Source organism: Tachypleus tridentatus, chromosome 11 (genome assembly GCF_004210375.1).
Source record: "Tachypleus tridentatus isolate NWPU-2018 chromosome 11, ASM421037v1, whole genome shotgun sequence".
Taxonomy (NCBI): Eukaryota; Metazoa; Arthropoda; class Merostomata; order Xiphosura; family Limulidae; genus Tachypleus; species Tachypleus tridentatus.
In genome coordinates this window covers 76,342,085-76,470,860 of record NC_134835.1, presented here as the reverse complement: position 1 = coordinate 76,470,860, position 128,776 = coordinate 76,342,085, and the positions used below count along the sequence as shown (strand labels likewise).

Genomic DNA, 128,776 nt, shown 5'->3' with positions numbered 1-128,776 from the left:
ACCTCAAGTAATTAGTACTTAAATTATTATAACCTTTCACGTTATTTGCCAGAAGAAGGTAGTAAAGTTGGTAATATATTGAACTACATTGATCTAATTTACTACTGTTGATTCTTAACGATGTCCCATCTAAAACAGTGCTTCTAATCTTCGTAGAATTTACTATTAAGGACATGAGACAGGATTTTTCAATGGGTAACTAGAATTTTGCCTTTTATAGCACTCGAGAGGCAGCAAATTTAAAAGGCTGTTGGTATTCAGAAGACGAACACCCGACATTTCGAGACATCTTATATTACAGTTATTATGAATACCAGAGAACGACAGGTTTTAAAATTTTATGTGTTACTAAAGTATTTTTGATGCACTCGCTTGCTATGAGTAAAAACAAGAAGTCAACCAAACACCTAACTCATTTCCAAGGTGACATACTTTTATTAACGTAAGTCTGCTGTAATTAATTACAAGTAAGAATAATTCTTCCTACTTGAATGAGATGATAATATGTTATGTTGACTTCATCATTGAGTATCATTGGCTACTGACTTCAGGTGATAAACTTTTAAAATGAATGTTATTAGAGAAGCAAACTATGTAATTCCTTGAATAACAAAAGGGAATTATCAATAGCCGTGGCATAGCGACTTCTTGAACGGCTCTGCTATTTTTTGTTGTTTTTTGTAAGCACAAACTTTTAACTCATAGTACCGATCAATGTGAGATCTAATTACAAGTTTGGACTCAGGAGGCCAAACCCTTTCAACTAATCGATTTTGTATTTGACCATGCGTTAGGTCTCATAGGTTTATGCACTCCAGTCCTACCTTAACGAATTTCAGTTTGAGGGTAGACTGTTAGAGGTCATGGTGTGTAATAAAATCGAATCATAACGAAACAAGTCAAGTATACTGTAAGTAATTGAAATTCACAAAGCATTACAAGTAACTGTTTAGAACTTCAGTAACAACCATAGTTAATGTTTTGCGTAAATGGGCTGTTTAAAGAAATTGAATACCAGTTACTAATTATGTAGGAACCCCCTATTCTATGGAATAATAATTACCGTCGTTAAAAACATTCAGCATAAAATGGATATTCAATAAAATAATACTGTAAAAGATGGTCAAGGTCCTTTCAAAATTAAAATTCAACAATTTTCAAATTTAATCCATTTCTAAAGATATGATCGTTTCAAACGAATAATTTAATTACAATCCACCATTAGCAAATTTTTAAAACGCGCACGGTTCGGAATCGCCAGCTGGTTAGGGCGCTCGACTCGCAATCTGAAGGTACCCCTTCCATTTCTCGTCCCAACAAATATGCTCGCTGTTTCAGCCGAGGGGGCTTTATGCTGTGACGGAAAATTCCACTTTTCGTTGGTAGAAAAGTAGCCCAAGAGATGGTGGTGGACGGTGACGACTAGCTGTCTTTCCTCTAGTCTTTCATTGCTTCATTAAGAACGGCTGATGCAGATGGTCCTCATGTTCCTTTGCTCGAAATTCAAAACAAACAAATAAAAACAAACAGAATGTACAACTGAAGGTTATTAACATAATATATGTGGTAAAAAATTACCTCTTCTAATCTGTCGTTTCACTTACATTTTTTATTACTCTTATCATTCTGTCACTATCTCTAGAGATAAAATGTTGGGATTTTGACACTTTTTATGAAACTTTTCATCTTCAATTGAGTAACGAGAAGTTAAAAGACAAAAGGAGCGTTAAGCGTTTTATTTCTGTTAACGCTTTAGATATATTGTTCTAATAGCACTTGACGTTAAAATAACTTGTTGGGGCAGAGGTGTATACTTCACATGCTTAGGGTCTGGCATGATAAGGTAATTAGGGCGATCGATTTGCGATCTGAGGGTCGCGGGTTCGAATCCCCGTCACACCAAACATCCTCGCCCTTTCAGCCTATAATGTTACGGTCAGTCCCACTATTCGTTGGTAAAAGAGTAACCCAAGAGTTGGCGGTGGGTGGTGATGACTAGCTGCCTTCTCTCTAGTCTTACTCTCCTAAATTAGGGACGGCTAGCGCAGATAGCTCTCGTGCAGCTTTGCGCGAAATTTAAAACAAACAAACTAAATCTTATACTTGGGTGTAGGAAGTATACTGGTATATTTTATGCTTTTATTTGTTCCAAAACTGGGGCGCTTACTGTAAATATTATATCAGTTTAAACAATAAGGGTGTTATAATTTTTACACTATAGATTAGCACAAATATACAAAACAGACTATCAACTCTCTGGAAATTCAATCCCAAATTTTAGCGTTTTAGGTCAGTGAAATTGTCATTGGTGGACTGCAGTCTTTAAAAAATAAAAGTTGATTTTGATACACTTCTCTCCTCGAAGGGCTTTACCATACCACGGAAAATAAAATCATACGCCAGTAGTACATAACGGAGATCCTTTGGTGAATCCAAAACCTACTTTTACTCACCAAACACAAACAAAACAAATCAACAAACTCAAATGTAGTCTGTGATAATTATATAACTGTTCTACAAACGTTTAAAACACACGCGCATGTCGACTCAAAAGGTAACCTATTTCTGAAACTTGTAACTCGAACAGTGAAATATAATTACAGCCCCAGTATTCAAGTTCCCATTTCCAACCTTATCATTCAACAACTGAATCATTTCTTCAACATACAATTTATCTGAGTTTCTCTCATCCTGAGCACCTGAATCAAAGTACTCAAGTTTATAAACTCTCTAGAGAAAATAAGTGGATGTTTCTCCATAAAAACAGAATTGAAGTTTTTACCGCTCTTAAATAAACCAACTGAAAGCTGGAATTTATCTTTTGTCCAACAAGTCGTGATCTGAAGCCGAGAAAAAAATGCAAAATACTTAAATGAAATGAAGTGAAAAAACAACAAATTACTTTCACATACATTTGGACAAAGCTATACAAAGACTTTCTGCAATAGTTGTTTATAATTTTGAATAATATAGACTAGAGATAAGGTACCTAAGTCATCAGCGCTATCTGTTAACTGTTAGACTACTTTGATTGGATAACAGGATTTGATTGTCACTCACAGCTCTCAAGTGTTGAGCGCAATTTTTTGATAACAATACGAGAACCATGAACTTTTAGATTCACAGTCCGGCAGGTTAAACACTTGCCCAGCCCAAAATAAAGGACAAAAGGATGTTTCTAATAAAATTATATCATAACAAATTTAAGTAAAGGCTTTGTCTCGACACTTGAGATGTCCAGAAGTGTAGCAGAAAAAGGCATTCAATTTTTGCCAATACACTAGTGAACGTGTGCAGTCAATATTATTGCAGCGCAAGCTACTGTAGGCGTGTACAGCTAATATATACATACTCGATAAACATGTGTAACTAACGTCGTTACCACTAGTTTGTTTTGTTTTGTTTTTTTGGAATTTCGCACAAAGCTACTCGAGGGCTATCTGTGCTAGCCGTCCCTAATTTAGCAGTGTATGACTAGAGGGAAGGCAGCTAGTCATCACTACCCACCACCAACTCTTGGGCTACTCTTTTACCAACGAAAAGTGGGATTGGCCGTCACATTATACGCCCCCACGGCTGGGAGGGCGAGCATGTTTAGCGCGACGCGTGCGCGAACCCGCGACCCTCGGATTACGAGTCGCACGCCTTACGCACTTGGCCATGCTGGGCCTTGTTACCACTAGAGATGCCTGTTCAGAAAACAAAAATTGTATAATGCACAATGTTTTCCTTTTTTTTCTTTTGTCATTAAATCCCTAATAATTTCATTGGCTACTAATTGCATATTCTGCTGTGTGGACAGTAATAACTGACTCGTTTAATTGATTAAGCACTTATACCTTTAATTTCAAAACTAAAAGTTTGTTTAAAAAAAAAGTGGAAAGGCACCTAATTTCAGGGTTCTCGGACAAAAATCCTAAAACAAAATAATACATTCTTGGATACTTTCCAGTTGCCATACAAAAGATTACACACACATGTACACACTCAGGCAATAAATTTTGGTACTGAGATACTGTAAGTACATTTATCCAGAGCCACTGTAATCATAGTGGATATTGCATGAAGGCTACAAATACAATTTAGACATTATTTTTAACATTATAACTAACATGTTAATTACGTACTGTTAAGGCCCGGCATGGCCAGGTAGGTTAAGGCGTTTGCATCCTCGTCGCACCAAACATGTTCGCCTTTTCAGCCGTGGGGGCGTTATAGTGGCGGTCAATCCCACTATTCTTTAGTAAAGGAGAAGCCCAAGAGTTGGCGGTGGATGGTGGTGGCCAGCTGCCTTCCCTCTAATCTGCTAAATTAGGGACGGCTAGCGCATATAGCCCTCAAGTAGCTTTGCTCGAAATTCAAAAACGAAAAAACAAACTTACTGTTAAATAATATTTTAACTATGTACTTCATCTTCATGACAACTTGTGGTAAATACCGATGTTTTATTGTTTTTCACATGAATAGTTTACAAAACGTTCTTGAAATGACACTTAGAGGAAAAACAATAATAAACAGGTTCATTGAAAATAAATTGAAGTTATTAAAGTAAATGGTACAAAACCTAACAACCCTAGCAAACCATAATGAATTGATTGTATAGATCTAAAAAATAATGAAATCACATCAATAACTGGCTTTAGTTTAATACTCCCCTCATTAAAATGGATTTATAGTTTAACCATATGTGACTTGACCTTTGACCTTAAAATAAAACTCATTTATATTGCTTTCTGCCACGAAATTATTAAATGTTCCCTTAAAAATTGGGATGTAATCTGTTATTTTTGTACATACTTTAGAGCTCGTTTGATTTTACTTAATTTATTGAATAAAGAACTTTTTTATTTACATAACCTTTGAACTCAGTGAGGAAAGGAGAACAAGAAAGTTGTGAATATTTTATTAATTTTCATAAAGAGAATTGCACTCTCTTCCTACTTATAGGTAGTTTTCTCTCAACTTCATCTTACGAGTGAAGTTTCACTACTTACTTATGAAATATAAACAGGAAATTAGAATATTATAAGCAAGTGATTGTATTTTAAATTACAACAACCTGGACAATGATGTTCGTACCGGGACTCTGCAGTAAGAAATGTTTATTGATACATATCTAGATTTCTATCAACTCTGCCGCATTTCTGTTGAAATTTCTATGAAATCTTTCAAACAAGCAGAACGGCTGAAGTCTGTACCCACCGAACTAGGTCACTGCCAAGTTACTGAATGTTTGTAGTTGATACCACAATAATGTTATGTGGCAGTTTTGTCAGAGTTGATTCACGGTCTGTCATATTAAAACAGTTTTACTGATCCGGTTTTCTTGTTAGAACTTCATTTAAATGGCAAACTTTTAAACTTTTTAACAGTTGAAGAAACACTGAAATGTTTGTAACGCAATGACAAACTGCATTAAAAAGATTAAAATCGCCTTTACCAGGATGGGCGACAACATAGAGAAATGTCACTTGTTGAATAATTCTTTTGTTGTAGCTTCAAATAAAGTGCTCGCTACTTATTTTTACTCTCTTGTTCCAATGTTTATTTTAACTGATATTTCATTATAAGTATGTCTGGGTATTTTTTTAAAGTTTTAATATTTTGCACCTGTACAGCACATTAAAAGACAATTGGGTTAAGAGATCAGGTCAGGCCAAATATAGCCATCCATAACTTAGAAAAACTTGTGAAAGAGAGAAGAATCAGTTAGAAATCTATGCGATTATCTTTAAACAAAAATGAGGTTGACTGTTATGGGTAAAGTGCCACTTTAAGTAAAGTGCGAGAGTGAGGTTGACTGTTATAGGTAAAATGCCACTTTAAGTAAAGTGTGAGGTTGACTGTTATAGGTAAAGTGCCACTTTCAGTAAAGTGTGAGGTTGACTGTTATGGGTAAAGTGCCATTTTAAATAAAGTGCGATGGTGAGATTTACTGTTATGGGTAAAGTGCCACTATAAGTAACGTGCGAGAGTGAGGTTGACTGTTATCGGTTAAGTGCCACTTTGAGTAACGTGCGAGAGTGAGGTTGACTGTTATAGGTAAAATGACACTTTAAGTAAAGTGTACACAAAGGTACAAGAAGGTCAATACGCTCTATCCGGCCCCTGATTTAGCAGTAAAAGACTAGATTGTACACTAGAAACCTTCTAACTGTCTCGTATATCTGATTTGCATGTCCTTCCGTTTCACAGCATTTGAAACTTTTATTCCCAAGACCTGTTTGTAAGGCTCCGTCTTTTGTGTTTTAATGACCAAGATTTAAACTTAATTTTGACGAACTCACATAATTATTCGAAAAATTAAATTATATTAATAATGTTTTTGAAAATACCAGGAGTAATATTTTGAGCATTCCACACGCAGATTCTCTAAAGACCAAAGTCTTCCTCTGTGTGTTTTCTTATTGCAAAGCCACATCGAGCTATCTGCTGAGCCCACCTAGGGAAATCAAACCCCTGATTTTAGCGTTGTAAATCCGTAGACATACCGCTGTACTAGCGGGTGGCGTCTTCCTTTAAGCCTAAAAGGGAGAGAATACCTCGGTTTAATTCTGCTGTCCTTTAAACAGAATTATGACAGGCTTCTACAAAATTAATTCATTCTTCTAAGGAGCGGCTTATCTTTTTCCAATATTGTGACACCTTCTTCTCTTATATCTTTAAAATAAATGATAGGAATTTAGTAGACCAAATGGCACAATCAAATTTACATACTAATGACATAGGACTATCACCTTGTACAAAACCGTGCCAACCAGCATATATATCTTACGTAGAAGCATACTTATAACAACACAGCTTTTTTTTTAATATAAAGACTACATTTGCCATGTTAAGGTAAATTTACTAATACATCTGTTGTATCTCATACACTAAATGTAGGTCTTTATACATTGGACAGATATAAAACAATTATGAGGTAGATTTCACGGACATCCATCTCTTGTTTATGTTGTTGACAGAGGGTCTGTTTCAAGACCATTCATCTCTTCTACTTTAGACAGTACTAAAGACATGACAGGCTTAGTTTCAAGTCATGTCTGATGGGACAGGTTACAACGCTAAGTCCCAGGAAACCGTTTTAGTTTTAATTCAAATACCAAATACTCTCATTTTTGGACGAAAACCATTCTTTCAAATGACTAATTACACTCTTATAACTTTAATCCATCACAGTTGTATGTGCACGTTATATTATGGTGTTTTTAGCGGTTTGACTACTAATAAATTATATGTTTATATATTGTATATATACGTGTGGGTATATACATACGTATGATTGTTCTTACATATATCTATTGTATTGTCTTCCTTTAGTGTATTGTTAATTTTGTATAATAATATTTAGCTTAATGTTTCTCTGTATAATATGCACATAAAGCCATTATCGTGAGTCTCGTACGTTTACGAAAAAATTAATTCATTTTGAATCACTTTTCACTTTTGTATCATTCTGATGAAGAACAACTCCTCGAAACGTCTTTGTTAAAATACAACAGTTTTTCTCTTCTAGACGTGTGTCCAAAAACGTTTAGTGAGACCGAAAACTGTCTTTGGCGTCATTCAAAATGGTGAGGATAATGATGGTATCAAATGAAACACGATGTAGTCAGTCAGTAGTTCAAGTCCACGCTAGTACAGTGGTAAGTCTACGGATTTACAACGTTAAAATCAGGTGGGCTCAGCAGATAGTCCAATGTGGCTTTGCAATAAGAAAACACACACAATAGTTCAAACAGAAGCAAGGACCCTGGAATATTATTCTTGTAAAGTTTAAAAACCTTCAGTAATGTTTAAGAAGTGAAGATCTGAAATGAATCGATGAATTCGTATGACTAAGACCTTGACCGAAAATCTTACAAGTAAAATATATATGGATAGAACAAACACGTACGTTTAACCGTCTTAACATTTTATGAGGTGCATAATGTAAAAGAAAGAGTTCTTTTAAAATTAAAGCATAGTTTGTGGATTAGCTACTGAGTTTTTTAAATCTACACCACTGTACAGAGTATTTACAAAAGATGGGTGTCTCTCTTTCATATGTTAATCAGTCGTTAAAACTTGAAAAATGTTTAAACCTCCTTTTCTCTAAAAGACAAGAACATTTTATTATTTTATGGGATACTTCACCAGTTAGACATATAATATTTTGTGTTATTTCACATGATAAAGAAGTTCTGTTGGATTGAAGTTTTATACATTTAAAGTATTCTAGCTTTGACTTTTAAATAATGTGATGTAATAAGAACGTTGGAAGACACCAGCATTGCATGTCTTAAAAAATCATAAATTAAATTCCACGAAAACTTGCCGTTAATTTCCATAGAACTATGTAGTTTCACCAATAAATATTCAACTACTTAGTAAAATGAAGGATTAAGACCTCATTTAATGATTTCGTTTATTGAAATACAAATTATTCGAATCATCGTTTAGGACTCCTAATATCATATTTATATCCGTAATGACCTACGTAAGTAAGAAAATAAGTCAATTACTCTTTCATTCTTTCTCTTTTTTCTTTTAATTTTTTCAAGTTATTGATCAAGACTTTTTCTGTCTTCTACTCATATTGTCATCAGTTTTTTTTTAAATCTAATTAATTATGGAATTTTGATAGCTACGGTGTGGAGTATTCTCTGGAGGATTTATTCTGACTGTGATAAGCAACCAGATGCGTCTAAATTAATATTTAAGATTTGTTAACTTTTACCTTGACCGGGCATGGACAGGTGGGTTAAGGCGTGCGACTCCTAATCGCACCAAACATGCTCTCCCTTTCAGCCGTGAGGGCGTTATAATGTGACGGTCAGTTCCATTATTTGTTGGTAAAAGAGTAGCTCAAGAGTTGGCGGTGAGTGGTGTTGACTAGTTGCTTTTCCTCTAGTCTTACTCTGCTAAATTAGGGACAGCTAACGAAGATAGCTCTCGTGTAGCTTTGCGCCAAATTCAAACTAAACCCAAGCATATAAATGTTATACCGATCTTACGCTGGTGTGGCGTATACTCAACGTAATCAGAACGTTATTACATCACTTAGTATATTATGGATATAATTTTTTAACCTGGTTTGCGGAAATTATTAAAAGTATGCGTGATCATGCGAAGATTGAAGAAACCACTTCAATTAGATATGTCGTTTAAACTATCCAAACATTATCTTATAATCAGTTTTCTTGCATCAATCAACAATTTTTACCTTCAGATATTGAATAGACACAAATAGTATTTTCATAAAGAGGTACTTGAAATATTATTCTATTGTACAGAGGGTTAATCTTGCTTTATAAAGCGACATGAAAGTACTAATAACAGTTCACTTGTCACAACAATGCCACTTCAAATTCTTACATTTACTTTCGTTCCTTTAATTGCACAGTTCTTGCTTAAGTCCAATATTTCGTGTAATTTTATGGTCGATTGAAATTGCTATCATCCCAACCTGTTTTATTTGTGTCATAGCTAATCTCAGATTTTATGAATTTCACTTTAGAAAAGATTTTATCTGCACTAGCAACATTGGATGACTCGAAACGTCAACTGAATTTATATTGTGACAAGGGTATTGAGTTTGATTTGTTTTGAATTTCTCCTAAAGCTACTCTAGGACTGTCTAAGCTACTCATCCTTAATTTAACAGCGATAGACTAGAGGTAAGACAGCTACTCAGCACCATCCACTACCTGCTCTATGGCTACTCTTTTACCAACGAATAATAGGATGGACTACACATTACAACCACTCACAGATGAAAATATCTGCAGTGACAGGGATTCGATTCTGCAACCTGCGGATCTCTGGTTGAGCGCTCTGACCACCAAGCCATACCAGCGTGTTGTAAAATGAAAATTTTAATTTAACTTTATACGTGTATTCCAGTAGGGTCTGCTAAGTCTATGTATTTTCCAAGGATTTGAATTTCGTTTTTGTCTACGTTGACTTTAATACTTGCTACAGCTATAGTTTCTAACACAACTGTATTGCTTAATGGTTGTGGGTTAAAGAGTGTTTGTTGGTGAGTCCATAGGGTTTGTTTCTGTTACAAAATGCATCAGATCTGCTTTCTAATGCTCTTTTCGAGACAATCTTAGTTATTTTCTATGAGATGACGTGAAATTCGTCATACAGTTCTCTTGCACTGATAAATTCTTTACAACGCTACCTGTCAGAAATCCAAAACTCTAGGCCGAACTACTTAGGTGGTCAATAATAGTGACTGCTATAACAGCAAGTTTACGAGTAAAATATATAAACATTTTACTAACAAAAAGATAAAGGTTTAATGTAATAGACTTAAATAGGTTTAAAATTATCTGAATGGGGACCCAGATGGAATACGACTGAGGGCAGTCAGCAAACGAAGCAGTTCGCATCAGATGAACAGCCACCAACGTTAACCACATAGAGAATTCACTTGGTATCAGGTGGACAGGCACTAAGGTTATTCACATAGAGTTTACTTGGCATTGAGTGGATAGTCACCAAGGCTAATCAGATAGAATTTGCTTGACACCAAGGCTAATGACATCTCTTGTCATTCAGTGTCTAGATTCAAGGACGTGTTTGTTGATGTTGGTGACACCATTTTCAAAAATAAATGCCACTTTTGTGTGGATTGAGCAAACCAAATGATAATTCTCACCTGTTATATGTGGCTTAAGTCTGGGGTATAGTTGGGAGCAGTTAACATGAGAATCTAGATCTTACTGAAAATACATTTACTCATCTTATTCGTATGGTTCTTTAGTTGGCAATACTTACGGATTTCTTCCATTGTAGTTCTTCTAATGTATTCTTTTATGACAATATTAAACATGGCAAAATATTTAACTAGTTTTATGAACTTCCCATTTTTGGGTCCGAAGAGCAACATCTTGAGTTTCATGATCAAGATCAGGGGTCACCAAACTTTTTTCACAGGGGGCCAGATTACTTGGGGGAATGAGAAGCACGGGCCACATGATCATTATGTTCAATACTCATAAGCTTGAACAAAAGCTCTCTGTAAAAGACTTAACACTAAGTTTAGGATGCCACATTAGCCATGTGGGAGTAGCACACAATACACACATATAATAAAAAACAAACAGAAATACAACCAAAATTTTTATTTACTAAAAGGTTATCAAAAGGTGACATTAGCAAAACCAATTGTCACATCGCACATAGTGAGTACATATCTGAATTTTACTAAGCCGCAAAAAAGTTAGTGAAATTTATGAAATTGGCGTTTGGGTTTCAAAATATCTTCAATGTTCGGTTTTGAATTACTGCATCCAATCATTAGAATTGCTTTCAAGTGTTCACCAGTCAACCTTGATCGATGTACCGACTTCATATACTTCATTTTTGAAAATGCTTGTTCACAGACATAAGTTGTTCCGAACACTGATGCCATAGCAGATACAAACTGCTTCAGCTTTGGAAAATCATCTTCAGCTGTAAAATTCAATAAGTTGTCCCTCTCTGTGTTTTGCTTTCAACAATTCATTTCCTTGCAAATCGATGATCTCCAGCTGAATTCCACTGGCACGTCATCAATGACATAATCAAAAGGATTCTGAAAAAGAGAATGCGACTTTCGATTCTGTCGAGATCCGAAAATCTGTCTAAAAATGCTTATTTAAATCACCAATAATCTTTTTTTGAAACTCCAGGTTGACATCTTCTGTGATTCCAGCATGAAACTCATTGAAACACTGAAAATGAGAGAGGTTTCCTCCTTCCAAATGTGCTTCAAACAATGACAGCTTTCTCCAAAATCCTTTAATGATTCTATAGAGAACACAGACAATGTTATTCTTCACCTGAAGTTTCAAGTTCAATTCATTCATGTGGGATGTGATGTCAAACAAAAATGACAAGTTTGACAACCAGGTTAGATCCGACAGAAGTGGATCGGCTCTATATTTCTCGATAAGAGATATTTCTATTTCTCTTCTCAGTTTATAAAAACAAGACAAGACTTTACCGCAGCTGAGCCACCTCACCGCCGTGTGATAAGGCAAGTCACAGAAATACGAATCAATTTCTTCAAGAAACGCCTTGAACTGGCGATGATTAAGTGCATGACCCCGAATGAAATTCACTGCAGATGAAATGTCACTTTCTATTTCCAAGCGGCTACCTGCTGGCGGGCCGGACAAAATAACCTCGATGGCAATATCCGGCCCGCGGGCCGTAGTTTGGTGACCCCTGATCTAGGTAATAAATCTTTCAATATTTTGTCAACGCTCAAGTTCTTTTTTAACCAGATTTTCTGTCATTTGTTTGGCTTAGTTTCAATTGAGATTCTGTTTCTATTTGCTCCTGAAATATTTCTATGCTATATAATGACTTTTCATGCTGATTTAAAAGTGATAAATTTTGGCGACAGTTAAAAATTAGTTTTGCTGGAAACTTTGAAGCAAAAACAAAGCACAGATTTCCACATGACTGAATACTGAATTATTTGTTTTGATATTGTTTCTTCTTTAACAGGTTGTTGTATATAATAATTTCTGAATTTACTGCATTATTTCCTTTTGGAAGAATCGAATGTCTGCATTTTGTCCAACAACTGTTACACCTTTTAATCATCTTTTGCTATTTAGTTGCTTTGCCCAAATCAAATACAAGTTTATTTTCCTTTATGTCTGCTCTTCCTTTTAATGACTTATTTAATGAAGCAAAAAGTTGTAGAATTAAGATTATTGATAGCTTTTAGCTGCAGTAGTTCCTTGACTCGTTATAATGGAAGAATCTTCAGTGTACTTTAATGTGTTATATTACAAAGAACTGAGAAGAAATATTTTTTTCGATGTTGAGCATGAGACAGACAATGTCTTGTATCAGCTATAGTGTTCTTAATTGATTGTTTAATCTCTTTTAAATTACTACCTACACTTGCACTTTGTACACTTTTACAATATTTAGGAAACATAAAATTAATTCTAGAAGAATATTTTCTATCCTCTACACTTTCTAGAAATTAAGAGTTTTAAAATAAATAATTCACTCTGATTCTTCCATTTGCTACCCACAGCAAAATTATCCACATAGGGAAAACAAAACCAAAAAGACGATATTATAAACGTAAGGTGACCAAGGTAGGATAAATGGGTTATATTATTTTTATTTCGTAATCCTCAGTGCTGTGGTATTTCATCGCTATATAATGTCTATTTGGTGTCTTTCAGAAAGAAAATTAAAAATATCCCCACTTTAATTTCTATTAATCTCCAAGGAACATCGCATGTAAACAATACATGTAATATTTTTTAGAATTGTCTTTAATAGTAAAAAAAACTACATGTATCAGATGTAAATTGATCTCGAGAAGAATACTGTTGATACAAATCACGATACAATGCCTAAGAAGGTAATTGTGACGTCATTTCAAGTGATTAACACTTAGGTCGCCGTCAAACCTTGGTCAGTTTATGGTGTGTTTTTATCATTTACAGCCAGAAACTTCAACTGGCAAAATAAAATGTCAAACATGTATTAATGGATGGCAAACAAGTTGAAAATGACTGGATATGTAAAAATCAAATGAAATCTGTGGCCAATGTACCACAATCTGGACACCCACCTACACCTGTAGATATTGTTGTAGGTATTCAACAATCATCATCAGACAAGATAATCTACAAAAAACATTGAACATCTATAAAGTTATTACGAGTTTTGGTGACTCATGTGAGTAATGTGATGCACAAAATGCTAAATCTGTTTCCATACAAGACCGTAAGAACTGCATATTGCCAACCCAGAGATGTATTTGAGCTTTTAATTAATTGCAGGTTTTAACGTAAATCTTAATTGGCTTGACAGCATTTGTATAAATTGATAAAGTCCAATTCGACTTCAAAGTGAACACCCACAGATGAATTACCAGGTGTTACACAAATTCGCATGCATTCGTTGAATGTCCTCTTGAACTAAGATGACTGTCTGGATTTAGTTTGCAAGCAGTGCCATTATTAGGACTTACTGTTTTACGAGTCCACAAAAGATGATTAATGAATTGCTATGATTACAAGTGCATATTGTCAGCAGATTATAGCTAACTGGTGTTATCTCTTTTGCAAGTAAGAGGCATTCATCAGGACATTACATTCACGAGCACAACTACTTGTTACAAAGAATGCTAGAATTAGATATGCTATGAATTTGGTGAGTCAATCACAATTAGGTTATCCCTGTACATTCAGACTCATGTCACCAAATCTCATACACGCAATATTTTGGTTATAGTGTAATCTGAAACTGTTGGTTGTCCACAGACTATTTTAAGAACAACATTCAGTGCCATATTTCTGCTTTTCACAGCAGCCAGTTGCACTGACCTGTGTATCACTGTGTTAACTATTATGGAAAATTAGCAGCTGGAGTATTTAATATCATTATCCAATTTGCGAAACTAGCCTCACAACTGGTCGACCTCCAGTGACTCAGCGATGTATCTGCGAACTTACAACACTAGAAACTTGGTTTCGATACCCGTGGTGCGCAGAGCATAGATAGCCCTTTGTGTAGCTTTGTGCTTAGTTACAAACAAACAAACACAACTGCTCGTTATGCTCCTTTGTATGTACCAAGTCGAATTTTCTTTGATTTTTTCCCACTAGCCTATTGGGTTTGAGAATTGAATCTCAAATATTAAATTGCTACAAGAATTTTCTGTAAAAACTATATATATTATCGTCAGTGGTCAAAGGTCGAATTGCTTTAAGTTTTTTCTTCTCTTAACGAAAAGGAGTTCTGAATTCACTAGATTAGTTTGGTTTTTTTTTAATGATTCTCTTCGATTCGGACTCAATGTATAGTGTTTAGAAGGTTTTAACATTAAATCATAACACTCGCATAAGCGACAAAGTAGACTCATATGAACATTTTAGAAGACGTAATTTACACTATTAATATGAATTTAAATCTACTGAAATTACAGTGAGAAAACGTCCTGCTCCTCAGTGGTCAGCGGTAAGACTTTGGACTTCTCATGCTAAAAAACAGATTTCGATATCCGTGTTTGGAACAGAACAGATATTTGTTGTGTAGCTTTATGGTTAGATGCAAACAACTAAATATTTCTAAGATATCTTATTTTGAAATCAACCATCGATGAAGACAGAAATAACTGGAGACGTTATGCTCCAACATTTGAAAATCTTTTATTGATTTTAAAGCATTCTATAGCTTTATTTGTGCCTAATATTTTCTTCATGAAATAAATTCCTTATCTAAATATATAAGACTTTTGTCGCTACAGTTAATTTTGTTTTCATGAGTTTATTTTATGTGCAAAATTTTGAAAATACCTGACCTGTGCGTATTTTTGTACAGCAAAGCCACATCGAGCTATCTGCTGACCCCATCGTTGGGAATCTAACCTGTGATTTTAGTGTTGTAAATCTGTAAACTTACCACTGGACCAGCGGGGCACCATACCTGAATTTCATATGTAAAACAAATATCCACAAACAGAGCACATTACACACGAATGTTACATGATGTTTTCCTGATAAACGTTCCTGTGAAACGTTAAAATGTTTGAAATTATAATAACTATATGTATATGCATGAATAAGCTTTGAACAATGTTTTCTAATTTCGCTACATCAATAATCTTAAAATTGAAAAAGCATTTGGGACCTTCTGTTTATTTTAAAGCTGTAACAAAAAATTAATACCTGCATTCTCCCTTTCCATTTTAAAACAACAATATTCCCTTACCAACTTTTGTCTCAGGATATCAACTTCCTATCTATTTACCGCATAATAGCAAACTCAGTAGGTCGGAAATGAGCACTGATGTCTATCACAGGTTGTTAGTGAAGAGACACTATGCCCGAGTAACTTCACCCGATCTCTCTCAACCTTAACTTCCTGGTGTCGAGATTTCACGCATCGATTCCTCGCTACGTAATAAATGTACAATATTTTTTTTTATAAATATAATTCCTAGTTATGTTTGGAATATGAAACTAATAACATAAAATCGTCAAATTTACAGTCGAATTTTCATTACTTTTAGATCAGGCTTGATAAAACCAATTACGTTCAAATGTATACATTCCAAAGGCTCGAAATGCCTTAGAATTTTGAAACAAGTTTCTATGAAAAAAAAAAAGGTTTCATCATAAATTTTTGTTTATGGTTAAGGGTTATTGTGAGGAAAAAAAACACACACAGCTGAATGGGAAGTGGATATTTGTAAAAACATTCAGTTTCAGACAAAAAGTAACTATTTTGGAATATTTTCAATTAAACAAAATCATAAAAGTTATTTTACTAACTTAATTTATTGAAAACGAATTAAAATTAATAAAATAATCTCTTATGTTTTCTCACGCTTACTGAGTCAGTCTTTGTGTTTCTTGTTTGTCATAAAGCCCTAAGCTACACAATGGGCTATCTGCACTCTGCCTCCCACGGGTATTGAAGCCCGGATACCAGCTTTGTAATTCTACTGGCAGTGAGGGGCTCGATTGTTATGAGGAAATTAGCAAAGAGAACGTATATTTCGAAGAAGGAAAAGATTAGAGATTACTGTGTGTAATCCATGTTATGTAGCGTAATGTGAGAAAAAAGACAAAACAAAACTATTTAGTATCATTAAGGAATAAAGAGAAAATTATTATTACATTCATGGACGTCATTACATTACTCAGTCTATTTGTTTGTTTGTATTTAGGCACAAAGCGACACAATGGCCATCTGTTTGCTCTGCCCATTACGGGCACGAAACCTGGATTCTAGGCGGAAGACATGCCGCTGTGCCACTGGAGATATAATACTGATTCTGATCTATAATTAATACCAAATCAATATTTATCGATTGTGAATTATGACACCTCCAACGTTAGTTTTATTTATAAATAGGGTGTTATAAGAAAGAGGTTTCAAAAGCCAATACCCCATTAGAAGAGTATTTCAAAGATTATTGCAGAGGGTTTTTAACACAATCCTAATGGTTACCAATAAGCTAATAAGAAATATTACCATTTCTTTGTGTAGCAAAACATAGCAAGGACAGACTAAAATAGTATAGGATATAATTTTTTGCCATTCTTTTAAATACCACCTTTCATTTTTCAGATGTGTTATTTCATAGGTATAATCATTCAAGAAAATTGATATGGAAAACTTTCAGAATTTACAAGTCAAAGGTCCGGCCAGGTGGTTAAAGCACTCGACTCGTAACCTGAAGGTCGTGGGTTCAAATCCCCGTCACACCAAACGTGCTCGCCCTTTCAGCCGTGGGGGCGTTATAATGTAACGGCCAATCCCACTATACGTTGGCAAAAGACTAGTCCAAGAGTTGGCGGTGAGTGGTGATGACTAGCTGCCTTCCCTCTAGTCTTACATTGCAAAATTAGGGACGACTAGCGCAGATAGCACTCGATTAGCTTTGCGCGAAATTAAAAAAAAACAAGTAAAACAAATTATATGGGTAATGAAACTTTTATTATTTCGCTGTAAATTGTTTGAAAATCTTAAATTTGAAGATTTTAAAGCTAAATATTAAAGTTCTAGAGTTACGTAAAGATAATAACATCACTATGAACCTAAACATTGATATCTTCAAGTTTTAGGAAATTTATAGCAATAAAAAAAGCTGGTCAGTTAATTTAATTTTATATACAAACACCTAATCTTTGATACTTGATTAAAAATTGATTAAAGAAAGCCCTAGTGTGCAATACTAACCACAAATTCACACAAAACTTACAGCTTAATCTATCTGTTTGTACATCAGGGCCTCGCAACAGTTATTTGAATGCTTCTAACGCCAAATTTTAAAGGTAAAAAGAATATATTATTATTGTATGCTTACCAGAATTATTTCAGTTTCTGTATTGACGCTTCTACTATGAGGATTGTCAACTCGCTGAAAAAAACCTACAAAAATATCTGAAATTATTATCAAAAGTCAACTAGCAGTATAGGTAGGACCTAAAATAACTCAAAAAGTAATTTATGAATTATTGGAAACAGTTCTTTAGAGCAAGTTGTCAATAAATAGTTAGAGTGTTAAAGCTATACCTTACAAAGCTCTAAAACTTATAACGATTAGACTGCAATGAATCGCCATCCGGGTAACTTTTCTATAAACAATATTTTCGGTCATACCTCTGATAATTCCTTACCATATTTGATCAGCTTAGAAAAGTTATGATATGCTCAATTTTCTTGTACTATAATTTTTGTGATGTGAGAAAAACTACAAAGAACTTGGACCATCTTCGTTATTAGACATATAGACTACTGTGTAATTCGTGATGACCAGAAACCCACTTGAAGTAAAAATGTGACCAAAGAAGGTTGAAACGTTGGTCTCTGCTTTATTAGTAAAAGTGTTAATACCCATACCAGCCGTCCTGAGATAGAGAATGTTATGTAGGTGGTAGCCTTTTACGCCTTGACTTCAATTAAATAACTTCAGTTTATGATATTTGTTTCGAAACTCTCACAAGCCATTTAACCTTGTCCGTTCGTCATGCATGACTGCTAAGTACGAATGATATATATATATATGCCTAATACAATATAACCAAAAGACCTGTGAAATGAATTCCAGTGCAGTATAACTGCTCTTGTTATTTAAAAGGAACTATTCAAACATTTTTAACAATAAAATTTGTTTCAAAACGTATAAAGTAAATAACACAGTTAAAGTTAAACACACTTACCAGTAAGATGTAGTAAATTTGCCTTTGCAGCGGAATCGACCAAGAATAGAATGCTATGTTGCTACGCAACCATGATCCAGCTTTGACAAGATTATTCAGGTGCGCAACTTGACACGGACTACGAAACGTCTCAGTAGTTACGGAGATAACGATTCATCGATTATCAATTTTAGCATGAAAAACCTTCTGCAGTATTACACTTGTATAACAAATAATGAGCATTTTGTGCTACTTTATAAATATCTAATAACTGACGCATAAGAGGATCTAACAATTAAGTTGTCAATTTGATTCTATTCTATTAGTGTTTTGATCGATAATTTGCATAAGTCACAAAACATGTTCCAGGCTGTAATCAGCTTTAGATGTTCCAACCAGCGAATCTCCATTGGATGTTTTTTTTTATTTTCAGGTTTAAGAAGTGATTATTACAACCAATGGATGATACTGTTTCAAACAGAGATCATCAGAATGTGTAACTTGGTATGAAAATGTCAAAGAAGTAACCTGTCTAAATACTTATAGTCGACTCCTGTTCTGAGCTGTTGCTTTATATAATAAATAAACACGTAACCATCCGGCCACTGGACTGTTTATATTAATAAACAAACATGAAACCATCTGTCCACTGGACTTTTTACAATAATAAATAAACACGTAACCATCTGGCCCCTGACTGTTTGTAGTAATAAATAAAGTGGCTGAAGCGTCTAAACGTAACCGTTTTAAACAAATAATCAAAATAAAAGAATGCTTTGTTTGTTAAACTCAAAGCTACACAATGAGCTATTTATGCTGTGCCCACCACAGTTATTAAAACCACATTATTAACGTTATGATCCTTTAGACTTACCTATGAGCTACTGGAGGGCATAAAATTTTGGAAATAGTCATCAGAGCATATATTTCTTTTTTTATTCCATAACATTTTCTTATAAACATGAAAAATCCTCCACAGTTTCGACGCTTATTAAATGTGAAACGTTTTTTGTCATTCGTGTTGGGTATTAAAACAAACGTATGGGAATCATGTATTATGTGATTATATGAGAGTGTTCTTATACATGGATATGTATATATATATATGGAGATATTATTTACCAAACTTAAATTATATGCAAAAACGGCTCGTTTGGGCTGAGAAAACACTTTACATAGAAGAGCGAACAACGTTTCGACCTTCTTCGGTCATCGTCAGGTTCACAAAGAAAGAGGTAACTGACCGGAAGCTGACCACATGTTTGAAAGGGGTTGTGTAACTGTGTGTCGAAATGTAGAGGGCGGTATTAGATGTTTGAATATATAATATTATTTATTATATTAATATAGGTATAAAGGCGTTCCTTTATATTGGTTTATTTTGGGTTTAAGTTGTTGTATAAGTAAGGGTTCTTTAATTTTACGTTTGTTTATGTTTGTTTCTTTATTTAGTATTTGAGTGTTTTCTATGGTTATGTTGTGTTTATTTGACTTGCAGTGTTCGAAAACGTGTGAAGGTGACTTTTTATGTTCTTTGAATCTGGTTTCCATTTTTCTACTTGTTTCTCCAATATAGAAGTCGTGGCAGTTATCACATTGTATTTTATAAATAATGTTGGTGTGGTGTTTGTCAGTGTAGTTTTTACATAGTATAGACCTCAGTTTTGTGCCGGGTTTTGAATAAATTTGGTATTAATTGAATGTCATATTTTGTTACTAATTTTGCCAAATGTTGGTTATTTGTTTGCTGATGTCGGGAATATATGGTATACAGCAGTATATGGTTTCGTGGTTTTTTGATTCTTGAGCTGTATTTACTTTAGTTGGTTAATTTTGCTTTCTGTCTAGGTGTGTGCGTATAATGTTTTCTACGGTTTGTGGAGGAAACTTATTGATGTTGGTGAAGTATTGTTTTATTTTGTCTAATTCATCGTTAATTTTATCTGGTGAGCATAGAACAACTAACCCCTAATTTTGTAAAGGTAAAACTTTCAGAAAATTTTAATACATACACAAACATTATCCAAAATTTACAGAAAAAACTACTGAAAGCCATGTTGAACACAAAATACAAAGAACTACATGACTTACAAAAAACAAAAAATGAATCTAGACCATCAACTGGCATGCTGCATTAAACCAGAGATTTACGGACTTATACAACGAAACATAAACCAAATCAATACTAAAACGACAGAGACAAAAAAGATCTGCCACAAAAAAAACTAGAAAAACTAAGATGCAAACAACAGAAAAGACACCAAAACGACAAACCGTTGACTAACCTCATAATTAACAGATCCGACCGTCAATTAAACACAGACGAGATACATCTACTTAACAAAGGACTCAACTTCGCTATAGCACCTAGGCACATTCCAACCATAGAAATCAAAACATGTTTAGAAGATCTAGCCAGGAGACTTGTGATACTTTCTACAGAGAACAAAAAACAAGGAAACAAACCAAAAACAACCAACAGAAAGAAGACAACTTAGATAATTTTATTGACATCCAACAGCCAACCTTCCCAGGTAAAATTACAAATTTATATTTTCCAGAAACACCTAAAAACAACATCTTAAACGATTTTTCAAAGAATTTTCTCACAAAACCATCAACATAATTTCACAAAACAGAAAACTGAAAACAACCTTACAAAAATAGACATTAATTGCATAAAAACCTAAAACAAGACAAAAACATAAAAATTCTAAAAGCAGATAAAGGTAACGCTATAGTCATAATGAACACGAATGAATACATCCAAAAAATGAATAACATCCTATCAGACACGAACAAATTTAAACCAATACACATGAATCCAACAAAGACACACGAGACGCAACTGAACAAATTACTACTACAAATGAAAAAAGCCAACACAATTTCACAAACACTTTATTCCTACCTACGTAAAACCGACTCACGCACACCACAAATATACGGCATCCCCAAACCTCATAAACCAGATTGTCCATTACGACCAATAATGTCCACATATGAATCGTTTAATTACAACCTTGGTAAATACATAGCATGGGCATTCTCCAAATATGTAACATCAGCCAGCTCATTTATCAAAGACTCTTTTAATTTCAAGTCTAATCTAAATCAACTTAATCATAAAGCCTTAATGGCCAGTTTCGATGTTATATCCTCTTTACAGAAGTTCCAACCACTGAAGCCTGCAAGATAGCCTTAGAACTCTATATCCGAGACCCTAACCCAACTATAGAAATTCCCAGTAACCAGTTAGCAACCCTCATAGAATTCACCACGATAAAGACAAACTTCATGTTCAACAACCAAAACTATATACAAACAAACGGCCTAAGCATGGGCAACCCAGTATCACCAGTTCTAGCCAATATTTTATGACACAAGTTGAAACACAAGCAATTAACACAGCATTACATCCACCACTATACTGGTATAGATATGTAGATGACACGGTTGCGGGATTCAAATCTACAGAACACATACTTAATTTTTTCAATCACATTAACTCTATACATCCCAACATCAACTTCACATGTGAACAGGAAGAAAACAATCAAATATCATTTCTTAACCTCAGAATTACAAGAACTGATACACAATTCCAAACAGAAATCCACCGAAAAATCACCCATACTGGTCTATACATTCCTTGGGACTCAGCACATGAAATAAAACAAAAACTCAACATACTAAGAAACCAAATAAACACAGCCATAAAACTATGCTCACCAGATAAAATTAACGATGAATTAGACAAAATAAAACAATACTTCACCAACATCAATAAGTTTCCTCCACAAACCGTAGAAAACATTATACGCACACACCTAGACAGAAAGCAAAATCAACCAACTAAAGTAAATACAGCTCAAGAATCAAAAAACCACGAAACCATATACTGCTGTATACCATATATTCCCGACATCAGCAAACAAATAACCAACATTTGGCAAAAATTAGTAACAAAATATGACATTCCAATTAATACCAAATTTATTCAAAAACCCGGCACAAAACTGAGGTCTATACTATGTAAAACTACACTGACAAACACCACACCAACATTATTTATAAAATACAATGTGATAACTGCCACGACTTCTATATTGAGAAACAAGTAGAAAATGGAAACCAGATTCAAAGAACATAAAAGTCACCTTCACACGTTTTCGAACACTGCAAGTCAAATAAACACAACATAACCATAGAAAACACTCAAATACTAAATAAAGAAACAAACATAAACAAACGTAAAATTAAAGAACCCTTACTTATACAACAACTTAAACCCAAAATAAACCAATATAAAGGAACGCCTTTATACCTATATTAATATAATAAATAATATTATATATTCAAACATCTAATACCGCCCTCTACATTTCGACACACAGTTACACAACCCCTTTCAAACATGTGGTCAGCTTCCGGTCAGTTACCTCTTTCTTTGTGAACCTGACGATGACCGAAGAAGGTCGAAACGTTGTTCGCTCTTCTATGTAAAGTGTTTTCTCAGCCCAAACGAGCCGTTTTTGCATATAAATTTCTCAACAAGTGGGTTTCTCGTCATCACTGAAACTTAAATTATGTTTATTGTTCGTTGCTAGGACTTTATATTAAATTCTTCAGTTCATAGGTCACTCCCTATCTGGCTTCCTGAAAGTACAAAACCCTAAAAGTAGTATTGTAACCAGTCAGAATATATATTGAAAATAAAATGTATCCAGTTTTTATACGTATTTGAGAATAACAATGTTCAAACTATATTCATATTCGGCCCGTCATGGACAGGTAGTTAAGGCACTCGACTCGTAATCTGAGGGTCGCGGGTTCAAATCCCCGTCACACCAAACATGCTCGCCCATTCAGCCGTGGAAGTGTTGTAATATGACGGTCGATCCCACTATTCGTTGGTAAAAGAGTAGCCCAAGAGTTGGCGGTGGGTGGTGATGAGTAGCTGCCTTCCCTCTAGTCTTACACTGCTAAATTAGGGACGGCTAGCGCAGATAGCCCTCGAGTAACTTTGCACGAAATTCAAAACAAACTAAACAAGCAGTCATTCATATTCGTTATAAAGAACTAGCTAAACCTATCCGTTAAGAAAACAAAACATTAGATAATGTTCCCCTTCCTTCTTTCTTTTGTCAATAAATCTCTAATAACCGCATTAACTAATAATTTTATACTTTGCTTTGTTAACGGTAACTGATTACGTCTTTAAATTCAAGCCACATATTCATAAGAAATTGGACAATTACGATATTGCAAGGTATTTTTGTCACCCTTCTGTGACACAATTCATAAAATCCCAATAGTCTATGTACAACGTCGGACAGTTTCCAGCTATCATACTAAAAATTACTCTGATCGACATAGTTAACTCTCGATATTAAAACACACACCTAATGGGTCATATTTTTGGGACTATTATGTATCTAATTAGAAAATAAAGTTAAAATAAATACGCCCCCCCACCCACTCTCGAATTGACAATCTCACAAATACAAACTTTAGTCGTTTTTTTTCTGACGTATTAAATATACTTAGTTGTAAAAGTTATTAGAGGAGTCACTACTCGAGCGAATTTGTAACATTTACTAATCATGTTTGTGAAAGATTAATTTTTTCTTGAGCAATAAAACACAATGCACTGTTTTCTTTGTAATTCAGGTTTTGCTGTCTATTACTTACGTGTTTTCTTGTTTCTTGGATAATTCGGTGCAACTTTCTATTCGGGTCCCGGCATGGCCAGGTTGGCTAAGGCGTTCGATTCGTAATCAGAGGGTCGCGAAATCGAATCCCCGTCACACCAAACGTGCTCGCCCTTTTAGCCGTGAGGGCGTTATAATATGATGGTCAACCCCACTATTCGTTGGTAAAAGAGTAGCTCAAGAGTTGGCGGTGGTTGGTGATGACTAGTTGCCTTCCCTCTAGTTTTACACTGCTAAATTAGGGACGGCTAGCACAGATAGTCCTTGTTTAGCTTTGCGAGAAATTCAAAACAAACAAACAATTAACCCTTTGTTCGTTTATTTAACTTAGACTCTTATTTTATTTTAATATTTCAACATCGTGCTTTTCTAAATAATAACATCCAATCAGAGTAAGTATATATTCAGAGCGAAACGCCAAATCAACCCAGTCATGAGTATAGCTAATTAAATATACTTTTCTTACATTTCTATTTATAAATATCAGAATCCATTGGTTTACCAATTGGGTACTCACTCTATGATGACATTTTCGGCCTTAATCCCAGTATGTCTCCTAAGTTTGGTTAGCGTAATAACAAACAATAAGTCAGAATAAAATGTAATTGGTATTCTCTATAATGATTTCTATCACTAATACTGTTTATAAAAATAAGTATAAATTAATGACACAAAATTTGCGGTGGGTAATTGTTTGTTTTGTTCTGAATTTTGCGCAAAGCTACTCGAGAGCTATATGCGCTAGCTGTCCCTAATTTAGCAATGTAAAACTAGAGGAAAGGCAACTAGTTACCACAACCCACCGCCTACTCTTGGGCAACCCTTTTACCAACGAATAGTAGGATTGACCGTCACATTATAACGCCCTCACGGCTGAAAGGGCGAACAGGTCTGGTGTGACAGGGATTCGAACCCGCGAATTACGAGTGGAATGCCTTACCCCCCCTTGGGCATGCCGGGCGGTGGGTAATTGACTAGCCTTTATCCCTCATGCCTACCAGTTGAAAGTTAAGGATAATTGGAGCAGCTAGATCGAGAAAAGATGAAACAAACAAATAATTTGTTAAAAGTTTTAATGCTTTTTATTTCAAGCACATAAAGCTATTTCGTGATTTCTTATCTTAACGATTATTTTATACAGAAAGTTATTTTTAAATCAACAATATCGAAATAATCGTCTTTATGGCATCTTTCGTGGAAAACAACTTATTTTTTAATGACGTCTTTTTGACGTCATTTGTGGGACGGTTTTGAACTGAAATGTACCAAAACTAATTACTTCAAAAATCAATGACCAATGCGGTACAAACAAGATCGAAAAAAATAAAAAATAGATGAAATCGCTTGCAATAACTTGGAACTTATTCAGCAGATAGTTAAAATGCTATTTGAGACAAGAAATAATATTTAGATCGAAATAATACTTTTTAAAAATAGTTTAGAAGCATAAATACGATTTATGTCAAATAGAATTCAGGAAATGTTTTTTTAACACAAAACAACATTTCACATTTTTATTTGATATGTTTACGACATGAATTCAGTTATCAAATTCAGTTAGCAGAAATAAAACAAAAATAGTTCACGTTCATTGTCAGAAATATATATACTGTTAAAGATTCATGTTTTTTATCAAATATAATACGCCATAAAAATAACTTATGAATGTACTGGAACAAAGAAATGAAACCGTGACTATAAATTTAGTTCAACCTAGTTGTCATCCAAAATATGTAACTGTCTCAGAATCAGGATCTCAGATACGTTCGGTTTGTTTTTGTTTGTTTTTTGGAATTTCGCACAAAGCTACTCGAGGGCTATCTGTGCTAGCCGTCCCTAATTTAGCAGTGTAAGACTAGAGGGAAGGCAGCTAGTCATCACCACCCACCGCCAACTCTTGGGCTACTCTTTTACCAACGAAAAGTGGGATTGACCGTCATATTATAACGCCCTCACGGCTGGGAGGGCGAGCATGTTTGGCGCGACGCGGGCGCGAACCCGCGACCCTCAGATTACGAAGCGCACGCCTTAACGCGCTTGGCCATGCCGGGCCTTGACACGTTCGGACAAATAAGGATAAGTTGTGGCGAAGAGCATCTAATAATCATGTGATAATTTAGGAGAGGCATGACATATCGAATCTGTTGTTCTTCCACCGAAAAAAATCAAAGGCCCGGCATGGCCAGATTATTAGGGCGATCGATTTGTAATATGAGGGTCGAAGATTCGAATCCCCGTCGCACCAAACATGCTCGCCCTTTCAGTCGTGTGGGCGTTATAATGTGGGGGCGGTCAATCCCACTATTCGTTGGTAAAAGAGTAGCCCAAGAGTTGGCGATGGGTGATGATGACTAGCTGCCTTCCGTCTAGTCTTACTTACACTGCTACATTAGGGACGGCTAGCGCAGATGGATCTCGTGTAGCTTTGCCCGAACTTAACAAACAAACTGAAAAGCAAACAAAGGTTTAACGACTTATCTCGACGAAAGATAAAGAATCCCACGTTTTTATAAATGTATTAAAAATAATGTTATTACTTAGTAATTCCAGTAGAGTATTATAAGATTTATTTTATCTCAACATGGGCACGTACGTGCGCGTCTGATTGTTCTTATAACTGGAGACAATAATTGAGATGAAAACAACTATTTATCTTACCTAAAATATTTAGTTTCAACTGACATTAGATAAGAACTCCATACCCACTTAGTGTTCAATAAAACATCTTACATTTAACTGAAAGTTGTATATTCTAAGTGAGCGCCCCCAGTGGCACAGTTTTTTTTTTTAATTTCGTGCAAAGTTACACGAGGGCTATCTGTGCTAGCCGTCCCTAATTTAGTAGTGTAAGACTAGATGGGAAGCAGCTAGTTATCACCACCCACCGCCATTTCTTGGGATTGACCGCAACATTATAACGCCCACACAGCTGGGAAGGCATGTTTAGTGTGACGGGGATTCAAACCCGCGACCGGCTGATTACAATTCGAGTGCATTAACCATTTGACCATGCCGGACCAGGCAGAGTGGTACGTCTGCACACTTACGACATTAGAATCCAGGTTTCGATACCAGTGATGGGAAGAGAACAGTTAGCTCATTTTGTAGCTTTGAGCTTAATTACAAGTCTAATTGAAAATACATGCACTCTTTTCACTTACAAAACAGTTATAATTTGTTTGTAGATTAAATGAGAAAACATTGTGATAGCTGTATTAAATAAATGGTTTGAAGAAATAAGAAAATGAAATCCTCTTCTTTACTTGTTAGACAGGTTATTCTAATGGTATATTAGTTGATTTTGACTAGAAAGAACTTCTTAAGAAAATATCTTTACAGAGTTAGTGAAAAATACGTCCGCTTCTGAACTACTATCTAGATGATCAGAAGATTTACCCTTTTATCAACACAGCCGGCATGGCCAGGTAGTTAAGGCACTCGACTCGTATTCTGAGGGTCGCGGGTTCGAATCCAAGTCATACCAAACATTCTCGTCATTTCAGCTGTGGGGGGTGTTATTACGTGACGGTCAATCCCACTATTCGTTGGTAAAAAGAGGTGGTGGCTGGCTGCCTTCCCTCTAATCTTACACTCCTAAATTAGGGATGGCTAGCGCAAGAATGGCTCGTGTAGCTTTGCGCGAAATTTAAAACAAACCAGAATCTATCAACACTTTTTCTCATAACTTCACACTCACTGTATTCACATCATCATTATATCTCACCCATTGTACCCGCGTTGTCTATGCTTGTACTGAGTTGTTATCAAGGTTATTTGATCCGGAAAGGCAATATCACAATTTCATATGACAGACAGTCATATCCATTTCCGTTCTTTCTTTGTGGATCCACACTATAAACTGGTATTGTTAATTTTAGTCATCTAAGAGTTCAGATTAACTTCCTCACACACTCAGGATCGGAGGAGTTGCTTATTTGATTTTTAAGTCCGGAGAAAACGAAACACTGAGATCTGAGCAAACTCAACGAATATATAGTAATGTTATTAACCAGTGATGTCCCCTTATCTCCCTGATAAACAGCAATTACAATAAACTTAGAATCAGTTTAATTCCATGTAGACTCGTTTGGATAATTAAACATATTTTGATGCTCTGATTATTAACCATCTTAATTCTTTTGTTTTCCTCCAATCCATCTTCACTAAAATACCAACATATACCTCCTAGGATCTTCGAGCTTCATGAGGTATTTTTGGACGAAAATTTCAAGATTTATGAGGTTACCCAACTGACGAATTAAAGCATTCTGGTAATTGTAAGATATTATTTTATAACATTTCTTTGATCAGAAGCAACTGATAATTCCATTCGTAGACTTTTCTCTATATCTTCACCCCGTACAAATAAATAAGGAAAGATACTATAGGAAACAACAGGTCAAAGCGACTCATTGGTAGTGAGAGATGTTAATATTGATAGAAAAAATTTTGAGTCATCAGACCCAAGGAAGAAAACCTGATTGCAAATAAGTCAAACATTTTAAAATATATTTCTATTATCTCTCTTTGTCTTGGAGAAGAATATCTTTTGGTCAGTTTTCTACTACATCTAAAAAAGGTACTTGCTCTCTTTATCAGTTGGAGCTGGTGTGGCCAATTAATAAGAGTTCCAAGAACTGTGAATCCAAAGATACAGGTTCGCTTTCCATTTCCACAAAAACACGCTCCACACTCTATGGCCATAGAAGAGCTTTAAGATTGACAGTCACATTCTACTAATCGATCATACAAGAGTAACATAAGAGTTAATGATTGTTGCTGTGGAATGCTGTGTCATCTCTCCTAAAACAAATTGTTCAATATGTTGTATTATTCATAAAAAAGTATTTTTTGTGTGTAATTATCAATAGTTATGTCTATGAAAAATACATTTATGACAATATAAGGATGATTCGCTTGCCAGAAAAAAATTGTTTTTAAAGTCACAAAACGTTTTAATTGGATCGTAACGAATTCTTTATTCAATGACCTCTGATATATATATATATAATTTGTTTTGTTTTTTATTTTTACGCAAAGCTATACGAGAGCTCTCTACGTTAGGGGCCCCTAATTTAGCTGCCTTATCTCTAGTCACCCACTGAGTCAATAACATTATGGTACCATTAATCTCAGACGAGAAAAGAACCGTGAAAATTCCCTTATAGAGGTATTTATTCTTGATAAGACTTTATTATTATTCCTTTTCATAACAAAGATATCTGTCAGATATTAAAGATTGTTTATCTGTGATGACGAGAAAATCAACTTGAAGAGAAATATATGTATGCAAAAACGGCTGGTATGGATAGAGAAAACTCTATGTAGAGGAGCGAACAACTTTTCGACTTTCTTGGGTCATCGTCAGGTTCACAAAGAAAGAAAGAGGTAACTGACCGATAGCTAGCCACATGTTTGAAAGGGGTTGTGTAATTGAGTGTAGGAATGCAGAGGGCGTGCTTAGATGTTTGATTATATGTTAAAATATATATGTGTTTCTTTGTTTGGTTTATTTTGGGCTTGAGTTGTTGTATAAGCAAGACTTCTTTAATTTTGCGTTTGTTTATGTTTGTTTCTGTATTTAGTATTTGAGTGTTTTCTATGGTTTGTTGTGTTTATTTGATTTACAGTGTTCGAAAACGTGTGAAGGTGACTTTTTATGTTCTTTGAATCTGGTTTCCATTTTTTCTACTTGTTTCTCCAATATAGAAGTCGTGGCAGTAATCACATTGTATTTTATAAATAATGTTGGTGTGGTGTTTGTCAGTGTAGTTTTTACATAGTATAGACCTCAGTTTTGTGCCTGGTTTTTGAATAAATTTGGTATTAAATGGAATGTCATATTTTGTTACTAGTTTTGCCAAATGTTGGTTATTTCTCTGCTGATGTCAGGAATATATGGTATGTAGCAGTATATGGTTTGGTGATTTTTTGAATCGTAAGATATATTTACTTCTGTTGGTTGATTTTGCTTTCTGTCTAGGTGTGTGCGTATAATGTTTTCTACGGTTTGTGGAGGAAACTTATTGATGTTGATGAAGTATTGTTTTATTTTGTCTAATTCATCGTTAATTTTATCTGGTGAGCATAGTTTTATGGTTGTGTTTATTTGGTTTCTTAGTATGTTGAGTTTTTGTTTTGTTTCATGTGCTGAGTCCCAAGGAATGTATAGTCCAGTATGGGTGATTTTTCGGTGGATTTCTGTTTTGAATTGTGTGTCGGTTCTTGTAATTTTGAGGTTAAGAAATGATACTTGATTGCTTTCTTCCTGTTCACATGTGAAGCTAATGTTGGCATGTATAGAGTTAATGTGATTGAAAAAATTAAGTGTGTGTTCTGTAGACGTGAATCCCACAATCGTGTCGTCTACATATCCGTACCAGTATTGTGGTGGATGTTATGCTGTGTTAATTGCTTGTGTTTCAACTTGTGTCATAAAAATACTGGCTAGAACTAGTCATACTGGGTTGCCCATGCTTAAGCCATTTGTTTGTATATAGTTGTGGTTGTTGAACTTGAAGTTTGTCTTTACTCAACTACACAACCGCCTTCAAACATGTGGTCAGCTATTGGTTAGTTACATCTTTCTTTGTGAACCTGACGATGACCGAAGAAGGTCGAAATGTTATTCGCTTCTCTATATAGAGTTTTCTCTATCCATACCAGCCGTTTTTACATATAAAATATTGTTTAGTGTAGGTATTATTAATTAATTTATTTTGTGAGTTAATATTTTATTATTGTTTATTGTGTTTTTTTTCATGATAACAGATTTAAAAACAAATTATTATCAGAAGTGTTTGCAAGCTATTGATGTCGAGGCTGCGAAGATTTATAGAACGCCACAGTGAAGGCTATTAAAAATGGCCACCAGACGAGAGACCAGAGAGCGTGAAAAGAGCCAAAAGTGAAGCCGAGTGGAAGAGAATTTTGGTCATAGAAAGTAATAAAATGTAAAGTTAACTGTCATCGGAGTGAATAGTCTAACGGTTGATATGTTAATGTGAAATTAACAGTTTTCTGACATATTAGAATAATACTTTATTTCATTAAAGGGTGTTCTAAAGTAATTGAACCAATGTGAGTGGACTTTGACAAAAGGCAGACAATTTTTAGAAACACGAAAAATGAATAGACGATATTTGATGTAGAGGATGCAACCATTGTAACTCAACTACAGCATAAGTGAACTATACATGAATTTTATGACAATAGAAATAATAGTGTGGCATTTCAACTAGATTTAAAAGCAAGTGAACAGGCTTGAGTAAGCTGTGAACAGCAAGAAGAGAACTATATAGTATTTAAGATATAACTATGACCTCCATAATGTAATGCATTTTGTACATACGTTTAACTTATTTGTAATGTATATATTATTTTAAAACAAATGGAGTTAGTGCTGTCCGTTTATTATTTTAATTTATCGCTAACAAATCACAGACACCTACTGTAGAAGAATTCTTAGCTCGACACACCCATACACTTACTTTAATATATTCTATTAAAAAGTTTCTGTCAATAACAATAATTTTTATTGAGTTCTAAAAATAATTTATATATATATATATAAATACAAAAATATTGTTTGAACAATTAAGTAGATATTTCCATCAAAAGAAATGATTGCGGTTAAAAACGACAATGCCAGAAACCGGGTTTCGATGGGCGAGCACAGATAAGCCATTGTATAGCTTTGTGCTTAACTACAAACAACAACAAAAGAAAAATTGCATAAATTAAAAAAGATAACCAGAGCATAGGTCTATAATGTGATTTGACTGTCATTTTTATAACGCATTTCCAGCTCTGAAGTGCGAAGAAAGATTTTCTTTTGATGGTGAAGAACCGTGACCACTGGGACATGCTCGGCCCCATCGTTATGGAAACTGTGTAGAAAGTACATTGAAAGATTTACAATTTGATAAATTTACATGTAATAGTAGCAGTAAGCCTACTTAGCAATACTGATAATGTGCGTGATTTACCTATTAATGCTTATATATGTAGTTAATCACATATTTCTACAGTGATATTTGTAGACTAACCAATACAACGAATGGTAAAATTTATAATACAAAAAAATCAGGTATGTTTTAGAATATCATGTTTTATTATTTTTTAATTTTTAACTAAAAGTATTATAATATTATATTAATGATCACATGAACTACGTACGTTTTGTTGAATCAGCAAAAACTTCTCTTTCCAAATTATTACTGATCATCAGCAAGAGAGCAGGATGCTGGGAACTTAATATTTCAGTACAGAAGTTGAGTATGTTATGTTGCAAAGATAATGGAACACCGCGGCTTCAGTTACAGCTATTGCGCCGTGACCGGTCATGCTCTATCCGTTGGCAATAGTCTCTCAGCGTATATTCCATAGTAGAAGGCTTTGCCACAAGTCTGTTATATCTACAGCATACCACTCCTCTCTGCTGGCTTTCCATAATTCCAACAGTCGATCGTACAGAAATTCATAAACAATGAATAATGTGAGTTAACCAGTATCTCCATACGTTATAAAATGAATACTAGGTTTATTCCCAAGCTGTTTGAAGTATGAGGCAGTTGAACGAACAAGTTGTAGAAGTAAGGCGTGTGCACTGTTGCTTGTCTAGACGGAAATTTATCGTTATTGTGTTGAGTATTGTTTTTGCTTTGATCATGTGGACGACCTTTGTTACTGACTTTTACAATGTAGATTTCCACCTGTTATAACAGACTATATTTTATTCAGCCCGACTTATTGTAAGTCTTTTTATAGATGGGCCTGAGACTTCAAGCACATCCATATTCTTTTTGTTTTATAGAGTCATTAAGTACAAGAGATATCCTCATCTTGAAAATTCTAGATCCCTAATCTAAATAAATATTTATGAGGTTAGTGTCTGCGTCCGGCATGGCCACATGGCTAAGACACTCCACTCATAATCTGAGGATCGCGGGTTCGAATCCCCCGTTACACCAAACATTCTCGCCCTTTCAGCCGTGGGGGCGTTATAATGTGACAGTCAATTCTACTATTTGTCGGTAAAAGAGTAGCCCAAGAGTTGGCGTTGGATTGTGATGACTATTTGCCTTCCCTCTAGTTTTACACTGCTAAATTAGGGACCGCTAGTGCAGATAGCCCTCGTGTAACTTTGAGCGAAATTCAAATCAAACCTTAATGTTTGAATATTTTTTTTATCGGAAATGGCTGATGGGCATATTCAAAAACGTTTTAATATGACGTACTCAGTCTCTCTTTGTGTGTTTAAATTTGTATTGAGTAAATATATTGGCACTTGTGCAAATACGTCACTTAAAATATTTTGTATTTCTATGTTGTAATATTATACATCAGGGGGTGTGCAACATTTTTCGTCGGTGGGCCATATAACCAACTTCATCAATCAAGCGGGGCCACTTAAAAACAAGCTTATTCGTGTACATGCACAATAAATTAAAAAAAATTCTCAAAATGCAAGCAATAATATTTTATATTTTTGCATGAGTGATCATTTTAGTGCGACACTTGAAATTTAGAGTCCTTGCAGAGCTTGTCAATATCAGCTTTGACAGAAGTGGTTGCCACTCTTAACTGACTGGTCAAATGTTCATCAGTCAGCTGACTTCTACATTTGGTTTTGATGAGCTTCATTTTGGAGAAAAATTGCTCACAGCAGTAGGTGCTACCAAAAAAGGAAGGCAATTCTTTGTGCATGACGGGACAAATTGGGAAACTTTTCACGTACACAGAGTTTGTAAAAGTCTAGCAAACTGTTTTCAGAGAATTTCCTTTTAGTGTCCATGTCAGCCTGCAGTTCAATGAGTTCCATTTGGCAATCATCAGGACTGTCTTCCACTGCCAAATCAAAAGGTTGAGCGAACAATTTCAATCTAATTTCAATTTGTCTGAAATCTGGAAATCTGTTTGCAAACTCATCACGCAGCTTTTGTACACTGGTTCCATATTTGGTGCAATCCAGATTAGGAAATTCCAGTTTCCTGGTTGCAAGACATGTAAAATGGGTCAATATGGCTCTTCTCAACTGAACCTGGAAAAGTTCCAATTTCTTCTCAAAAGCACAAATATGCTCAAACAACTTATTCACAAGTTGACTTTTCCCTTGTAGTTTTAAGTTTAAATCAGACAGATGCTGTGTAATGTCTGTGAGGAATGCTAAGTCATTCAGCCAGTTCTCATTGCTCAAGAAGTCCACATTCTGACGTTTGCTCTCCATGAAGAACTTAATCTCCTCTCGCAGATTCCAGAATCTCTTCAAAGTAGCAGCTCTACTAAGCCAACGTACAGCAAAGAAGTACAAAACATCTGAATACTCACTGTCCAGCTCATCTAAAAAGTTTTAAATTGTCGATGATTTAATCCTCGTGTTCGAATATAATTTACGCATTGGACGACATTTTCATGACTTCTGCAAAATCCAGAACTTTGGTGCACAAGCTCTCTTGGTGAATAATGCAATGGCTTACAACTACGTCTTGTGCTCCAATTGCAGTTAGAAATTTCTTGGTGAATCCATTTGTCCTACCTGTCATGGAAGGAGCACCATCTGTTGTAACACCACATAATTTATAAGGATTCAGTTAAAACTTTTCTACAACCTTAAGCACTTGTTCACAAATATCCTGTCCTGTGGTTGTGGAGGAAAGGCTTGCCATATCTAAAACTCTTCGAAAACATCAAAGCCTGCAGTAACAGCTCTGATGAAAATGACAAGTTGGGATGTGTCATTGATATCAGTGCTTTCATCCAAAGCCAGACTGAAAGCTTCACACGAATTCAATCTCTCTTTCAAAGTTTCTTTGATGTCCTCTGAAAGATCTTTTGTCCTGCGTGAGACAGTAAAGCGGGAAAGGCTAGTTTGCTCCACCAAATATTTTTTCTCTGGACATGCATATTCTGTGAATATTGTTAAACAATTTTAATAAATTCTCCATCACTGAAAGGCTTTCCTTTTCTGCCATACATTCACAAAGCTTAAAACTCAGTTTTGTCACCAGTTCTGAATTTTTCTTGAAAGTGGTAAAACACCTTGTTGCTTTTCAATGGATGTTTTAAATGTTCAATTTTGTCCTTTCGTGCCTGACCAACAATTTCATCAAACTGGGAGGAGTGCTTAGTTGCGTAATGTCGCTTAATATTGTACTCTTTCATGACTGCAATTGTAGTTTGACAGACGAGGCAGACAACACCTTGATTATGTGGGACAACAAGATATTTTGTGCACCATTCACTGTTGAATAACCTTCCCTCATCATCAATTTTTCGTTTCTTAACTGCTGACCTTTTACTAGCCCTGAAATCAAAACAAAAATTATTCTCACGAAAATAGCAAAGTAGAAAAAACATAGAATTTATTTACACATGGAACCTCTTATGGACAGAAACACATGTTTCTAAATTGGCATCCCGATCATAGCCTTCCGGTACTTAAGTTAATTGAGAATAGCAAAATACAGTGTGACCTCGCCTATTCGCGGTTCGCCATTCGCGGCCCCGCATATTCGCGGGTTATGCGCGAACTGCGTTTTGTAGGTCACAGAGACTGAAAGGGCTTTTCGAGGAGATTTCTGTTGTATTTACTCAATCAAGCCGTTTTATCAATTGTCGTCTTCACCAAACAAGATTGGACTGCTATTGGCTGACTGCCTCAGCTTCCCCAACAACGCAAACGGCAAAGCACAGCCCGGTAACGCACGGTACAATTTAGTGAAATACATAACAGTATGCAATATTGCTACATTATTACTGCATCAATGAGTATAAGTATCATTAGTGTTTGGGAAGCATTTCATATAGTATATAATCGCATACATATACGTTTTAAAACTGCATCCAATATTCGCGGTTTTCGCTATTCGCGGGAGGGTAAAGAACGTAACCCCGCGAATAACGAGGTCACACTGTACATAGAATCAGATGCATCTGAAAGCAAAATTTTAATAAATTCAGTAAAGTCACAACAATATGCTAAATAATAATCAATTTACCTTCAATCTCTTGTAGTAACTGTAAAAGGTAATAAAATTTTCACCAATAATGAATGACGGACAGCAGAGGTTAGGGAAAATTGTCGCCAGCAGGCGAAGGCGAGGTTCAGGACATGACGTTGAGTCGTAGACAATAGTGCTAGTGCACGTCACCTATTCATGCCCTAAGGAGGCCGACCAATCGAATTCGGCCTGCTCCTCTCTAGCAAAGATAATTTTAGAAGTTTGTCGAGTCGAAGCCTGGGAATCCCGTAGGATCGATGCTTTTAAAAATATTCCATTTGCGTTGGATTACAGATCAGGCCACATGGTTATATTACAACAACTAGGGCCACACTAAATGGCTTGGCGGGCCGGGTTGTGGCCCGCGGGCCGCCTGTTGCACACCCCTGTTATACATGGTTTGTTAAAATTCAGAAAAGAGAAAGTGCTGAGTAAAGTGATGAATAATAAATTGAGTTTCTCCTGATTCAGGTTTGGACAAATATGAAACTAGTGTAGCTGTATATTGTGCCTTGTTAAACGTAATAATAAAACTTTTACGCTGTTTGTGACTTTAGGCACATATTACAATATTGGCATCGTTTATATATTAATAAATATAATCGTCGCGTAAACAAATATAATTGCCGTTTCTGTTCCTTATACAAATACCCTTATATAGATTACATGTATTTAGAGTTATAAGTATATGTTACACATTTACGAAAATCAATTTGCTGTATCATTTTTGCCAAAATTTACACGAAAAAAAACACTTTTGTAGAAATCATTTTTATTATTTACGCATTATACAGAAAAAAATCAACTGAAACGGTTGAATAATGGAAAGAACACATCAAACAAACATCTTAGCCACTGCTCTGATCTTATAAATAAATTTTACTCAATACAGTTTACAATAGAGAACAAGCATAGACACACAACTTTCGATGTTGACTGGAAACTGCTGGCGGCTTGTGAAATCTACACATACTTTTGAAACTTTACCTCGACATGAATATTGTTATTATCTTTTTGGTTTTAATCTGAATTAGAAAACCAAACACAAGCCGGTCAGCTCAAAACGAAATTGTCGCCATTGAAATTTTTTTATATAATTTCACGCAAAGCTACACGAGGGCCATCTGCACGAGCTATCTCAAATTTAGAAGTGTAAGACTAGAGGGAAGGAAACTAGTCATCAACCCCACTGCCAACTCTTGGGCTACTCTCTCACCAATGAACAGTGAGATTGAACATCATATTATGATGCTTCCACGGCTGAAAGAGTGAACATGTTTAGTGCGACGGGGATTCGAACCCGCGACTCTCAGATTAGGAGTCGAGTGCCTTAACCCCCCTGGTCATGCCGGCCTCATTGAAAAAACAAATTATTTTAGAACAAGAACATTTAATTTAATCCGAGTACATTTAGTCAAACTTTGTAACTGATACCTTTACTTGATCTATTTATCCTTTTATTTTGTGTATTTAAAACACATAAGTATAATGCATATATATATATAGTTTATATTTAAAACCTGAACTTTTCGTTATCACCGGTAGGAGTTCCTTTGTTTAATTAATATATTTCTCTACTTCGACTGCCTATATTTAATAAAACTAATGATACCTTACCAACAAGGAAACTGAGGTTTAGCAGCAACATTTTCAGTTCAGAATCATTGCAAGCGCCGGGTCATAACTTTGTATCAAAGAAAAAAAACTTTAAATTGTACCATAACCTTCCCCAACGAGAGTTTATATTCAACTAAAAGCATCAAGTTAGTTTGCCATATATTAATAAATAATATGTGTTCGGCAAAATTGTGTTTGGGATACCAACAGCAGAAACACGTGAAACCTAGTTCACTGTCTAACAGATATTAATAATCCAAAGTATAAAAAATATATATTAATTTTGTTTCTTAAATATATAAGGATGCCCCCCTCCTAATGGCACAGTGGTATGTTTTCGGACTCACACTGCTAGAAACCGAGTTGCTATACTCGTGGTGAGCGGAACACAGCTCGGCTCTTATGTAGCTTTGTGCTTTAGTTACAAACAAACAAAATCTAGTTATGTATTATCTCTATCTACTCACTTCCGTGACATTTCCTATAGTCAACAAAACATAAACCTCCCAATCTTAGGATGTATATATGATAAATTGAATATTATTAATCTGATAGTAATTTCGTCGTACATTTCTGTAAACAGTACATTGCTTTAAATAATTCTTCTACGAGACTCTCTGTAGCTTACATATGATATTCAGAGAAAGAGGCTCTTATTGGAGTACTGTGTTGTCATCGGTGTTTTCTTCTAAAACTTGCCTCTGGCTTGCTGGCGATAAACTTTCCGACTTCCCTGGTGTGCCTGTAAATGGTTCGTTTTGTCTTCCCTAATCTCATCTTGAAACTTACCTGAAAGTCTTTTCTTGTGGTTCCTCAGCTGGGATTTCTTTGTTTTTACGATTCTCTTCAAATTCTGCAACTTTCTACAAAACAACAACAAAACAGTTGGTTTGTTCATAATCCTCTAAAAACAAACAAACACAATATAATACTAGAGTAGCACTCTGTGGCACTTAAAATAATCCACTTTCTGTTTCTTTTCCAAAAACCCGTAACATTTAGAACGATGATATTGACTAACCAACCAATGTTGGGAACATAGTTATTAAACCCTTCCATAATATATCTTTATTCAGACACATTGAAATAAATTTCTATATTTTTGTTTAGGTGTTCAGAATTTAGTTAGTTAGCGCCCTTATAGCCAGTATATATGAAGAATCCAAACTTGTGCTATTCTTCTAACTAAAGCAAAAATTACATACCATGACACTATTGTTTTATAGAGACTGATATTTGTTTGACCCTGTTTCTGTAGCAAGTCTTCCTGCAGTGAAGATGTATTCGTTTCAGGTAATGATACAGGATATTGTATTTGTTAGTATGAGTTCGGAATTTATCACCTTGGAAATTATTTCTAATTTACGTAATATAAACTTGTGGGGTATCGCACTGTGAAACTATCATTCGGAACCAATAACACGGCATATTTTTATTATTCTTTTAACTTTATTTATCTAATATAAATGTGTTCCTTGGGCTTCAGCAGATAGAGTTTCTAAACGTAGGTTTGAGTGCGTTATATTAAAACGATTTTAAATACAGAAATCAAGAAGTTACGTGAAGTTTAACCGATATAAAGTCGTGGTGGAGCGGCATCTTTCTGAACTACAGTTTGACTTTTTGACATTTTCTTGGTAGTGTGATATCACACATATTTGCTAGTTTTGAGGAAGAATATGTAACAGTTTTTGTTACAAAATATGCATACACGATGCGTTGAGATTGGAAATTTCAAACTTCCAAAATGGAAATATCTCTCGCGCTTGACAGCATTGGAAAGAAAAGGAATATGGGTTAACTGGAAGCACTATCCAGTAAGAGACCTGTAATATCTGTACCTCATTCGTGGTAAGCAAAGTACGACTTTTTTTTACTGATAATAATCCACGAATAAAAGTTCAGTGGAAAAAGCTGCCTTCTTACTCTAGACAACAATACACAATGAAATCAAGAATAATATCCATTTGGAAAATCGACATAAGTCACATGTACACAGTTTGCTTCCACAGCATGCTCATTCAAACTTAACAGATTTGAAAAAGCTAAATAATGAAATGGGTATTCCACAGAAAAATAATCAAGTCACCAGATGCAGCACCAGTGAATTACTCTCCCTTTGTTGTCCTCTTATACTAGATGGATACCACTTCAGAAGTATGGTACAAATACAATAGTCTTACTAAAGAGTCTTTTGCAATGTAAAATACTCTGCAGGACTAGTGTTGATATCCACGGTACTTATAAAAAGCATGACTGGACTTGGTCTAATTGACGCGACCACTAACAATTTGAAGTTGATTTTGATCATACATTTGAGTCATATATCATCTAATATTTAAAATAATATGTTAATTGAAAAAACAACAACGCAGAGAATAACCCTTTCCTTCTTATGAACAATATTACTAACTTTGTTTTTGAGCTTCAAAATAATAATTATATTCAAGGTTGTGTTAAGGATAAGGAAAATGGGTGCAATTATCTCCAGTCCTCCATGATTAAAACGACATCCGACGAAGAGAAAAACTAGGATAATCAATTTTTTGTCTCATTGAAAAACATATGCTTGTTTTTTAAATTTCGTACAAAGCTACACGAGGGTTATCTGCGCTTGCCGTCCTTAATTTAGCAGTGTAAAACAGAGGGAAGGCAGCTAGTCATCACCACCCACCGCCAACTCTTGGGTTATCCTTTTACCAACGAATAGTGGGATTGACCGTCACATTATAACGCCCCACGGCTGAAAGAGCAAGCATATTTTGGGCGACGAGAATTAGAGCCCGCGACCCTCGGATTACGAGTCGAGTGCTTTAACCACCTGGCCGTGCCGGGCCCCCATATGTTTGCAGCTCTGTCAGTATGAAAGAGAGGTTTTAGTTGTTTCATATTAACTATTATTTTGTAATTTTGTATTAACATGTTTCTACAGTCTGTTATTTTATGAATATACGCTCTGTATTTAACCGAACAAATTCACTGTCTTACTTTACGTTTATTAGAAATATTATAATTAATGTTTTCTATGTTATCTACTTATAGATGATATTACATCGTATTTGACTTATTTGTGAGACTAAAATCTACTTCTGAAATTTCCACTTAGGTGCCGAGGCTCAAAATCTGACCCTGTATGTTTATTCGTAACGTAGGAATTATAAAAATAAAACTCTGATACCCAAAATAAATCCAGAAGCTGGGATTCAATATCAACCAGGTCCCTTTTAGTGCTTGTATCTTCCGCTAGGATTCTCTCCAAAACTTCCTTAGCTGTTTGAAACTTTTCATCTAGAGACCTTACACTTGCCTGCGTTTCTTCAAAATTCCAACAAAAATAATCGTATTTGTTTAAATATCAACAATTTATACGTTTATGGTGTTAAATGTTTAATTTATTATTACATTACTTGACTATATACTTGCTATAAAGTACTCAAAATATACGATTGGTGAGATGGTAATAGATTACTCAATGACAAGTGTAAAATAAAGTTTTGTTCCTTTGCTACATTTTCTAGACCTAAGAAGAACATTCCACGAATGTATATAATTTCAAAGTTAAAATACTCTGAGCTTTTTCATTTTGAATTTTATTTTATATTAACGTTCCCTTCAATCATATATTCTAACAAAATGACTGGATTATACTGTTACATTTTCCATAACATTTCAAAACTTAATTTCACCTAGCTTTTCTTGCTTCAAGTGATTTGAATGTAAAGTTTATCTGTATATAAAAAATAAATTCAGTTTTATCGAATACGATTTAAAATGAAATGTTTTGTAACTAATTATTTTCAGCAAAAATCTGATTCAATTAATCTGAAACTTCTAAAACAAAAATAGAACATTTTTCGCAGTGAGGATATTTATATATATCATAATGTATTTGCAATTAAGCGCAGAGCTACCTAGGATTATATGTGCTTTGCCCACCATGGATATTGAAACCTGATTTCTAGCGTTGTAATCCGAGGGTCGCGGGTTCGAATCCCCGTCGCACCAAACATGCTTGTCCTTTCAGCCGTGGGGGCGTTATAACGTTACGGTCAATCCCACTATTCGTTGATAAAAGAGTAGCTCAAAAGTTGGCGATGGGTAGTGATGACTAGTTGCCTTCTCTATAGTCTTACACTGCTAAATTAGGGACGGCTAGCACAGATAGTTTTGCGCGAAATTAAAAAACAACAACATAAAACCAACTGTTTGTTTCGATGTGTATTATAAATGTGTGGGCGTTTTGATTATTTGTTTGATATTCGTACAAAGCTAATTTAACTAAACCGCTAATCTTTAGTTACCTTGATTATGATGACTTTTTGGGACTGGAAAGCCCACTTTCTTCACCACAGTCCTCGCTTTACGACAGAAAGCATTGCTCCCAATGGGTTCATGGGTTCATCTCCGTGATGCGAGTTGTTTCGTTCATTGTGAACAATATAGATTCCTATATTTGAAACTACATCTTCTGGTTTTACATCGTTTAACATCTGGATGCACAAACAATTCTGCAGGTTACTATAGACTATTGTTTGTAAGATAGTTATAGTTCTACAACAACCCTGACATCCGTAGTAAAATGTTATAGCTAAGCTACACGTATATTCATAATATGAAAATGACTTTCTGTGTGATCTCTATACTTATTTAACTACCCTACATAGAAAATGTACAACTGATGAAATATGATTTAAATTAATAATGATTACACGATATTTTGTGATATAATTAGTTGCACTGTATATTCGAGAGATATCCAGTTATTCAAACTGACAAAATACATTCATATAAAACATTTCTTTTGGGTACAACATGAGATTATTTATTACAGATTTTAAATAACAGGTGTGTGCAAAAAATAAAAAAAGAACCTTATTTTCCAAGCAAAAAACAACACAATGGGCTATCTGCACTCTGTCAACTGCGGAGAATAGAACCATGTATTATATCATTATATGTCCGTAAACTTTCCACTGACCTTCTCGGGAAAGTAAAACAAATAAGTCCGGATGCTCAGGAAGATTTTCTGAAACGTTATTTCTTTTATTTAGAGCTGTTTAAAATCCATAATGGAGAAAAGTTACAGCAGTATGAAAGTAAAACACAGCTTAGTTTTATCACATCTACTTTAAATAGTTCAATTTTTTGCACTTTCATCGATTAACCAGGTAACTAGAAAAACGTTTCCATTTAAAAGATTTGCACTGAAACGTATTTATGATGTTCCTATCTATCTAACTGTCGTTTTTATACTGATTTTCGGAACATTCGATTCACAATCTAGAGCTAACTTCTTATCACCGAACATGTTCAATTTTTTGGACATGGCGGCATCAAATGGTAAGTGTCAATTAAACTATTTGTTGCTAAATATAGTCCAAGATTTTACAGTTGGAGGTATTGACTGTCGTTTCTCTATATGATAACTTTAAAATAAGGGACGGCTAGCGCAGACAGTCCTCGAGTACCTTTGCGCGAAATTAAGCAACAAAATATCTTTACACTAATCTATTCTTAAGCATTATATTTCAGAAAATATTTTACCAGAGCGAAGTCGTAATAATTATGATTCTTAAGCCGTAGATGTTACGTTTTTTCTTTTTTTTAGTGAGAAACTATGCAATGGGGTATCTGAGTTCTATCCATTGCTAGCCTGTTAAATCAGCCACTACCAAACCATCAATACGACAGGTTACCACTAATTCACACTGAAAAGTACGGCACATGCCAGAGTTTGTTAAGCAAGAAAATAATGGATTGTTTTCTAAGTAATGAATGTTTTATATAGACCACACTTCAAGATTGAAGAGAAAAACCATAATTGTTATACACACATCACTGTTAGGAGACCTAACTGTATTTCTTGGTTTACTAACCTAAGCTATGCTGATGAGCCTTGAATAACTGCAGTCTGCAACAGAGGGTACGGCTAATTAAAGAAAGCATTAAACACTATATAAAATAGGGCGTTCTTCGTGTTTGAATGAGTATACGGTATCACACTACAAATAATTAAAATAAACTACAGAACAACGTTTCAGCCTTCTTAGGTCATCTTCAGGTTAACAAACGAAGATGACCAAATTTTTCAAACAAGCGATCACAAAGGCTGGCTATTATACTAACTTTGAGAGGGCCGGGGTGGGGACAAATATTTGAAAAAAAACTTAATCGTAATTTTTAACGTATGTTTATATGGCACTTAAATATATATATACTGTTACGGAATAAATTACCAATCATGAAACCAACAAACAAAACAGAGACAATATACAATAATAATTATTTATATGTTTATTAAATCACAATAAGAATTATTTTACATTGATAATATTTACATAGTTATCAAATAATATTGACATAAGTACACAAATACTAGGGCCCGGCATGGCCAGGTGGGTTTAGGCGTTCGACTCATAATCTGAGGGTCGCGGGTTCGAATCCCCGTCGCACCAAATATACTTGCCTTTTCAGTCATTGGAGCATTATAATGTGACGGTCAATCCCAATATTCGTTGGTAAAATAGTAGCCCAAGAGTTGTCCATGGGTGGTGATGACTAGCTGCCTTCCCTCTAGTCTTACACTGCTAAACTAGGGACGACTAGTGTAGATAACCCTTTTGTAGTTTGCGCGAAATTAAAAAAACAAACAAACAGAAACACTAAAAATTAACTGACCTTATCAGAATGAAGAATATCTAAACAAAATTTGATTTACTAACTCCACGTCACCGCCAAATACAATTCCAGCCAACATGACCATAATCTTCTTGTAACAGAACAACACCAATGCCAACATCGCTAGCATCTACAGCAAATCTGAATTGCTTTAAAATATCTGGTGCTGTGAGAACTGATGAATTTACTAGAATCTCTTAGATACTTTCAATAGCATGCTTGTATTGATTACACCACATAAATTTGTGTTTTTTTCTAAAAAAAAGTTGGTTAAAGGATGTGCCAATATTGAAACATTTAAATAGAATTTCCTGTAATAACCAGCTATACCAAAATACCTCATAAGTTCTGTTTTTCGTATTCTCTTCCTGTTTGAAAATTTACAATAGCTTCCACGTTTTTCATTAAATGTTTTATTATCCCTTGACCTTTAACATGTCTTAGATATTCTAAAGTGTCATAACAAAAAACACACACTTTTTTACAAGATTTTCAGTGACCACAACCTTTGAAAATCTTTTAAAAACTTCATGAAGTTGTTGTACGAGTACAGGCTTTTCTCACTCACCACTTGATGTATTGACATCATCAGAGTAATCGTCACACCTCTCTAGCCCAGCAATTACACTGTTGATCAAACGTTGGAATATTGCTTGGTTATTTTTAATACCGAACAGCAACACTTAGTACTTAAAAAGCCTATTCGGGGTTACAAAAGCTGATTTTTTAGCTCTGTCTGTGAGTGGAAATTACCAGTATCTTTGCAGTAAGACAAACTTAGTAATATGCATAGCATGATTTATCCTGTCAGTACAGTCATCAATCCTAGGAATCAAATAAGTCACTTTTGGTTACATCATAACCTTTCTGAAATTGGTGCAAAACTTGTAAGACTTGCCTCACTTGAGTACTGAGACACAAAGCGAGCTACATTCACTATTACGTGACTCGATGTTATTCTCCAAAATATACTTGACTGCACTTCTCACGTGTTCCAGCTTCTCAAGATTAACACAAGAAAGATTTATTTAGAAGAAGTGGCTTCACCAACATCTAAATCATGACAAACGATGTCACTTCTGTTTGACTCTTCAGGAAACAAATTTACAAACTTCTGAATTAAAGATTTCAATTCTTCTTGTTGAGTATTACTCAGATGACATAGTTTTAAATCTAAATCTGAAAGTACATCTGAATTTTTCAGTTTACTATCGTATTGTATATTCTGATTCACTCATAACTCGTCATTTTCATAATTGTCAAGTTTTCAATCTGGTCACTTTTGTGGGCAGCGGCTAAGATACCAAGTGACTTAACAGTTTGAGAGTCATCCCTCTTAATTAACTCTTTCACTATCTTTACTAAACCAATTCTCTTTGAGTAATTTCAGTGGTCTTGGTACTGAATGACCAAATACAAGCTCAAAATGGCTAAAACTAAGCAACTCCTGGACAGCTTCTCGAGTGACAAACAAAAGTAACTAAACTCCTTCACCTCAGTCTTTCTGAAATTTTAAATAATATGCCCAATAAATATTTTTAAGTGTTCTTTGGGAGCATTCCAGAGTCCCCTTGAGATTCTGGGTGATATGCACCAGACGTATATTGCTGAAATAATCTTGACCTGAAATTTGACCATCGATTCGACTGAACTTACTGTGTAAGACAACAAAGGTGAAAAATTTTGTCAGAGTCTTAATAATAGTGGTGACTTTAATATCCTCAAGGGTACTGCTTCAGGAAATTGATTCTTGCTGAATGATTTTTCAAATTCTAGTATGGGTTGGGACGAGGTGTTGGATGCTTTTACGTTTGGTTTGCTCACTAAATGACATACATGACATGACCTGAAATATTCTAGCACATTTGTCTGGAAAGTTGGCCAATATAAATGATTAAAAATTCTGTAACAGGTTTTTGTTGCTACCAGGTGTCCAGCCATGGGCATATCGTAGGCTAAACTCATAACTTCTTTCTGATACAACTTTAGAACAATTAGCTGTTGAGTAATGTTCAATTCATCCCCACTTGGCATATTGGGCGGTCTCTATTTTTACATTAACACTCCCTTATGAAAGTAATAATATATGACAACTTTTGTGATAACGAGAAATCCACTAGGAATAAAAATGTATCTTAAGACGGCTGGTATGAGTATTAAAACTTTTATTAAGGTCATCTTCAGGTTAACAAAGAGAGATTGCAACTGATCGTTGCCGGGCACGTCCTAGGGAGAAGAGTGTAAACGGATACGGGATTTTATGGGGCGTTGCAGAATATGTTAGGTTATTAATTGGCATAGGTATAAAGGTGTTCCTTTATACTGGTTTAATTTTGGTTTTAGTTTCTGTATAAGTAGGGCTTCTTTGATTTTGCGTTTATTTACATTTGTTTCCCTACTTAGTATCTGGGTGTTTTCTGTGGTTATGTTTATTTGATTTGCAATGTTAAAAAACGTGTGAAGTTGTTTTTATTAGTTCTTTGAATCTGGTTTCCATTTTTCTGCTTGTTTCTCCAATATAGAAGTCGTGTCAGCTGTTACATTGTATTTTATAAATAATGTTGATGTTGTGTTTGTCAGTATAGTTTTTACATTGTATGGACTTTAATTTTGTACCTGATGTTTACTGGAATGTTGTGTTTTGTTACAAGTTTTTTCCAAATTTTTTTTGCTGATATTGAGAATATATAGTATGCAGCAGTGTAAAGTCTTGTAGTTTGTTGTTTCTTGGGATTTATTATTGTTTGTTTGTTGTTAGCCGTGTTATTAATCGGTGTTTGGAGGAAATTTGTTGATGTTGATGAAGTGTCTTATTTTGTTGATTTCATCGTTAATTTTATTTGGTGGACATAGTTTTGTGGCTTTGTTTAGTTGGTTTATTAATATGTTGAGTTTTTGTTTTATTTCATGTGCTGAGTCTCAGGGAATCTATAGTCCAGTATGGGTTATTTTTCTGTGGATTTCAAATTTGAATTTTGTATCGGTTTTTGTGATTTTGAGGTTGATAAATGCTATTTGGTTAGTTTTTCGTTTTCACGGGTGAATTTAATGTTGGAGTGTATGGGCTTTGGTATTTCTCAAAATGTAAATGGGTTGTAATTTGGCATCATCACCTGTAAGTGACACAAGTGCTTCTGAGATAGAGGAATTATACTCCTTCATAAATTCAGGCTCTGATCTTCTTATTTTCACCAGACTTTTAACATTCAAGGGCGTAACAAAATCTTTCATTTCGATAAAACTCACTTTCCTTCCTTTGTTTCTCTGAAAAACCCAATACTCAGATATAATGTGTCTTATTTTTTCTTAAAGGTACATCTCTTGTTGGAGGCAATTTGTTCGACAGAGAAGAATCAGAACTGGAATGCTTATTGGCATTCTGGCTTTGGTTTTAATTTCGGATTGGGTCCTCTGATGGAAAATCTGAATGTTTGGTCCAATCATAATTGTGAGCATATTATAATTTGAGTACCTTTTTCTGCACTGAGTTTGTGTATGAGAACATAGTCATCCGCCATTGTTGTTGCTTGGCTTAAGTTTTCAAATTTGTGTTCATCCAAGTGTGTTTTTATTTCCGGGTGGATACACCGCCGAAATTCTTCTATCAAAATAAACTGCCTCATCTTGTCAAAATGTTTTATCTATTTTCTCAGATAATAGCCATCTGTCAGATAGTTGTTCCTTCTCTTTAGCAAATTCCACATGCATTTGGTCTTCTTATTTTCTGAATTTTCTAAATTTGTACCTATAAGCTTCTGGCACAAACTCATAAGGTTTCAAAATTACCTGTTTAAAAGCGTCATAGTTATTACTTCGTTCTAGTGAAAGTGCCGAAAATATTCCCCTGGTTTTATCAATCAGTGTAATAGCAGAGTCTAAACATCTTCTGGCCACTAAAGACTAGCGGCGACTTTTTCAAAATGTAAGAGATACTTATCGACTTCTTTTTCCTGGAATTTTGCAGTAGTCTTACATTTTTTGTTGCATCAAAATTGTGACTACTAAATAACACCGATGTGGTATAGTTTGAAATACTAGCTAATTTCAATTCCTTTAATTTAATCTGCATTTTAATTCTTTCCTTTCGTTTCTAATTCCCTAGTTCGTTTTTTCTTTATAATTCTAGCTCTTTTAAGCTCAGTTGATATTTCAGTTCTAATTTCTTTAATTCAATTGGATCTGTCTTGCTCTCATATTCTTAGTCTAGTACATTTTCACTAAACGCCTTTCATAAACCAAATATTTAACAACTAAACTCCTAGTTTCCTGCTTTATCATTGAAATCGTAACAGGTAATTAACTGTGCTTAGCTAATAACATTAAGCCAGATTTTTGTTATTGTCAAACTCCTTCAAGGTGGGATGTTTTTTCCAAAATTATCTACTTCAAACACTATAGTGGCTGCTTGATGATTTCACTTCATAACCTAAATTTAAACCCAATTCATTTTAATTTACAATTTATCAATTAACAATTTATTAATTGATATATTTATTAATTTCATATTCTCGCGAGCACTAATTTATATTGAAGTAGAAATTACTGGCCGTGAAACCAACGAACGAAACAGAGTCAATTTGCAAAATTTATTAGGTTATAATAATAATAATTTTAGTGCCAATATTTACAAAATTATTATTCTAATGATATTTACACAATTACGAAACAGTATTGACACAATAAAAAAATACTAAAAATTAACTGACCTGGTCAAAATCAAGTATTTCTTAATACAATTTGCTTTAATAAGTCCAATTTCACCGTAAAATATAATTCCTGTTTTTATTTTAACCGTTATACACAGTTCCAAGTTTTCTGAAAAACATTCAACAGTCGGTTGGGTGTCTGCAAAAGGTAACATTATATCTCTATCAGTAACGTTTGTGTAGAACTCTAGTAACATCTAGACTGTAAAAACTTCAGTACGTGGATGTTATCATATCCGCTCTTAGATTGTGATAAGTTCGCTGATTCCAAATTACGTTTCAGAATGTTTTAGCACTTTATATATTTGTAGGCCAAAATCACAAGCGTTCCAGAATATTTAACAACTCTTCTGTCGTTCAGGAATGTTCGATGAGAATCAATCGTATTATTTAGGCTAAGGATTCTAACATGGTGGTTTATTTGGCTTTCAACTTTTGACCAGTATTAAGTTCAATATTAAAAACAGTAAGACATACGTCTAAACATTACAATACTATTTATTACTAACACTACTACGTAACAATACATATATACGTATTGTGTCTTTAAGCCACTTCGTCATGGTTATATTTTCAACTTTACCTGAGGTTAACTGAAAAGAAGTTTCTTAATAAAATCATTAAATAGGTACTTGAAAAAAGTCATTAAAAATCTTTTTCTTACTATATTTTTATTATGTAGATTTTGTATTGTTAATTAAGCACATTGATTTACGATAAACCTAGGCTAGCTGAACTTTATGAGAAATTATTGGGTATACGATAGAAAATGTCAACAGCTAGGGTATTCGACTGATAAAACGATGAATTCTAGATATGAAAAGTATCAACATAAGAAAATTATATTTAATTAGCCACATTCATTGCTACGTTTATTTTTAGTTTCGTTTTAAGTAGATACCTTACTGACCAATGAAATGAGAGAAACGATAAGTGATTGACTACCTTGACATACTGAACGAGCTATTTCCACAGCGGAGAAACGAACTTCGGACGTTAGTGTTTCAATTAGGTATGTCAACTTACAAAATATTATTTCAATAGAATAAATGATAATTTGGAAATAGTTCCCTACTAATTTGGATAACGGAGAATTTACGATCTTACAATTTTAAAATCTGGGGTACAATGCTTTGCGGTGGACAAAGCGGATGATACAAATATTTGGCTTTGTTGTAAGAAACAAAAAAACTACAAATTTAGCATTTGCGATACCTGCAGCATTTACTTTTCACTAGTTTGACTATTTTGCGCAAAGCTACTCGAGGGTTACTTGCGTAAGCCGTTTTTTTGTTTTGATGTGATAGACTGAAGGTAAAGTACCGAATGAAAAACATACGTCACCAACCATTATTTTTTGTCCATCAGTATTAGAATACATCCACAACCCCGTAGCGCGAAGTGCAATTTTCGTTTATTTGTTGAAAGTAGCAGTTCGCAAATCACTGAATCTCAAACGTACAGCCTGACACTTCAACTACCAGGTTACGCTTGAGCCATATGCTGATGGTTGTTGAACTAGCAGTTTGATACCTATCATGAACATTTATAAGCCGTTTTATTGGTTAATTACCATTATTATTAAGCCCAAAACTATATAATGGACCATCTGTGCTCTGCTTACCACGATTATCGAAACCCAATTTTCACCGTCGTTAGCCTATAAAATATCGATGTGGCAGTTGGAGCATGAACATTTCATTCGCACTTATTTCACGGCTAATAAAGTTAAGTTTTAACATGTTGTACATCTAAATATACTAACAGACTTTTCGTAATTAATGGTATAATAAACACATAATAAGATTATTTATTATTGTCATTAGGCATTAGTATTAGACCTATATATATATATATATATATATATATATATATATAAAGTATAATTGGGATTTTCAAGAATTAGAATAGTGAATAACAAAGAAAACTGGGTTCGCCATGTTCATTCCGAAAACGCATTTTGTTCAATCCATAGGTCATTAGGCGCGTTGAGACGAAAAACGCAATAGTGGATGAAACACTATTTATGTAAGTCACTTGCTACAACAACAGTTATGATATTGTGAATACCTTTTTACAAGCTGGCGAAGCATGATTATAATTAATTATATTTGCCATCAGATATTAATAATAGATCAATTATATTTTTTAATATGCACTCTTAATCTAGTCTCAATTGGCCGGCCCGGCATGGCCTAGCGCGTAAGGCGTGCGACTCGTAATCCGAGGGTCGCGGGTTCGCGCCCGCGTCGCGCTAAACATGCTCGACCTCCCAGCCGTGGGGGTGTATAATGTGACGGTCAATCCCACTATTCGTTGGTAAAGAGTAGCCCAAGAGTTGGCGGTGGGTGGTGATGACTAGCTGCCTTCCCTCTAGTCTTACACTGCTAAATTAGGGACGGCTAGCACAGATAGCCCTCGAGTAGCTTTGTGCGAAATTTCCAAACAAACAAACAAACTCAATTGGCCTGTTAAGCTACACATCGGGCTATCTGTGCTCTGTCAACCACATGTATTGAAACTTGGTTTCTGGGGTTCTAAGTCCGCAGACATACCGCTGTGCCACTAAGGGTATGAAATGAGAGAAACATGATATCGACAGTAGATATCGTGAGAATAGTGTGTTTGGAATACTATTATTATATACTTTTCTAATTCTTGAAAATTTTCAAGAAAGAGAGTAAACCATGGCCTGAGACACTACTCCCTAAAGGACATCGTTTGCAAGTTGATATTTTTTTAAACAACTGAAAATACATATACTTTTCTATAACATCTTGCACGTTGTAACCCAGAGCAGGCTCTGTTGATAGTGTCCTTGGTACTGATAAAACGTACTGAATAAACGATTTTTGTTTGTTTGTTTACAATTCACAAGTTTCACTATGAAAGAAACATTTTAGAAAGTAAACGCTACATTCTATACAGTAGTTAAAGAATGGTAAAATAATTCAGTTTTAGATATTGTTTGAAGTTCTTACATGTAAGTTTTACTGAGGTTAGTGTGAGGCAGCATTAAAGTATCAATACCTTTTTGTTAGCTGTTTTTCGTGGCACATAGGAAATGACTTAATATGAAAAATACTTAGGCTTAGACAGTAAAATTGCATACTTAAATTTTAATTGTACAAGGAATCGTTATAATACAGGTGCTAGACTTGGCTTTTAATGGAAAGATTATTCCGACTGTAAATATTATGGTCTTTGGTTCAAGATCCATTGCTGCAAAAATGTACTTTTCACTGATTATAATTATCTGGTGGTTGTGCTATGCGAGTAAAAATAAAACCTCACCATTCTACAGCAAGATGAACGTGTGGAACGCAGACACCTAGAATTCAGGAACAGCATATGTCAGAGAGTGCAGATGAGTTGTTACCATTTCCTCAGTTCAAATTAGGATAACTAGTCGCAGAGATCTGTTTATTTTTGTGCGGTCCATAGGTACAAAGATGTACACAAACAAAATTTGTATCTACACCAGAATATATTTATAGTTCCTGTGAGTGACACTTTGTATATTGGTTAATAGAAACTGTTGCAGCTTGGAACTGCAATATTTAGCTGGTCATGGTTGTTAAATTATTATCCAGTAATTCTTAAAAATGTTTCTTATTTACATTTTAATAAAACTTAAGGCTACTTCTAATTTGTTACGTGATCGCAATGGGTTAATACATTTAATTCATGCATATTTGTGGCTACGTATTATAACATGCAGACCAGCACGTTATGGTCATATAGAATAAATATAATACTTGGTTTTCTCTGAAGTCACGGCCTGGCATGGCCAAGCGCGTAAGGTGTGCGACTCGTAATCCGAGGGTTGCGGGTCCGCGTCGCACCAAACATGCTCGACCTCCCAGCCGTGGGGACGTTATAATGGGACGGTCAATCCCACTACTCGTTGGTAAAAGAGTAGCCCAAGAGTTGGCGGTGGGTGGTGATGACTAGCTGTCTTCCCTCTAGTCTTACACTGCTAAATTAGGAACGGCTAGCACAGATAGCCCTCGAGTAGTTTTGTGCGAAATTCAAAAAAAAAAACAAACAAAAATTCTCTGAAGTCGTAATTTAAAACATGCTAAGTTCTAATTAGATTATGTGTCAAATTGAGCGACACTGCATGGAACACAAGAGGTGAACACGCAGACTTCAATAACCCTGGAAATAACAAATGTCCTTAGTTTCGAAAATTAAATATTGGATAGTCAAACAGTGAGTAAGAGTCATCTGATACTGTTATAAAGTACCCTCAGTTGAGAGTGCTAATTATTGTCGCAGCTTCAACACTGAACTTTCCACTATGCCACTATAATCTTGAAACATTCACTGTACTTCTCTACAGTATGAATAAAAAGTTGTTTTTTTTTCTGCTGATTTACGAGGTAGTTGTATTCTACCCAAAGCCACACCATATTTGAATTAAATTTCGTACTTGGTGAATTGTTTAAAAGAGTGTGGATTTGTATTGCAGTTTTGTGTATTCAGACATATAATACGTACCGGTATTAATTATGGCGTCTTCTTGTTGACTCGTGATTCAGTTGGTGACGATGTTTGTTCTGTCTTCCATCATTAAACACCCACTTTGTGCTTCAAGTTGAACAAAAATACGGCCTAGCTAACTAATGAACGAAAATCTTCTGTAAATTGTTATCAATGCTATAAGTGTAGCTACCAGTTTAGAGTTTTATTCCTTCAAGTCGTACATTTAATCCTTGTTTTGGCCGCACCTTTTTCACACTTAAGATGTTTTTGATTAGATAACAAAAGTATCGTGTGTTATTCCAAAAACATTGTCTAGAGAAAAAAAAGTTTTGTCCAGGATCGAATCGGGGACTTCACGGGTGTGAGGTATTACACCACAAAATCTCACACATCTTTTGTATTGTTAGATTCTACATGAACTGTTATCAATTGATAAAACGGAAGCTTATGAATGTAGCTTCTACAATGTTTGTGAAAATATTTCTTGTTTCTTTTTAGCATTCTAGAGATCACTGGTAAACCACTATTTATTTGTCAACCTCTTTACGTATCATCAGATTCGCCAACAAAATATAACTTCCTAGAGAAATTAAGTGTTTTTAATAATAGGTTTAAGTTGTTCTTCCTCCTTTGATTTAAAAGAACACTTCAAATAATAAAAATAGAAATCGAATAGTCTTAGGCATATATTTCTTACGATTCCATTCCATTATTCACATTTAAGTCAGTTCCTCTACACTGAACCATCTTGTGTATGATGCTCAAATACAACTATAACTTATGGAAAGTTTTATTTGTCAGAATATGTGAAAGGAGAATACAATATCTCATACAGCGAGATACAATGAAATGTTTTAAAATAATATGCAATAATCTCGAGACAGTGTTTTCACAAGATTCTGCCTTACTGTTGAAACCAAGGGTTCAAACCAAAATGTATTTGTCGTTTATACTGTTTGTTTTTTAATTTCGTTCAAAGTTACTCAAGGGCTATCTGCCCTAACTGTCCTTAATTTAGCAGTGTAAGACTAGAGGGAAGGCAGCTAGTCATCACCACCCACTGCCAACTCTTTTACCAATGAATAGGGGTTGACCGTCACATTATAACGCCCCCACGGGTGAAGGGGCGAGAATGTTTGGTGCGACAGGGATTCGAACCCGCGACCCTCAGATTACGCATCGAACGCCTTAACCCACCTGGTCATGCTGGGCTTCCATTCATACTGTACTGACAAAAGTAATAAAACAAAGTGGTTTCGAAAGCTATACCTTTTCTGCATCAGTGTAAACTAAGAAATGTTTACAAAATTAGACTGTTGGCAGAAACATTTACTACATTCTTTTTTGAAGTATATTGATAACAAAAAGCTGTTGCTGTCGATAGGACTTCAATCGTTTGAAGTGCACGTGATAATCATTACACTATGAAATGTAAAACGTATTAAGATTGAAACTTAACGTTAAAAAGTTGATAAAAAATGTATGTTCCTCAATGTATCTTTAGCGAAGTTTATGAGACCACTGGTACTACTACCATACTGTAGGGCCCTGGAATACTATTGTTGTATATATCAATTTCTTTGCATGACATCAGTATAGTAGTTGAGTTCACACATTCAATCATTCTGTCTTTCACCGATACCACATTTCTATATTTCTCTTCTGTTCTTGAGATAATAGACTGATCTTTGTACAGTGTCATATAAACAGAATTTCATTCATCCTCATCTTCTTCTTTGTTTCCATTAGACATTATTCATCCATTATAAATGTTCTGCTGACTGTAGATTAATAACACAGGCCTGCTTGGTTTTATTGTGGTGAAATTTTTGCATGTTTTACAGTCATTCCTTTACTATAATCTGAAAATACCCATTTTTCTCCATTGCTCGCAACATTTTGTTATGCTTAAAATGCTGACAACTATCTATAGGTTTCTCTGGACCAATCACAACGTGAGTCTTATTGATCATCCTAGAACCCTTATGGGACCCGAGTTGAACATGAAGTATACACTTGTACAAAAATGTTCAGCCCAGTATAGCAACTACTATTGTGACTTTACCCATTCGTCCTTGGCCATTCTGAGCAGTGGCTACAGAAAGATATATTAGAGTGCCTCTTGCAAAATAAGCAGAAGTCTGACATTTAAGAAAGGGTTCCTCTTACACCCAATCATTTTCCCTGACAATCCCTAACCTCCAGTAGCTGCATCTTTCTCTTGACCATAAGTAATTTGCCTAGAAAGTACAATTTCTTAACAAACTTCTGTTAATTCCAATATTTTGTTATTACGTGACATTTTAACTTTATTTTAAATTATCAAATACTTTCCTCATTTGTTGGTTCAGTCTATTTTGTGTTTTGCACAAAATTCAAAGGTTATGTGCACTAGCCATCCTTAATTTAGCAGTATGAGACTAGACAGAATGCAATTAGTCATCACCACCTACCTCCAACTCGTGGGCTACTCTTACTAATGAACAGTGGGATTGACCATCATGTTATAATGCCCCCATGGCTGAAAGAATGAGCATGTTTGGTGTGACAGGGATTTGAACCCACAACCTTTGAATTATGAGTCGAGTGTCTTGCTGGGCCATGCTGGGCCTTCCTCATTTCTATTTAAGTTTTTCTTTATATGATTTCTGTATGTAATTTGTGATTTATACAATGTATAATCTATTATTATTTTGTGATACTTTTTAATATTTCAAGACAAAAATATATAACAAATGCAAAAAGTATATAAAAATTTTTTATTTATTTACAACCTGGTCTAAGTTAAGCACAGTCAATAAAAATCTTATATACATAATATATCCTTTCTAATGGTTAATAATATAACAGTCATTATTCTGTACTCTTCAGTAAATTTTATTTTTGTATAAAAGGAATTCAGTTACTTGATTTTTTAAAAAGCAGCATATTGAGTCTTAAAGATACAAAATACTTCAGTACATCTGTAGACTTACATTGGGTATGTATCGGTTTATTCAGTATACATAAATTTTTAAAAATCTTTATCATAACTATTTTACACATAAAAGCTGAAATCAGTTCCACTTTCATATTATTAAGATCTATGTTTTTAAGTGTTCAGTCTTGACACAACTAGTAAATCACCAATTGTTAAAATAGTTTTGAAAAGCATAAAACATGTAAACAAGGAAATAACTTAAAATGTGTAAGTTTGAGTTTAATTATTTTAAATTCTTATCTAAATAAACATCAAATGTGGCAGAGTCAAACTGTTTTCCCTGATGTTAGTCTCAACTTGTTATTTTCTAAATAAAATATTCTTGTTTAAGCTGATCATACATAACGTAAAAAGCCTGAACACGTGTACAGGATGGCTAATAGATACATGTCGAAAAACTGATCTACCACTTTAACAAAAGGAATAAAACGTTTTCTTTTAGTGAGGTTTGTTTCATTGCCTTCTAAAATCGTACACTCACACACATTTTTTTTTTAAAACAAAAAATCACAGCTTACTTTTGAAACTGCAAGTATTATAATGAATGTGAAATACAAATTAATACAATTCAATCTTAAAATGTGTAAACATACTCCACTAAATAATCTCACTCACTTCATGCAATAAATATGTAGAAATCATAAATGTATAAACTGGAATTACTTATGTTATCTTCTGCAATTATCTTAAATACCACTAGTTAAAAGACAATCCTCATCAAATACCTTATATTGAAACAGGTGTTCAGCAACAGTTTCAACTTTATTTATGCAACAAAACTACAGCATTTTTGTTCACCTTTGTTTCAGTACTGACTATATAATAACACCTTTGTATTTGTAAACAACCAGTTTTACATCTAGAATATTAAAAAGAGTTTCATGTTCAATGAAAAACAAAATTAATTTAAATAAATCATTCAAACACAATTAGCATTTTCTTATTTTTTTTTGCAAACAAAATGTCACATATGAGGTACTTTGAGTTAAGAAAGGCCAACTGAAACAGCTTTTATACCCTACACACAGAGCTGGAGCTCTGAAAGCATACTATCAGCTTTGAACAGAATACAACTTATTAACAGTCAAATCCTGGATTTAATAATATATATAACAGGATTCAAAATTATGTAGAAGTAGAATAAAACAAAATACTTTAACTTAAACATTATAAAATGAAGTGAATGGTTTTCTTGAGTAACTAGTTCATAGTCTTTAAATTTTACATCATGAAAGAATGTTTCACTGAGCACTGCTACACACACATAATATGGCATTAAGTTTACTAATAAAAACTTTGGTAAAACAAAATTAATAGGTACAAAGCTCCTGTAATAATAGCTACCATACAGTACAAATACAAAAGGCATAGTTTTCCATATAAACATTAAATAGATTGCCCCTGAAGAAGAAAGGCCCATCTTTTGAAAGCGTTCGGGTTATAAGGGTTGCTATTTCAGTTTCAACATTAAATAGAATATTTGGGACCTGATGTGTTAGAATAAACAGCATTGTCTGGAAGAATTTACTTTCATATTTATATTAATATTAGGTCTCAGAATTAAGACAATGGAAATTATCTTTATAACTACTCAAAACATACAAAAGTTACAGTCTTAAAACAATGAACAGCTAAATGCCCATACGTGGATGAATAATAAGTAGACATAAAACAACAGTTGCAAGGCACTCTTCCCTCTCAAAGTACGATAACAATAGATTCTGTAAAAAACAAATTTGAATGTTCATGTGCATATGCACTACTAAATAAAACCTACAAATATGTTAAATAGTGAGTAAAAGACACAATACATCATAAAAATTATAATAATTCTATAACATATGTTAAAGGCAACAAAAAATTACCAAAGTAGGTTAGATTGTATACATTATGTACACATTTGGATGCTAATGTAATTATATTACATTGATAGAGATATCTCTGTACTATTAAATCATTATAAATAAATTTATATATGAAGGCCAAGAGAGAAAGCAAGAACACAATAACTGTTTATACATGTGTCAAGATGGTATTAGCATGAAATATAACAACTAAGTTTATACATGTATGTCAAGATGACATTAGCATGAAATATAACAACTAAGTTTTACATGTATGTCAAGATGACATAAGCATGAAATATAACAACTATGTTCTTACATGTATGTCAAGATGACATAAGCATGAAATTTCACAACTATGTTCTTACATGTATGTCAAGATGACATTGGCATGAAACATAACAACTATGTTCTTACATGTATGTCAAGATGACATTGGCATGAAACATAACAACTATGTTCTTACATGTATGTCAAGATGACATTGGCATGAAACATAACAACTATGTTTATACATGTGTCAAGATGACATTAGCATGAAATATAACAACTAAGTTTATACATGTATGTCAAGATGACATAAGCATGAAATTTAACAACTATGTTCTTACATGTATGTCAAGATGACATAAGCATGAAATTTCACAACTATGTTCTTACATGTATGTCAAGATGACATAAGCATGAAATTTCACAACTATGTTCTTACATGTATGTCAAGATGACATTGGCATGAAACATAACAACTATGTTTATACATGTATGTCAAGATGACATAAGCATGAAATTTCACAACTATGTTCTTACATGTATGTCAAGATGACATTAGCATGAAACATAACAACTATGTTCTTACATGTATGTCAAGATGACATAAGCATGAAATTTCACAACTATGTTCTTACATGTATGTCAAGATGACATTAGCATGAAACATAACAACTATGTTCTTACATGTATGTCAAGATGACATTGGCATGAAAATAATAACTATGTTTGTATACATATGCCAAGAAGGTAAGAATGGACATAATAACTAAGTTTTTATATGTATGTAAAAAAATTATTAGCACAAACATAAGAACTAAGTTTACGTGTATGTCAAAAACATATTTATACCAATGTAAAAACTAAGTTTACGTGTATGTCAAAAACATATTTATACCAACGTAAAAACTAAGTTTACGTGTATGTCAAAAACATATTTATACCAATGTAAAAACTAAGTTTATGTGTATGTCAAAAACATCAACATGAAAACTAAGTTTACGTGTATGTCAAAAAACACCAACATGAAAACTAAGTTTACGTGTATGTCAAAAAACACCAACATGAAAACTAAGTTTACGTGTATGTAAAAAACACATTAACACCAACATAATAACCAAGTTTTTATGTGTATGCTAAGAGAGTTATCATGAACATAAGATTTAAGTTTGTACATGTATGACAAGAAGGGTTAAAATATTGAACATACAACAGCTATATGAAAGTAGTAAAAGTGGTTTACTGATTAAAGAACTTACATTGTAATAAGATGATTTGACTTATTTAAAGAGAAATTTGTTTTTGCCAAATTAAATCTAAGTAGATTTTCTTCTCAATTAGCTTTCTTCTTAACAGATTACACACTCAACTTTGATTAATCATAAAAGAACAACAAATGAAGGAAAAAAGCTAAAAACATTACTATAAGATAACTAAACATCGTTACAACATTACAGTAATCATGACACTTGTAATTCATCATAAGAAAAAAGTAGTTGCTTATCAACAAGATGCTAAAGTACTGCTAATTACAAAAAAAACAACTAACGAACCTCCTTCCACGAATCCATCTCCTAAATTTGTAACAGTGAGTTTTCACATGCCGAGCTAAATGAACAAAAGAAATCTGTCATAAATACAGAGAACATAAAGATTAAAAGGGTGTTCCTGGAATGACAATGTGGTTAGTAACTACTGTAAGTGTATGTGTTTGAAAATTCAAACTAAATATTCTTCTTCATGGTTAGACTTACAATTTTATTTGTGCAAGTTATCATAAAAAAAAAAATGGCATGTGATGGAGGAAACCAAAATTTGTTAAGAAATAGTATTAATAATTACAAGTCACTGATATATTATAAATATTAAGCATCTCTTATAAAGACCAATCTTTAAAAATTGCTTATAATAATATTAAATATCATTTGTATAATATGAATGCTAAATGTCATGTGTAAAATATAAACTTAAAATATCACTTGTATAATTCTAATGTTTAATGTCACTTGTATAATTTCAACAATAAATGTCAATTGTATAGTAATTGTCTTTCACATTAATAACACAATCATAAAAATTACAAAAGAGAAAGAGACAATAAATGTACTATGGAAACTTCTAAAAATGTTAGTGATATACGTACATGAAAATTATGGAACTAACAAAAATGCTGCTCTATGAGTGGTTTTTGTGCTTGTAATTACTAATCATATTATTCATCCCTAATTAAAAAATTTAGAAGTGAATATTTTGTAAAAAATGGTTTTTTCTGTATGAAGTGCTGCATGGGAAAAGTGTTAGATTGTGGTCTTTAGTGATACACAACTCACTGCATCAAAATGATTCAATGTACAGAGCTTAAAGTGTTCATAAATGTTTCAGACAAACTGTAATAATTTTTATATATATTCAAAGTATTATTGCTTGTTGAAAGAAATAATAGTTTAATGACAACAGCATCTCAGAACTGCATTTAAAAATTACATCAATAAAGATATAATCAATCTCATGTACAGTTCTGGAGGAAGTTGTATTATTGTTGTGATAAAGAAATGGTTGTCACACATACCACAGTTATTTTTCTAACTGGTTGACACCTGAATACTCAAAGTGTGAAATTGATTATGGAGTTTTGTTTATGGTGCCATTCAGTAGATGTCACAGGAGAATTATCCCTCTGCAGGAAGTGCCCAAAGAGAGTCTAGGAGGTGTGGAACAGTGTTTTTCTTATTTTGTAAATCGATGTACAGAATCAGTTTTTTGCATATGCAAATATCAAGGCCATATGTGGATACCCACTACCAGTTTTTATTGTTTTGGGTATATTTAGATTATTAACTTAATTGGAGTATTAGGCCACTTTGCAGTGCCACCAGTTAGTTATTTGGGTTTTAGTCCTATCAACTTCTAGGGTCATTATGACCATCAGTGTGTTGAGACTCCTCACTACTACTGAGGATGTGTGCAGCTTGAATAATGAAGTATGTGACACTTGATTGGTTGTTGTAGAACTATGCAGCTCAAAGGAAACACTGGTGTGAAGCCAAAAAGAGAAAATATCACATCTCAGTGGGAAACTGCACTACATCAAATTGAGGTATACTCTTTCTCTTTATTACAGTATCTTGGATACAAAAGGTAGAAAAATATCAAGGAATCCTAGAAGATGAGAGACTAATGAATGGGATTCCAGGGAGTTGAGTGGCTACGGCATGACATACTGTGGTGGTGGTTCAACCTCATCCGACACCAGATGGTATCTGATTCATGGTAGGAAGAGGATCACTTATCTCTTCACCTTGAATCTGGAATTGGTAAGGAAGACAACTTTCTGTACCAAAAGCTTGAGCTTGAACATATTTCCAACACAAATAACACCAGATCTGCAGGGAACCAACAACATCCAGCAGACAGTAGGGAAGGTGGAAAGCCTCAGCAGAATGACATCTTCAGTCCAAAGCTTGATGACAAGGGGTATAATAATTACAGCTGATGGTTGAAGGAGGATGTTCATCTGTGCCCAAGCAGGAAGAAATGTTCTGCACCCAGCTACAACCAACACCATTTACTAATATCCAGTAGATGGTAGAAAGAAAGACTGCAAATCTGGGGTGCTTCTTCAGTCCAAAACCTGGTAGTAGTGGGAACTTTCCACCTATTCTGTGGCAGAATGAAGGATACCATCCAGCACATGTTAGGACCCACCAGGATGGTAGAGAAGAGGAACATTTCAAACTGGAGGACAAACTGTAATTACATATACATATTCATGAGATGGCAGAGTACTACGACAAAAACATGACAACATCTGGAATTGCACATCAAGTCCATGGTAGAAAGTGCTACATGTCAGCAACACCTGGAGGATGCCACTGACTGCTCTCAACTGAGTGGTATGATTCATCTATTAGGAGGACAAGCCTTCATGGTCCACCACCCCAATGGTTAAGAACTCTTTTAAGTTGTTAGGATTTCCATAGTTTCCTAGAAGAAAGGGGGAAGCATGCATTGGAGCGAGCAGGACTATACCACTGGAGATAGGAGAAATAGTGACTATGAAGAGCTACCACATTTGATGGAGTCAGTCAACCAAAATGAGCCAGCACCTGGAACTGTGGTAGGAAGCGACTCAATGCCACAGAGCAGCTGAGATGGGGAGCAACCCCTGTCTACTTTACTCATTAGTCCATGAGTGCATGGTTCAAAATGAACATATTTATGATGAAAAAAAAACTAGAAAGAACTACTATCAGTCCTATGGAATAATCAATCTCTACAATGTGCATAACCCAAACCTGCAAAATAATTGTTTTGTCATAGATAATAATAAAATAGATACACAACGAATACCTGGTGGTATGTGGAATTGAACAACATGTCCATAGTAGGAAGATTTACAATGCAATTAACATTGAGCATAGTTACAGAATGGACAGTTTGGATTAAAAAAAAAAGTATACCCAGTCAGCCATTACTTATCAGAGTGGGACAGACAAAAAAGATCCTGAAAAAGAAAAACTTGAAAAAAAGCAACCTTTCACAATACCAAAATGCAAAAATTTAAATAAAAATTAAAAACAAAACAAAGTCAAAAGTAAATGAAAAATGCTGACAAATCCCTGATGAAAAACTAGCATGTCTGTACAGTATTACTGGCAACTGAGAAGTGATTAACAAGTGCAGATGTGAAGAAGGGGCTGGTTATAACAAGAGTAGTTTCATGCTCCTATTGGTGGAAAGCTGCTGTGTGATTACTTACATGTGGACATGCAGAAGTGGAAGGTGGAAAGCTAGTGGTGTACACTGAAAATCTGTACTAATAAAAGGCAGTGCTAGTTGATAAAATCTATTTTGTGAGAAAAGGTAAGATACTGTATTTGAATTAGTAGCCAGTATGCACAACTAAGTCTGATTATTAACTCAACAATGATCTTACTAGATGTTGTTAAATAGTGTACATCTTACATTCACTTTTCATGAGGAAGGGCTGGTGGAATATCCACTCTTTTAGAGTCTTCCATTAGAACTTCAACTGGGTTACTCTGACTTCTTTGCTAAGTTTATAGTGTGTTATCAGTTAGGTGAATGTAGAAAGATTATTTTACCAAATAAAATAGTATGTGTGTGTGTGTGGCTTATATCACATTAATTACTTATTTCTACATTTTACTATAAGGGTTTCTTCATTCACATTACTGGCTGTACAAGATGGATTGATATCACAGTGTATGTTATTATCCTCAATTTTGAATTCCATTAGTGATTTTGTTTCTCCAATGTACTTGAATCCATATGATTAAGGGAGTTTATAAATGTGATGTTTAAAATATAATGCAATAATAATGGTATATGAACCACACACAAGAAAATGAAAGATGAAGAAAGTCTTCTACAAAATGTAACCAATATTACACTTAGTCAACTTAGCATAGGAGTCAGCAGTACTTGTTTATCCCTTTTTGAAAGCAATCAAATTCTAATAGGGAGGGGAGGGGGGTTTAAGACTGTAGATGAGTGAATAGTGCACCAGTCTTTTTCTATCAAGAACACCTAAGATCTAAATCTAGCCAATAACACTAACAATGCACAGTCTTTCTCATAGAACTTCCTGGAAGACAATATCTAAAATATAGGACACAAGTAATTTCATAATTATCACCTGATAATAAAACTAAATCGTAATTACAAATTTTTTGATTATACAGGCTACTAACCTTACAATATATCATAATTTCATTGGTTATCCTATTTACTTATTTTGATGAATTAATTACTTCGACAGTTGTTTTTTGCTTTACAGAAAATCCCACTGGTAATTTGAAACTAATGGATTATTACAATGGCCTAGGTTGTGGAATGAACCTAAGATAAGTGGGTTGTTTTTAAAATCACCCTAATTTACAAAAGGGTGACAAAGGTAAATTATATAAACAGTATAGAGTAAGATAAAAAATTGCATAGGTTTATTGAAATAGAGAAAAAAATGAAGAAAACATCTGTTCAAAGTTATACAAACTGTCATAAATGATGAAGCTAATTTTCTCTTTATGAAATAATTACTTACTATGAGAAATTACTAATATTATATTAAAACAAAAGAAAAACTTATGACTCTTGAATTATACAATTAATGAAGTCATTATAAGAAGGAAATATGAAACCTGGGTTACCGAGTGCACAGTATAATGAACTGCTATATAGATATACTGTGTAGCATTTATTATTATGAATTGTATATTTATCAAAGAAATCTAACTCAGGACCAAAGATATGCAATGGTTATTAGACTTTATGTACAAAGTTTCTGTATTTACAGTCATAAATATTCTGAAACTAGCACTGTAATATTAAACAAGATTACATTAGGGCACAAAACTGGACTTGGTATACTTACATATGGAATAATTGGTTTCTAGTACCATTTGGGGTCTGTCATCTTCCAACAGTAGACGATACTGAAAGTATTAACACATACAAAAAATAATTACATTTACTCAAAGATTAGAAATTAGAACGAGATTTATGATCTTTATTAGAATACAGCAGTTTTAAAATTTTCTCAACACACATCTAAGAACTGATTAAAAAGTTTTAATTTGAAGAACAGTCCAATTTAGTAAACAACATCAAGCAAGCTTATTAACATTGATGCACTAAGAAACAAATTAAAAACTTATGAACTGATAAACCAACACCATCTTAATTACACACAGTAATACAAAAAAGGCATATTTTTAGCACCCAGAGTTTGGTATTTTAGGATCAGGTATGAACAAGAACCATACAGTAGAAAGTGGTGTATGGTTTGTTGGTTGTTCTGAGTTGAAAATTTCAAGTTTCTCACAAAGAAAATAAGATTCCTGTACATTTGTACACCAGATGCAAGCAAATGGGATTGATTTACTACTTCAGATTAAGCTAGCAATGAAACGTGTTATGAAAATTAAAACTTAATACAATTACTATGACATTTTGTCATAGTAAAGAATTTCACAGTAAAATTGGATTCTCTAATCATAAAGGGTTTCTTTGTCAAAAAGTAAACTTTTAATTATTTGTTCACAAAACAATGTATCAAATTTAATTATGTAATACTGCTTATGTGATTTGGGCTTCAAGTTTATCCATATGATGTCAATTCTAGGAGAAAAATCCTCATGGTTCCATTGAACCCCACTGAGATAGTAATATGAATGTTATCTTTGGTATCCTGTTGAACCTGTTAGATTGGTTGGTACTACTTATCAGTTAATTTCTAGCTTTTGAAATGGTTCAACTAGATATTTAAACTACAATGATATTGTACACCTCAAATTATATCCTCAGACAGGTCAGTTATTTTTGGTAGATGTATAACAGTTCAAACACCATACAGAAATTATGGCAGACTGCATCATTACATTCACGTAGGAAAATGTTACTCTTATACGAGTCTATACAATAACAATTAGCTAGAATTGTCAGTAATATATAGTGTAGTACCAATCAATGAATGACTATTAGCTTTACTATCATACAAAATCATAGGCCATTTATCCATTATCACTGGTTTAGGCACTTGAAAAGCAAGAAGCACAGATCAATGCGATTCCTATTATCACCGAACATGCTCACTCTATCAGCTGTGGGTGTCATATTTTTGTTTTTGAGTTATGGCAAAGCTTCTTAATACTGTCATTAATTTTGAGTTGTTGACCACAGGAAAGACAATGAGTGAGTTGTATCTACTGCACAATCTTAGGCTACTCTTTTTCCCAGGAATAGTACGATTCACTGTTGTATTGCCATATTGCCACAAGTTTTTTGCCTTTAGTTATATAACAGTTAAACTTACACAAAATACAACAGGTATTAGTAATCAAGCTACATTTACCTATTGATTTAATTATGATTAGTTGTAAACTGAAAGCGTTTTACAGGAAAACTGAAATCTGGCTGTCATCAAATGCCATTTAAACACAGTCTAAAGACTTATCTATTTCTTAGCACATGTTCCTACAGTTTCTTTTAATATGTACTGTCAATTTTAAAGCAATTTTAATTATCTTCATGCACTCTTTCTAAACTTCAATCTGAAACAAAATTTCTTGCTTAAAAATTTATGATGCTTTTTAAAAGTTAATTATTTTAAACTTTTTTGTGCTAATGATGAAATAAGAAAATATCATTGTTGTAATATAATACTTGAATCTCTTCCTTGCAAATTATTTTAATCTCTGCAAAGATTTATCCAGTATTATCATGTGTACTTTTGCCAAATAATAAGTGTTGTACTCTGTTTTTTAACATCTGCCACATATGTAAACCCAGCATCTTTTAGTACTGAGTCTAGGATGGCTAATGAGGTGATCATTCTGAAACTGTTGATTTAGGGTTATTTCAGTAAGTCTCAATGAAAATAGCTTTGCACTTTTTCTAAAATGAAAAAAAACAAACAACAACAACTATATATTAATGAAAATATGACATGATAAAATCTACGTCGATTATACTATGGTGGTACCATGTTAGGCATTATGCCATTCTTACATTTACTTTTCATTGCATAAATGTTCTTTTTAATTTCAAATTTACTAGATAAATAATCTTGTAATGCATCATGCATGTGCTTCAACTTCAGTAATGTAGCTTTCTTGGTTTTGCTGTATTGTTAATTTCACAAAATATTGAAACTAATGATTTCCTATATATGTTCCCAATGACCCTTTTTTGAAGATACAGATATTACTGTGCCAATTGTTTATGTTTTGCTATTGATACAGTAGTTGTTAACAAGTCTATGATTCAGCTGGTATGGCCAATTTGACTGGGATTCTTTTAAGTTGTTCCTTAATCTCACCTGGACCACAGCTTAATCACTGCTCTTAAACTGTCACATTCACAACCACATCTAAAACATTTTAAGCATGTTTCACTGCTACATCATCTAACTTTACAAGTTAACATCTCTGTGTTGACTCTCTTATGACGTAGATCTCAAAAACAGTTGTTTTATCAAAACAACTCAAACCTTTCCAGAAAGATCCCCACTCTTTTTTCACAAGTTGGCTTGTATGGCAAGTGTTAAATATCACACCATAATAGCAACTTTTACTAATTTTCTAATAAGAAATCTAAGGATAATTATTTAATTAAATAATTAGTTTGTGAAAATATGCAGTGAGATATAAAATGAAATTAGCTGTGCTTGTCACAGGTTTCATACTGCAAGGAACGTATATTTTCATACACAACAGTTTAGGATTAAACTATTGCATCTGAAGATGTCAATCACTTGAAACAAAGAGTATAGTTTAATAAAACCAAAAGAAGTTGAAAATGTGAAAATTAGTCTCACATGAGAATAACAGATTAGATGAACGTAATCAATTATGAACCCTAAAATTAATTGAATCAGAAAATTTCATTAAATGTCCAGCTCTATATTTAAGGCATACTGCAGTCTCTGTATCTTTTACTGTACATTTCTTCATCACACTTGCCTATAATTGTTGCTGGACCTATAAAAAACGTGCCCAACCTCAAGTATTTGCCGTCTAAGCTAGTCAACTTATTAATCTTAGCAAACATTTAATACAGGTTTTTCCTTCACATTGTACGATAGGGTGTTGTCTAGCACACAGCTAGATCTAGCAAAACTCTAGCTGCTTCTTTCAGATGTTTACTCTCATACATCAGCCCCCCTGAGTTGCTGATGATGGCTCGTTTCTCAAATTATGCAGCTTTTCCTCAATTATATTTTCTTACTTTCCTACTCCATTTTGGTTTTGATTGATTGATTTAGTGTTTTATGGCACAAAGCAGCGAGGCTATCTGCGCCAGACATTCGGTAAAAATGTAAAATAAAAATAAATAAATAAATGTAGTAATAGACATAAATGGAAATGAAGGTAAAACAAAAAAGTATAAAACCAATGTTGACACCTAGTCTACAATGTTAAGATAGAAGGCAGAGTATAAGAAGTTGTAAGGTATTTACTCTAGCAAAAATGTAATGATCATAACCCGCCAGGAAGATTAACAGGTAAGTTCAAGAACCACCGTCAATCACCTGAAGTTGGCCTTTCCAGTCCTGGTTCTGGGTTATGTGTCATAGCAGCTATTATCAAAATGTAAAAGAATAAAAGTTTTAAAAGACACTCCGCAAAATCGTAATAATGAGTAGCTAAATGTCCAGTAAAAAGATAAAGTCAAGTAAATGGAGTAAAATTTGTAAAAGTAAATGAAGGTAAAAACAAAACAGCAATTAAAACAGAAAATGGTGTAAAAACCAATGGTGACATCCAGTCTTCAAAGTTGTAAAATATTTACTCTAGCAAAATGTTAATGATCATAACCCGCCAGGAAGACTAACAGGTAAGTTCAAGAACCACCGTCAATCACCTGAAGTTGGCCTTTCCAGTCCTGGTTCCGGGTTATGTGTCATAGCAGCTATTATCAAAATGTAAAAGAATAAAAGTTTCAAAAGACACCCCAAAATCGTAATAATGAGTAGCCAAATGTCCAGTAAAAGATAAAAGTCAAGTAAATGGAGTAAAATTTGTAAAAGTAATTGAAGATAAAAGCAAAACAGCAATTAAAACAGAAAATGGCGTAAAAACCAATGTTGACATCCAGTCAACAAAGTTGTAAAGAACTACCTGTAGCAGAATGGTAATGATCGTAACCTGCCAGGAAGACTAACAGGTATGTATAAAAACCACCGTCAGTCACCTGAAGTTGGTCTTTCCAGTCCTGGTTCCGGGTTATGAATCAATATGGCCAGTACTAAAAAGTTAAGTAGTAAAATGGTGAAATGATATGCAGCAAAAGTATAATAATAACTCGCCAGGATGACTAACGAGTAGTTCAAACGGATAGTTCAAACAGGAGCGTTAGTCACCTGAAGTTGGCCTTTCCAATCCTGGTGTCGAATTATTTAATGTTCTGGCCATTGTCCAATGTCAAATTGAAGGAGAGAGATTAAAACTGTAAAAAAGGAACCACAATTAAAAAGGTGTAATGAATAAATATGCAACACTTAAATGAGATTAAAAAGGTTAATGGCCATTAAAAAATTAAAAACATTATCAAGGTGGACAGAGTCACCATCACCAATAACTCTGTCCAATGTTACAGATTGACCCTGGGAAAAAATATGTTTAAAATATTGCCGTCGTTGAGAATTGTAACGATGGCAAGAAAGTAAAACGTGGCTGATAGTGATTTGAGTGTTACACAAACTACACATTGATGCATCAGTTCCAGATAAAAGAAAATGATGAGTTAAAAAACTGTGACCAATGCGTAGCCTAGTGAGAACAACTTCCTCCTTCCGAACTTTACGGAAGCTAGATGGCCAAAGTCCAATTTTGGGTTTGATTTGAAAAAGTTTGTTGTCACGTTGCTCATTCCAAGTGGACTGCCAGCTGGCACGGAGCCGAGCCTTGAAGACAACACCATAGTCCATGTACCGAATAGGCATAGGAGTGATGGTGCTGAAGCAGACATATTTAGCTGCCATGTCTGCAAGCTTGTTCCCGCGAATACCAACATGGCCTGGTATCCAGAAAAACTGGATTGAAGTAGCTGCTAATGAGAAATGGGCCAGTCGGTTTGGAATATCAGCGAGAATAGGATGTGAGCTAACGTGTAGCGATTCCAAGGCAAGTATAGAACTAAGCGAATCAGTATAAATAGTGCAGTTGGAGTACTGCTCAGCTGCAATATGATCCAGGGCAAGAGATATGGCATACAGTTCAGCAGTGAACACAGAAGCTGTAGAAGGGATTCTGCGCACAACTACTGACCCATAGCAAACCATAGCAGAGCCCACTGAATTACCTGATTTGGAACCATCTGTATAAATGGGAACTGAATGATTGTTTGAAAGATATTCATTGAATAAAAGACGGTACTTCCAATCTGGAGTATCTGCCTTTTAGGTGACTGAAAGAAAGGTCACATTTGGGGGCTGTAATAAGCCATGGTGGGATGGGCCGACCTGTGGAATCTGAAATGTTATCCAAGGACAGACCCAATTCATCCAATTGCTCCTGGATGCGAAGGCCAAATGGAGCAATGACAGATCGTCTGTTCTGAAAAAGTACTGCCCACCGAGGAAGGAAAACACATTTCCAGGTGGGATGCTTTGGTAAGGAATGAAGTTTCAAGTATATTGTAAAGATAGTTGCAAACGGCGAAGGTGTAGAGAAGGTTCATGAGATTCAATGTATATACTTTGAACTGGAGAGGTACAGAAAGCCCCAGTGCAGAGTCAAGTCCTTGGTGATGAACGGGGTCCAGCATCTTTAAGGCGGGGTCTGGCAGAGCCATAGACCATTGATCCATAATCGAGTTTCGATCTAATAAGAGCACGACATACCTTTAACATTGAACAGCGATCTGCCCCCAACTGGTAGAAGAGAGAACACGGAGGATGTTCAGTGCTCTTGTGCATTTGACCTGAAGCTGCTTTAAGTGTGGTATAAAGGTCAGTTTACGATCAAAGATAAGCCCCATGAACTTGGTCTCGGGACCACTGGCAGCAAAACTTCACCGATATGAAGTTCAGGATCAGGGTGAATACCCGCCGACGGCAAAAGTGCAGGCATACAGTTTTGGAGAGAGAGAAATTAAAGCCGTTCGCCAGAATCCACTTCATTACACAACTGAGGGCGGTTTGTAGTTGCCGCTCAATATATCTCATGTTTGATGACTGACATGAGATGTGAAAGTCGTTGACATACAGCCCATTCGCAACAGTGAGAGGGAGTTGTTCAGTGATGGCATTTATCTTTATACTGAAGAGTGTAACACTCAATACACAGCCTTGAGGGACTCCAAGTTCCTGTACAAAAGAACGGAAAGTGTCGAACCCACACGAACTTGGAATCTCCTGTCCATTAAAAATTTTTTTAATAAACATGGGTAGATGGCCACGTAACCCATATGTATGGAGGTCTTGCAAAACGCCATACCTCCATGTTGTGTCGTAAGCCTTCTCTATGTCAAAGAATATTGATACAAGATGTTGGCGGTTGAGAAAGGCTTCTCTGATAGATGTTTCAAGACGAATTAGGTGGTCTGTGGTGGAGTGCTGTCGAAGGAACCCACACTGGGTGGGCGAGAGGAGGTTGTTTGATTCAAGGAACCAAACAAGACGAGCATTAACCATCCTTTCTAATGTCTTACAGAGACAGCTCGTCAAAGCAATTGGACGGTAGTTTGAAGGAATCTTGGGATCTTTCCTGGCTTAGAGAAAGGTAAAATAATAGCTTGGCGCCAGGCATCAGGAAAAACATTCTCCTGCCAGATCCGGTTGAAAACAATGAAAAGGACATCAAGAGAAGCAGGAGATAGATGGTGCAGCATGTCATAATGAATATCATCAGGTCCAACAGACGTACTGGCAGACCGATGAAGGGCCATTTTTAGTTCCACCAGGGTAAAAGGACAATTATAGTCAAAGAAACAGTCAGTTCGAAAGGAAAGAGGTGATCGCTCTGCCCGAGTCTTGATGGCCAGGAAGGTGGAGGAACAAGCAGAAGTGCTAGATACCTGGCAAAAGCTTTCACCTAGAGTGTTAGCGATGTTCCGAACATCAGTCACCTCCTGACCAGAGAGTAAGATCGAGAGGGGGATAGAATTGTAGTGTCCATTAACCTTTCAATCCTGTCCCATATGATCTTGGAACTGGTGGTAGAAGATATACTGGTTGTGAACTTAATCCAAGATTCCTTCTGGCTGTGACGCCTTACCCACCTAGCATGTGCACGGGCCCGTTGGAAAGCAACCCGGTTTGAAAGTGTGGGATATCTATGAAAAGTATCCCAAGCCCGCTTTTGAGCCTTCCATGCTAAGTGGCAAGCAGGATTCCACCACGGACGAGGATATCGCGGAAAACGTGTCGAGGTTTTAGGAATACACTGAGCAGCTGCATGTGTAATACAGTCAGTTACCGCTGCTACACAGTCGTCTATTGATGGCTGATTTACGATGGCAGGATCAAGTTCTGCGAGAGCAGTGAAAGTGGACCAGTCTGCCTGATCCAGCTTCCACCGGGCACGCGGGTAGGGTGGCATCGACCATGGCCAGTCTCTCTCAAAAAGATCGGAAAATGATCACTGCCTAGTGGATTACTGTCAACCCTCCATGAAAAATGGGAGAATAATGAAGGGGAGCAAACTGAGAGATCAATAGCGGTAAAGGACTGACTAGGTGCATGAAAGTAAGTGGAAGAACCAGAATTGAAAAGAGAAAGATTGTGATCAGAGAGCATCCGCTCTACAGATCGCCCCTCCCATCAATAATAGCACTTCCCAGAGGGGATGATGTCCATTAAAATCCCTAGGATTAGAAATGGAGATGGCAATTGTTCAACGAGAGCATCAAGATCTGATTGATCATATGTCTTTCCAGGGGACAGGTACAGAGAACAAACAGTGATGGTATGACCCAAGGAAACACGGATGGCTACAGCCTCCAAGGGTGTGTTGAGTGACAAAGACAGGGTGGGCACGTGTTGATCAACCAACAGTGCCACCCCTCCATGTACTCGACCATCACACAACCTGTCGTTTCTGTACAGAGAAAACTGCCGAATGGAGACAGTATCAGCAGTTTTGAGAAATGTTTCTTGTAAAGAAAGACAAACAGGATGGTAGGAAGCAATCAGCGTTTTGATATCATCCAGATTAGAACGTAAACCTCGACAGTTCCATTGTATCAAGGTGGCCATTTTTAAGAACGGGTAGATGAAGTGGCTGGAGAACCCTTCGGTTTACGACCACGTCTTTTTTCTTTACTGTCTTTAGTCGGAGGAGGTCTATCAACCTCCATGGATCCTGCTCTGTGTCAGGTGGGCAGGTTTTTGTTATTGGAAGGGGAATCCAGTGACTGAGGACGCGAACGAATAATTGTTTTGTCTCTTGTGGTGGGAGAAAAAGATGTATCAGAAGAAATGCCTGTATTTGAAACTGAAGGACGTGGATCTTGAGGTTTGTTGGAAGGTATGGGAGAAACAGAGATAGGTGTGGAAGTCGATTCATCAACCTTTTAACCATGGAGGTCAAAAGGCTTTTCATTTGTTTTGAAAACGATTCTCTTGGAGGCACAGAGAGATCTGTCTGCACTCCCACTGTAGTTGTGGAATGAAGTGCAGCAGCATATGTCCGAGATGGAGTTGTGGACAGCAATTTCCGAGCCTCAGGATAACTAATGTTATGTGTCGTTTTCAAACGCTGCACCTCTTTTTCCTCCAACCATTTTGGGCAAGAATGAAAGTAAGAGGGGTGAGAACCATTGCAGTTTACGCAATGTGGGTTCATGTCATAGTCATAGGCATCGTGGTCCTTGCCTCCACAACGAGCACATGTCAGGGAACCACGACAGGATGTCTTTGAGTGGGTCAATCTCTGACATTGGAAACATCGAAGAGGGTTTGGTATGTATGGTCGAACCCTGCAATGAGATAACCTGCCTTGATGGTGGCAGGTGCACGTGGTGAAGTGAATGTTAAAACGAGGGTATTTGTTGGCAGTGTAATTCCATCTTTCCGAGTGGAGATGCGCCTCACTGCAGAAACTCCTTGAGTGGAGAGACCAGCGAGAATCTCTGACTCAGGAACGTTCTTCAAATCCCTTTCAACAATAACTCCTCGTGAAGAATTCAAGGTAGCATGGGGTGTAACCTCAATAGGTATATCCCCAATTGCCTTTGAATTCAAGAGGAGTTCACTGTGTTGGGATGTGGATGTTTCAACCAATATGTCACCAGATCGAAGTTTCTTTACTGATTTTGGAGAGCCAGCAAGTCCCTCTAGTCCCTTTTGAATAAAAAAAGGGGACATTTGCCCTAATGGTTTTTCCGAAAGAGAATGTAATATAAGAAAATGAGGTGCGTGTGTTACTGATGTTGAAGATTGCTGTTCTGAGTATTCAAGACGTGGTCGCTACCCATTGACTATTTTTTTACAATTTTATTTAAATTTTTAGAGGATCCATAGGAAAAGAAAAATTTCGGTACCCACTGACCCCACCCACCATGGAGCCCTACAAGGGGACGCACTACAAAGTCATGCAAGGACAATGCAGCAACGCCAGGGTTTCGTGAGCACTATACCCAAACACCAGCATCAGGCACAATGTCCACAACACCCGTTGAGAACTTCCAACACTGGTACTTGGTTGACTCTAGCCCAAGTGGACCAGCCGATTGACCCAAGGGGGGCCACCCAAAGGCCGCCCGTCTACAGGAATTCGAGGCCAAAGTGGTGTGTTAGGGTTGGACCCCTCAACCACCAGGATCCTCTCCTCCCCTTCACGGGTCGCCACGCACGGCAAACACGTGTGTGGATGTTTAGATCCCAGACAAGGTAACCAGATAGAACAGAACCTTCCCTGGGAGGTCCCCTCACCACGTACAGGAATCCACACCGAGGGGTTTGGTTTTGAGCTAGGCAGTTCATGAATATTTCAAGAAATATGTACACTCATGGGAATTTCTCCATCTGATGAGGTTTTTAAGTAAGGTTAACCAATAGACGGTCATAAGTTCTAAAACAGCAGTAATAAGCCAAGTTTTCCTTAGTGCTGCAAGTGATATGTTATGTTTTTTTTTGTCCAGAGTTTCATCTGCCTAACTATTTCAAATGAGATGGTGGGTGGCACCGAGTAACAAAATTTATTATTTATAAAAGTGAATAAGAATCAAACTTTAAGTCTTGAACTATAAACATGAGTTATTTTTGAAGAAAAAAATTTTATTAATATTGTTTTAGCATTTAAGTTAAAATAGAAAAAAAAGAGAAAGTAAAAAAAAATATTTTGGGAACATTCAAAACTAACAAACCTCTCCTTTGGTTGGAGACTGTGCATCAAGAGCTATTCTTTCTTGAGCATAATTTAATTCCTCTTCCACATGATGGCGCTTTTGTTGCTCTTGTTTAAGGGCTAGGTCTAAGGCTTCATTAGCTTGCTGTAATTCAACAGTTTTCATCTTACTCTCCTCCAAGCTACATTAAAAATAAATTAACATAAAGTCTTTTCATTCTTTAAGAAATAAAATATTTGAAAGTAAATAAATGCAAAAAAATCAGAATTTTTAATTAGTTTTAATAAAACTTTTTGCCATTAAATGGAGTTAAAACATTGACTGCTCAGAGTGTAATGTGATTTTTATGTTAAGATTAGAAATATGTTTTTTTCAGCTGAAAATTTTCAATTTCTTATTTTTATTTACATAATCATTAAAACCTACTAAACAAATATAAAATGTTATATCAGAAAATCATATATTTAATCTGCTGTTTTCTATGCTGTAACTATATATAGGGTCAGGTTATAAGATCAATACCATAACCACCATCATAATTATAAAATAAATCTAAATTACCTTTTTCATTTCTGGAATGAGTGCAAATTGTAATAGGAAAAATCACAACTGTTTATCCTAAACAGTTTAAGGATTCTAACAGTATACATGTATATATGCTTCGTTTTAATTGTCTTCTGAATCATGTCATCTAACTTGTAATCCTTCCATACAAGCTTTAACTCATTTGGCCAACAAGCAACTCACGTTACCATATCAAATTATGTAACTGAAAAAGCTACTAACAAGCATACCTCACAAGAAATTTTTGTTATTATTAATACTATTTTTATATTATCTAATCCAGGGGTGGGCAACGTATTTTTCATAGTGGTCACAAATGTGGCTAATGAGAACAATGTTAAACACACTATTCAAAAAAGATGTTAGTTTAATCAAAATAATTGCATTTCAACTAATCTTGATTGGGGTTTCCATGAACAAGTTTTGTGAAATTTAGCTTAATATCTATGCTCAATGAGCATCTTAGCTCTGCCTCTAAATTTATGTCGGTAAGCTGAGATCATTATCTAGACTTGAGAAAATCTAATGTAAAAAATGTTGACTCACACACCTATATGGATCCAAACATGGAAAATAATTTTAAAATTGTTATCTTTAAATTTGGAAGATTTTCATTTATCAGAATAGTGAGTCACATCTCTCTGATACAACATTTTTGTTTACCTTTTATGTGTTCTACACTCTGCAGGGTAAACATCTTGTTTTCAAATCCACAGTTATCCAAAGACAAAAGAGGTGTAATTTCCTTACTGAAATTTTCTAAGTAAAATTGAAATAGATCATGCAAAAATTCAAATATCAATTTCAAATTTATAAATTCGGAGAAATTTAATTCAAATTTTTGAGATACATTTTTGATCAATTTACATGGAGATCATCTTTAGCATGAGAGAAATCATAGTCATTATTTTTTAGAAATCTATTCAACTTTGCAAAATGTGTCAAATCATTCTTTTGTAATTGTTCTGCAAGGAGGTTTAGCTTCAATTGAAATTCACAAATAGACTCTGATTGCTCACTTATTATTTTACCTTTTCCCTGAAGCTTTGTATTCAAATTATTCAAGTGAGTCATCACGTCACACAGAAAATGCAAATCACACTGCCATGACAAAGTTTCAATTTCAGGGAAACTTTCAATTTTACTTTTTTCATGTGATTCAAATTTTTGAGACTGATTTTTGATCCAGTTTACATTGAGATCATCTTTAGCATCAATCTTACCTTTTTCAACAAGATTCTCTTTTATCTGAGGAAATAAAGAAGTAAATCGTTCCAAGACTTTTCCTCCACTTAACCATCTTACACTTGCAAAATCAGTAAGATAATTAAAAGCACAGTCACTGCTTTTTTTCAAAGACTCAACAGTCGATGGATAAGAGAGCTTTCATTTCTCATATAATTCACAATTTTTACAATGTCCATCAAATTTTTCAATTCATCACTTTTAAACATCTGAGCACATAAATTTTCCTGATGCAAAATGCAATGGAAAGATGGCAGAGTGGATTTCACATTATTTTCAATTAAATGCTGCTTTAAAAGAGAAACAAATCCTAATTTTGCTCCAGTCATGGTGGGAGTACCGTCTATTGTGACAGAAATCAGGTTTTTAAAATCCAGATTGAATTTTTTTGACATTTCAAGAATTTTTTTCAAAGATGTTTTTCCACGTTTGATCTCGTAATCCACAAAGGCTAAGCATTTCGTCCCTCGCTTGAAGATCTGAAGTTACATATTGAACCCAAAATATCAACTGTGCAATGTCACTAATATATGTTGATTCATCTAGTGCTAAAGAAAAATAGTCTTTTAGTTGTTCAAGCAAATGATTTTCTATGTCTTTTGCTAACTCTAGCATTCTGCAGACAATTCTTCTTTGACTTAATTTCAAATTATTTACCTTTTGAAGAATATCATCTTTTATTTTTGAATCATAATTCTCCAACAGTGTTTCAATGACTACAATCAATATTTCTTTTACTAGTTCAGCATCACAAAAGTATCTCTTTTTTTTTTTTTATGCTATAATCCAAGCTACTTTATACCTAGCTAACTTAACTTGTTCTATCAATGATAAAAATCGTTTTAGGCCTCCCTTTTGTTCATGAAGTTGCCCTTTCAGAAAGCCAATTTCATTCATATGATTTTTGTTATCAACTAAAAATTTTACATTAAATTCATTGTAAAAATTGCTAAAGTGTTGCTTAAAGTTGTATACTTTATTATTCCTAAAAACTTTGTTACACAAAAGACACACACTGGCTTATTATTTGCTTCAATTACTACAAATTTCAACTCCCAACTTTCATCAAATTCTCACTTCATGTCTTTCATGCATCATTGTCTTTTCAGCAGTAATGTCAGAATCAATTAAATTACCTATATTTTCTAAGTGTTCACCATTCTTTTGTTTTCAAATTATCCACTTATCCATATTATGGGATTAAAAATAAAATATATTTAAACACTTGAAAGTTGCACAATAAAAATATATTTGCAAGTACATGCAAAACAGCTCACACATGATAACAAACATCTAAAGCAGACTGATGTTACAAGATTTACAGAATCTGTGGCAGTGATGAAGTACGCAACATTAGCAATGATGTGAGGCAGTACAGTTGCTGATTACTAAATCTGTGATAAAAAATAAATGATGGAAAAAGTTGATTCCTAAACTCAAGCTGGCCACATGTGGCCAGTGGCCATAGAGTTACCCAACCCTGATCTAATCTAACCTAATAAATTTCTAATTGTCACATTTTAGTTCAATGATTTATAATAAGAAATAATGAGTTTTGTTTGTTTGTTATTAAGCACAATGTTACACAGAGGGCTATCTATGGTCTGCCCATCATGGATATTGAAGTTCAGTTTCCGTAGGTACAAGTCTACAGACTTGGGGAAAATAAGAAATAAAGAATACGCATTAAAACGAGAAATATAATATTTACCTTAGCCTTCTTTTTTTTCCTGTCAACACACAATGAAACTTAAGCCCACTTTTTTATATTAATGATATTACTACACTAAGTAATTACTTATTTAATAAAATAATGCACCTAAAAATACAGAATAATAACACAAAATGCAAACAATTGCCTAAAGCTATTATAACATTCCTGGCTTTCTAACAATGCAATAAGAGCTTTACAAATAAAGATAAAAGGTTGGAAAAACATGAAGGAATCCCAGAATATGTAGGACTGATGAATGGGACACCTGAGTCTTGAGTAGCTAGGGTGTGACAAACCAAAGTGGTAGCTTGATTTCATCCAACACAAGGTTGAATCTGGAATGGTACATCAGATTTGCAGTAGGTACAGGATCACTTACCTCTTCATCTTGAAATGATGAATTGGTAGAGAAGATGAGTTTCTGTACCAAAATTTGCAAGCATTTCCAACACAACCATCATCAGATCTATTTAGAAACAAGATCTTGCAGATTGTTGGAAAACAGAAAGCTCCAATAGGATAGCATCTCTAGTTCAAAACCTGATACAAATGGGAATTTGTAACCAAGTCTGCAGTCTGTGGTAGGAGAAGTATATCCTGCCATACAAAAGCAGGACAACATGCTGCATCCAGCTACAACCAACACCACATCCACTGGAGATCAACATTTAACAGATGGTAAGAAGAGGGATTGGAAACATGGGGTACATCTCTAGTTCAAAATCTGACAGCAGTGAGTATTTGTCATCACATTTGCAGTAGAAGGAAGGAAATCAGCCAGCACAGGATTTATATAGTTAGACTATAATCAATCAACACTGGACCTACTAGGAATGTCCACGTGCTAGACTCTCAACTGAGTGGCATGATTCTTCACTCAGGAGGACAGGTCTTGATGGTTCACCACTTCAGTTGCTAGGAACTGGTAAGAACTCTCTTATTCCACTAGAAGAAAAAAGATAAAAACATACTGGAGAGTCCAGAGGAATACATCACAGTTCAAGGGTGGCTGCAATATCCAATTTCAAAAAACAGAGATAGCATGTCAATGAAGGTGTTCAACAAAACCTGGCAATGTCTGGAATTGTACATCAGGTTTACAGTAAGAAGAGCTTCAATGCCATGAAGCATCAGAGATGGGCAGCAATCATTGTCTGCTTTACTCATTTAGTCCATGAGTGTATGGCTCAAGATGAACATATTTATTATGAAGAAAAACCACTAGAGAGAATTCCCAGCAGTCCTTTGGAACACCCAATCTCTACAATGTGCATAACAAATCCTGCAACAATGTATTTTCAAGACCTTCTTAGGTCATCTTTAGGTTAACGTTGTTCTGTTCTTTATTTTAATTAAAGTTTTAATATCCATACCAGCTATCTTGAGAATACAATATTGCAGGATTTGTTTATTGTTAAATAAACAGCAAAGAAAAACTAAGTCAGTAGTATAATAGAAAACATTGACAAATCTATGAGCATAAACCAGCACGTCTGTACAGTACTACTGTCAATCAAGAAGTAATTAGCAAATACAGATTTGAAGAAGGTGTTGGTTACAATATATTTATAGAAGTGTTGTGAGTTGCTGCATGATAATTTGTATGTGGCTATGTAGAAGTAAAAGATGGAAGACTAGTTGAGTAGAACTATTTTGTAAGGGAGGTAAGATATCGCATAAGAAATAATGTAATATGATATGCCATTTCATAAATTAAAACTTTAGCTTGGTTATGCATAATATGGTATAAAAGATCAGAGGGAACTTTTGGTAATTTATGAAAAAGAGAGTGGGACAGGTGGGTGTAGCAAGTGGGTCCAATTTTCTAGTTTATGTTTCTGTAAAAAAATACAATTGAATATCAAAACATTATGTTTTACCTGAATAATATTTATGTCTTAACTTGTAATTTATGTTAAATTCTGTATTTTTTGGAAGGGTGGCAAATAAATTAGACAATAGGGAAGAGAGAAAGATCATATATCACAATTTTCATTGGAGGGGAGATTAAAGTCTTTATATAATTAAGAACTTAAAACTTATATAATATTAAAATTTTATTTACTAACTAGATTCAAATGCCAATTTTATTTGTATACATTAATAACAAAGTAGTTTAATAAAGTGTTAATGTAATTCTGTCAAAGATTGTGATGTGCATTTTTGACTCAACCAATGCAAAAAGGTAAAGCATGATTCTAATCACTGCGACTGGGTCTAATAAGTTTCAATGTTTTATCAATTTAGGTTTTTTTACATCACTGTAGTGAATAAACAGTCTTTCTAAATTGATAAAACAATAAAGTTAAAACAGGTAATTGGATATCATAACAATGTAAAATTAATTTAAAAAATGAGTATATAAGTTTGAATTATAGTACTGATGATTATCAAGCAAAGGAATCTTTCTTTATTCTACCAAATATAAAAAATATAAATTACCTTTGTTGGAGGAGAACAATCTTTGTGTCTCGAGATTCAGGCACTACATATCCAGGTTCAACTGACAGTTTGGAGGTTTTATCAGCATGAGAAGAAAATGTATCAGCTTGCTAAATAAACAAGATTAAATGAAAGAAAATCTCATAAGATATGGAATTCATGTGCAAACTTAACTATTATAAATGCTTATGAGAATTACAAGTTTAAACATAAACAAGAAATAATAGTGATACTGTACATAATTGTCTCCTTGGCATACAAATATTTTGGTAAAGTTTTGAAAAAACAAGAATTTAATAGCTCAAGTACTTGTCTCATCCTTAAGAAGAAATGGATTTAAACATCGTTTGATGCTCTGAACAATTAATAATTTAACTAGTAATAAATGTAAGCTGTTAAAATATATAAGTAATATCAAATACTCATTTCCAAAGGAGAATGTACATGTTCTGATCTCCTGCAAGCTAAGTAATGTTAATTACAGTTAAAAACAAATTGATGAACATTTAACAAAAAAGTACTATATTATTACAAACAAATATTTTTTTATTCAGATGGATAACTAATGACCCTTAAAAATTTACAGTAACTTTCTGTGTACTTATAGCTAAAATACACATGCATACACAATACATACAAGAGGTATTGACTTGAGCTGAAACTGAGAAACTTGTGTTGGTATTAACAGTAATCAAATAAGTGCAAGTAAAAAGAAACTAAGATTTTAAAAGCTTACATTGTAAAATATATAAAAAAATGTACACATTTTCCATAATAAATATAAAAATACATAGTAAAACTTTGAGTGTAATTCACTTACAAAACAAGAAATAAATAACAGCTAATAGTGAAAAAGAAAAAAGTTCATTTCTTCAAAATATAACTCATGTCCAGGATTCAATCTGCATAAAGTTCTACAAATTTCTCAGTCTTAAAAACTAGGTGTTAATTGAAATGATATAAAGCCCATTCCATTGATTTCTAGTTCTTTCACCTGATCTGATTTGTGTACTTGGAGTTTTCTTGACAAGCTAATCTCTTGGAGGTTTATCAGTTCCTTTTCTTTTTCTTGAAGAGCTTTCTGAGTCTGTGACAGTTGGTGCTGTAAGCTGTTCCTTTCTTCTAACAACTAATAAAGGAAATTACACACAACTAACAGTAACAAAAAATCTAAAAATCACAACAGTTAATGATCTCAGTGTCACTGGTTATATAAATACACAAAATAAAAGTTTGATTCTGTACCATTTCTCAAAAAAAAAATAACAGAAGATTCTGAATGTTATAAAGTCATGACTGGAGTACAATAATCAATTTGTGTATTTTGGAGAATGTTAGGTCATCTCCTACTCAAGATTCCCAGAAGTCAAGAGACTAAGTAGCAAATAAAATCTATAAAGTGACTAGCTTGTTTTTGAAAAACTTTTATTTATTTAAGCAAACATGTTGTCTCTCAACAAAAAAATCTCTTTTCTTAAAATTTTACACTGATTATTACAGAAGCTTTGGATTCTGATCTTCATCCAATTGCTGTTTTTCTTGACTTAGCCAAAGCTTTTGATTCTGTTAATCATAAAATATTGTTAAATAAATTATCTTATTATGGTTTTAGAGGCATTGTTTTTGATTGGTTTTTTTCTTACTTTCACAATAGAAAGCAATCAGTTTGTATCCATAATAATTATAGTGATTGGCTTACAATTAATGTTGGAGTACCACAAGGTTCTGTTCTGGGCCCTTTATTATTTCTCATTTATATAAATGATATTCTTTACCAACAGTTTTTTGGAGATATCCAAGCCTATGCCGATGATATTGCTGTTGTTTATAGTAAGCCAAATCTAATTAATGAAGCCATTATTTCTAGTGATCTTAATAAAATTAAAATTGGCTTTTCTGTAATGACTTATCCTTAAATATATCTAAATCTTTTCTTCTTCAGTTTAACCTTTATGGTGTCATTCCAGCTTTTCCTTCTATTTTTATCATTCTAGTGATTGTTATACTTACCCTAATTGTAAGTGTCCCAAATTGACTCAAGTTTCCTCTGTTAAATATTTAGAATTATTTTAGATCGAAAATTAAATTGGCAATTTCATATTAATTCTTTAGTTAATAAATTAAAATATAGTTCTATGCTAATTTTGAACTTAGTCATTGTGCTCTTATCATATTTTGTTAAGTGTATATTATGCTCTCTTCAATCTTTCTTACAATATTGTATTTCAATTTGGGGTGGCACATATAAGACTTTTAATTCCTATTCACAAGTTGCAAAAGTGTTTTCTCTTCTTTTTTTTACTCATAGGTTTGATACCGATTTCAGTAAATTTAACTCTCCTCTTTCATATGATAAACTTTATTTATATTTTTTAGCTTTATCTACATTGCATGTTTCTTTTAATAGGCCTTTTAAAGTCACTTCATATTTTACACGACTTCAATCTTTTTTCCAATTAATGTACCCACACCACGAGAAAACAGTTACACTTCATCAATATCTTTATTTGGCACCTCAGATTCATAATTTTATTCCTTATAGTATAAGATCTTCTATTAATCGTGTTAATCAAAAGAAATACTTAAAACAATGGATCTTAAATACTGATGATAATATTCTGGGAACTTTACATTGATTTTGTAAGTTTTGATTTTACATTTTTATGTGTTTAACCATCACAGGACGAGTTAACTCTTTGTTGATGGTTTTATAATGATATTTGATTTTTTGTGTCTAATTTATTGCTTAATAAATTTATTATTATTATTATATTATTATTATAAATAAAATATTCATTTATGACAAAAAAAAAAAAAAAAGACTACAAATTATTAAGTTTTTTTAAAATTATATACACATAATTTCTCAACATGACTTACTTTACTGACTTCAAAACTAAGCTTTTCAATTTTTAATCCCTGTTGATGGAGACTCTGCATAGCCTGTTGAAATTCCCACTGCAGCTGCTCCTGGTTTTCTTCCAACTGTTCAGTTTTGGAAGGATGACTTTGTGAAACTGACCCAGTTTGTTGCTGATAGTCTTTATCAGCTAGATATTGCTTGAGTTCTTCTATTTTATGATGAAACACATCATTCTCACCTTGAAGTTGATTACATAATAATTCTTGATTTCTCTTTTCACTAAACAGGGATTCATTATCTTTTCTTAAAGACTCAAGTTCTTCTTGGATAGTTCCAAACTGTTTTTCAAGTGATTCATAGCTGACTTCCCATTTTTTGATCTGTTGTTGACACTTAGTTTGACAGCAATTGACTTTTTGCTGCAAGGTTTCATTCTTGGAAGTAAGTTCTTCAGCTACTTGCTTTAAATGCTGATTTTCAGATGCTAGTTTCTTTATGTCTGCAGCAGTTTTCCACTCAGTGGTGTCCAGCTGCTCCTTTACATGATTTAACTTGCTCAATAACTGTTCTCGTTCTTTCCTGAGAAAACAGACTTCATTATCAAACTCTTTATTTTTTTTGCACAACTTTTCAAAATCATCTAAAGACACTAATTCAGCACCATGCATGTCTGCGAGTTTCTCAGACTGCCGGAAATAATCCATTTGATGTTTCTGAACATGCTGCTTTACGGTTTCCGTTTCTTTCTCAATTTTATCAGCTTCAATTTGCAGAGTATCAGTGTGTTCAGGATCTGAAAGTTCCTGGTTAAAGCTAGTATGAACTGTTTTAAAGGATTCAAGTTCAATTTGTGTTCTGGATAGAGTTTCTTCTACACATTCTTTCAAGTGAATTGCATCATTTTTTTCTTTTTGAGCATTCTGTAGTTTTTCTTCCAAGTTATTTTTTTCCATCACAAGCTTATCAAGGTTTTTACTGAGTTCAACATAATCTGAATACAACTTTTGGTATTCATCCTCTTGTTCTTGAAGATTAACTTCCAAGTTCTTCAACTTGAGCGTTTCTTGCACATTTCTTTCTTCAAATTCTCTGGTACTTTTGGAATGCATTTCTTTAACTCTCCTTAATTCCTGATCCAATTCTTGTTTAGATGTCTTTAGTTCCTCAACAATTTGCTGATAAGACTCATTATCTGAAGACAGCATTTGTTCGTGTTCTTTCAGATTACTCAGTTCTCGTTTATAACTTTCACACTGAGCTTTTGCTTCTTCACAATCACTACTAAATTCTAAGCACTTCTTCTCTAGACTATTGCACTTGCTTTGAAATAATTCTTTTTCTTTCTCTAATTCTTCTATGATGTGCTCTAAACTTCTTGTTTCTGTTGATGAGCATGTAAGTTTCTTTTCAAGTGATTTGTTATCGTCATTCAAGTTTTTCAATTGTTCTTTCAAGTGATTATTTGTGTCTTGAAGATGATCTCTCTCTTCTTTAATTTGTTGGAGAGAGTTCCTATGATCTTCTACATTTGCAGCCACTTCTTCCTTCAGTTTACTTATAATGTGCTCCTTTTCTCTCAGATATTCTTCACTGATTTGTTGTTCTCCTGTTATTTGAGTTTCATCTACCATTGTCTCAGATGACAAACCCTCCAATTCTTTCTCAAGTTTTTCATTTTTCAGTTTAAATTGTTTCAGCTTAGCCAATGCTTTTCCAGTTTTAATTTTTGATGACTCTAGCTCATGTTTCAAACGTTCATTTTCTTGCTTTAATATATTTACATCAGAATTGCTAGATTTCTGTCTCGCTTCCTCTTCAGTTCTCACATTTTTTTCCTTCTGGATTTCTTGTAAGATTTGTGGTTCAGACAAACCTATCATACTTTGTTCAGTGAGAGAATGCTTTTCTTTTTCTTCCACTGAAAATCTAAAACTTTCAAAAGCTATCTCAACTTGTTTCAGCTGATTTTCTAACTGTTTAATAATTTCTTCATTTTTTTTAGCATAAGCCAAAGTTTCTTCCTTCTTAGTTTTTTCTAAACTTAAATTTGAAGTTAATGTTTTAACAACTTTCTCACTTTCCTTAATTTTCATTTCTAGATTCATTTTATCATTTACAAAAGTCTGTTTCTCTTGGAGCAGATTGTTAACTTTTACTTCCAGTTCACAAATCTCTTTTCTTGCATCCTCTAAGAGAGATTCTTTTATTTCTAATGTCTGATAAAGTGATGTTACTACCCCCTGTAATTTTTCCAAATTATTTTTTAGCTCCTGAAAGTACTGTTTTTCACCATTCATTTCATCTAGTGCAGATTGCAGAGAAGCTTTTTCTGATAAGATATTCTCTATCTGAAGTTTTAATGATTCATAATCTTTTACCAATATTTGTGAATCTTCTCTTTCTCTGCTTAATGCATGATTTGTTGCAACAAGCTTGCTTAATTCTCCTTCTAAATGTTGCAGGTGATTATTCTTTTCTTGAAGTGTATTCTTCATTTCTTGGACCTCAAGAGATAAACAGTCTCGTTCCTTTCTAATGAGCTCAACTTCCTCTTTTATTTCATTCAAGGTAACTCTAAGATTCTCCATCTCTTCAGTCATTTGGCATTCCCTTAAAGTTTTTTCATTAACCTCAGTATCTAAGAGTAGGTTCAGTTCATGCTTCAATTTCTGATTTTCAGTGTTCAACTTATCAGAAATTTGTTTGAATTGAGAAATTTCAGTTTCTAAAGAAGCTATCTGTAGCTGCTGTGTCTTTGTCAGTTCTTTTTCTTTTTCAAATTCAGTTTGAGCCTGTTTTCTCCCAGTTTCAAGGTTTTGTATATGACATTCTTGTTGACTAGTTTTCTCTGCTTGGATTGACAACTTTTCCTCAAGACTTTTCATGTCGTCTTCTTTCTTCCCATGAAGCTTTTTTAATTCTTCATTTAATTTTTCACATTCCTCCAAAGTACTCTTAATAATTTGAAGCTCTGACTCTAGCTTTTCCATCTTTGCCTGAAGCATAGTTATTTTTTCATCTTTGTCTTCTGTTTTCTTCAGAATTTCCTGAAAATTTACAAAGAGTTCATTATACTGTTCTTCCTTTTCTCTGAACTTTGTTAACAATGAACTTGCCTCCAAAGATTGTGAATTATGTTCTGTATTCAAAGCACTCAACTGTTCAACTAAACTAGAAATCTCAATATCCTTATCAATGTTGGTTTGTTGAAGAGTCTGAAAAGCACTTTCTTTGAATTCCAACTGTTGCTTTGCATCTTTCAAGTCATTTTGAAGACCAGATATTTCCTGTTTTAGGTATTTCATTTCCTCATCTTTTTTGTGTGTAGATTGATTAGCATCATCCAGCTCTAGCTGTTTGTTAAGAAATTTAGTCTGCAGTTCTTGAATCTGAAAATAACAAGATTCTAATTCCATTGACAGCTTTTGTGTGTGTTCAGCAGCACCAGACTGTAAAACACACACATGTTCATTTGCTTGTTGCAAACTAAGTTCAATTTTGTCGTATTTTATCCTGAGCGTGTTTAATTCATCCTTCTGTATTTTGTTGTTATGTTGAGATTTATTAAGACCATCCTCTAATTTTTGATTTTGTTCAAAAAGTTGCTGTTTTTCAGCTTGAATCCTCTGAATGTATAATTCTAATTCATGCTTATCGTGACTAAAGGTCTTATTTACTTCCTGGCATTCTTTCAAACTGAAACTTAACCTTACATTTTCATTTTGACAATCTATTAACTTTTTATAATTTTCTTCACATTGATTTTGTACTGTGATCAAGTTTAACTCTGATTTTTCTAGTTTTTTTTCCAATTCTGTAATCTTTTCTTCTAAGTGTGCTTTTGTATTTTCAAACTCTTTTGACTTCTTCAAAGACTCAATATTTTCACCTTCAAGTTCTTTAATAGAGATCTGTAAAATTTCAATTTTATGTTCTGTATCTTCAGAAAGTTTCTGGAATGATTCTTTTTCAAGAACTTCTTTTTCTAAAGCAGTTAAGAGCTCTGCTTTTTCAAGTTCTATTACATCAAGTTTTTCACCCAATGATGTAATATATTCCTGTAACTGCTGAATGTGATCAGTAATTTTTCTATTAGTATCTTCTAGCTTTTGAACTTGCTCTTTATAGGATTCTTCCATTCTGTTAGAATTTTCAACCAAACCATGATATTCAGATTCAAAGAACTGAAGTCTTTCAATCTGGTTGTTAGCACTGGTAATATAGTGATTTTTTTCTCTTACTTGTTTCTCTAGATCGCTAATAGTTTTATAGTTGGCCTCATCTTTATGTTTTAGCTCAAAAATCTGTTCTTCATAATATTTGACGGTTTTTTGTAACTCTTCTTGTTTATGACTCATTACTTCACTTTCCTGTTGAAACTGTTCCATTTTAGTATTTAGCTCACAGTTTTTATCCTTCAACTGTGATGATTTACTTTCAACTTTCTGAATTTCTAAATTAAGCTCTTCTTTGGTAGATAACAGATCTGATTTAAGACATTCAATTTCCTCTTGAAGAAAATTATTTAACTTGTTATACTCACGTAAATCTCTTTCCTTATCTTCCATTAGACTTTCATGTCTACTTTGTAAGTCTTTCAGTTCTTTTTGGATGGATTCTCTAGACTGTTGACTTTCGAGCAATTCCTTCTCTGAATCTAGTGACTTTGAGTACGCTTCTTGTAGCTGATAGTTTAAACTCTCAATTTCAGCTTTCAAACATTCAATTTGTGCTAGATGACTTGAATCAGAGTCTATCACCTGATTCCTTAAAGCCTCCATAGACAGTTTTTCTTCTTGCAACTGTTCATATGCTGCTTCAAGTTTTGATTGACATTCTTGAATAATTTGATCTTTCAAAGTTATAGTTTGTTCTATGGATGATTTTTCTTGTAAGGCCTCTTCTGATGACTTCTGTAAACTTTGTTGAAGTAATTCCACTTCAGTTGTCAACTGTTTAATATGACTTTTATGTGCCTCTTCCAATTTGTTAACCAATTGTGCTTCTTCTCTTTCAGTTCGAATTTCCAGAGATAAATTCTGTACTTCTGATTTTAACTCTGCATTGTCTCGTTCACTGTTTTGTAGAGTCTTTTCAAGTTCATTTATACGGTCATTTTTCTTCTGGGCAGCCCCTTCCCAAACTTTTATGTTTTGCTGTAGACTTTCCAATGTTTTATGAGCTTCTTCTTTATCATATATTAATTTAACACATTCTTCTTCTTTGGAAACCAAGTTTGTCTTTAAGTCTTGAACCATTCTTTCTAGTGTTTGGATATTTTCTGTCAAACAAGTAATATCCTTATTCTTTGTTTGTAGACTAATATCAGATTCTTTTTTGTATTGTGTCATTATGTCCAGATGCTGTGTGGCTTCTTTCAGTAATTGCTCAGATCTATGCATGTCTGAACATTTCTGATTGTATTTCTCCTGGATTTCTTCATACGCCTGCAAAACTTTGCTGTATTTATCATTCAATGAATTTAACTCAGAAATACTAGAATCCTTTGTTGATTCAAGTTGAGCAATATAGTTTTGAAGACCACTAAGTTGATCTTGATGTTGAGTTAATGAAGAGAGAAGTGTTTGGAGTTCTGCTGCAAGTGAGTTGTTTTCTTTGGAGCTTAACTCCAACTGCTGTGTTAAAGAATTCAAAGCTTTTTCACTATCTTCTTTTATTGAGACAATTTCTATATTCTTAACTTGAATATCATTTTGAAGTTTTTCAAGTGTTTCATTTGATGAGACAAGTTGCAATTTTAAAGAACTGATTTCTTCTATGTAATTTTGGGTCTCTTCAAGAAGCTTTTGTTGTTCTGTAAACTTGTCATTTCTTATTTGTTGTTGCTCAGTTAAGTACTCCTTCTCACTTTTAAGCTGCATAATTTCTTCTTGGTATTTCTGAATTTTTACATCATACTCCTGCAGTTGATTAAAGTTTTTACATTCAAAATCTGCCACAAGTTTATTCAGCTCATCATCCTTAGATTTTATTGTGTCAACAGCAGAAGAAAATGTATTCTCAAGAACATTTAATTTTTCTTCCAAACTTTCAATTTTTGACTCATATTCCACAATTTTTATTTTATAATCTCTAACTTCACTTTCTCTTTCATACTTTATTTCTTCTAATTGCATCTCGTACATTTCAAGATTTCTATCTTTCTCTTCTACTGTGTTTTGAACACTTGAAAGTTCCAGTTCTAAATCATGTATCTGTTCCAGAAGGGATGCAACTTTGGAATCAATTTTTTTGTCTTTGGATGAATAAGTTTCTTGCAGTATTTCAAGTTCTCTTTTCACCTGATTAAGCTGTAGGTTAAGTTCTTCATTATCCTTTTTTCCTGTATGTATTTCAGATCTAGCAGACTGAATACTTAGATTTTGCTATTCAACTCTGTGAGTAAACTTTCTATGCGGTCATTTTTATTCTCAAGTTCAGACGTTAACTGTAAAATCCTATTTTCTTGCTCATCCTTTTGAGTAACCAAAAACTGACATTGTTTTTCTTTACCATCTAGTTTTTCTGTCAGTTTTGCAATTGTGTCTTCTCTTTCTGACACTTCTGCATGAAGTTGGCTATTTTCAGAACTTTTTTCATTCAAGGCTATCTGAAGTTGCTCTCTTTCTTTTTGAAAGGATTCTTCTAATTCTGTGAGTTGTGTTAATACGTGTAATGCTTTACTTTCAAACTTAGATTTTTCTCTCCTCAAGAAATCCATTTCATTTTCCATTTGTTCTGTTTTTTCTTGAATTTCACACCATTTCCTATTAACTTCCTCAATACTCTGACATGTGTGCTTTGATAGAAAATCTGATAAATTATTTGATGTTGCCTCAAATGCTTGTTTTAGACCCGTAAAAGAATCTTCCTTTTCTTTCAATGCTTGCTGTGTTTCCTGTAGCTGGTTTACAGTTTGTAAAAGTTGTTCTTCTATAACATTAAGTTTCTTTAGGTTTGCACTAGATTCTTCTCTTGCATAATTATTTTCTTCTTTGACGAGCTCATAATGATTCTGTAACTCATTTAGTTTTTCTTTTGCAACTTCTAAGTTATTTTCCAACTCTTGAATTTTGTTCTTATCTATAACTCCAACTTTTTGTAACTCATTCAGTTTCACTTGCAATGTGTCTCGTTCCTTTTCAATATCTAAAACAGGTTGCTTTTCATTTTCTATCTGTTTAAATAGACTTTCACCTTTTTCTTGAAGTTCCTGTATTATCTGTTCATCACCTATAAAAATTAGTACAAAAGTATATTAAAAAAATTGTAAAAAATAACGTTGTAAATAAATGTTGTTTCATATTCAAATTGTTACATAAAACAAACTCACAAAACTCATTTAACATTTTCCAGTATTGCTGTAAAATCTTTCATATGATTTTATATCCCTATTTATGTACAAAAATTATGTTAACTCTATTACATTTCAGTAACTGCTTAGATCTCTACAAATCTGTACATTTCAGGTTATATTTGTTCTGAATTTTTCATACAATAGTAAGTAACACTATTATCATCCAAAGTAATTCTATTCAGAAATAATCAGAACCTCTGATAACTCTAACTTTATTTCAACAACTCAATCTATATGCATTTGGAAACTGATAGTTATTATGTTGCATATATTTAGTGTGATTCAAAAATGACAACTAAAGGGTATTCCAACTTCCATTACTGCAACTTCAAGGCATCTTACCTATAAAAAGTAAATTTTTGAGAAATTTTCTGCAAATATCAAAGTGTAAGTTTATATTACAAAGGAACTATCAACCATTGAAAATATAGTGATTCATATCTTGTTTTTCAACATTAATTTTCTTCTCTGTTACTTTGTTGCCACTTTTTTCTACTGTCACAGCATGTGGTCTGAACAATTACTAATAAAGCTTAACTTTAATAATAGCTAGAGGCAATGGCTAAAATACTAGTGAACAGAAAAGATTACAACCTATATACATCAATACAGAATATAAATAAAGTTGTCTGAGCAGTAATTTGTGAGCTTTTGAGATACTGATTGGCCAAATTTGCTGTAGGGATAAACAAAAAGATTCTAATAGGACATTTAGAACATGCAAATTAATAATTACATAAAAGCTAGAATTAAGATGAGAAGAAAATATTAAAAGAAAACTAAAGAAGGACATTCACCCACCTTCCTTCTGTTCTTCAAGCTCTATTATTTTCATTTCTAATGAAACTTTTTCTTCTTTTAAGCATTTCAATATAGATTCAAGTTGTTCAAGCTTAGAGTCCTTTTCCTGCAATACTTCAGTCATTCCCTTCTAGAAATTAATACAAAAAAATAATTAACACTTAAGAAACAAATTTCAGAAGAAAGTACCACAGTCTGTTCTTTGTACAAGTGATTTATTGTTCAATTATCCATGTGCAAGAAATTGTGACAGGTATGAAAAACAAATTATTAGATGCTGTGTACTCATTCAGGACCATTTAATAATTTATCAGGTAATTTAATAGCTCAAAGAGCTCTTACTACGTCTACATGTATTTCTGAATATACCATTTAGTTCGTTTTATTACAACTTTCACTTTTAAGGCTTAATACTATGAAATAAATACATCTATGCATAAGCCAGATTTTATATTAAAAAAAACCCAGTCCCAATCAACTGGAAATAGAGGAGTAACAACAAACCATCTGAAGCTGTTTGTCCTCTGTTGTCTTTTGAAGCTCTTGTACTTTAAGTTCAAGAGCACTTTTTAACTCCTTTTCCTGATATGCCTGTTCATGAAGCTGTAAAAATACAAAATATTTTATTATTTTTTATATGATAAAAAACTGTTAACTCTAAAATTTAAATATATGTTAAAAATTAAGTCTTACTTATAAAGTGTAAACAAAGTTGAGTTTCAAGTTTTCAGGTGATGTATTAGCACAGCAAAGAAGAGTTGATATTTTGCATAAGGTTTCTATATAAAATTGAATAATATATTTCTGAAACAAAAAAAATCTTATGTAACAGGTTTTTGCTAATACATATTTCATCTATTAGAGCTATAGAAACTTTGAAGTAGATACAACAAAACATAACAGATAATTTAAAGTAATCATATCACTGATTGTTTTCTAGGTTTATCAATGAACCTAACCTGACTGCAAGTACACTGGAGATATTCAATTTTTTCTAACATTTGTTGCTGTTCTTCTTTTAGGGATGAATAGTTGACCTCAAGAGTTTCCTTTTCTTTCTTTTCTCGTGCAAGACTCTGTTCAAAAACAGACTTTTCCTTGTTCCATTTCTCTGAGGAAAATGAAAGGAAATATTTGATGAATAAATATAATGACGTTAGTCCTTTGTAGAAATTTGCTAGTCATATTACCTCTCTCACTACAGAAACAGAGAAGTTGTGTTTGTGACCCTATATTGACCTTTATAGTTCTAATATCTTCAAATATATTCTGTCCATCTTGATGAAATTTTACAAGTTTTCAGTAACTATTAATAGTCTTTTGTAAATAAAAAAACAATTATTGAAGTATTTTCACTAAAATATTCTATGTGAACATATGTAGTCAAAATAATTTTAATATTTAGATTAAAATATTTTTCTTCACCTGAAAACTGTCAATTTTCATTTACACAATCTCTTAAAACTTCCTAAATAAATTTCCAAATTATTTTCAGTAAAAAGTTATATTTTTTCCTGCTATTTTCTCTACCCTAATTCTTTACATGGTTGGTCAATTTGACTGACCTCGTAACCACCATAAAAATATGAAAACAAATCTAAATTATTCTTTTTTCTTTCCAGAACTTCAAATTATAACATGAAACTACATTTGTTTATCCTAAATAGCTTAGCTTAAATCTTATAACATTTTACATCTATTTACACTTAAGTTTCATTGCTTTATTGTTCTTTGAATAATAATATGCCACTGCACAAGTTGTAAACAACTTGGTGAATATGTAGCTCACAGGCTATATGCAAGATACTTATAAGTGTAAATCATGAAAAATTTCATTATTTTTCCTTATCTTACCCAATCTAAAGTAATAAATTTTAATTGCTTTTACAATAATGTATAAAGAATACACTTGAACAACAAGAAATATAATACCTACCTGGATCTTTTCTTTTTGCTGTTGACAATACATAACTCTACTTGTTTAAATTAATGGTACTACTTCTTCACTAAATAATATTTTATTTAATCAAATTATGCATCTAAAAATACAGAATAAAATCGAATAAAAGTAGACAATATGCAGTAACTGTTGTAACTGTTCTAGCTTTCTAATAATGCAATAAGTAGATGTTCAGTTAATCTTGTCAATATATTTACAGTAGAAATAAAGTTGTGTAGATGTGTTCAGATAAGATTTTCCAAGATAGGAATAACCCTTGTACTTAATTAAACAGATAAATGAACAAGATAACCCTTGTACTTAATTGAATTTGAAAATAAAATAATACAAATCAGTTTAGAGCACCAGAATTGTCTGGTGTTCATTAAAATAAGGCCTCCAATTACATATTTTATTCAACTGACACACATCTCAAGCAGCTGGAGAATGAAACATGTATTCATGCTGTTCTATACTAAGACATAATAAAGTTGCCAGACACAGCACCTATGGATCATGAAAAGTTCAGAGGGAGACGTTTTGTGCTCTGAATATACAAGCTTTATGACAGCTCTTTCTACTGTCAAGATGCACAGTCATGAGAACATGGCATAGCAACACTGTCTGTATGTGGTAAAGCTCCAAATTCCTTTTAATCCAATGTACTCAATCCTCTGCATACATCTTTATTTCATGAATGATACCAGAAATGAGCTGTTGGAGATTTCTATATTATGACCACAACAGTTATTAAATATTCTCAAATGTAACATTTTTTGCTTTTCTGCACATACAAAACATATGGTTGTTTTGTAGATGAGTTAAAAAAGAAGAAAAACAAAACTATTGACATTTTTCCTAAGTTATGCATAGAATAAATGTTTGCTTTACCCTGAACATTAAGCACCTCTTAGGAAAAGAAATGGTGCAAGCAGTCTTTTCCTTAGATGTATGAATGTTTGGTGTGTAGTCTTTTGTGAAGTTTGGTTGTCAAAAATGAAACAATCTGCTTCAAGATGGTGTTTGAAATAATGTGTATTTCAACACTATTCTCTGCAAAGGAATCTGAGCAACTCTTAAATATATGCACACAAAAAATGCAGTTGAGAGTGCTTGCCACCAAAGCTAGTAAAAACTTATTTTTATCTATTGCATATTTTACAGTGCTAGCAGCATAAATCAACCTGCATCTACTTAAATGATGCAGTTATTTACTATTTTTTTTAGTTGTAAATAATATTTATTCTTGAAAGCATGTCACATCAGCAGAGGATGAGAGAGAAAATATAAATTAATAGAAATAAAAATTAACCTCTTCACCATTGTCTAGTAATTATTATTCCCAAAAAGTTAATTTTGCTTAGACCATCTTATAATGAGTGTGTCATCAACTGACATGGCTACTAATATCCTGATATAAATATTTATTACCAGCATGATTTATTTTCCTTTAAATGTCTGGTTACACGATAATGATTACAGCATAGGTGGCTTTGAGTTAATATAACACAAAAATACAAAAAAAAATCATCCAATACTTCTAAACCTGTTTCAGCTGAAATAGCTGGTGAAATTTTATAAAAAAATAATAATAATGTAACTTGGTATTCTTTGATAGATTGTTTAGGCAGATTATTCATGATGAAACTTTGTAGAATGGACAGCAACTGCCTGTTGTGGAGACAAAAGTGTAGAGGAAAACGTTTCAAAAGTCTTCTGCTTTTTGTCTTGGGTCAGTGTGTGTGTGTGTGTGTGTGTGTGTGTGTGTGTGTGTGTGTGTGTGTGTGTGTGTGTGTGTGTAAGGTGTTGTCAGTCTTTTATAGCGTTCTGGTGGATTGTGGAGAGTGTGTTATGATTGGTTGGATTATCACAGTTTCTGATTGGAAGAGATATTTCCTGTAGACTCAACCAATGGTAGCCATAGGTTACTCACCTCAATCTGAAATTTCTTAATAAATCTCTATTTATGGAGAAAGAAATGAACTGAAGAATGATATAGATGATGAAAACAAATGAACTGCAAGCAGTGACAGTGGTGATGAAGAATGCTGCAGATCAAAGAAAAAGAAGAACAAGGGACTGCGGAATGTAGAAGATAAAGATTTGGGCTTGGGTACATATCGCTGAAACTAGCGAGAATGATGATGAAAAGATGTGGCTCTAAAGTGTGAAAAAAGGAGAGAAAAACTTCAACCCTACATACTTCATAATGACACATTCTTCACTGTTCTATCACATGCATTTCCCTTCTTTATTATAAAATCCTGTAACTATAACCTAAACTGAGTTAATGAATCTCTGTGCTAATAATTTGATTTTTTAAAATCATAATATGTGAATAAAACTTAAGACTATTCGAAATTTGCATATTAATTCAAGTTACTGAAATGTTTTGGGGAAAAGAAAAACATATGTGCAGTGTTTCTCACCATCTACAGACGAAAAAAGAAAAACTGAATAAGGGATCTTTATTCAAAAAGTAATGTTCTCTTAAATTCTCACAATATCAGTTAACTGCTTCATTATTCCTGGAATTTTAATAATAATACAGCAATAATTAAAAAAGCATCATCTCCTAGATACTACAGTAAACTAAACAGACAAAACCTGAATGATGTATTTAAAACTGTATAAACAACCCTACATGTGACTGACAGGGAGCAAGTATTTTTAAAGTGCTTTTATCTAAAAATTATTCCCTAGAATTATCTTATGAAAAGATGAAAATCCTGAAAGTCACAAGAAGTTACCATAAAATATAAAACATGCAGAACATTGAGCATGCAGACAAACACTACAAGGGGATCACCTTGTAAATCTATCTGCTCCTCAAGATCCATAAGTCTCAATTGTAGCGTACCTTTCTCCTCTTCTAACTCTGCTAGCCTTTCTTGGAGCGGTTCAACTTCTGTTCCTTCTTCACCCTAGAAAGAGCATATACAAAGATATATTTTCTGTTAAAATAAAATCACAAGTACACAAAATACACTAACAAACATGACTGAAGAACAGCTGAAAATGCACATTCTTACAGTATATGGTCAGAAATGACCACATGGAATAGGCTCTGTACGAAATTCTGTGAAAATTTTATTTAGATTTTAAGTTTGTGATAAAAATGAGTTAAAATATCTCCTCCAAGTGAGTAAGTTCAACAAACAAAGCATAAAAATTATCAATATATAAATATAAAATGTTACATTCTTCACAAATGTGTTTATATTTAAACTGATGTTTCATTTTTTCACTATTATATCATCACTCAAGACATTTTTACACGTTTAGTCTACATTAAAGGTTTGTATCAAGTTTAATCACAGAAATTTTCATTTTAATTTCTTGAATTTATTAGCTTTGTATCAGAAGTTGCCATAATCAAAATGAAATTGAATTTGTCTAACTTTCATTTAATATTTTTTTGTAATATGAAAGATGTTAAAACTGTGCAGGGCTCAGGTAAGACAAGACAAATCACAACAAAAAGTTTCTGTACAGTACAAAATTATAAGTCCTAAAGAGAGAGTTCATAATTAAAATTATTTACAGAAGTTAATTAGAATTTGAATAAAGCAGAAGAAATGTTAAACTATTTGTTTCTATGGAAGACAATTTCATACAAAAAACAACTGAATTCATGCCAAAAACCAAGCAACCTAAATTTTTGTACAGATTAGAAAGCCTTCAAGTACTGGAATATACCTAGATGCAAAATGAAATACATCAAAAAGTGGAGAAAAAAAACAACAAAACAAACTATGATGAATAGATTTTATACAGTGCAAACATTCAGCTTGATAAATATACTCTTCAAAACAAGAAACGCAAAAGGGATATTTTTGTTATTTTAAAGAGAAATATATGTAATAACGTTACAAGCTCAGAGTATGTGATGTTACACGTGTTAAGGCACTGATTGTCAGACCAAAATGACAATAAAAGTTGTGCACTTTGAAAACGGAGGAAAACATCGGATTTTTCCCCAAAAACGCATGCGTGTCCAATAAATTTATTTGAGAGATCTGCATGTTCTGCAAGTGCAACATGTGCAAAATCCCTATAAAAGTGATGGGTTCTCGGTTTTCATAGCTCAGTGTTAAGCCACAGACACGCAATACAGTTATGGCAACACTGACTGAAGCACAACGCAACAACGCCATTGGTCACTTGGAAGCAGGCGAATCTCGATCAGATGTTGCCAGAGCTGTGAATATCCACCCAAGCACCATCACAAGGCTATGGAATCGTCACCAACAACATGGATCAACTCGTAACCGTCCACGATCTGGCAGACCTCATGTGACCACGCCTGCACAAGATCACAACATCCGGTTACGTCACCTTTGGGATAGGACCACCACTGCAACATCTACTGCCTCAACCATACCAGGGCTGCGTAGGATTTCCGATCAGACCGTATGCAACAGTCTACGAGATTCTTAGGCCCCATGTGCAACCCATCATGATGAACGTCAACGACGTTTTTCAACATGACAACGCCCGTCCTCACACAGCTCGACTCACCACTGTCTTCTTGAGACACCACAACATCAACGTTCTTCCTTGGCCCTCCAGATCACCAGATTTAAACCCCATCGAACATCTTTGGGACGAGTTGGACCGACGTCTGCGACGGCTACAACCTCAACCGCAGACTCTACCTCAGCTTGCAGCAGCTTTGCAGGCTGAGTGGACAGCCATTCCACAGGATGTGATTCGTCATCTCATCGCTTCCATGGGCAGGAGATACCAAGCAGTTATTGATGCTCACGGGGCATACTCGTTATTGGCGTTGAGTGACGTTAAACTTCAACTAGTGGCGTGGACTTAGCCTTTGCAGACTTTGGATGTTCAGCAGTGAATGTGCAAAGTTTCACACATGTCATACAGAACTACCCGGAATAAACTTGTTAACAATTTGTCTCATATTTTGCCTTTTGTGTTTCTTTTTTTGAAGAGTATATTATTATTAAAATATTTCTTACTTAGTATTAACAAATATACTAGCCAGTAAAAAATTCAAGTTTTTCTAGAAGGATGTAAAACTTGTTAGCTTTATGTCTAATTATTAGTGTTACTATAGCTCATTTCAAGATTTTCAAAATCAGAAGAATTATACAGTTGAGTAAAAAAAAAAAAAGATTCTACTTGTAAGAAAATATGATAGAAATCCTGACAGTGTACATTCTAAAGTTATTACATATAAAATAACAAATGCACAACTAAATAAAAAACAGAATAAGCTTGCAATTATAAATTAAGCTTGTTTACTTAAGATCAGTTACAGATTTGTTAGTTAAAATTACAGCACTTTACCAGAATATTACATTCATATAATAACAAATGAACTGTAGTTGATGCACCACCTAATCTAAATAGTGCATCAAACAGCCAACATATTTTTTTTTGTATAAAAGCACTTATCGTTTGAAGTAATTCTTCTTAAATGCAAAAAAATTCATAATTGATGCCTCAATACACACTATAGCTGTTTTGTGGGACAGAGTCTGATTTACTATATTTATAGTGTTTCACATGAAAATTATAGTTTTCAGGACCAGTAACTTGTAGTAGTTAATGATGACAGTTTTATTGAAATGCTCACAGATTATTTTATTAATAAAATTAGCATAAAATTCAAATAATTTAAATAATTTTTAATATTATTTTTTTGCATAAAAAGAACAACTTCTCACAATTTATAGAACATATTAACCAAATTGCTTTTTCAAACACATATTTCAGATAGTTTAACAAAGTTGTACAGGGGTTATCTCCACCAGACATTCTTAACTGATAGGTTAAGAAAAAGGCAGCCAGTTAAAAGTTTTCACTTTCAGCACTTCGACTAACTGAATACTGGGATTTGATCCTTTGACCATCCCTTTCATAACACACTTTTAGCCTCAATTTTTCTTTTTTGCATTATACACTAGTCCATGCCCAGCCCTAGAAACAACACAAAATTGTTAAAATAAACTTAATCTAAAAAGTGTTGGCTTTTGTTGACTTGGTAAAGGTATAAATACAAATGTAGTTCTATCAAAACAAGAGAAATGAGTGAGTAACTTAAATAAAACTACTTATTTTACAAAAGTGTATCACAGTTGTAATCTTACTAAACTAAATAAACATTCACCTACTATGAGAGTAAATTTGTTGTCAAGCACAAAGCAATCTGTGCAATTTCCATCAAAGGTTGGACTTGTGTTGGTTAGTTTACTCAATATCCAAAACCAGCCCAAAGGGAACCAATAACCATGTGAAGGTAGGATGAAAACACCCAATTGAAGAGGTAAATTGCACTTAGATGTCTCACTTTGTTGTACCTGTCATTAAATAGAGGATGGTATACTTTCTACACCAGCAGAACATCACTGTCCTACTTTGAACTGAATGGTTATAGTGAACTGTGTGCAATTCATTCAACAGGATGCTTCCATGGTCAACCACCACAGCAACATGGAACTGCTATGTGGTAAGAACTCCCATACTCCACTGGGACATGTAGGGGAAGTGCATTGGAGGGACTGCTACACCTGAGACAGTGCAATAAAGGATCAAGAAACCTGATTTTGAAAAGTAGAACACATTGATTTATTCAACCAAGGCATAGCAGGGAAGGGCAGCTATCCCTCTCTGCTTTACCCATGCTATACATAGATGGTATGGTCCAGGAAGAATCTATTTATGAAGCATATATCCGGATTTATTGTCCCTCTAATGATCTTGTAAAACGCCTAAACTCAAAGGTGAGTATGTAGAGCCATGGAAAGAGCACACGAAGAAAAATAATGTACAGTGAAGATTTATGCAAAAGGAACATCTTGTCAGGCACCATTTGCCACAAAGTGGGATCAAAATTTTGAAGCAAGGACCCCTGAAAGAAAAGAAAGCATTAATGAAGGCTTAACCTAGTGTCATAGCCACATTTAATTCTGAAGTATAGCTACAGATGATAGGAGATACCCCAGAATGCAGAAACCATAAAGTAATGGAGATTGTGGGAGATGAACATCCAACAGGTGGCCTACATGTAGAATCTCCTCCAAAAGCCGATTCAGACGAGAAGCAAGGGAAGGATGAAGTGGTAGATTCAACTGGAGGTAGCAAAGAATAATATATGTTGGGAAAGAGACAAAGAAGAATAAGCCAACTGGATTAAACAATAAACACAACTGGCAAGAGTAAATGGAGAAATATCCTGAAAGGAAGAGGGTTGCCATGGGATTAATAGAGAATGGGAGCCCATGTGGGCAATAAAATGACAAAGAGGACATACTGGGCATAGAAGTCTATCTGGATCAGGATGAAGATAAAGATGAAAAATATAAGGAAGGGAAATGGATGAAAAGGGATCATTCTTACAAGCTACCGAGATCTAGGAAAGGAATGAAATATCGGGATAAAGGAGAAGATTATTGGGTTGTACAGTGTGTAAGTGATGTGGACAGCAAACACAGCTGACCAAGCTGCCTGCAAAGCAAGAGGAGGAGAAAATATGCCCTAAGGGATAGGTGAAACAAAGAACATGAGTCTCAAATGAGGGTAAAGTAAGGGAATGGAGTACAACATTAATATTCTAACCTGAAAGTACTGGATACTTGAAAGAATGGATCAAAAGGGTAAGGACAGGGGAAAGACACTGCAGGAAGAAGAAAAATGGGAAGTATAGGATATGACTGCTTGATAGCAAGATATTGAGGAGACAGAAGATGCCTTTTCATAAAGCCATGAAAAACTTGGAGATACCAGCAACCATTGGACAAGAAGCCAGAACTCTCAGAGCGAGGGTCCAGATGCACAATCATTCCATTTCTGCCAATTCACAGCATTGGATGAAGGGCAAATGGAATAAGCTAAAGGAAATGCCACTCAAAATGAGAAACTGGATCTCCAAAAGCCAGGCATGAAGATGGAGGATGTGAACTGGTGACTGAGGTTGCCAATAGAGGTCGAGGATTAAATGGTGAGGAATGGGAGGAAACAAATGTAACTGTAGTAACAAGAGGAAAGCGAACTAATAAGAAGCAATCAGAAAGGAAGATAAACAAAGAAATTTGTTCAATCAATTCTGGCCAGAAGCATCTCACCTTGGATCTTCTCCTTTGGTTCCACAGTCAACTTGACTGAGTGCCTCCTTGGTGAGTGATATGAGCCACCATTGTTTAATTATTGGAGTGGATCATTACTAACCAATACCTGGAAATGAGTGATGAACAAAAAGAAGTTTGAGGATGCTGATGTGAAAAAAACATTCCACTGCAAACAAACTATCCAAAGCCAATTGGTGGTCGACCCACGCACCCCATCACTGAAGGGATACAGATGTAAATCTGGCCACAGAGGAGAAAGCAGAACACCTGTCAAATTATGAGCCTTGTTCATCCACCATCACAGATCATCTATAATGTATGAAGGAAGAGTGAAAGGAGAATCCCAAGGATCCTAAGCAAGGTTCCATTGGTCATAGAGAACCCACTGGAGGGACTGCATATGAGCCAAATTGAGGGGTATGGGAGAAGTCAAATATCACATCCTCAAGAGTGAGAAGAAAGTGAAGGAGCAGAATAGCCATAGAAAAAAACTGAAAAGGAAAAGGGTTGGGGGCTGATTGAGATGGGTGTTGAATAAAACATTCAACTGAAAGAGGTACTGAGTAAGATGAAGGAAGAACTTCTCCAGTTTGTTCAACCAGATCACCTCAGTAGCTTCAAGAAGGAGCTGACAATTATGACAAACCAACCCCCATTCAGAAGGAGAAGCCAGTCATTTATGTAGAAATGAAAGAGCAATCCCATGGTATGAAGATGTAGAGCAAAGGTTTGCACATCTTAACAAAAGATGTATGGCAACAAAGCCATCCCAAAGGGAATGATGTAAAATTGGTACATTGCTCTACGATTGACAAACTAAAAATAAGGACAACAATGCTCCAAGATGAGAATATGCACATAAGCATTGGAATCATCCATCTTGGCCATCTGAAGGCCCTGAGAAAAAGCTCACCAAATAGTAAAGTAGGATTCCATGCTGAATTGTGGGGTGTGAATATATTGATTGAGATGGGACAAGTTGATGACCTGCCTTCAGTCCCTGGTATTTTTGGGAACTACAAACAGGTTTGATAGTCTGTTGTGTGAGAAGGTCTTGTACAACTTTGGAAAGATGTTGACATGAAAAAGGATCCTGCTGAGGATGAAAGGAAACATGGATTTTGGATAAAGGAGTAGTAGTAAAAAATGAGATGATAAAACCTTCTGATAATATTTTGTGAACCCAAACACTGGAAATGAAAGAGCTCCACTGAGGAATGAAAGCTGTCAAATGAGTTCTCACCAGACCCAAACCCACCTAATAGTCATCAGAACTGTTGTTGGCATACTATGAATTATTGTGAAAAACAATGAAAAGTAGCAGAAAGGAAGAAAGAAATAGACAAGGGCTGGAAAAAAAAGGGTTGAGAGAGAGGAATTGGTGCCACACTTCATTCTGACTGGGATGAGTGGGCCAACAGATGATAAAGGGCAAATTGTTATTAGACCAAAGTCACCCTTGACTCCAAAGACTCCAGAATCAGGTAAAACATAGTATCTCAAAATTGGAGCCATATAATGGATCTGTAAATAAGGAACTAGCAAAGAAATCGGTGACTAAAAGCCCCAACAACTGAAAAATCATGTTTGAAGGGCCAGAGTCAAGGACAACAGGTGGGCCAACGTGGAAGGGAAGTAGGAGAAAACATCCCCAGTAAACCACTCAGGTTTCCTATAAAAAGCTTTGAAACAGAAGACAGATCAGAAAAAGATACTGCAATAGACTCGTCATGATAAGACAAAGAGGGGAATACTTGACACCTGCTAGAAAGATGGGAGATTCTAAGCCTGACTTCCAAAGAGGCAGAACTAACCCCAACAATTTTTGGTAATGATAAGAATGGTCCTCCCTCTGATAAGAGAGAGAAGACTGATCTGAAGAGGAGGGAACAAAATAAAGATAACTGGTGGTTGAAGAAGTGGCAAATGCATCTATAAGAGGGATACTCCAAAGATCACAAAGCCACAAAAAACAACTGGGTGGCAAAACAACATAAAGTCAAATATCAGTGTGTGGGGAAAACTAAATGAAGTCAGGTGACAGAATCATGTAAGAGAAACGGACTTGGGTCATAAGAAATAGGAGCAACAGATAAAACATCAAATGCCTGAAAAATAAAATACAAAAAAAATCACAAGGACTGAACAGAACCATCAGGCCAGATGTGGGAAAGTACAGTGAACTCCAAAGGAGTAATAATGATCAAAATCTTTGACAGTGTGGCCAGGATTGAAAGGCTCAGGACAAGAAGAGTAATGGGAGGAGAAAAAGGTTGTCCCATATTGCATATAATGCTTAATTTCCCCGTGATTAAGTATGGCATCAGAGAAATGAGATGAACCTGAGGTGCCTGGCATCAAACAACCAAGCAAAGGATTTGATGACAAAGCAAATGGATATAAATGTTTACAAATGAAAGTGAAAATTTCTTGTAAAGGAATAAAGTAAAATGTGAGTGAAACCAAGTTAAATCACTCCAGGACAAAAGACATTTGAGTTTCAACACTGTCAAATGAGAAGTAAAGGACTGGTGCATAGATGGTGCCACATGATGGTGGTGCTCTCCAACTGGTGAGGAGATGATGCATATTGATTTTCATGAGAGACATATTGGAATGTTTGATTCCACTAGGGTGGGTGGGTGTAAAGGGCTTGTGGCATGTGTTATATATAAATATTTGCATAAATATGGCAGCACAACACAAGGAAAGCTAGTTCTGAGAGGAGGGAAGTATTGTATCAAAAAAGAAACACCTTAGGCCTAACATAAACAAGCCAAAAATAATAATTGTGGATAGAATATATTCACAACCAGAGCTAAGTTTTTTTGTTGCATGGAGAAATAAACTTAATGAAACAATGTGTAGTTATTGCCCATTAAAACATTGTAATATACCCATGAAAAGATGTCAACATAACTCACCATAAATGTTTCATATTTAATATTACATTGAATTTTGTACCTATAATATGCCGAGGATAAAATGCAATTAAAGATTTGTAACATTCGTAAGTTTTACTAAGCTGAAACCTCTCTTAAACCAGGTTTGTTCAGTCCTTTCTATTGCAACTGTTCATTTATTCCATTTTTTAATCAAGTATTTTATACTTATTTTATAAAAATTCTACAAAAAAGTGAAACATTGTGATTATTAGTTCTTATTCTTTTACTAATGGGCCTAATAATACGTTTGCATAAACCATACTTAATGAAGCTATCAACCAAGTACTTAGACAGAAAAGAATGGTTAGAAAATAGGCTTAACATTCATAATAAAAATTGCATTTGTTTGCAGATGTTAGTTTGTTTGCATTCTTTTTGACTTGTTCATTAAACATTTCTAATCATAGACCTTGCATTCAGTAAGAACAACTGGCTTTCACTGTTTTGTTAGTATTGAACATTCAAACACTAAGTCTTATTAACAAGTTTCAGTGAAAATATTTAGTTTAATAGTTATATGAAGAAAACACAAAAAATGTTCAAATGAAATGAAATAAACAAAACCTTTTTCAATTGTTCAATTTGTCTCTCTAAAGCTTTTATCTTGCTTCTTTCTTTAGCTCTAGCTTTCAGAACCTTGGTGTCAGTCTGACTATTGGCTTGCTCTAGATGTAGTTGTAACTCTGCAACCTGGGAATTTTTTTTTTCAAGTTCTTTTTGGAGCTGGTTCCATTCCTCTACAAAATAAGTGAAAATGGGTGGAAAAGAATTACATTAAATCATCATTTTTAACCACCCATAAAATAGATATTTTAATGGTTTTATTTTTGCAAGTATTTGCATTATATTAGCTGTCTTTCTGTAAAAGTAAGTACTGAAGGTTTGAAGTATATTCTAATGTAAATTACACAGTTGTAACCAGTATAATCAAACTTCCCTTAGAAAAAACAAATAAATATCATATTCATACAGATATATTATGATGACATACTTATCATCCATATGCTTCTTCAAATTGAATAATGTGTTTTGTTAACGTATTTGTGGCAGCTCAGCAATAACTCTTGGTTTTGTTTCCAATACTTGTATGAAAATATACATGGGCTACCTGTCACTAATTCTCAATTGTTAGGCTAGAAGAAAAGCAGATAGTACCCACTACATATTAAAACTTGAACTGCTCTCTAATAGAAACATGAGATGTTTTGGTTATTTTTATAAAATATCAACAGCCCCAACATGCAAATTGCAATTTTTAAGTAATGGAACACAAATAGCATTTGCAGCCAACTCTTGGGCTATTTTAATTAAACATTGGGACTTCACCATCATACTCATAATGACAGCCTTAAAATGTGGAAATGCAATTTAGCAGTTATGGGCTATGAACTGTGAACCTCAGAACAACTGCTCAGCATGCTTGCCACTAGAACATATCTTGCTCAATAAATTTAAAAAAATGGCAATCATTTATTTCACTACAATAAGTTTGGTTTGTTTTGAATTTCACACAAAACTACATGAAGGCTATCTGCACCGAGCCATCCCTAATTTAGCAGTGTAAGGCTAGAGGGAAAGCAGCTAGTCATCACCACCCACCGCCAACTCTTGGGCTACTCTTTTACCAACGAATAGTGGGATTGAATGTCACATTATAATGCTCCCACAGCTGAAAGGGCAAGCATGTTTGGTGTGGCAGGGATTCGAACCTGTGACCTTTGGACTATGACTCGAGTGCCCTAAATATCTGGGCATGCAGAGCACTACAGTAAGTAAAATGTATATAAATAACATTAAGTTTATTATTATATTCAAAGTAATCATGAGATCTGCTAGCAGGATATTTTAAAGTACATGAAATAAAAATAATTCATGTAAATTACTATATTTAAATATAAATCAAGATCTGCTGGCAGGTAATTTATACATAATAGCATATATAAACATACATAAATTATTTTTATACCATACAGAATGTATATTACAGATTTATTTTACCAAAGACACAATCACTTGAAGTTTATATATCAGAATATTTAGATAATGTAAGTTACAATTTGCTTATTATAATCACAATACGGAAATTATTCTCTTTATTGCCTAATTTCTTACTTACCTTCACGGTGTTTTAACTGGGTGTCTTTAAACACTCCCATGTTTTCTTGCAAGTAAACAAGTTTTTCTTGTAACTGTGCATTTTTTGTAGCTAGTTCAAACCGTACTGACTCTAGCTTTTTCAAACTTGACTCAAGGTCAGCAATTTTTTTGAGTTTCTCATCTGTTTCTGCCTCATGTTTTTCTTGAAGGTGTTGGATACCTTTCTCAAGTTTATCTTTCTCATCCTTCCAGCTTGTTTCCATGGTTACAAAGTTTTTCTGCATAATTTTCATTTGGCCACGTGTTTCATCCAGTTCATCTACAACTGACTTTCCTCTTTTACTCATATCTTCTGTCATTAGCTATAAACAATAAAAACAAGATACACACACACACACACACACACATATATATATATATTTACTATTTTGCATACTTTTCTAAAAGTTATTTAATAAGCTTTGAATTTCTCAATTCCATAAATGAACAAGACAATAATAATAACAGGAAGAGTATCAAAACCAGTGAGTCACTCTCTTCCAGAACATGATATCACTACAAAAATTATTTGATTTCCCTCAATTAATTCATTTAACAAATAAAAATTATAACTAAAATGTTCACATTAATAATTTTGTTTTGACATAAATTTGATTAATATACATTTTAAATAACATACTAAAAATCAAACAGATAACTCTAAACTACATCTTTGCTCCAAATCTTAATTAGTGAGTTAGAAACACTTAAGTCATTTTGCTTGCACAGATAAAACGTGTCAACATACAAAACATCAGTCCTGTAATCTGTGCATTTGTTGCTTATTTTTAATTCAAAAAATTTGAAAACAGTGATTTTCTTTTAAGCTGTTGTGTTTGTAAAATTTTCCAATGTCAACTAACAACATTTGTTTTTTCAGATTTTCTATGAAGTTCTAAAGCTACAAAAATATATTACCTGAAAATTGGGATTAGCTTCTTTCTCATGATTTATTTCTTCAGAGCACCCTTCCTTCTTTACATTAATTGTACATTTTGAGACATTTAGTTGTAGTGTCAGAATCTTTCTTTCTCTAAATAATGTAACTATACAATTTTTTTCTTGTATGCTATCTGAAAGTAATAACTTAATTTCACTGAGTGATAGTTTATTTTTTTGAAGTTATTACTTTGGTAGTTGCTTTTCATTTTATAAAATATCTCCCTAGTAACCTGAAACAATGAAGCCTTACTGTGGAGTCTGCTTGTGCATGAGTTCTAAAACAGATTTCCATTACTTCTTAAAGAATTGCAGATGTAACAAACTATAGTAAAATAAATATTTATATCATGCTTAAAGATACACATACATACATTTCATTGTAAATTTTTTTTAATAAAGGGGCTAACATGTAATTAAGTCTGATTGTGTTATTGTTAACATTAGGTGGGTGTAAAACTTAGTTTTAAGGTCAACAGTCAGTAGCTTTAATTTCATTATAAATGTCCCAAATAATTAGAGTTCAAAGACATTTAATGTTTATCATACTTTACATCTGAAACACATTAATGTCAGATATAGTGATATTTATGAATTAATTTTTATAACTGCAAATGCAGATGTGATCAGTTCATTGCTACAAAAATTGTAGAATAAGATTTTCATATGAAATATTAAAAACAAAACAAAAACCATATGAGGTTTAATGTATTGTAATAAACACAGTTTTAAGCAACTCTGTTTATAAGTAACCTCCACTGTATTAGAAAAAAAAAATTCTTACTGAAACTTATACTGAAATTGTAGTATTGTTGACTACAACCCTTACTTCTCATTTAAACTTCATGGCTTACAATATCACACGTCATTACACATTAAAATGCATTTCTGTTAGAAAATGAAATCCCACAATGCTTCAACGTTGTTTAATTGAGTTGAATGAGCGAGTACATAAGAGCGTGAACAATTTCTAGGAACCTCCTACATACACTAATAACAAAGGTTTTATCAAGTGTTTTTACAATATTACCTAATAAAAATAAAGGCCAACACACCTGTATTGCACGGTTTCGAGCCTGTAGGACCTCATCCTTTTCTTTAATAAGTTCCTGAAGGTCCATGATCTGGCGTTCCCTTTCAAGAACAGTGTAATTAAGATCCATGATCTTTGAATCTTTGTACACCAGCTGGGCGTATATTTCTTGCACATTTCTTTCCTGCAGAAATAATATATTTTTACTATCAACTCTTACACAATGGATAACCGTGGACAAAAAAATTACCACTTTTACTTATTTAACATCCTTACATATAATTACAGGCAATGTTTTACAAAACAAATGATTTTGCTATATAAATTATTTATAATATATTTTATCCACATCAAACATGAAAACAATTAATTTAAACAGAATATCCAATAACTATTTCTAAACCAGTGGCTTCCTAACTGTGTGTTATGGCAACTTGTTCGTGTTGCAAGAGTATCACCAAGAAAAGAGTAACTAAGAACAAACATACACACAAACAAAAAAACAAACATTGAAAAGGGTAGCAGAGGTTTTGCACAAATAAAAGTAAATGAGTCAAGATGTCACCAGGGGAAAAAATTTGGGAACCTCTGTTCTACACTCTTACACTGTGGGTAGTTGATGCCTTAGTTTCCTCATTTTTCATGTCTTTTTTCTCTTTCAGCTCTTGAATAAGGTCTTCCCTTTCCTGAAGCTGACTTTGTAAATCCTGAACTGTTTTTTCTAAAATGTTACGACTTTCTATTAGTTCTTTTTCTCGTCTTTCAAATTTTTGTCGCCCCTCCTCTAGTTGCCTCTTTAGCATTATAACTTTCCCTTTGATTCCATGGTCTGCAGAATGTTCATGAGGTGAGAATGGAACTTCTTCTGCTTCACCTGCTAACTAAAAAAAAATAACACATTTTTCAGTAATAAGTTTTAAAATAATTTTCTTGAAAAATCTATAACTTTACATAGGTAGTTACAGCAAACAACTGAATATTGGCAACCTTTGTGAGACTTGTATTCATAATTATCTTTATTTTCATCTTTTTCTAAAAGAAAGTATATTTTTCCCTAGAAACAGGACTGCATCCAGATGAGACAAGAACAATTCATCTTTGTATCCTTGATTTTTCAAGTTATTTAATTACAATAAATTAAAGTCAGTTTGGGGCCTATCTAGATATGAAGGCTAAATTTGAATTTTCTTTCATTCATCCTCTTCTAAGAATGTCCACAAATAAAGTAAAGAACTTGTAAAAAAAAGTGCTATAACATATAAGTGTAAAACTAACCTAACTTGAATAAAGCCCATATTTTATAATTAATAACTGCATAATTTACTGAATTGCTTATACAATTATTTACACAGTTATTTACAAAATTATAATAGTATGTCGCAAAAACTGCACAATATTAAAACTATGAAGTTAAGATTGAAATTATAAATTAACATGGTTTTTAATTTTGTTTTATTCATTTGATTATTTTCAAACTTTACTTGTTTCCAAACAGATTTAAAACAAAATTTAATTTCCAATGTATTCATTCCACATTTCTCATCAATTATAGGAAAATTAAATTAGTCTATAAATTGAGCATAACTACAAAAAAATATAAAGGTAGCTGAAATCTACATAATTTAAGAATTAATAAAAATATACATATTTTAATATTATGCAAACAGGAAAACATTTAATTACACAGGCAACAACAAAAATATTGTTTAAAACAAGGTATCAATGTGGATCTGATACACTTTTATAGTAAACCGAAAAGAAGCCATGGAAACTAATCATATTAACCACTTACTTGATCTAATTTTTTTCTCTTCTACATAAGTAATTGCAATGAATGAAAAGTTTTTCCATTTACTTTACCTTTTCTTGTCCAATGTTCACTTCTTGACTTTTGAGCTGATTAGTAAGCTGTGCTATTTTGGCTTTAGACTGAAGCTTAAATTTCTGAAATTTGGCCATTGTATCCTGAAAGTAGAAGAAAATTTTTAGAAAATTGGCAAAAATAATCATAATTAATATGCAATTGTGAAACAAACAAGAGAAACAACAGTTTCTATATCATTAAGGATGGACTACTGTTATCATTCATGACACAAATGCTGATCTTTCATATTTTTCATATAATCATATTATCATAAAAGTTCTTTAATCTTTTATTTCCTTGCAGTTAAGCACAAAACTACACAGTAGGCTATCTGTGTAGTGCCAACCTCAAGTATAAAAACCTAGTTTTTAGTATTTTAGCCTTCAAATTTACTACACTATCATTCAGAAACTACTGAAATGAAAACACCCAATCCTACTCTGACCTACATAGTAGTTACTTGACTCTTATTTGTTTTCTCATCTGTCACTTCTTATGGACAGGCCACCATAAATTAAGATATTATGTTCATTTTTCATTATAAAACTTTTGTTACAATGACACTGAGCCAAGCTATACTATTATCCAAAGAGAAAAAGTATTTTAAATTTCTACTTAAATGTAGATAACACTAAACGCCATTCCAAATTCCATGAAACAAAATAAAAAATGTTTCAAAGAAAATAATTAAGTGATAAGTCATGTCAAATACTGATATAAAGTATGTGACCACATTACAGAAAAGCATACAATGTTTCAATTAAAGAAAAAATTGACTATGCAAAACATTTTTTTATTTTATATTTTTCTGGACAGTCTGCTTCTGTCAAGCTAGTTTCACAGATGTAACAGAAAGTACTAAAATTGATTTTCTAAAACTTTTGCAACCAACAAGTTTGATTTCAAAATGCCCTAGTGGATGCATCATAATATAGTGGTAGAAATAAAGTTTTCTGATACTTGCTTCTACTTCTTTCTCCTTGTTTTTTAACTGTGCTTCATTTTCACGTAACATATCTTTCAACTGCTCAATAAGTACTTGTTGTTGTTCTTGGAACTCTGTAGGATTCTGAACATTTTGAGTCTGCAAAAGCAAAAATAATTATAGCATAAATCTTCTGGACTGTTCTTACAAAAAGAAAATTGTGGCAAAGCTTATTTAAGTGAACATATAGCATAATTTCATTTTGCTGAACTTTCTAATCAGTATAAGCAAATCAAACAAATAATGTTTAATGTTTGTTTTATAACAAAAACGTAATGTACATGCATAGCCTATTACCAAGTAGAAAGACATCCTTGAGAATACAAGTGAACCATCCCCATGATGTTGTATGCATCCTGAGTCATGGGAGCTCAAGGGAAACTACAAGAAGATGCTACAAAAAACTCAACATTTGAATTTAACAAATGACAATGTTGAAAAGGGAGTGATCCTTATTAATAAGCATAATGCCATCACATCACAGCAAATGAAGAATAGAAACAGTTCCTCTTTCATGTTGTATTGGATTATAAAAGATTACAGTAGAAAGGAAACAATACAAGTGACTAATATCACCAAAATCATAAAAATGATAGATTGAGTATGTGTACTTATTATTATTACTGCATTATTGTACATGGAGTAAAATAATAACACTTTAAATAAATGATTTATAACACACAAAATATATGTTTTTGTATCAGTGCATATGGTACTAAGCAACTATGAACTAGGAGTCCAATCTCATTTAACAACTTTTAAATATGGTACAAAATGGATGAAATCTGACATTTATTGTTTTTTTTTTGTACACTGAAACAAAACTAGGAAGTGAGAACATCAGAATTTTTAAATGCAGATAAGAATTAAACTTTAAGATGGTCATTTATTAACTTTGTAAAAATGTCTTTCACTTTTATATTTTGAAAAAGATTCATTATGAGCACTTCAAAAATAATGACCATAGAGGAGAGTTGAGCACTGCATGGTAAAAAATATAATGCACTAAGTAGAGTGTTTGTGCTGTATCTAATTGTGTTTATGACAATTTCAAAACAATAGAAAAAGTTAAATGAAATTGAAACAACTAATAAAGTTATCTTTAAGCCTTAGTATTAATAACAACTGTGCAACTGATGACTCTTATTTTTTTAAAAAATGACCAGTTATCAACAGTCAAAGATAATGCAATAAAACTCGGTTAATCCTGTCAAAAACATTCAAATCATAATGCAGTCAAATTTTCTTCCTGTCCTTTACACCATATGCCAGTTTCCTTTAGTTATAAATAATAAAGAAATATAACCGGACATGACAGATAGACTTACATATTTAAGTCAAAATATATTAAGCACATTTATGTAGAATTAAAGAGGGAAAATTCAACTCATAGAATATTACTTCCCAGTTTTTTCTAGAACAGTTGTTATAAAGCAAGCCATAGCACTGCCTATGTAGGGATGGCTCAGACTGTTGATTGAAATTGTATTTTAAGTATCTTCTCAATAAATCATTAGAACTTTACAATACCAGTACAGTGTTCCTTTTTATAACAATATCTATGTAATGACTGTGTCAACTTCTGGGAATATCTGTAAATATCATAGCAAAAAGTTTGAATTTTATGTTATTCTTTTTCTTCTCTCTATTTTATTACATAATAACTCAAATTCCAAAAAAAATGGTGTCAACCAATTTCACTGAGGTGACATAGTTTCAAATGGGGTATCTGCTTTATAAATATTATTACTAACTAGTAGTAATTTAAAAAATCAAGCATAATTCTAGTGTAAATGATGCTGTCATTATCCCTTCAAGTTAATGTTTTACAGAAATTTGTTTCAAGTACAGGCTTAAATAGTAATTAATAGCCAATAATAGACAAACAAATAATAGTTAGAATCTCATTGTGTATAGAACTTGGTTATAAATACAATCTTCCAATGTCCATTGTTTCAATATGTTTAACTTCATTAAAGAAATGCAAATAACATCTCTACTATCTTGTTTGAATTACTTTTGAAGGATTGATATTAGCCACACCTACATTAAGTCCCTTTTTATAAAAAGTTATTTCTTTACTTGTTTATGCATTTTCTGCAAAAATATTTATTTTCTAGAGAAAAAATTTTTTTTAAAGATAATTGGAATGTTTTATACTTGGCACATTGTTAATGTAGAACCACAATGATGGCATTATGTTTTTAAAATATGAAGTAATCTCTCATCAGTATTGTAGTTATTTCTTTTACCACAGTGTGACCATTCATAGAAATAGTCCTTTAACCAGCTGAACTTATTAATCACTTTTACACTATTGAACCATTTCTGAAACTACTTGTCAATGAGTAAGCTTAAGTATTGTTCACTCAAGTATAGAGTTGTTTTTCAAATAGTAACAAAATATTCTTATATTAATTACAAAGTAACAGAATGTATTCTAAAGACAGTTGGTATGGATATTAAAATAAAGTACAGAACTTTAATTTTCATTAAAGTTTTAATACCCATACCTACCATATTTAGAATACATTTTACTTCAAATGGGTTTCTCATCATCATGAAACTAATCAAATATAATTTTACAGAAAATCTAGTAAAAATGACTAACAAGTTTCAAATGCCTTTGAGATGTAACCAAGGCACAACAATATCAATAAAAACTTTAGAAATGAAAAAGATTGAGTAATTAGATACTATAAATCTACTTTTCCAAGGTTCAGTTTACAGGTCGCTTCATAAAAACCTAAGGAAATGATGAAAATATTGGGGACAACTGTGTGACCTTTTAGTGTGTTCTTCAAATTTCAATGATCACAGATTTAACTACTGTTTTAAATGAGGTAAAATAAAGTTCATACATTTGCTGAAAATGCTATTAATTTTCTGACATTGAAAAGTCTAATCTTTTCCCTATCCAATTACATTACAACTATTTTATAGCCGTTTCAAAAGTTATGTTTCATTAGTAAATGACAAAACCACTTAATGTAACATCAAAGGATGCCAATCAAGATGATACCAAAACTCATTTGGGAAAGCCAATGGAAATTATCAAAATTAAAGAACCAGATATTGGATTCTTCAGATACATTATTTTTTAGGAACTTATTCTTTAAGATGGGCATAAAATTCTGCGAAAACTAATAAGTATGAAGTTCACAAACTTCCTTAGAGCTGTACAGAAATGAAAACAAACATTTTTTAAATTGTTCTTTATAAATAAACCAAAATAAATGTATCACAAAATATTGATTCTAAAACATTTTATGAGTTATAATTGTCAAAGCAGGGTTACAATTTAAATTATCTTGACACTTTATAGGTGTTCACTAGTCTGGGCAAGTTTACGAAATCTCGATACCCTAGAGATGTTCACTGGTCTGGACAGGTTTAAAAGACATGATATTAACTCTATGTCTACTGGCTACTAATTATTTTAGTAATAAAACTAGCAGATAAAATTTGACAAGAATGTTCCTAAAAGCATGTAGTCTCAGAATATAAAACATCTAATTTTGATTTTTTTGCTATTTATAATAAAAAGAATTCATTATTTGTACTCACACTTTGAACAGTTCACTTACAGGGTGATTTTTATATGAAGTATAAAAATACTATTTTATATCTTACAGTTTTAACATTTCATTTGTATAATCTCTACAACCTCATAAGTATCAAAATATTTTTTAGGTAAATATTTGTTTTGCCTTCTATTTTCTTTATTATATCTATTATCACTAACACACAGTGCAATAAAATGTTTGAAATTAAATTTAAATATGTACATGCCATTTAACTCATCAACAAAACTCACTGAGATGACTATATTTCTTATATGTGTAATTTCAAGACTTAATATTTTCACTTATAGTTTATTTATAAATTTTCCTTTCAACTCCTTCCTCTATTACAATTTATGCCAATATGTTAACTGATTCCCAAAGGGCTTTACAAAGGTATTTCAGTAGACTCTCCATACAGATGTGTTGCCCAAGGAAGATGGAACTTGTACACACCATTTTGTTTATAACTTTTCAAAACCTGAGTAGCAGGTTAAACCATTCAAAAGTGATTTAAAAATAAAATACATATTTAAAAAAATATATAAGAGGTCTAAATATAATTTAACTGCCTCTTTAAATATAGCATATTTAGAGAAGAAACAACTATACCTACTAGAGCTGATCTAGTAGACATTAATACAAACAGCAGTTACATGTATACTGTTAACTGAGCTCTTTCTAATGACTATATACATTTGTGTCAACTAGCTACATGCATGTTGAAGTGATCTCACATGACAATTAGGTCAAACATACATAGCATGTAAAAACTGAACATGTGTGTCAAAGAAATGCTGTTAAAGAAATGATTTTTCAACGTTCATGAACAATGTGACATGAAAACTGCAGTTAAAATACTTTTTAAAAGGTTTCTTTTGAAACAAATCAATTAATACTTAAGTAACACAAAAATTCAAATTATAACATACAATATATTGTTATTTTTCATATATTATTTATTTGTTTATTTTGAATTTTTGCACAAAGCTACTGGAGGGCTATCTGCACTAGCCATTCCTAATTTAGCCGTGTAAGACTAGAGAGAAGGCAGCTAGTCATCATCACCCACCAACTCTTGGGCTACCCTTTTACCAACTAATAGTGGAATTGACCATCACATTATAATACACCCACAGCTTAAAGAGTGAGCATGTTTGGTGTGAGGGAGACTTGAACCCAAGACCCTCAGATTATGAGTTAAGTGCCATAACCACCTGACCATGCCAGATTGAAAATATTGAGAGTGAAGTAATATAATTAAATTTTAAGCTTAATGCAGTACAGTACTCAGAAAGGAATTTAAGAATTGTACTGGAGGCCACAGAGTTAAAGATGTTAACAGATCTGTAGAGGTTTAAATGATCTGAACACCTTAAAAAGGTTCATCTGTTGATATGTTTAAGAAATACATAGAAGCTGAAAAAAATTTGTTAGCATTGTAACTCAAACTTTAGAATTTATGAATGAATCTTCAGATTTTAGTAATAATTAGTTTTGATTTTTCATGACATAGTTTGTACTAAAATATTTACAAGAGTCAAAGGATGATTCATACAATGAAAAAATTGTTAGCACTGTAAAGTTTAAATTAATGGAATTAAATATATAATAAATTAAAATATGACCTTTGTTTAATTACAGCAATACATACATAATGAATCCGATGTGATCCAAAGCATAATAATTCATCAGAATATAAAATTGAATTAAAAATTTGTGGTCCCACAACTTTGGAAGTGACAAAGAAAAAATATTCAGCAAAAGCATTGACAAAAAGAGAATAGCAAAGTATACCCTGCATTCAAGTGTTGAACTTTACAGTTTGAGACTAACAGTGATGTATTTACATAATACAACATTAACTATACACACATTACTATTACTCTTAATATATTTAACATGGAGAACATAATAATACAACTCTACAAATGTGTTTTTATTTGGTAAACATGCTATTTGCTGCCAACAGCTTCCACACACATAAATCTTCAAGAAACACCAGTACTTTATAGAAATATACATCAAAGCAATACAGCTCATTCAAATCAAAGTTAATTAAGGTTATTTTGCATGATTTACAGTACTTCTATATTAACAACCACAAGCTTCAAAACTCATAATATTTTCATTCTTCATGAAGAAATCAGTAAGAATGGGAAGTACAACTCAAAGTGAAGGAGAAGGTGAGAAACAGAATTCAGGTTGGTTGGAAGAGATAGAAGTAAGTTTCTAAAGTCATCTGTGACAACAGAGTATCAAGAGCACTGATAGTCAATGTATAAGACTGTGATTAGGCTAGGGCTCCTATACAGAACAAAGACCCAAACTCCAAAGAAGAAAGAAGGTTTGATGATAAGAAAAGAAATGAGAATTCTGAGATGACTGTGGAGAGTCAGTGAAAGAGAAAACAAATAACAAAATAAAGAAAATGGAAAGAGTCAGTAGAATAGAGTAAAAAAGTAAAAGAAGTGAGGTTGAAGTTGTTTGGTCATTTAAAGAGATGAAGAATAAATAATAAGGAGAGTTTCAGAGCTGTCAGTAGCTGGTTAGAGAAGGCAGGGAAAAATAAGGAAAGCTTCAGAGCTGTCAGTAGCTGGTTAGAGAATGCAGGGAAAGCTAATTAAGAATTGAAAAGATAGGATTCAAGAAGATGTAAAAGAAACTGGAGAAAACCTGGTAATGAATAGAGATGATCATGGTAGGGCAACCTGTGTAAAGGACAGCAGCCCCTGCAGAATGGAAGAGCCAAAGAAAATGAATGAAGAATGCCCTAATGAATTCTTGTAAAAGGAAAATTTTGTACACTATTTGAAAATACAGATAAAATTCCTTCAATACAGGTTTCATTACAGTGTTATTGACAATACTGATGCTCCACTATAATATCATCCATAGGGTCCATACTGTGAGACTACATTATAACAAGATCCTTTTAAAGTACCAGAATAAGACAGAACTACACAAATACTGATTGAAATGGCCTCATGAACAGAAAAAAAATTCTGACATGAAACAAACAAACAAACTTCTGGTAAAACAAATGAAGACAGTCATTTCAAATAAATTATATTCTATATCTTCTGGTTAAAAAATGTGAATATTTTTGTACAATCAAACAATCCATAGATCATAACAACTAAACTTTTTCTAAACCTGTGTGGGCCATGAGGTTTGACCTAAAAAATGTTTTCATAAAAGGAGGATTTAAGAATTGTTTACATATCAATGTAGGTAAATTTAAACAGTATTATATTCCACACTATAAACACTATTCATCTGCACTTGGGTAGTCTACTTTATGAGAAAACTGTAAATATTGTTTTCCTGAGTATCTTAGATATTTGAATAAAAGCTTTTCTTGACTGGCTTTAGATTAGCCTGATCACTAACAATGTTATTATTTATTGCCCAAAACAATGTCCAACTATTGATATTTCTTTTACAAAATTTTCTTTGTAAATTACTTGATTCATTTGATTACTAGAATTTCAGCCTACCAATATTGGTAATACATGGAACATCAAATTATCTTCAGTAGTAATAAACATACCAATATAGATGTCATGTTCAGAAACAACATCCACTTCAGTAACAGTGAACTTGTCAGTATCAACATCACAATGTGAAGACACAACATCCACTTTAGTAACAGTGAACTTGTCAGTATCAACATCATAATGTGAAGAATTAACATCCACTTCAGTAACAGTGAACTTGTCAGTATCAACATCATAATGTGAAGAATTAACATCCACTTCAGTAACAGTGAACTTGTCAGTATCAACATCATATGTGAAGAATTAACATCCACTTCAGTAACAGTGAACTTGTCAGTATCAACATCATATGTGAAGAATTAACATCCACAGTAGTAACAACATTAAACAACATTAGCAGCAAAAAAACCTGAACTTTCCATGAAAGTTGGAAAAACTTTCTTCCCATGGATTGAAATACAAGTGATATAATTTGCTGTGTATGTGTGTGATTTATGCAAAGTAATCACTTACATCAATCACAGCATTCCTCAGTTTCTACATCTTCATGGGTAAGAGGATGGAATGATTTTACAAAGGGCAAGGATGGTCCACAAAAGAATGATAAAAGTCAGAGTAATAGAAAATGCATGACTACAGAAATCAATATCACAACACAAAACTCAATGGCAAAGTATATTAGGTAAAAAATGCAACACAAGTAGAAAAGCACTTGAGGTGATTTTTGATGCTATTATATATTCAGTAAAGAAAAGTTGAACATACCCAAGCACTGAGGCTCTTGAAGGCAACTTCATGGAATTGCTGAAGCTGATATCAAAGCACAACTTCCAGTTAAATACATAATTTTCTTAACATGTCCATTACAAATATTGCAGTTGGGTCTCACAAAATGAAATTGTGGAACATGTAGCTCTTAATGTACTTTGTAATGTTTTTGAAGCTGTTAACAACCATTTTTTTTGGCATCATTTGTGATTGTGCATATTAGGATAAATTTTTAACTTGTGTGTGAGACACGTCAATGATGATTTGAATATATATAAGAAATGAATAGCATCCTCTGTTCTCAGTAATGTGACAGCTAAAGAAAATGATAAGTACAATAAAACAAGGACTGCTATCATATGGATTAGAAATTAATCAAGCTTGTGAGCAGTTATGGTGGAGCCAGCACAATGAAAAGTAAAAAAATTGGAGTAGCAACATAAACATTAAATTAACATCAAAATGCATCTTTAGCTAATGTCCTTGTCATACCTTATTTATATCAAAATCTGAAATTATTTGATGTTATGAGTAGAAAGACTATCAAGTCTATAGTTAACATGTAGATGTATATACTTACATACTAAGTTACCATACATTCTCTAAATACTTTCCTCCACTATCAGAATTACACTTTCATTCTTACCTGTTGTGTATGCAGCTCAGGTTCAGCCTGACCGAGTCCTGCAACTTGACTTAGTCGGTTCCACATCCTGATTGATTAATGTTCCAGTAATATTACTTCATTGCTGCTACCACTAAAGTGTATACAAACAGAAACAGTAATTACATTAAGAGTAATGCAAAACACAAGATAAAATTCCTCTACAAACTGATGTGAATGTATAACACAATATAAAAAGTATTTTCTTTTAATTTTTACATGTAGAAACTTCAATACAAACTTGTGGTCAAAGCAGTAATTTGTTTAATTTTTCTGAAGCTGAAAATCATTTGACTAGTTGTGAATATACTTTCCTGTTAGAGTTCGAATCTAGTGAAACAGTCTGTTAGATTACAACAATACAAGAATGTGTGCCTAAGATTAATTCAAAATTCTTTAACCCTACTGGATACACATACATATAAGGTTGTGGCTATATTTAAGACTACAATAATTAGTATTAATTGGACCAAGTAAATCTTTGGTGAATGGATTGAATTTTACAATGTCAAATCCTTGAGGATTCACTGGCTTGAAGAAAGATGAATTATACTTACAAGTTACAATTATATAAAATTAAAAAAAGTTTGAAAATATTGGGATTATAACATATTTTGACTCGTGGAATTAAATGTAATGCAGACTCCAATATGAAAAGTAATTGTGGGGCTAGTTTAAAAATATAGAAAATGGCAAAGTAGTAGTATTACCTGGAAACGGGAAAATTGAAATCCTGTGGGCTGAAAAAAGCAAAAAAAAAAAAAAAGCTTACCTGTACTAAAACCTATAGGTTGCTCTCTTCCGAGAATAAGTTTTTAGGAATTAAAAGAATCTCTACAAACAAATATACACATGTTCTTTCTTATCAAAGGTTTTCAACTGTTATGTTTTATGTACAACGTATATAAAATATCGTAATTCCACATTTCATTTAAAGTTTTGAATTAAAGTTTACCTACTAATATATTTAATTGTAATGTGGTCGTCAACTTATATTGTCTTAAGCGACACCTAGCACAGGGAGAAGTATCAAAACTTCAGATTTTGGAAAAAGATATATGCAAAATAAAATACCTTTACTGTTTTTAAACATATACCACATCTACAATATATTCTAAAATTTTATAAATACTTATCGTTACTTATTTTATAATAATTGAAAGGTTTTGTTTTTTGCTTGTCTTCTTTTAACACTTCATTCTTTATACGTTTTAGTCTTCCGGTGGGGTAAGGGCAAGTTCATAGAATCGCTGCGCTAAAATCCGATGTTGGTTTCCCTGCAATGGATACACCAGATAGTCTAATGTGCTTTTGCTCTAAAAATAAATTAAAGAAAAAACAATTATCTAGTCTTTAAAGGATTTTGAAAATTTGAAATAGTATATTAATATTCCAACCACACCGTGTTCGCAAGATCCATTTCCAACGACACATTTCGCTTATTCCATATCTATGAAGGTCACACCAAACATGCTCGCCCTTTCAGCCGTGGGGCGTTATATTGTGACGGTCAATTCCATTATTCGTTGGTAAAAGAATAGCTCAAGAGTTGGCGGTGGGTGGTAATGACTAGCTGTCTTCCCTCTAGTCTTACACTTCTGAATTAGGGTCGGCTATCGCAGATAGCCCTCGTGTAGCTTTGCGCGAAATTCAAAAACAAACAATAGCTATGGAGGTCAGCTCGAACAAAAAAACATAATAATTGTCGCAGTATGAATACTTTTTATATAAGCTATTTGTTACAACTACAACTGTTGTGGTATGAACACTTTTTCCGAACCAGAAAAGCATGATCATAATTAATTATACTTGTCATAATATTATTCATCACGCAAAGGGTTAAAGAAAGATAAATGACACTGTTAAAGTTCTGGGAAGCTACAGCATCTCTATTCGGACGTGGTCACTGACTTACTTCAGTACAATAAACAGTCTGGAATTCCTGCTTAATACAGGAGTGAATAGAATGCTAGTAGATGTCATGGTATATTAGGTTCTCAGAATGAAACCATCACTTAGGCCAGTCGATACACAGTTCATCCTGAGGAATGTAGAGAGACTACATGCGAATAAGAGATTTATGCTCTAATTTGTATGGAAGATTTTTAATGCCACAAAGGCAGTTGTCAATGGCACTTGTTTTGGCAATGTGATCCTTAGAATGCATGTACTGTGAAGTTTATTACTCAATTTTGACTATGCAACTGACAAACTGATATTACGTGATAAAAGTATCCAATGGAACAAGGAAGTCACAGTACCCACATGTACACAAATATGTCTTGTGGTTTCTAATGCATCGATGTTGTTTAACAATTGTAAAGCTAATGACTGAAATAAATTGTTTTCTGTATAGCAAGCAAGAAGCATTAGCTCAGGGAATGAAGTCCAAGTTGCTTTCTAATAATGGATGAACAGTTATCCAGTTGCAAACTGAAATGAAAACCAGCACAGTGAACATAGTGGAAGCAAGTGAAGCTAGAGTTATTTCTATGTTTTAATTTATTGCAATACATCTGTAAGTAAAATACACAGATAGAAACACAGCTAAGATTGATAACTGAAGATTGTGCAGGCAAGCTAGATTTAACACGGTGGTAGTATGTTTTTTTTTTTTTGAATTTCGCGCAGAGCTACACGAGGGCTATTTGCGATAGCCGTCCCTAATTCAGAAGTGTAAGACTAGAGGGAAGACAGCTAGTCATTACCACCCACCGCTGACTCTTGGGCTACACTTTTACCAAAGAATAATAGGATTGGCCGTCACATTATTACGTTTTAACCCACCTGGCCATGCCGGGCCAGGTGGTAGTAACTCGGTGATTTGTTGACTGGTTGAGTCAAATAACACTCACACAACATCATATAGATAACAGGTGATGCATGCCCAATAAAACAACTACTGCACAGACTTCACATTGAATCATTACGAATGCAGCCAGTATTGAAGTACAAGAAAAAGGACGGGATCATATAACTTTCATTGATTGTCTGGAAGAACGAAGGTACACTAAACTTTTGCATTGATTTTAGAGGAGTGAATGTGACAATTTATGTTCGAATTTCAACAGTTTTCTGAGTTGTGAAAACGTTTTGGTGTGGTAAAAACACGCGTTTTTCCTTATCATCCCCAGCCCCACAGTCTGATGGTTTAACAAAATGGATGATTCAAACTGTCAAGTATGTGCCACTCAAACCTATTGAGACCAACACTTACTCTGTGCCATGATGATGTACTGCGCAACTGAAGAGAGATAAACAGGTTATTCCCTGAATATGCTGTTGTTTGACCTATTTTGCTCTCTATAGATGTGATGTACAGCCCTCCATATAGAGTAGATGTCTTATAACGTACACAAGGATATATGGAGTCATTACGAAACGCAGGAAAAAATAATAGCTGGATGTCAATACATATTAGTCACAGACAATATTGGCTTTAATTTAACCTAAAAGTTTCTCCTTAGCAAAGGTTAAATGTTACACTATGGGTTGACATCTAATAGTCGTACTTATTTTTTACAGTATTATATTTAAAATATAAATTTATTACCTTATTCATAGCTGTAATGGCCCGGCATGGCTAAGCGTGTTAAGGCGTGCGACTCCTAATCTGAGGGGTGCGGGTTCGCTTCCCTGTCGCGCTAAACATGCTCGCCCTTTCAGCCGTGGGGCGTTATAATGTTACGGTCAATCTCACTATTCGTTTGTAAAAGAGTAGCCCAAGAGTTGGCGGTGGGTGATGATGACTAGCTGCCTTCCCTCTAGTCTTACACTGCTAAATTAGGGACGGCTAGCACAGATAGCCCTCGAGTAGCTTTGTGCGAAATTCAAAAACAAACAAACAAAACAATCATAGCTGTAAGTTATAAATCTATATACATTTTGTTTCTAAGTGATAATTTTCAATTTTTAGATTAATTGTCTGCAAGATGTTTAAGGGGCTGTGAGCATGGTTTAGTTTAGCTTCAACTAGCAGAAATGCCCCTATAAAGACGATTGTTTGTGCTACTAATTATTAATCTTAGTATCCATGCCTCAATGAAAGAATTTAGAAAAGGTGGCCCTTTTTGATAAAAGGATTTTCGTGGGAAGTAATACACAGCAAAAGTGTTCGGATTGTGCTAATACGAACTATGATGTTTTATTTTTTAAAGTGATACCCTTTATCACAAAAATAACAGTTTTTTTAAAACTTCCTTTTTTTCGTGCCACATTTACAAATTGCATTAATAAAGATATAACGAAATCCTCACGTACAGTCCAAGTGAAAGTTGTGTTCGTATTGTGAAGAAAATACGTTTATTTAAATCTGTGTTTTATGATAAATAAAAGGGATATTGCAAATACAGTAGTTATTTTTCTAATTATCTAAATGTTGAATAACTAAAATGTGATTTTTTTACAGATTTGTGTTTGTGGTGTCACTCAACAGATAGTACCACATATTTATTGTTTTAGTCACGGATGCAGGTCATGTATAGAACGGTATAGGTACCTGTCAACATCACTGTAGTACAATGTACTTAATGTTAGAAACTAAGTCTAAACACATACATTCAAAGTGTGAGAAAACTTCAGTACACAAGTGAAATGTGGGTTTCAACAATTTGTTATATACTGAAATATGAGATCTTGATCTGTCTCTGGGTAAGTTGATAAGTCTCATGTCATTGTTTTGTTTGTTTTTAAGTTTGTTTCAGAAAATAAAAAGTAAGAAAAATTATTCTTGCTCTCACCAGATAACAGTTCATCTCAATCTTTCTTTTAGATTGTTGAGTTTTTCCCTTAAAATTCTTCTCGTTTGTTCATAATTGAAGATGTACAACTAGCTATCCAGTTCAAAGACTTGTTCAAGCATGCCTTTGAATATCAAGTTCACTGGTCATTACAATATGATTGCTGCATCACTAATAGAAAATGGCTAAACCCAGCTGATACCTGTTTTTCGAATTAGTGAACTAATTGACTATAAAGTGGAAAGTGAGCAGCATTTTGGCTTATAAGTCCCTTCGTTGTTTCTTTAAGAATTGGTAGACGATGAGAACACTACATGTACTTTTCTTCAGTTATGAAGGTGACTCTTATTCCTCGCTGAAAGAGTCAAACAGTCACCAAAACAAGACATAGACAGCAGTAGTCAGAGACAAAAATAATTCTTTAGGCCTCCAAAAAACTCACAACTTCACTCTCTATCCATTAAAAGGAGATCATAAACATAAACACAAAATGTGGGCCATCTAAAGTTAAATCATAGTTTGATGAAGCTAAAAGACGTCTCTGTGGAGCTACCAAATAATTATATCCAGTAATCAATATCCATGTAACAAATTCTCTTTCAGTAAATAAAAATAAATTGGCAGAGAAATATAAAAGTGTTTTTGTGGAACCTGTAACATCTTGTGCCCCTGCTGTGTCTGTGCTTACTGTAACACTTTCAACTTTCCCATATCTTGCCACTATTCAAGCTATTATTGGAATCCACGGCCACAATATCGTGTGTTTTCAATGCTTAATTAATGATATGTTGGTGACGTAACTGTCAATACAAAACATTTGTTTGGATGGCCATCTTACAATTTATATTCCAGCAAGAAGACCACCATCAGGAAAAGGGAAGAAGTGGTTCCAGGACGGTAGCTAAACTGTTCAGAATGAAGAATGACTCACCACTACTGACAGAAACTGATGTATTATTTTGAGGTGACCTAACAGTTGGTATTGGAGAGAAAAAAATAACATCTGCTGTGACTTTAAATAACTTGCTATTGACTTTCAGCTATGTCTACTGGAGCTCCTGTTTGTAAATAAATATAGACACGTGTGTGAGTGTGTGTGTATGCATGCACTGTATACTAATTTCATGTTTCTTGTTTTTTTATCTTTTTATATTCTACTTTAGGCTTTTATGATTGCTATTTTTCATCTTTTTTCGTATCTTTATGATATTTTTATGTGTACAGGAAATAAATTATCAATGGATGATTTTATAACAGTGTTTATAACAGTTCAATTGATTATTTAAAATTGTAAGTTAATAATTTTTTATTCTTTATTTGTTTTTTTACCACAAGTTAGGATTTTGTTGAAAGCTCACCAGATCACATTGAGTTGTAGTGTACAAATACCATGTACAAACTTTCCTATAGTGAATTTTATCTTAACTAGCTTTTAAAATTTGGTTCAGCTAACGTGATAAATTCAACCTAATACTTTACTTTCGGTATCAAATTCGGTCAAGTACCTTATCTATTGTATTGTGGGATAAGTCTCCCACTTGGTCAGTTGTAGGGTTTCGAACTCACCTCTTTAAATTTTGAGGTTTAATTCCCTGTGGTGAGCAGAGCACAATTAGCCTGTTGTAGCTTTGCGCTAAAAACAGTTCATGGGCTTATTGTACTGTAACTTTCTTTACCTTCTGCTTTATGAGTTGCAGGTGAAATAGAAATGTGTCGGAAAGCAGTTTGGTAGACCTCAGATAGATTATTTAAAAAGTGAGATAAGCAGACAGGTGTCTGAGTCAGAACTTTCAAAACAATCCTATGTTTTAGTCTTTTAACATGTGGTCGTGCAACCATCTTCACTTAACCAAAGTTTTATTTTTTTTTTAATGCTAACCTTTCATTTATAATAATCTTACCAATTAAGACAAATAAGCCTTTGATCTTAAGTTTCTTTCTTTCCTTGGTAGAAAAGTGTCTCAGTTTTATTCCGACTTCAGCACAGGATATCGTTTCTTTCATTACACTACTTATAAATCACTGCATCTGTCAATCTATACAGTAGATCCTCAAACCTCTACTGTTGCGGAGATTAGTCATTTCTATTCTTGGTCTAACCTGGGATTACATTTTAATATTCTGACTTACTTTACTTTCTTCGTTCAATTTTACGTGTTAACTTCTTATTTGAAATAGTCCTTGACCTTTTCAAACCATATTAATAGTATGATTACGTCATGATATGTTTAGTTAAGATATAATTAATCGATGTTAATATTTATTTATTCTATGATTAACATAGCTTCCAGTATATTTAAGGTACTGTAATAAACCGATGATACTATTTCTTTATTTGTTATATTGATTTTTCAGATTATTGAAGCTTGTCCAATGTAGTGGTTCTCAACCACAAGGGCCCGACATGACCAGATGGCTAAGTCACTCGATTGCGTAATCCGAGGGTCGCGGGTTCGAATCCCTTCACACCAAACATGCTCGTCCTCCCAGCCGTGGGGGCGTGATTATGTGATGGTTAATCCCACTACTCGTTGGTGGTGGGTGGTTATGACTAGCTGCCTTTCTTCTAGTCTTACACTGATAAATTAAGAACGGTTTTGCGCAAAATTCAAAACAAACCAAACGAGAAACAATATCACTGATTTAAATAAGACTATCTATGTAGAAAAGCGATATTTAAATTCACAAGTATGTAAGTTAATAAGATTTTGAAATAAAACGATATTTTTATTTAATTGAAAACCCTATCGTGTTTAGAATAACTAGGATTAAATCATTATTTTATCTCTTTATAATGCTCAGAGATTCATTTAAGAGCCACTAGAACACAGGATTATAACCAAAACTTGTAT

The 128,776-nt window shown here is 33.6% G+C and overlaps 1 protein-coding gene and 1 long non-coding RNA gene across 2 annotated transcripts; both read right to left on the bottom strand.

Moving 5' to 3' along the window:
* Nucleotides 1-15,709: 15,709 nt before the first annotated feature.
* Nucleotides 15,710-18,796, bottom strand: LOC143231538 (uncharacterized). Its single transcript, XR_013016969.1, has 3 exons — nt 18,684-18,796; nt 17,828-17,892; nt 15,710-15,908 (listed from the first exon to the last, which is right to left on the bottom strand). It is a non-coding gene; the product is annotated as an uncharacterized LOC143231538 (long non-coding RNA).
* Nucleotides 18,797-57,782: 38,986 nt separating this feature from the next.
* On the bottom strand, nt 57,783-122,189 carry LOC143232506 (uncharacterized). Its single transcript, XM_076468060.1, is given in 20 exon segments — nt 57,783-58,568; nt 60,512-60,566; nt 65,353-65,413; nt 75,789-75,951; nt 81,736-81,845; nt 82,730-82,864; nt 84,616-90,979; nt 90,982-91,831; nt 92,757-92,886; nt 93,261-93,359; nt 93,716-93,867; nt 97,505-97,619; nt 106,298-106,470; nt 107,850-108,192; nt 109,864-110,025; nt 110,447-110,722; nt 111,702-111,806; nt 112,670-112,789; nt 121,168-121,279; nt 121,958-122,189. Coding segments are annotated over 19 exon segments (9,585 nt in total). The 5' UTR covers nt 121,234-121,279; nt 121,958-122,189; the 3' UTR covers nt 57,783-58,462.
* Nucleotides 122,190-128,776: the final 6,587 nt, after the last annotated feature.